Here is a 144,179-nt window from a genome sequence, read left to right as displayed (position 1 = left end):
GTGCGATCTGCGATTTACGCGCCATTTGCGAGCTTTCGCACAAATTAATGTGTGCGGCGACTACTCACCGCGTGTGTGTTCAGCAAATGCTTTGTGTCTTGGTTTCGTGAAGATAGGTGTATGAGTACGCATTCCAATGTGCGTTATCTTACAACATGGAGTTAGTTCTGCAAATGCTTCAACGTTATTTTCTATTAATAATCCGCTACAGTACTTCAGCGAACGCACCAGTGAACGTAGAACCATGCTTGAGAGCTTTAGGTGTGCTTGTGTGCTTTAGAAATACCACTCGTTGCCGGGTCCCGCTATGGCGGTTTGATTGTACAAATTTCATTCTTGGAGAATGTGCAGTGTTTATCATCAACTGATAGGATCCATGTTCTATGGTTTTCTGCTTCTTCTTATGCTTCTTCATATTCGAGCTTTCACAATTTCTCTAGTTATTATCTGTGTTGTTGCTGTTACTGCTGCTAGTACTTCCATTTCATTCGTTTCATTTAAGCGCAGTAGTGCTTGTTGATCTCATGGTCTCACAACTCGAAACGTTAGCTTTTTCTTTTTTTGCTTTTATTGTTGTTGTACAGCACCTTACTGGATGTAAGAAGAAATTTAATCAACATTGCCACCCTCTACGAGTACAAGTTCTAATTTTTGTTTTCCCATCGTACATTTTACCGTTTTTTGGTATTATATTCGAGCTGCTTTCACCCGTCCCTCACGCTTGTTATAACAACAACGTTTCTACGCATTTACCACGTTGTGTGGCTCGAAAGAACGCTCGAACGAACGACTGAACCCTAAGCGTAGGAAAGGCGAAAGATATACGGAGACTCATACACACACACACTCATACATATTTACGCAAAACCGTATCACCACCCACTTCGAGGTTATGCCAGGCTGTAGTGGTTGTAGAAAGCAAAAAAAGACGCCGACCGAAACACAAAATGAAATGAGAAATAACAAGAAAAGGAAAAAAAGCAAACAAGCTGATGCTTACGTTGAGTCTTAAGTAGTGAGCTAAATTATGGTGCAGCAAGTGAGGTCGACAGCATCACTATCCGGCATCAGCAGCCTGCCAGTCAGGCAGCAACAGCAACAGCTGAAGCAATGGTTTCACCGCCAACACACCCCAGCAACGTTCGCAATATACTAATTTGTATGGATGTGTGCACCGACCGACATTCGACAAAGACTGAATCTACAGCGTCCCAACTCTTAGGGCATACCAAGTCACTGCTTTTCGGGCGTGCGAATGGATGTTTGTTTGGTTTTTTGGTTAGACAGTTGTGCAGGGTACGACGACGAGGTATAACGAGCAAACTACGGGTGCATTCCAAAGTTAACGGGACTTTTTCCGCAAGAAATTCAATAGCAAATATATATAAAATACAAATATGACGTTAATGCCATTCCCTAGATAGTTAAGCGAACTTCTCTTTATTCGATGCATGTGCTCTAATATGTTGCATAAATTTAGGGTTCTACGGGTCTAAAACTGCCTTCAAAGAGGTGGTGAATTTTCTGAGATTTATCGTCTGAAAATTATCATTAATTAAGTTTTTGGGGTTCAGTCCCGTTATACCTCAAATAGTTCCTTTCATACAATTTTCCTCTTAGTGGGCGTGGCATTTTCCAAAAATTGCATTCCCAATTTCTTTAAAAAAACTAGAAAAAAGTCCTTACAATACCGTTTAATGGCGTAACATTTCTCCGATTATGGTCATTTACGTTAGAATTCTCTTCGTTTTGGAGTTTCGACTCCTTAGCACATACTGTCAATACATCTCACTCGAATCATCTCTTCCAGGGATAATCGGACGGTCAGCAAGGCACATAAGTCTAAATGAAATCAGTTTCGAATAAAATTCTCTAAAAAGTTTTACAAAATTATTCTAAAGATCAAGTTCAAAATCCTTTTCAAACTCGAAATGGTATCTTGAAGATGTTTATAAACATGTTATTCAAGCCCTGTAAAGACTAAGGGTTAGAGAAATAGGAACAATTGATTTTGTGTAGGATTTCGGGTATTAAGAAATTTTATACACCCTTGTTTCTTCATCCATCGCACTTGTGTCAGACTTTTACAAAAAACACTTATTTGTAAAATAAACACAGGTTTTTTTCTGGAACGCACCCATTTGAGTATCTAACAACCGTCCTTACCATGCTGTTCGTTATTTTGTTCGTCTTTAATGCCACAAATGCAACGAGAATATTTTCCTGTGCCATCCTTATACTCTTTACTTTGGCATTACTATTCATTCTCGTCGCATACGTTACCCTCCCCGTTCGTTCGCTAACACATAGCACACTTCGTTTTTATTCATGTCGTAATTCTGAACATTCTACCAACAGCACACTCTTGCTACTGCTACACCTTCTTAAGTTTAATGCGTACTCTTATTTCACTACCGTCATATTAAAACCAGCAGCCAACTTCCCTATGCTATTCATACATATCTAAACTTATGTACGAAGCTTCGTCGTTTGTTACGCATTCTTCGTTGAGTCCTGAGTCCTTCTGATTGCTGTTGCTATCGTCATCCAGCTAGCTGGCTGGTACTTTACGCTCAGTCTGCTCACAGCCTGTTGTGGTTATTCCTGAATTCAGACTGCTTCAACGGTTGCTTCATTATTTTTTGCTTCTGTTGTTTCCTTGTTTCATATCCAGAGCTCGTCGTCGTCGTTGACGCTCCGCAATTGGGTCTGTATATTCTGCTATTTTCTATAGTCGAATATGTATGTTCTTCCTTCGGTTTTTCTCAGCCCCTTTGTCGTTCCATAAAGACTGGTGCTGGTGGTGTGTTAGTGGCCCATGCGAATGTTTGTATAATCGTTGCGTCGCAATCTTCCTTTCATCTGTCTTGCCGCTTTTATTTGAAAGCTCAAAAATATTAGAGCATTGTTTAAGAACCAAGTAGGAAACTGACTTCTTGGGATGAGTCCAAACCAACGAAGCACAGCAGAGAGTGACTCTAATAATGGGCTTGATTTACATCTTGGAGCTTCCTGAACTTTGCCAGTTAAGTGCATGACTACCACCGGGAAGGTCTTTAGGTTTCCACCTCTAAAATTACATAAACTTCTAAAGGCGTTTATCTCTTGTCGGCCAAAATCAACCTTCCGAATCACTTTCGCTATGAGAAATTGTCTCTAAACATTTAGCACGCATTTAGAGAGGGTTTAAAAACTAGTAATTTTAAAAGCTTTAGCAGGCAAAGAGAACATTCGAGTATACCATACATAAGTTGAAAAATTTGCAATGTCAATCATCAACCTTGTGGATACATTTTGAAAGCTATAAAATAATAGTATTTATTTTAGAGCCGACTAAACATATTTAGGAATTCTCCAAAATACGCTGGAATTTTCGTCATGCATTTATATGTTAAACTATTAATGAAGAATCCGTCAGTTTTAAGCCATTTGAGAGAAGCTGGTGAGCTTTTATAACAGCTTTTTCGTGTTAAAAATAATTTCATCTGCTGAGATGCGTTCAAAGCTCTCTAAAACCTTGGATTCTTAAAATGACGAAATTCAAAGCCCGTATCTGTCTAATATGGTCTCATTTCCCGCTTGGTTCAATAGAATATTCTTGATGTAAACTTGTGCTTTTACGCCACTTCTACATTTGTAAGCTTGTGTGCGCGTCAATAAAGCCCATCTCTTTTTTGTCATCCTGCCAGTCTCTACTCGCTTCCTAATTCCAAGTGCGTTCGGTGTGAGTTTATTATTTCAGTACTTGTTGGTTCAGCACAGCTTCTATCATACTATCATTCGGAGTGAAGGTATTGGGGGTTAAAACTGACTAACTACCTATCTGCTCGTCTGCCTGCAAGCTACTCACCACCATAGCCTTCAATTGCTGTGGGATTCTGTGGGCCACAATGTCGTTAGCAACCCACTTGTGCGGCACGGGTGGTGAGCTGAACCGTTATCCTTGCTCAACACTGTTTCTCTCAGCCCGCGTGTCTGTCTTTCTGCCTGCAGGACTGACTGCGTAGTTATCATGGCCGTAGAAATGATTCACAAATGCGCCCACATTGCTTTGGAGTGCGTTGGATGTGTTGAATAATATATGTATGTATATGGGCGTGTAGGTGTAAGTGCTAGAAAAAATTTGTTTATAGTCGTATACCGCGTAGAAAACTATTAGAAGAATACAAAATTGATTTCCGTGGCACAATTTATACTAAGGAATGATCTACAAATTAGAACTACAAATAATAATGAGATAGATAGATCTTTGGTGCTAGATAAAGAGAGACCGAGAACGTTAGAGTGATAATAGTTCCAAAATATATGTATACAGGTTGACAGATTCTCAGACAATATCTATAGCTTATAGTAAGTTCGACGATGGAAATAAATCCGTTTATCTAATCTACTCAACTAAAACAGGAAAGAAGAAGATTCGTTCAAGTCGAGACTCTCACAGACCGCGTTTTTGTGCTGGTATTGAAAACAGGTAAAGTATTATATTAATGCCGAACTACCAAACGTTTTAACCTTTGACCTACCTCGACTAGATCTCGTTCGTGCCAATTTCTTGTAATGTCACATCTCTCTGACAATTTGGCTAAAATCTAAAGTTTCTCTCATAAGTACGTATTTATTAAGAGGACAGTCAGAAATAGTATAACCCTTCTTTTTTATTTGAGGCCAATTATATATATTCTTTATAGATCTTTTGCTAACGAAGAAATATAGAATAATTTCAACCATACGAAAACATCTAATTATATATATTATATTTGACACCCTAACTTACCACAAAGCTTCAATAACCGTAAATAGCTTAAAGCTTCTACGCTATAGCCTAATTTTTTCCTATAGGGTTATGAAAATACTTGAACATATAAATGAAATCAACTTATGTACGTACATTAGTACATACGATATATGTATATTTACTACATATCTGTAAAGATTTGCTTTGCGAATACTAGGTCGAATTGATCGCTGGGTGAGCTTTTGGGTTGTCTGGTTGGTGGGTGGCATATGATAAAGGGTGTTTGTAGTTGACACTATAACAGTGGTGGATTATCTTTTTCTACGTTGTTGTTTTTGTTTTTAATATTTGCTGTATGGGTGAGGGTTGTAAATGCATATATAGGAATGTATATACTTTCATTTTAGTCTTATACATACTTAGTCGCCTAGTGCAAGAAAGAAGCGGCATGAAATAGACAAAATAAATGAAAAATATACCATACATCTTTATAAGGGTGGTACGCTACTTTACGGAAGCTGTTTTGCATTATGAGTGCTAGAAATACTTTTAGAATCGATCTTTAGTAACCTCAGCATTTCTGTTCCTACGACAGTCGGTTCTATATAATCGGAACATACTCATATTTATTTCGAAAAAGACTAAGACTACTCCACAAAATTATATGGACAATATTTATGTGGTGATATTGTTATTCCTCTACGAAAAATATCCAGTATCCAATTGGAAGGCTTTGTTCTCTCTTTCTCACATTTTATTATATATAATTTTGAATTATGGAATACCTTAATGTGTACGAAGCTTTTATACAAGTACATGTATTCTTCTCATTATTAAGTTTTATATACATATGAATATATGGCGGAGAGAGTTTGTGTGCTATTATGTAGAATTGTAGTAAATGCCACCAATGTATGTATGTGTTGTACATAAATAAACATATAGGGTGCAATGACAACTATCTCGAAATATAAAAAAAGGCCGGTATTCATTCAGATAGTTTCAAAGATCACAACTCGAAATAGATATTTATAGCACTGATATCGACAGCACATGCGTGAATTGTATAATCTTGAGCCTAAAAATATTTAGCGAACAGAAGTTAATACCGGAAATATATGTATTTTATATGTATACTAAGATTGTACTATCAAAATTTTTCGTTGAGAACGGCAACTCTTCGAAGAAAACTCTGCAAAGTTGATCCACCAAGTTTAAAGTGTTCACATTTTTGGACTTGAACCCCAAAAAAAGCTCACAAAATTCCTTATCGATAAATTAGATATGAGAGAAACCAAACTTTTTTCAGTGTCTTGAGTCTATGAACAAATACAATCCAAAACAAGTAAGGAAGGGCTAAGTTCGGGTGTCACCGAACATTTTATATATAACAAACAATTTGACTCACATATTCGGCATATATATATATATGCTATAAAGTCCATTGAAAGTTTGAAATCCCTAATATTAAGTATATGGGAGATAGGGGAAGTTATGACCCAATTTCACTAATTTTTGGCACGGAGACATATTAGTAGAAGAAAAATATTTCCTCTGCATATTTCTGGGTGTTACAAACAACCGATATGTGAACAAAACTATTATACTCTCTTATCAACTCAACTTTTTCTCTGAACCTTACTTGGCATTCGCATACTTTACCGGAAAAAGCCAACATTTAATACTTTAGAAGGGCTTGGATCCAGCGATATTAGTAGATGTCGACTCTTTTACAAACTCAGCTCAGGGACAAAAGGATGATGCAAGAGTCGAGATAGCCTGAATGCTTGTAACCATTGTGGGAATCAAAAGCTCGTAAGTCCTCGTTTAGGCATATTGGCGATAAAAGCCCAGCTTATGCTCTATTGGGTGGTGTTTATATTTTTTTACTTACACCAAAAAATGATTTATAAGACTAACCAGTTTTGATACTCTCCTTATTAATTTTCAGCTCTGTTATTTTTTCTCACTTTTTATTATGCCAGTCTGTTAAATTATACCAGTTTTTGTGTTCGATTCACCACTAGGCATGTTGTAGACAGTTACTATTATAATATGTTGAACCCTGTAAATCTCTTCTACTTGCCGCCCTTCAGCTCTGCTGGCTATATACTTACATATGTACATAACACACACATACATATATATTCTACATTGGTTGATGATTACACAGTTATGCCTCCACATTGCTGCAGCTGTAAACTACAAATACAACAAGCGATGGTGGAATATACTGAAATTTGCGTTATTATTGTTGTTAGTGCTATAAACATCGGTGACGCTGACTTAGTCATTATTGTTTGAGTGTATATAAAGATAGATAGATATACATGTGTGCGAGGAATTCCAATATCAGCAGAATGACTACGTATGATGACACACATACAACACAGTAACTTGGTATAACAGCAACAACAACTACGTTAGCCATATTACCACAGACATTCAGCAGCTCACAGCCAACTCGGCGCACTAGAGGTGAAGGATATCGCATACAAGCACAGCGCACACACACCCAGACACAGTTTGGCGCATTTATAGCACATTTATAGAGAGAAAATGAAACACACGCTCGCATACAGAGACACAGAGAAGCGTATTTTACCATGCAGACCGGCAATCCATAGGGTAGGCTAAGAGCCAAGCGACCAAGCATCGAGGACAATGCGCGCCAAACCAAGGATATCCTTGTAGTGTTGGATTTAAATTTAAACTAACGGTCTTTCTGCGTACGCTCGCGTTTAATCTGTACTGATTATTCCGGCAAGTAGCGTCCGTTATAAATTTGAAAGTGTTCGGTATGCATATTGAAATATTTAAGTTGTAGCATGTATGCGAAACATTAACTATTAAAATGATTTGATGATACTAACATGTTTGTCGCTGATGAGGAAATATATCGAGAGAAAATCAGTCTTGGAATGATAAGAAATTGACACTATGTATAACTATCTTATCAATTTGGACCAATTCCTTATTTTACTTCGGAAAGGTTCGGTAAACAGACTACTTAAAGATAGGAAATACCGATCTTAAATGAAAGATATTGATTTGATTGAGATTTTATAAGTATTCACAAGTAGAAATGTTTGAATAAATAAATCTCGGTTGAATATTGAATTCTTCCAACTTTCTAATGTGAACATCTTCGACGAGTAGCGTCAATGCCCCGAAGCTATACAATATAATAATTAAAATGTGGCTATTTAGGCACCAGGTTTTTGGATCTGGTTTATTAAGTGTGTGAAAAGAATAACTAATAAAAATAGATTTTACTCTACAAAAAGTATGTACATATATATGTAATTGACGTTGAATCGTTTAGCCGGTTATAGCCGAAACGATGAGAGCGTGCTACTTATATCTTTCCTTCGCTGTTCGGCGCCAGTAGGAGATTCCAAGTGTAACCAGGTCGCTCTCCACCTGGTCCCTCCAACGGAGTGGAGGCCTTCCCCTTCCTCGGCTTCCTCCGGCAGGTACTGCATCGAACACTTTCAGAGCTAGAGTGTTTTCGTCCATTCGGACAACATGACCTAGACAGCGTAGCCGCTGTCTTTTTATTCGCTAACTATGTCAATGTCGTCGAATAATATATACAGCTCATCGTTCCATCGTCTGCGATATTCGCCGTTGCCAATGTTTAAGGGACCATAAATCTTCCGCAAAACCTTTCTCTCGAAAACTCCTAGTGCCGTCTCATCGGATGTTGACATCGTCCACGATTCTTCACCGTAAAGTAGGACGGGAATGATGAGAGACTTGTAGAGTTTGGTTTTTGTTCGTCGAGAGCGGACTTTACTTTTCAATTGCCTACTTAGTCCATAGTATCACCTGCTGGCAAGAGTGATTCTGCGACAAATTGAGTCACTTTAAACCTTAATTGCTTCAGCTACGTGCCCTTTTTGAACATAGTATAAGCAAATGTTGCAATCATTCACAATAGAGCAACAAAAAACGTAGGTACATAGCTCAACGCTTTTATAGAGCTGAAAATATCGAGGTTTCACTGTATTTTTTGTTTTTAAATCATTTTAGCATATTTTACGTTTTTTCTGGCGAGGACAGTTATCGATCCAGCAATGAAATCTCACATATGTACACACGTTAACTTGGCCTTAATCGTCCGCCCACCGAGTGCGACTAATGCACTGTATGCCTGAGTGTGGCAACTATGGCCGACTGTAAGCAAGTAAAGATTGCGTGATGCGGCCGTGCGTGATTGCGTGCTTTCATGCAGACACACATACATACATTTATATTTACATATGTATATGTATGGTAATATGCCGACATGGTAGAGCTATGCGCAGCAAATAATTGTGCCACCGACATTAAGCTGGTATGCAGAACACTTTCGTAGCGTCTTTAAAGCGCCAAACGTCCATAACTCAGCGGCTAATAGTTGGGCCAGTCAACGACAAAGCCAAGAAGTCGTCATGCGAGCCGTTAACTAGCTGTAATCACTCGATAGAGTACTGAATAAGACTGTTGTTACACAGTGTGGCAACGATTGTGAATGAGCACACTACTCTGACCCGCACTGCGTTATTTCGGCGCACATGACGCATTGCGTTGCAACAACAAAAAACACGTGAAGTGTGTGACTGAGCAAGTGCGTGTTTGTTGTAATAATTTGTTTTTAATTTACAACTTGTAGTGTTTGCATTTTCTGTTTTTGCTTAGAAAAAATATTTTAGAAAATCTGGTTGGAATACTGATTCGCCACTACCTGGGGCGGCACACGCCTATAAGATGGGACTAACGGTTTGAGAAGACTGCAGTGTCATGAACAAGGTACAAGAGAAACGGTGGAGCATTTCTTGTACACTTGTCCTGCACACACACACGTTATGACAATCTGGAAGAGGTATCGATAGTGAAACCACAAAGCTTTCAAAATTCGAGTCAAGCGCAGGCATTTAAAGAATGACTACTACTCGCGGACAGCGTGACGGCACTGGTATCGCAAAGGACCAAAATTGGTCTATATGCGACTCATTGGCCTACCACTCTAACCTAACCTTTATAGTCTCGCTCGGCTTGATCCCGTGTGTCAGTTCGTCCGTTCGTCCGTCCGCCCGGGAAAGCAGTAATATGTCAACAATTTTTGATATTTTAATAAACTTGAACATTCTGAGGATATGTTTGCCGAAATCTGACAATTGTCAACAAAATGCCGTTATTCGAAAAATTATAAGGTGCTATAAATAAGCCACAATAGAGAGGGTACTCTGTGACTAATTCAGTTTAATTCACAAACTCATGAAACTATATTGACCAATTTGTAAAAAAATCAGTTAAATCGAATAATAACTACGCCCTACTCTGTCATCTAAACTTAGCACAAATGGTGTTTTTAAAGTGTTACAAGTCTCATCAGAAAATCGTAAAAATCGGGCTCAAAACCCCCAAATACCGAATATGAGAACTTCAGTACTATGTCTGACCTTATACTTAGAATATCGGCCAATATCCAAGATATCTTAATGAAATTAATTGGCATCTTCTTCTTTAGATCAAATATCAAATTGGTTCTGTACATTCATTAGATTAGAGATATTTCTAATATAATGTTTAAGAACTCCCAGTTGCCTTAGGTATGTTGTTCGGACCTTCCGCTACTACTAATATAATCCGTTTAGTGATTTTCAGTTTCGATTGGCTCTATGTCGTAGAACATGTGAGATCGTTTAACATGTGTTGTTGCTTTCAAAGCAATGATTTGATTGAGTGTTATCGCATTAAAGGCATATATGTATGTATATATAGGGCTGATCCACCGAACGTAGTCCTTCCATATTTGTTTGGTTAATATTTTTAAATTTTTATATATTTTTATTTATTTCCTCTTGTTATTATTATTCTTTGTTCACAATGAATTCGCTGGAAATGCGTCGTTGTGTGTCGCACACCACACCGCCGCCTTTGTTGCTGCTGGTGTCGCAATGGCAACACTGTCGCACAGTGTACACTGTCAGCGCGCTGTGATGAAATCGGGTCGCGTCGCGCCAAATGACTAAATTCAACGCTTACTTACAATTGCTGCTGCTGCTGCTGCGCGCCATGCTGTGCGCTGCCTTGATTGTGACTTGAAAGCTTCGAAAGGCGGCTGCGTTTGCGTTAACGGCTCTGCCAGTTGTTGCTATTGTTGTTGTTGTTGTCATTGTTGTTTATTTCATTTGTTGACGCTGTTTGCGCACAATGTCCACCCACACCCAAAAATAATTTATGTATACATATGTACATATATCTATATAGTATATACTTACCTACGTACACTCATGTGCTTTTTGTGTGCGTTTTTTCATTGCATTCGCTTTTTTGTTGAGTTTCACTGTCGCATTACTCACATTCGTTGTTTTGTTTGCCGCTGCGCAAGTGTGTTTTTCATATACTATATTTATATGTGCCTGTGTGTGAGCTGCGTTTTTATGTATGTGTGAGTTGGTGCGTTTGTATTGCGCGCACTTTGACTTTTGCGAATTTTCAGCATTAATTTTTTTAGCCACCTACATTCATCGCACACACACACCTTACACACTCAACCGTGTTTATATATTTTATTTTATTTTATTATATTTAAACTTTAACAAAAACTCAGCTGGATGCGAAAAAAACACTTATGTGTGATTGCACTTTTTTGCTGTTCAATATTTAATTCCGCTTGTCATGCACTCGCTTTGCGCGAAAAAAAACGTGCGCAATATTTTCTGTTGGTTGCCAACGTTCAGGTGTTGCATGAAAATATTTATTGGCCTCAGTTAAAGGGGAAAAACTATTGCCTATAGGAAGTTCGTTTTAAATTTTAGCTTTGTATTTTAATAAAATTTAATACAAGTAAAGTGCTGGAAAGCATCATCGAGTTAAGTATAAGTGAATTTAGGACGAATTTTGTTTTAAATTTTTTCCAGCATAGCTTTAAATGACTAATTGAAATTAAATAGAAATAGCTAAAAAATATTAATTTTTATATACGAGTATATAAGCTAAAAATAACGCTTGAGAGGCATTAACGTCATGCATATATAAACAGAGATTATTAAAAAACACGAATTAGAATTACTAGCATTAAGTTTTTGCAACTGACAACTCCGATGCTTTCAATTATTATGATATTAAAAATAAATTTAAAAATTAAAAATAAATTTAATGCGGTATTCGCCGTTGCCAATGTTCCGAGGACCATAAATCTTGCGCAAAATTTTCCTCTCGAAAACTCCTAGTGTCGTCTCATCTGATGTTGACATCGTCCAAGCTTCTGCACCGTAAAGCAGGACGGGAATGATAAGCGATTTGTAGAGCTTGATTTTGGTTCGTCGAGAGAGGACTTTACCGTTCAATTGCCTACTCAGTACAAAGTAACACCTGTTGGCAAGAGTTATTCTGCGCTGGATTTCGAGGCTGACATTGTTCGTGTTGTTGATGTTGGTTCCCAGGTATACGAAATTATCTACGACCTCGAAGTTATGACTGTCAACAGTGACGTGGGAGCCAAGACGCGAATGCGCCGACTGTTTGCTTGATGACAGGAGATATTTCGTCTTGTCCTCATTCACCTCCAGACCCATTCGCTTCGCCTCCTTATCCATGCGGGAAAAAACCGAACAAACGGCGCGGTTGTTGCTTCCGATGATATCATTATCATCGGCGTACGCCAGGAGCTGTACACTCTTGTAGAAGATTGTACCTTCTCTGTTTAGCTCTGCAGCTCTTATAATTTTTTTCCAGCATCAGGTTAAAGAAGTCGCACGATAGTGAGTCACCTTGTCTGAAACCTCGTTTGGTATCGAACGGCTCGGAGAGGTCCTTCCCAATCATGACGGAGCTTTTGGTGTTGCTCAACGTCAATTTACACAGCCGTATTAGTTTTGCGGGGATACCAAATTCAGACATCGCGGCGTAAAGGCAACTCCTTTTCGTGCTATCGAAAGCAGCTTTAAAATCGACAAAAAGGTGGTGTGTGTCGATCCTCTTTTCACGGGTCTTCTCCACGATTTGGCGCATGGTGAATATCTGGTCAGTTGTGGATTTTCCAGGTCTAAAGCCACACTGATAAGGTCCAATCAGTTTGTTGACGGTGGGCTTTAGTCTTTCACACAGTACGCTCGATAGAACCTTGTATGCGATATTTAGGAGGCTGATGCCACGGTAATTGGCGCAGATTGTGGGATCTCCCTTTTTATGGATTGTGCAGAGCACACTGAGATTCCAATCGTCAGGCATGCTTTCTTCCGACCATATTTTGCAAAGAAGCTGATGCATGCACCTTATCAGTTCTTCGCCGCCGTATTTGAATAGTTCTGCCGGTAATCTATCGGCCCCCGCTGCTTTGTTGTTCATCAAGCGGGTAATTGCTATTCGAATTTCTTCATGGTCGGGTAATGGAACATCTGTTCCATCGTCATCGATTGGGGGATCGGGTTCGCCATCTCCTGGTGTTGTACTCGCACTGCCATTCAGCAGGGCGGAGAAGTGTTCCCTCCATAATCCCAGTATGCCATGGACATCGGTTACCAGATTACCTCCTCGGTCTCTACATGAGGATGCTCCGGTCTTGAAACCTTCGTTAAGTCGCTTCATTTTTTCATAAAATTTTCGAGCATTCCCTCTGTCTGCCAGCTTCTCAAGCTCTTCGTACTCACGCATTTCGGCCTCTTTCTTTTTTTGTCTGTAGATGCGTCTCGCTTCCCTCTTCAGCTCTCGGTATCTATCCCATCCCGAACGTGTTGTGGTCGTTTGCAACGTTGCGAGGTAGGCAGTCTGTTTTCTCTCCGCTGCAAGACGGCACTCCTCATCGTACTAGCTTGTTATTTGTCGTTGCCGAAAACCTATTGTTTCGGCTGCAGCGGTACGCAGTGAGTTTGAGATGCCGTTCCACAGTTCCCTTATACCGAGATGCTGATGAGTGCTCTTAAAGAGCAGTAGTGCAAGTCGAGTAGAGTATTTCGTGGCTATATGTTGCGATTGCAGCTTTTCGACGTCGAACCTTCCTTGTGTTTGTTGACGGGCATTCTCTGCTGGTTTGGTTCCGCGTGTTTCGATCAGGATACAGCCAAGAAGCTTGATGTATTTTCTTATGCTGGAATCTGGTACTACAGACGACCATATTTCGGGCCCCAGCGAAGTCGATCAGCCTCAGGCCGTTTGGCGATGTTTCGTCATGGGGGCTGAATTTTTCGACTGTTGTGCCAAAGACACCTTCTTTACCCACCCTGGCGTTAAAATCGCCAAGCACGACTTTTACATCGTGGCGGGGGCAGCGCTGATAGGTGCGTTCTAGGCGCTCATGGAAAGCATCTTTGGTCACATCGTCCTTCTCTTCCGTTGAGGCGTGGGCGCAAATCAGCGATATGTTGAAGGACCTCGCTTTGATGCGGATTGTTCATCCACCGGGGTGAATGCCAGGACTCTGCGACGGAGTCTCTCTCCCACCACAAATCCAACACCAAATTTGCGCTCCTTTATATGGCCGCTGTAGTAGATGTCACAAGGACCCACCTTCTTCCGCCCTTGTCCCGTCCATCGCACTTCTTGGATGGCGGTGATGTCAGCCTTGAGTCATATGAGGACATCAACCAGCTGGGCAGAGGCACCTTCCCAATTAAGGGTCCGGACATTCCAGGTGCATGCCCTTATATCATTATCCTTAAAACGTTTGCAGGGGTCGTCATCAAAAGGGGGGTGTCTCATCCGAGGCTTTCGTAGATTTTTCATTGGTACTTCGTTTTTATGTGGTGGGTCCCAAGCCCTACGCACAACCGCATAAGCGGGCTTCGCCTTCTCACTTTAGCTCGCCTTCAAACGGATGTCTGTTGGCTACCCAGAGGATACTTGGTCTAAAACCGGAAGTCGTGAGCTGCTTGAACCATGTGGAGAAGAATCGTTTCTGGCCACTCCCAAGTGAATGACAATCAAAAACTTTCCTCACTTGCGTAAACTTCTACACATGATCCCATCCTCCTATACTATATATACTCACTTAATTTTTCTAAAATATCTCAAATATTAACCGATATATGCGGTATAAAGCCCACCGTAAGTTTGATAATCCGAGTATAAGGTATATGGGAGCTAGGGGATGTTATTATTATTATACATCGAGTTTCATTGAAATCGGTCGAGTAGTTCCTGAGATATGGTTTTTATCCATAAGTAAGCGACGCCATATAACCTCCATTTTATCCTCTCTAACAAATTTTATTTTTATAACTTTATTTATGGATTAGTTATGACACTTTATGTGTCTTCGGTTTTAGCTATACTCTCTAACGGTTCCAAGGAACTTGTGTACCAAGTTTCATTAAGATATCTCAATTTTTACTCAAGTTATCCGTTGCACGGAGGGACGTACGGACAGACAGACATCCGCATTTTAACTTGTCTCGGCATCCTGATATTTTCGATATATATAGCCCTATATCTAAATCGTTTAGTTTTATGACTTACAAACAACCGTTATGTGAACAAAACTATTATACTCTCTCAGCAACATTGTTGCGAGAGTATAAGCAATAAAAATTGCTGATATTCATATTCACTAATTCACTATTTGAAAAAGTGAGAGAGATAAAGAGATATGGAGAGTGCGAAAGGTTATATAAATATCGGGATTATGTCGTATTATTACAAATACATAGGACTATTTTTTATTGCCTACAACGTACAATGAAATATTTCAATTAACATTAATCTAACTCTACACACTTAATAATTTTTAAATTTTCTATATTTCTTTTTCGAAAACACAAAATTGTGAATCTCTAATATTCGAAATGTAAAATGCTAGTAAGTATTTTTAAGCTCGGTTTTCAAGCAGTAAAATATTCAACAGAACAACCAGCTAACTTGTCAAACATGTCAAGACAATTCAACTCAAGTACAACTACAACCTCTTAAATCCACACACACACACACACACTATTTACAAAAGTATTTGCGAATGAAAATTTTTAGCGCGCGAAACGCTGTTGCTTCCATTTGCCATTACACATACACATATATGATTGCGGCCATTTGTATTGTTTGTATGTGTTGTTGTATTGCTGCATCTTAACGTATCTGTTGCTATGAATGATTATCATCTCAAATGATGACGTTCAAGTTGGCGTTTATTTCCGGTTCCTGCCTGACTCGTTTCAACTAACACACCGACAAACTCGTGTAAGCGATATGTTTGGGTATTTGTGTGTTTATAGCGTTTTTATGTTGTTGCATGTGCGGTTCTACGATACTAGTTTCGTAATTTTCTGGAAAATCCACTGTCATAATTATAGTAAGCCATAAATAATAGTAATATTGTTGAACTATAATATTGTTGGTCAAGCCTCTGATACGGTTCTTGGTGTGACTGGTTGATGTTAATCTACAAGTATTTGAAGCTATACGCTTATAAGCAGCATTCGCGAATTAGATTCAACACTACGTATAATGTGTTTCGCATTCGTCCTAATAATGTTCCCTGAGTTCTTGACACAGCACTTTTCAAAATTTTAAATAATGGAATACTACAAAGTCAGTTTTTATTCAATTCTTAATCATTCATTCCTATGAAATAACAAGTAAGGAAATGCTAAGTTCGGGTGCAACCGAACATTTTATACTCTCGCAATTTATTAAAGATTTAGCTATATTTTCGGTGAAAAATTACCCTTAGGCACTGAGTTCTTCATGTTTGATATCAGGGGCCTTGAAAAGTCATGGTTCGATTTTGAAAATTTTTCCACATGTGATGTCACAGCTCAAATACAGTATTTGTGTAAAGTTTTATTTCGCTATCTTTATCGGTTCCTTATGTATACATTATAAAGTGAACGAATCAGAAGGATTCAAAGTTGAGTTATATAGGAAGTAGACGTAGTTGTGAACCGATTTCACCCATATTCCACCAGTGTCATCAGGGTGTCAAGAAAATATTATATACCGAATTTCATTGAAATCTGTCAAGTAGTTCTTGAGATATGGTTTTTCACCCATAAGTGGGCGACGCCACGCCCATTTTCCATTTTGTAAAAAAATATCAGTGCAGTTCCCTTCTGTCATTTCTTGTGTAAAATTTAGCGTTTCTGACGTTTTTCGTTAGTGAGTTAATCCACTTTTAGTAATTTTCAACCTAACCTTTGTATGGGAGGTGGGCGTGGTTATTATCCGATTTCTTTAATTTTTGGACTGTATAAAGAAACGGCTAAAAGAAACGACTGCAGAAAGTTTGGTTTATATAGCTTTATTGTTTTGCAAGATATATACAAAAAACCTATTTGGGGGCTTTTCCAAAAAAATTACATTCAAATGTGCCCCTCCCTAATGCGATCCTATGTTCCAAATTTTAAAAATTTTTCATAACTTTATTTATGGCTTAGTTATAGCTCTTTATGTGTTTTTGGTTATCATTAAGATATCTCAATTTTTACTCAAGTTACAGCTTGCACACGGACGGACGGACAGACAGACATCCGGATTTGAACTTTACTCGTCACCCTGATCTCTTTGGTATATATAACCCTATATCTAGCTCGTTTAGTTTTAGGACTTACAAACAACCGTTATGTGGACAAAAGTATTATACTCTCTTAGCAACTTTTGTTGCGAGAGTATAAAAAGGGTAAATTGAAAGTTCTAACAAGCAATGTCATAATTTTCAATTACATCCATATGAACCAAAAAAAAAAAAAATATTTCCTAACCACTACCAAACTTCAGATTTTGAAAAAAAAGGAATATTATGGACAAGTTAACATAAAACCGTCTAATTGGTGTATCCAACATATTTTTCTAACATACTATACATTCTCAAAAAGAATTTAAATCGAGCAAATGTGAAGTAAATATAATTTATCGGTTCCAAAACGAGCGGATCTTTATACAAGCAGTGACCGGATGAGAAGAAGAATTATGCAATTTTAACTCGCCATTGTTTTAAGGAATTATGGATTAATGATTAATATTCCATGCCGTTACTTCAACAAATTATCATATTATATTTATACCCTGAACAGGGTATATTAAGTTTGTCACGAAGTTTGTAACACCCAGAAGGAAGCGTCGGAGGCCCTATAAAGTATATATATAAATGATCAGTAGGTTGAACTGAGTCGATTTAGCTATGTCCGTCTGTCTGTCCGTCCGTCCGTCTGTCTGTATATATACAAACTGGTCCTTCAGTTTTTAAGATATCGTTTTGAAATTTTGCAGGTGTTATTTTCTCTTCAAGCTGTCATACAAACTGAACGATCGGAATCAATGGCTTGTATGGAAAACTTCCGCATTTTACTACATATCTTCACGAAATTTGGTGTGAGTTATTGTTCATAGAAATAATTTAATCTCCGAAAAAATTGTTCAGATCGGTTCACTATAGCATATAGCTGCCATACAAACCGAACGATCGGAATCAATGGCTTGAATGGAAAATTTTCGCATTTGACGTGATATCTTCACGAAATTTGACATGGATTACTGCTTAAGGTAATAATATAATCGGTTGACTATATAACCTTAATGTTTCTAGCAAACAACCCGGCTAAACAGAATTAGTAAAATGTTTTCTTTTTTTACTTACTTTTTCTTACTTCTTTAGATTTGCTTAAACACATAGTTACTAAAAGAAATGCACCTGTGGAGGGTATATTAGCTTCGGCACAGCCGTAGTTAACGTTTTTTCTTGTTTTGTTGGCAAACAATCTCTATGAGTCTTTTTTTTCCAAAGACAAAACTTTGCATTTCTATGGGTTTGTTTGTTCTAGTTCTTTAAACTAAAATATTTTATAGATGATCATTCTTCATCAAAACAATATCATCTCTGACATATCGCTTTTAAATTTAGTTTTGATAACAATCCTTTTATTCGATTCCGTTTCAAGATTTTAGTACATATAAAAGGAAGGCTTCTTTTAAATCCAACTTAGCAAGTTCTTTTATAAATATTCAGATAAATACAAACTTTATGAATCATAATCTAAAACAAGTAAGGAAGGGCTAAGTTCGGGTGTAACCGAACATTTTATACTTTCGCAATTTATTTATTTAATTTTATTAATACATATACATATGTATATGGTATACAGTCCATTGAAAGTTTCAAACCCCTAACATTATGTACATGGAAGCTAGGGGTAGTTACGACCCGATTTCATTCATTGCACGCATACATATTATTATAAGTAAAATATTCCCTCTGAATTTCTTAAAAATATCTGAGAGACTCACCTATACTTTCGTTAAAAAGTTTATTCGAAGCTCTGAGGTTCTCATATTCGATATATGAGGCCATGTATACTTATGGTCCGATTTTGGCGATTTTTTTTTTAGGAGCGATGCCACACTATAAATGTAATTGTACAAAGTTCTGTTCCGATATCTTCATTAGTGCTTACTTTATATGTATATCGTGAAGTAAACGATTCAGATCGTCTTCAAAGTTCTGGTATATAGGAAGTAGGCGTGGTTGTGAATCGAATTGGACTATTTTCACAACACATCATTGGGATGCAAGGGAAATATTACTTACCGAATTTCATTGAAATTGGTCGAGTAGTTTCGGAGATATGGTTTTTGACCCATAAGTGGGCGGAACCACGCCCATTTAAAATTTTGTATACTTTCATAGCTTAATTTATGGCTTAGTTATAGCTCTTTATGTTTTTTGAGTTATAGCTATTGTGTGGGCGTGGCAGTGGTCCGATTCCGCCCATCTTCGAACTTAACCTTATTATGGTGTCAAGAAACGCGTCATTAAAATATCTCAGTTTTTATTCAAGTTACAGCTTGAACGGACGGACGGACAGACAGATATCCGGATTTGAACTTTACTCGTAACCCTGATAATTTTGATATATATAACCTTATATCTAACTCGTTTAGTTTTAGGACTTACAAACAACCGTTAGGTGAACAAAACTATTATAATCTCTTTAGCAACTTTGTCGCGAGAGTATAAAAATAATACGGTTTTTTTAACAATATTAGGCTTTGGAGTCATTTAATCAGATTATTTTATAATCTTTGTACTCACCAATCTCTCAAACTAAAGCTAATATCACATAGTTCACACCAACCTCTTAAATTTAAATTTATTAAAAGATTCCTGTTGATATTAAAACATGATATGATGTGCTATTGTAAATAAATTTGTATATATGTATGTATGTCAATATGTAATCCTTGTGTTTATCACGTGCTCGTTTACCACTTTTATCACTCCTTCTCTATTCCTCTCTCCTTTCCTTTCCTCTATACTTTACCCTCTTCCCCACAAATCACACCTATCAGCTGCTCAATGAACGACCTTGCGATCTTGTCAATGCCACCTTCTCAGCAAATCGTACAAATCGCCCCCCTTCCCCGAAAAAAAGCAAAAACAAAACAACCATAAATCGAATCGTATTTGAATTTCAATGCATTGCTTTACTTTTTATTATTTAAATACTTTGTTTGGCCCCAATGCCGCACACTCACTTACTATGCGCAAGTTATTCATTCATTCAAACTTAAATTGTTCGTCGAGATGTCGTCACACAGATACACACACCTGCAATTGTATTTATGAGTGTATATATATGTGCGCGCTAGCTATTTGGTTCGGTCGGTTGTTGGTGGATTTTAATAAAATCCCATCAACGAAATGGAAAAGGCGACCGACGCACGGACAACAGCAAGGAAAACGAAAGAAAATTATTTCAAATCATCAAAATAAGAACGGAAAAAGCTAAGGGAACCGAACAACAATTGTTGCCATTGTTGTTGCATGCGCATAGCAAGCTTCTTCTAGCTCTTACTTTTTATGTTTTTTTTGCTATACTCGTGCACTGGCATTACGAGATTGTGCGCTCGAATCGATGCCAGCTCTTGTGTCGTTGCCGCTACAACGAGTAGAGCTGGTGCTTCGCTTAATGCCCGTGTTTTCCTATATTCCTGCCGCTGATGTTGCTGCTACTAGTGCTTTTCCCGTGGACGGACCATGGTAACTTCATGTGAACATCAGAATTCTAAATTACGCTGTCGACGTAATGGCATTTGTTGCTATTGCTGTTGTTGTTTCAGTTGTTGCTGTTGCAGTACTTGCTCGTTGGTGTTTTCCCATTCCAATGTGGAATTTTCGTGTCAGATATGCGGCCATTGCGCTGTGACTTCGAGGTTTCGTCCATAGCACTGGCGAGCCATGGCAACAGAGACACGGCCAAGCCGGCGAAGCATACCAACACTACCGACTTTTAATAGTTGCCAAGTGCTAGTAACAGCTTAGCAGTCAGTCAGTTTCGTCGGTCCGTCCGTTTGTCGGTTGCTCGAGTTGGCGTTGGTTGTCAGGCAAAGGAAACAGCTACCAAGCAACTGAACAACTCGATAACGAAGCATTTCTACCTTCTTTCGATCGATGAAATTTTCTATTTTCCTCTTTGTATTTTGCTTTTTTTGTGTCGCTTTGGCATAAAATATTGTGCAGTTTTGTTTACCGACAACTAAAACTCTAGTTCGGAGGGTAATGTCAGCGCTAAAGTGCTGGTATTTTGGCGCTGGTGATGGTGAGAAGACATCGCACAACGACCTTTTTCATATAATCTAAAGACGGGAGCCGAGAACAAGCGCACTAAGAATAAGTATTGTGAAACAGTGCTCGATTGAGAGGAAATTATTTATAAAATTTTAGTAGTTCTCATAGCTACAATATCGGCTGCGTATCAGGTGGAACCCAGTTCTTACTTACAGATCCAATTTTGTTATTCGTTGATTTCGTATGGTACAATTCGCTGTTCCGAGGACTTCGTTCTTCTAAAGAATATATACTACATATATTGAAAAACCTCTCAACTCGAGTAGAATGGGGGAAGTCTCTGAAACTCATAAAGCTCACGATCAGCATTTGGTACGACCTGAAATCATATGCTGCATTACCATGGTATCATGAAGTTGCATTACTTTTGGTCCAACCATATCAATCAAATAAAAGTTAAACGTTTTAAAATGGAACCGATAAATTTAACCAGATCTTGCATTTGACTTTTGAGGCTGTTCTTAAAGGACTTAATTGGGCTAAGTGTCAAATCAATCTGATGGTCTAAAAAATATGAAATAAAGTTATTTATTTTTGTTTCTACTTTTTGTCCTACTATTAAAAATAAATATTTTCTTAATAAATGACGTCTTTCCCTAAAATCACCCACTGTCCATATTATTTGAGTGAGTTCCAGCTTCAGCCACTCCACTCCATCACAACACACCGCTTAATATTCTACTGCACCGTAAGTGTTGCAAACACACCAAACCAACGCCACCAACGACTAGGCGACGGACAGACAAAACGACAGACGTCTGAAAATAGAAGAACACAACGAAAACAAAATTCTATATGAAAATACTTCACTTCGCCTGCCACACCGTGTGTCTCGAGCACTTCAACGTCGCCACCGTACGATGCGACCCATTCGCGCAGCTGCTCCATCCAGTCAACCAGCCAACGAGCCAACCGACCGACCATCTCGTCAGTCAGTCAGCACATTCGCCTGAGAAGTATGCCTTGTCGTTTCCATGTCGAGCTAGTCTGTGCCATGCTTAGTTCAAATTCTACTTTGACTGTAGCACACCGACAGCAATACGTTGGCATTGAGACAATAGCAGCTCCGTGTACTCTAGCACTGGGCACCATCATCCGCTTTAGTCATCGTCGACGTTGCCACTGCGCTAGTGCTAATGCTGTCGCTGTTGTTGGTGCTGTTGGTGTTGCTGTTAGTGGTGCCGGTGCCGGTATGCTGACTGGCTGGCTCCATAAAATGTATTTTCGTAGCAATCAGTATAGCAGAATGGTATTTCCTTTATCACATAAAATGGGGAATATTTCAGACCAAGCACTGAGCTGACTTGTATGTTCCAACGTCCGTTCTTTCATGGGTTCTTGCCTTTATTCGCTAACACTCACATACACATACATATATGTATGGATGTGTAGATTCTGACAATCAACTCACTTTACGGTTCTTATTCGTCTTGACATTTGCGCTTTGCTGTAGTGACACAGTGGTTTGAAGACACCCATTTCGGGGAAATGCAGTTGATTTGTTGGGTAAAGAGTGCCCAAACTGCGACTAAATTAATGAATTACATAGATCTTAGTAAAAATGTATATTCTGCAAGATTATACCGTCGCAAACTTTCTTTAAGCTCCTAAATCTCTCAAAAATTATTAGCTTTCCATTTTCTAGTTTTGTGTATATTATTTTCTATCAATAATAAGTATCTTACCGACATATCGAGCACTTTTAACGATTCAGTTATAAGAAATGAGCTCAGAGCACTCGTACCTTGAAGCACTAGTTAGTGCTTTGACTATTCATCCATGCAAGTTTCGACAGAATGGTTTTAATTAATGAACTCCATTCCGCCAATAATAAAATCTGAATGAATATCTTTTCCTTTCCTTATTATTTGTTCAATTTACTGTTCAAGAAACCTTTCAATTCTACCGCCACTTCTGCTTTTGGGGTTCTTTAATAATTTTTAGTCCGCTGATGACTTTTAACTTTGCAGAATGATCGAAAACATATCTTTCGGCCTGATTTCTCTATGACTTGCCTTTATATATTCTCTACGATTTAATAAATCTTAAACGATACAGTTTTTTCTGGTTTTAAATGTAAAGAAATTCTCGGAAGATACCTTTCTAATCTTGGTAGTTTGAAAAGTTTTTTTGTTCTTATTATTTTTATCAATAAAGAATTGGAATAAATTCTAGTATTCATACCAACATCTCAACTTAACACCTCTCCGAAGTTCATCTGATAGCTACTAACTCATAAATTCATCGAGATGTGAACACTGTATTCTTAAGCAAGTTCTCTTTTATTTTGTTTGCACAAAATACGTAAAAAAGCAGAAATAACCAAAAAAAAGAATCTCAACTTTACTGCTATAACTTTAATGCGCCTTTACTGTCGGCTGCTAGCAGTTTGTGGTGCTGCTTGGCTGATTGCCTGCCTGGCTGCTAGCTAGCCTGCCAGTCTTGCTGAGTGTTGAACTGGCCGGACTGGCTGGCGCATACGGATGGCTGATTGCTTGCCAGCTTGATGGCCACTGCAGTGGGATGGGTCGTGTGGCCCGAATTGGACTGGACCGAACAAAACTGTAAGCCTCAAGTGCCAGTACGTTCGCTTCGTTGATGTTGTGTTGCAATAGCACAGTGGGCACATCAATTGTGAATTCTGCTTAAACTATTGACCTCATTTAGCGAAACATTAAATCGGTGTCTACCGTTGCAAAATGATATTTGACTCTTTATAGACGCTTTTTGGCATGAGACTTTGAAAAACCATTTTACAATTTGGATCTGGCTGAAATCTATGAATCTATGTTGATATCCACTATCTCATATTTTATAGAATTAGGGCCTGGCTGAAACTGAAATTACAATACAAGGTTCACCTAGAAGATGTCTCTATTTCGATTATTTTTCTAGACTTAAAATTTTAGTGCAGCATTGAAGCACCAACGCCCAAAAAACTCACTCTAAAGAAATTAACTTTTCTTTCCAATGATGGTTTAGCTGGAGTCTTCAGACGGAACATATGCAACTTAACTTTAGTTGAAGATCGACAGACGCTTTCAAAGTTTATAACCTCCTTCCGTCGTAAGTCAATTGACGATGTAGTATTTACGAAAGTAGGCTCCGAATCCTGCTTACTTTGAAGAACTGGTTAGATGGGTTGGTTGAGTCTAAAATTAACACTCGGTGGTTTGTGTATGGATTCAAAATCAATAACTCGAGATCGACGAGGATCAGACTGTCGAATACTGACAGTTATTAGAAGTGTTTCTGATTTCTTCGATAAACAGTGGACGATGCCCATAGTACATATCTACATATGTATTTTCGGTTCTTCATACATTCGCTCGTTTACTGGTGTACTATAACTGCTGTTGATATTTACCATTGGCGATGGTGTTGTTGTTGTTTTTTGCTGTCATTAATTCAACATTGCTGCTATAGCTGCTTTTATTACACATTTCTGCTTGTTGTTTTGTGCATACATATGTATGTATATACATACAATACATACACATCTATATTTATATCGGTGAATATATGCATTTGTTTGGTGCTCGGTGTTCGGTGCTTTGGGTCGGCACTGTCGTTGCCATAGCATGCTTCACCTTCAACGCTATGTACCATCACCCGCCGGCACGCTTACTCCGCCCTGAAGTCCACACCGCACCCTTATCGCTATTTCAGCGCATTCGCTCATTGCTTGCCCAGCCAGTTAAGCAAGCACAGACATCGAGTCAGTCAGCCAGCTAACGATGGCGCACACCATTCAACTCAGCTGCAACTCAAGTCAGCTTGGTTCATTTTGCTGGTTGGTCGTTGTCGGTCGTTGTGATGTGGCCCGGTTCGGTACGGAGCGGCTTGGTTCATAGCGCGGCGATGAGACGCACATTTTGCTAGTGCGGAGTTTCTTGGTTTCCTTCTCGTCCGTCGTCGTCGTACTTATAGATGGTACAGTGGTAGTTGCTTGTCGTAATTTCAGCTCAACTTTTTTGTTGTTTTCTTTTTTCTTTGTTTGTTGCTGGTTTCATTTTATGAATATACACACGATATGTATGTCTGTATGTATGCGGAATGCTTTACTTTTTGTTTGACGTTCATCGGTTAGCAGTTGAATTTCGAAATATACTTTAGGCTGCGAAGAGCCAGTCACAAAGCACCACTTTAAAAAATGCTTAAGTTGACTTTGAATAACTTTGAAATTTTCATATAGCAAATATTATGGTTACTGTTCTTATTGGCAGTTCGTGGGAAATAAAAACTTTTAGATTAGATCATAAGGAAAAAAATATGGAACTTTCACTATCTTGACCAACAAAACTTGAATTTCGGAAAACCTGGATTTATTTGGAGTCCTGTTTCAAGTCCTATAAATAACATTATACCCCAAAAAGTATTACTTTTTATGACCATTATTTCACTCAAATATCTGCTTCATTCCAACTGCACTGAGGTTTATACCGAAATTTCGAGATATTTAATTTTGAGATAAGATTTTCCGTTTCATTTCATATCAGTATATGTATGTGGTGTACTTCTTGATATGAACAAACTTCTGTCAAGGTTCAGTGGAATTTTTTATTTATTGAAGCATTTGAGCTACGCTCTTCGTTTGTCACTTGATCCTATCAAGAAGACTTTTAGCTTTGTTTGGAATCACCGTGATCCCCATCGGGAATCTGCACCGGAACGTAACCTAGTTGCTAAAAGCTATCCAAGTCGAATTCTATTGGAGTTACGAAGGGACGGTCATACATACTGCCTGTCATAAATGTTTTCAAAATCAACCATGTTTAGTTAAACAATTTTCAACTTCAACTACTGCTTTAGGAAACTTTTGAAACCAAGACCGACAACAAAAACTTTGCCAGTGCTCAGAGGTGGAGCTGTTGCCGGTGTGGCTGCTTGTCGGCAAGGGCGGTTAAGTCGTTGTGAGTTTCACTTTGGCGCGCGTGGTACACAACATCACGGCAACGCTACTACCTGCCACTCATAAAAACGTAAGAAAGAAGTAAACTCATACATACCAACAGCTATACAACTGTGGACTTGTATTTACGTAGTCACATATTCGTTTGCTCTCGGCCGTGTCTTCTCGTTGGTGGAATCGCTTTTTCGCTGCTGGAACGTCCTCGAACGAAACTCAAACTCGGCGTATACAAAGCACCGGCGGCAACAATAACAAACAAGCTATCGAGCAATAACGATGGCTCCGGCAAACAACAGTAATAGCAAAAGCAACACCAACCATCCAACCAACCGACTGCGACCATGACGGCGATGGTAACAGCCAGCCATAATCGATGCCAGCCGCACTGAGTGGAAGCCAGAGCAACAGCACTCGACAACGGCGTTTGGAATAGTGTTGTGCTGTGATGTTCAGTGTTTGTTACCATAAGCCTGACTGGTTTGTTGTTGGCGCAAATGCTTGCTTCGTTAGCACCGTAATGCCGTGTGACTGGGACTGGGTTGGCTGATGGAAGTGGCTTGGCTGATGTGAAACGGCAATGTGCGCACTTTGGTGTATGTCTACAGTGGTTTCGTGGCTGATAAAGTTCTAATAAATGTCACAATCATTTTAGACTTTTGAGCACTTCTTGTGATCGTCGGGGTATTCCATACCTGAACCTTGTTACTTTAGTTTAGGTGTTGGACTGAGACCCGCTTTGGTTATCACGGATATTCCTCTTGGATAGCAGAAACATTGTACTTTGTGTTGTGTAGAATCATCGTTTTGCGTATCTAGGAAATTCGATGAAACTGTTAAGAATAAGAACCTAAATATTCAGTCACTTCGGCTCTAATACGATTTTCAAATGCTTGGACGAGATTATTTTGTATTTTAGACTAGATTTCGAAAGTAATTACTTAACCGAGTTCCCCAACGATTTGTAATCACAAGGAGTGACGGCTCTTTTGATGTTTTTAGACATCCCTCAAACTCCATTACTTCATTTCTAATGGACCGGAGCTGTGGCATTTGTTTCTTCTCAAGAGCAGATAATAGATTCTGAATCGGTCCACTGTACACGGACTGCAGAGAAGTTACACATACATATATTCCAGTATATGCATACATACTATAGGTATAATCAACAGCTTAACGAACAAAGAGCAACAATAACAATGCAAAAATAATAATAACAAAAACAACAATAAATTAATGGGCACATCAACAACGGCATCACCTTCGCCAACACCAACAAACGGCTGTTGGCTGTTGGCTGATACGCGTACAGAGGTACGAACCAAGCAACACTAGACTCAGTCTACCGAGTCTCAGCTGCCGCCATTTGTTGTGCCATGCATTGATGGTGCAAAAACAAAATTATAAAAAAAAAGAAAAATATGGCAATATTGATGGAGAAACCAAATTGTATAAATGCGTAGGAAAAAAGGCAAAGAGAAATGTGTTACAAGATTGAAAAGGCTTGCGTTAGCTTTGATTGCGTTTGCGTTTATCCCGTGGATGGTGGACTGGCTGTTGGTCGGTCGAGTCGCTTGGACCGATTGTATGATGACGACACTCAGCATCATCGGAATTTTTCAAGCATGAAAAATACTTTTTTTTTTGTACAGAACTCACCCACTATCGTTGAGCGGTACACGTGCATTTGGATTAGCCGTGCGCCATATCGCCTCTGAATGCCTCTCTTCATGAGAACGGTGAACGGAAAACTAACAGCCGCTTCTCAACGCTCTTATACGCCACCTTCTTAACACTAAACACCTAGTGCCGTGATAAGCTTCGCTTCGGGCATTTGCTTAGTGAGCGTACTGTTTGCTCATTAAGCCGCCTTTCCGCCCAACAATCCAGCCAAAGTTCCAATAACTGTATCATACTACTGTCGACCATTAGACATTGTCTAGGCTTTCATTTGACGTGCTATGAACTCCTAAATATTATGTGGAAGCAATAGAGAAAACAAGCAACAGTCCACAAGCTATACTTTCTTTTTTTGGTGTTCTGGCTTGCCGCTTTCTTCGCCAGTTTTCTGGATCTCTATTTGGCTCGCGCACCACAGCTGCAACGGCAATAATTCTTCTTCTGCTCTTATGACTCCGTCTGCTTCGTGAGTTGGCTAAACTCATTCTTAAGCACACATTCGTACTGTTCTCAACTCAACGTCGGCGCCAACGGCAGTTATTTTTCCACTCGGCACTCAAAGCTTTGATGTTCATCAACCTCCCGCTTGCACCCAAACGATCTGCAGAATGTTCGTTTGGTTGGCTGATCGCTCAGCTGTCGTTTGTTTGTTTCGTTGCACATCTGACAGATTTGCTTCGAGGTGTTGCTACTTCTTTTGTTCTAGAAAAGAGCTTCAGCTTCAGTTGAGATGATGAAATTGAAAAGGGGTCATCTGGCACGTGTGCTCAGAATTCTTACATGTACATATCAAAGCTCATTTATTCATCTAACCGTCCGTCTGTGATCATGATCACTCAAGTCCACGCTGCCGATACTTGAATGAAATATTTAAGGAGCCAGCATAACTAATACTTATATACATATGTAAGTGAGCTTCGGAAGACGTGTAAACATTTATTTGACGAACAACAAATGATGATACATAAAGGCTGTCTTTAACACTAAGGCACCGATCCAACTCCGCCTTTCTTTAATGTTCTTATATATAATTTATAATGTGAAGATAATAAAATGAAGTTCATATAATTTAGAGTCTGAGATATTGAGTTTCAATACTTAAGAAGGCTTCTCTGCTTCGATTGGTCCTTAGAAAAGTTTCTCCTCTCTCCATTAATATGATAATATCAAAATAATATGTACATACATATATATGTATACTGATATAATGATCTTGATTTAATCTGATCTCTTATGAAACTGCTGTTCGGTAAAAAATATCTTTTGACTTTATATACATAGCTTCGAAATAATTTTTTAATAGCCGTCTTCGATTCGTCAATTTTCTGCTCGCTATCTTTACGCGCTGTTCTCTTGTTAAAAAATGTAATGTATGTATTAAAGTACAACCAAAATGCTACCCGTCTGTTTTCTCGGATAGCATAATATATAGTTAACTAGCAGATCCGGCCACACGTTTTTGTGGCTAAGGTATATGTACATTAAATTAAGTTGGTCCAATCTTGGCTTCGGCAACGATATTGATTACTCGATGTTGATTTATGTAACGCAGCATGATGACAACTCACACTACTTTTAATTGCAAAGTGAGTGGTGATAGTACAGGCAATTTTAAATAGTTTGGGATAATTGACTACGTCATCCTGGTTGGTAGCTGTGTCAACTCTCCTGGACCGAAATTCTAAATTGTCGCATTAAGATCATCGATATCTTTGATTTTTTACCACCAATATAGGTCATTCAATCAGTCATTTATGGTTATCATATTGAGGTTTCATGTCAGGAAAACTTCTCTTTCAAGTCAATGAAGTGACAGAAATTTGTTGGAAATGCTATTAATCCATCGAGGTGTCAACTGCGACCCTACCATTTTCAACTGCTTCTACAATCGCAATTTGATATTGTTGCAAAAACACTCATATGTTAGTTGTTAATTGGCGATACTTTATGTGTCGCCACAAATTAAATGACTTTAGGCATGCGATTAGCCCGTCAGTAACAGTTGATCCAGGAATAATTGGAAGAGTCTGGCGTAAATCACCTGTTAACAGAATCCTGGCTCCACCACAAACGTTTATCGACAATCAAGATCTTTTAAAGTCCTGTGCAGTACTTCCAGCGACTTCTTGAATATTTGGAAAATCTTCGTTATAGCACTATTTTTGGCGATTTTGCCGACTGGTGTTTCGTTCATTTGCAATTTAGGAGTAATTTCAAGGCCGAATGTGCCGTTTGTTTGCCTACTAACAGGTGCCAAGTTGCCCCTATTTCCGTTAATCTTGGTGGTGAAAATGAGTGAAATTGGTTCTGGAATTACATCAGCCCTCATATACTATATATGATGATTTTCTATGGGACTTTAAGCCGAATATATAGGTCATATTGTGTGTTATCTTAATAAAATTACATCAATAAATTGCGAGAGTATAAAATGTTCGGTTGGACCCGAACTTAGCCTTTCCTTAATTGTTCCAAATTGTTTTGGGCTATCGACACAACCTTATACAATTGAACAATAACAAAAATATTTTAACAAAGCAACAATGATAACCTTCAAAATATTATTTTTTTGTTTTCGCTTTTCACATTTTTCTTGTCAACTCGAATTAAATTCTCTTATTATTATCTTCCTCGCAATTTTTCCATATTTACTCACTTTCTAACCTTTTCCTGGTTTTCCGCGAATATTTCAAGACTAAAATTAGCCAGGTCGGTTTGGCCGTTCTGGTTTTTTTGCGGCACAAACGAACAACAATTAATTTTTATATTTTATTATTATCAAGCGACAATTTTTTTTAATTCCGCACACGACCATTCATTAGGGAGCCGACCGCGCGAGTGATCTTAACCCCCCTCCCGTACCCCCGTGCCCGAGTGACGCCTACAACTCTACAACGCATAGTTAGCCGCCAAGCGGCTTTTCCAAATTTTTAACTCGTGATATCTTTTGAATGGAATGTCAGAATCTAATAATTCAAAAAGTTATATAAAGGTTTTGAAGCGATCTTAAATAATAAATCATTTATTTCGATGAGGATTAATACTAAGGTACAAATAAAGAGCCTTTTCAAGTAGTGGAATTTTAATTAATTTTTTTTATATAAAATCGTTTATTGTGACAAAACTATAATAGTTAGAGATATGATGTCGCGACGTTTTTTGTAGATAATGATAAGGTACTACAAAATTGTAGTACATCACTTTGTTATATCTTCAATCGTTTTCGCAGCATTCGCGATTAAAGAAAGTTTTTTGGTATTTTTTTACATTATCGGAGTTTTGGTAAGGAACCCTATTTTTTTTTTAAACTAAATATAGCCTATGTCACTGAGGGATAGTATAGCTTTCCAACGGTGAAAGAATTTTTTAAATCGGTTCAGTAGTTTCGGAGCCTATTCGAGACAAACAAACAAAAAAACAAACCTTTCCTCTTTACAATATTAGTAAAAATTACTCACTACCGCTTCACGAATCAGATACAGCTAATAACTCGATGTTCAAACGTAATGGCTTGTAAACGGTTGCCTTTATCTACTTATATCCCGCAGACTGACAGTATTTTCTATGTTAAAATATGTAGCTGATAATATTTGACCTACTAGTTTGCGATTTGGGGTATGCCGAACGATTTTAGGTCCACCTTATTAAGCTACGAGACGGCTATGAATGGCGTATTGTGCGCGCGTATTTACAGAATGTGCCCCCAGGCACGTATGCAAATCGCCATTGTGATGGAAATACATACCTATTTTGAGCGAGAGTGGTACTCTAAAAGCTCTGTGCGGCAATACGTGCATCGAAACGCCGATGTTTGTAAATATGTTCGTATAAGATGCTGTTGTAAAATTAGATTTGTGTAATATTTTATTTTAGCACTTGTAAATATAGATATTTTGTGGCTATTTTTATCAATTGAATATTTAATTCATAAAAATAGCTCTAAATAAGTGGAAGATATCAACACCTTATACATACATATGTACACTGTCGTATAACTTTTTTTGAGACACGATATCTTCATTTAAAGACAACCTACTTTTTAATGTTTTATTAAAATTGGCCTCCTTCATCCGTAAGCTCTCCTACCCTCTGGTGTAGGTTAATAACTCTGATTTCTGTCCTTTTTCGACCGATAATTATATAAATAGCTGTATAATCAGCGTCTTTCTTTCTGCTTTTTTTCGTCGCTTTTGAGAAGCCATGGCTTCAACAATATTGCTAAATCGATTAGAAGACCATCCATAATATTCTGTCAAGTCTTCCCTTTATTTTAAAATCTACAAAACTAACGGTTTTTATAATAATAAAATTTAGATCTTATTCAACCAGAGAAATGTATTTATCAGAAGCTATCTCTTAAACTCTGGTTGACTTTTTTAAACTGCACAAAAACCCGGTTATATGATTCAATAAGAGTAGTCCCAGTATCCATCTGAAGCAATCCTCTTTATGTCCAAATATTCGCATCAAATATGTTTCTCTTTCATTATCTATTTACCCAAAAGGTATTAACCACGATTTCGAGGCCTCCCAGAAATATATTCAATATAAAGGTTCTACATAAAGCCACAATCTAATTGCTCCCTTATATTTAATAAACATGCTGATTCGTCAATATGTTGGCACTTTTGATGATTCAACTGATTTCAGCACCTCACTGACCTACTTACACTCATTTTACATGATAGTCATTCATCAAAAATTAAAATATTTGTACACACACCTGCATATCATCGACCCAAACTGGCAGCCGGCGAAAAGCCGGGTCAAACTTTTTGGCGCTTAAATATTTTGTATTTTATACTACATACATACATACACTTCCTCACTATGCCGTTATGAAAAAAGCGTATGAATAGCAAACAAGAACGCGCAATGAAAACAATAATGAAATGGAAATTAAGGTCGGTAATTGCACCCAAAAATATCGAAGGAATAATGTGGAAAAGGCACACACATAACAAATCGCCGAGCAATGGATACAATATGCCCACTCGTACTCACTCGTATGCAGCTCTTACCATTTTCGGCACATTTAAATGGCCTTCGCATGGCAGCGAAAGCAATTATAATGAAATTTCAAGGCCACGCAACGTAACCCATTCGACATTTCTCCAATTTAGCACGCCACGGCCAACCCCGCTCATTCATATTGAAGGAACGCTGTGTGTGTAAAAATGTATATAAGAGTACCGTTATGTCAAAGAAACACCAGTGAATGCCTGGCTCTTATCACAGTCACATGACGCCGTGCCGCCAAACGCATGAAGTTGAAAATGAAACTAAAGGAGGAAAGTTGAAATTGGCTGCCCATTTATTTCACCAACAGCGATAAGAAAGCTCCGTGCCCAGACGAGCGTAATGTCGAGCGGCATATTCATACTCACATAATAACGGATGCCTATTAGTCCGACTGTGTGGAAACTGGTATCGTTAAGCTTCGCCTCCTCACGCTGCCGACAGTCGACCATATCCAGCCGCTCGTGATGCTGCGTCTTGCCTCCCTAACGGTATACGGAGCTTGTGCTCGAACTCGCGCTCGCAATCGGCATCAGCACCTCGATTCCACGCCGCATGCTTGGCTTTCCTGCTTCGCCTGCTTAACGGAATTCCTTTAATTTTTGAGAACTTTTACTTTTCTTTGACCTAAAAAACCGTTACGGTTGCATGTGTAGTGGCAGCAACGAAACTTGCGCCGAAGGAAAAAAGCAGGAGCTTTCAACATAAATGACGAAGGCAAATAGACTAACGTATAGAGGAAAAAATGCGAAGGGATCGTGTGATGCCGTTGAAGGGCGCGCCAAAATGTTGCACAGGGCGTGTTTGGTGATGGTGGTGAATATACATTTGCGCTTTTTCGCTCAGCCATGACCACAAAAAAGCGACAATGAAGCCAATGCCTTATACAGTGGGATTTTTGGCATCTCACATGAACTAATTTAAACCGCTCCAGATCTCACTTATCTAATGAATTTTTTTGTAATTTCAAAACGAATCAGTGAGCGTGGCACAGCCTACTTTTGAAAACTAATATCTCAGAAATCATTTGAGCAATTTCTGCAAAATTTGTCTTGGTCTAACGAAAGAAAAATCGAAATCGGTCCTTAACATAAAACGATTTGATACCAAAAATATGCTGAATTCGTCTATTTTTTTCATCCAGAGCTTATAAAAGAGTTCCTGCAATGGCTTAGCCTCATTTTTCTCAATTTAGGACCTCTTTCATATTTTCATCATTCCGAAAATCAAAAAATTCCGGGAAACAATTCACTAAGAATCAATGGAGGTTTGGGTATAAATTCAACAAGGAAACTAAAAGCCGAATTTGTATCAAGAAACATTAATGAAACCTGATCAACCATATATCCGTAACATACAGCGAAAAAATAGGTGGAGATTTTTTTTAGGTCCTGTAGTTTCAATTTGTTTTTATAAATTATTCTCGACCTTTCCTCGAAAGATATAAGCTAAAATCATGGTTTACACTATTTTTTTTTTTGGGTTTAAAAAATTTAAATATTTAATAAAAATAAAACTATATTTTCCCCCAATTCCTCATGCTTTTGATCCATGGTGCGTCTGTAAGAAATGGCGAACTTTTACTGCTACACGTGCAGCCTAGCTTCAACGCTGTTGGTGTTGGTTTGGTTGCGGTGGCAGCTGTAATGCCAGTTGAACGACGCGTTGAGACTTGAGCACAATTCCCAATGGGATGTAGCCACACACACACACACACACACTTACATATTCCCGTATAAATTCGCCTCAAGCACACTGGAGTGGCAAGCTGGAAAAGCTATTGTACAAAGGCACACATGCAGGTTCACACATACATATGTATATATGTATGAATAGAAAAGAATTATTTCTATTTAAGTTCTCGTGGAAATGAGTGTAGTGCCGAAAAACTGAACGGAAGCTGGTTGTGGAGCAGATGGCATAGCGCCGTCATTGCCCAAACAGCTTGTCCTCTACCCGAAAGCAGCATGCGAGGCACAAGCCGCCACAAGAAAAGAAACGTGGCTGCTTCACGGCTTGAATACTTGAATGCATTAATATATATAAATTGTCTGTGCTGGATATTTATATTTTGGAAACGGTGGCGGATTCAGTGCATTGAAATGTTGTACAAAGCTTAAAATATTTATTAATCTATTAATACAACTGGTACTAACTTCTATATGTTGCCAGTGCACTGATCTTGTATGGGAAGAACTTTTAGGTCAGCTATAATCTTTTTCGAAAGATAAAACCATAAAAGTGAAATATAAACATCAAAAACTCAGCGCCCGAGAGCAATCATTTCATTTGCTGAACCGCTCCTGTGCCACTCTGGCTAATACGGAAGCTGGAGTGGGGTTTTCTAGGGCAAACTCAGGGATGATTGATGGCGAAAGCAAAGCGGCAACTCAGTACATGTCTATATAAATACATGCGGGTAAAATTCTAAGGAGAAAAGTGCAAAACACACATACAACAATGTAGAAAGAAGGGCCTGTCGATGCGTGTTCACAATTACATACACGCACGCAGAAAATAAATGTAAAGAGAAACAAAAATAGATTTCAAGGGTAAGAAATTGTGCGTAATACGCCAACATTTAAAACTTTTTTCCTTTTTTATTTATTGGGTGGGAGTGCGTGGAAAGCTGTGGAACTACATCCAAAATTATATTATATTTGTTTAACATTTCTAAGAAATTTTGCTTCTCGACAGTTAATATTAAATTCTGGAAAGCCATTCAGCAATGGAAATATGTATGGACGGCAGGCAATCGATTTGGAAAATCAAGAACTTAAAGATCAGCTGTGGAAATTATATCAAATCACACGACATACGAGTTTACGTAATTAGAGGGTGGTTACGGTATATTAGCGGTCTAGAGGTAAGGTTATGAGGTGTTTCTCTCAGAGAGCAGACAAATTCGCTTTAATGGAAGCCTAAATTGGGATGTTTCTGAAAACATATTAATAACTGCTGATCCAATCAGTGACGGATAACTGTAATCGGTCATATTACGCAGCCCTATAGGTATTTAAATATGTAGCTCCTATCAGAGTTATGAGGTTTCATTCAATCAACCTATCTCGGTAAACTTTTATAAAAATCGAGCTTGACAATCGTTAATCGTTTTCCGATAGTTTAAGTTTATCCACTTCAGAATTATCAATTTCATTATTAATTGGTTTCTATAAATGCAAACTCTTCATCGGGGGATAAACGACGCGTTGCCAAAAATTTCTATCATCTATCCGGTTCGAGTTGGTATTTTTATTTGAAGGATATCCTATCGGACTTCTTACCTGTGTAAATCGAAGGATAATTTATAATTACGGAAGTCTTTCAGTTTGACAGCTTTCTCCAAAACCGTTTCAGAAATGTTTTTTGTCGCTATATCAATAAGGAATTTAGTGGTGTTTATATATAAAAATAAAAATTAGAAAATTCCACAGAGCGACATCTAAGTGTGATAATACTTGTTAATGGTGAGTGAAGTTGCTAATCTGCATTTGCAATATTATAGTATCTCAGCGCTACCCTGTATCAATTAGAATTTATAAATATCCCATTCCCGTAATTGAATACATTTGCTATAAATGGTTTCATGATATTGTCTTCTTCATGATTTTGCACATAAAGCAAAACTATTATTGGCTTCACTGTAAATATGAAATGTAATATCTTTTTTTAATATTTTCATATATAATCAATACTATATGCATTTATTATAATTTTGATATATTCTTAATAACTATAGTTTGGCTTTCAACCTTTGCGTTTACTGACTGCTGCCTCATCTGTTGACTTACGTACATTCCTTAGCCTTCATTTCGGAAGGCAGATGTCGCCATTGTAGTGTCAGCCATTCCTGAACGCTTAGTACAAACAGCTGATTGCCGGCGCATTTATAATTCATTCAACTTATATTTTGATACGTTTTTTACCAGCTATTAATTATTGTATATAAAAATGTTATCACAAAGTGCGCGTACGGTAAGTTGTAATACATTTAATTGTTTTAAATAATTATAATTAAAGATTTCACACGCTTTTAGTTAATATCGCCGTTACGCATGGCGTTGAAGCAAGTAGCACGTTGTAGCTCCAGGGAGGCCGGTCCAGCTCGTGTGGAAAAAAGTGTGTGCTTTGCTAAATTAAATTATTATTAAAATAAATAAAATGTAATTACATTCAATTTCAGCTGTTAACAATGTTACCATACTGGGACGCGTTGGTGCAGATCCACAATTGCGCGGTTCCGTTGAGCACCCGGTTGTTATGTTTTCTGTGGCCACACATACCAATTACAGGTTATTGACATTTAAATTATTGTATATTATAGAGCTTGTCAAATTGCCTATAAATTATTATAATTTATAATCTTAAAAAGTTTCTATACTCTTATTTTACTATTTACAACTACTTATGCTATTATTTCATACAGATATGAGAGTGGTGACTGGGCTCAACGCACCGACTGGCATCGTGTTGTAGTTTTTAAGCCCAACTTGCGCGACACAGTTATGGAACATCTGAAGAAAGGTCAACGCACAATGGTGCAAGGAAAAATAACATATGGTGAGATTACCGATCAACAAGGTAATCAAAAGACCACTACCAGCATAATAGCTGATGATGTAATCTTCTTCCGTAACGACTCGTGATCGCGCGAAGCAAAAGCCTTTATTCACATTATTACTTATGTTAATGTAACATATGCTTAAGCTTTAATGGTTAAAGTGTCGGAAAGTTCAAAAAGTTTCCTCTAGTAAATAGAAGTTCACACAATTAAATATCATCACGCCATAATGGTTAAGAGAAATCATCAATTCACCAGCTTTTTATTACTTAATAAATTTGTGAGTGTTTTTTTTTTTTTACTTAATCAATTTTCCATCTGTAATCGGTTCGAAATTTATTTACTTTTTATGTGTGGCTGTCATACTGGAAATTTGTTTAAAATCGAAACTGGCGGATTTAACACTGGTCTGCATATTTGCATATCACCATAGAATATCTTTATATAATAGATTTGAAATAATCTTCTGAATTCAAGACCGCATGTTTGCTGGACCATCACCAATCGGTTTGCATAAAGTGGGCGGCGCAGAGTGTGATCTAGATTGACGCGAAGCAGCGAGATGTACTATGTATGCAGTTATAAGAAAAATATGTGAATGTATAATATATAAAATTATGAATACAATAACAACACTGTAACTTCACTCACGCAACGCCAGCTGTAACATGCCATCGACCGCATACATCTTTTCAACTAAGCTATCCAGATTGTTTTCGGTTTGCTTCAAAGTACTCACATGACAATCCAATATTTTGCTAATCTATAGTATAAATATGCAAACACTGAAGTTTAGACTATAAACCGTTAGGAGAAAACTCATGCACAACGCACTGTGTTAAACGGACTACTCATACGCTGCGCATATGGTTGTAATTCTTGAAACTCATTCATAATTAGTTGCAGTTGTGCCATGGAGTGATCAGTATTCTGCAACATTTGCAGCATACGTCGTTGTTCCTGCTGCTCGCGTACAATTGGACAACCGCATGTTATGCCGGCTGCAGTCAATGGTCGATTCGCATAGTCTTCGAGCGCTTTGATATTGCGCTCAAGCAAATTTATGTTCGCTTCATTCACTGCCACTTCATGTTCGGTGGCGATCACTTTTTCTTTGAGCACCTCCATTATACCGTTGATCTCGATAAGCTGCAATGGTTTTAGTGTGTTTTAATTTATTTTTATATTCATTGTATTAAATATCACTTTCTGCTCATTTTGTATGACTTGTTTTTGTAAATCGTGGACAGCCTCGCTTTTCGTTGCGAAATCGGATTGCAGCGATTCAGTTTCACTCGCCAACCACTTAGTTAGCATTTCCAAATGACTGAAGCGCAGTGGCTCCAGTTGTTCGGAATTTGTGCGTTTCGAAATTACACCACAGAATTTTGACATTTTTACAACTTTTTTAATTTAATTATTTTTTATTAATGATAAAAGAATTTTTTTAGTAGTAATTGGAGTTTGACAATTTAATATAAATAATTAAAAGTCAATCATAATAAAGTGTGGGATAACCCAGTAATAACTTGGGTAGACAGTTCTGTTGTTATATGGTGAAGTTGTGTGATATGGGAAACAACAACAAACAGGTAATTTTTTGGAAAATCTAGTCGCTGTTGCTAACTTACAGGGAAGTAATTAAATAAACATTGCATATATATTTACTTTTTAATAAATTTATTTTAAACAGTAATAACCTTCACTATTATAATTTAATCAAATGCACAACAGTTTATCATATTTATATATACAAATACATATGTAAGTATGTACATATCTGTATATTTATATTGTAATTATTCCACTAGAATCAGGTGTAATAATCTAATTTATTGCAACACTTTTAATTTGTTATTCAAACCGATGCATTGCATGTTTGTATGTGTTTAAAAGTACACATTTACATACATTACATACATTTTAGATGGACACTTGTAAGGCGCTTATTACTGATTAGGTATGACTAGACGGGCAAATCGCACTTCCATAAAAAATCGACGCGCGTCATGCATATACATATATAGTACACAAAAATACAAATATGTATGTATTCATAAACGCACATCAGTAGATTCATATTTGCAGAAAATTTATGCACATTTATATGTACATATAAACTATATTTTCGAAATGTGCATTTTCGTAATGCGTTCATATTAGATATTTGCTTGACAATACACATTTGGGTCATGGTATTATTGCCGTTAATTTTGTTTTACTTACTTTATTAAATCTTCTTTTTCTTTTTAATATAGATACATATATTAAATATAATTTAAATATTATATATATTACATAGGGTTTAAAGTTAATAATGCAAAAACAGTATATTTAATATTTATATTATATTTATAATATTTAAATTTAACACACCTATTTTTCATTTAGCACTCATTTTTCTAATTTACTTAAACTCATAAGTAACTTATACGCCCTGTACACCACACTGCCATTAACAAATAGCTCTTATTAGTTGTTTTTAAATACAATTAGCGTATATTTTCATAATATTTATTGTGGTAATAAATACTTGAGTAAATCATTTAATAAAATTTATTATTACAATTATCGGAGTGTTGATTTTGAGTTAGATGCTGAAAAATAAAGTGTTAAAATAATAATTTTCATAACAATTGATAATAAATAATAATTAATAAAACACTAATTTACATAAATATGGCGTTGATGGTTAAACAAAAAAAAACACAATCAACACAATCTTCTATTAACATATCTTATTAAATTGTGCGAGTTTTTTGCAAGCATGAATTTGTATGAAATCTGAAGTAGCTTTCTTGTGATTTAAAATTAATATTTCTTTAACCAAATGTGCTAAATTCTATATAAGTCACACAAATATGAAATATTCTAAAAAAAAAAATATTAATCACCACTTTCGGTAAGACAAATTTAGAAAACATTGTTCCGGTAACAACGTGAAAAAAATCATAAATAAAAAATTAAACTTAAATAACTCCTTTTTATTAATCCGGTAAAAATTAAGAGCAATAAATAAATGCATTTCTCTGGTTGAGCGCCTATTGTCCTATTTATCTCATTATCTCATAATGAATCCCTCTTTTCAAAATTAATATGTTTTTATACTCTCGCAACTAAGAGATTATTATAGAGAGATTATTATAGTTAAGAGATTATTATAGTTTTTTTCACATAACGGTTGTTTGTAAGTCATAAAACGAAACGAGTTAGATATAAAGTTATATATGTAAATCAAAATGATCAGGATGACGAGACGTGTTGCAATCCGGACATCTGTCTCTTCGTCCGTCCATCCATGCAACGGATAACTTGAGGAAAAATTGAGATATCTTGACGAAGCTTGGTACATATGCTCCTTGGGAGGGTTGCTATTGGCGAAATCGGACCATTGCCACGCCTATAAAATAACTACGCACACTTCCCATACAAAGGTTAGGTTGAAAATTAATAAACGTGCATTACTCACTAACGAAAAACATCAGAAACACTAAAAGTTACGGAAGAAATGGCATAGTAGAGCTGCACTCAGATTTCAAAAAAATGGAAAATGGGCGTGGCCTCGCGCACTAATGGGTTAAAACCCATATCTCAAAAACTACTCGAGCCGAATGAAATTCGGTACATAATCTTGACACCCTGATAACACGGATGAAAATGGGCAAAATCGGTCCACAACCACGCCTACTCCAATATAAGTCAATTTTGAATTTCATCTATTCCTCCACTTTATAATATATACTATTATATATTAGGAACCAATGAAGTTAGCGGAATAACAACTTTACTATTTACTGTTTTTGAGCTATGGCATTACTAGTGGAAAAATTGTCGAAATCAGACTATAACTTTTCAAAGCCCCAAATATTGAACATGAAGTAATTTTTTACCGAAAATTTCGGTAAATGTCACAGATATTTTAATGTAATTCAGAGCAAATTTTTTTTCTTCCAATAGTGTGTCTCTGTACCAAAAATTATTAAAATTGGGTCATAACTTCCACAAGCTCCTATATTCCTAATTTTTTAGGTTTTTCAAAAATACGGTAGGCTTAATTGCGCATATATCGGTTAATATGTGAGATATCTTAAATTAAGTGAGCGTTTAGTGTTTGATATAGTGTACCTTGATGGTGAAAATCAGTGAAATCAGTTCAGGAATTACCTCAGCCCTCATATGTATGTATGTGATTGGCGTTGCAACCGTTTAGCCGGTTATAGCCGAATCGACGATAGTGCGCCACCTGTCTCTCTCCTTCGCAGTTCGGCGCCAGTTGGAGATCCCAAGTGTAACCAGGTCGCTCTCCACCTGGTCCCTCCAACGGAGTGGAGGCCTTCCCCTTCCTCGGCTTCCTCCGGCGGGTACTGCATCGAACACTTTCAGGGCTGGAGTGTTTTCGTCCATTCGGACAACATGACCTAGCCAGCGTAGCCGCTGTCTTTTTATTCGCTGAACTATGTCAATGTCGTCGTATAACTCGTACAGCTCATCGTTCCATCGTCTGCGGTATTCGCCGTTGCCAATGTTCTGAGGACCATAAATCTTGCGCAAAATTTTCCTCTCGAAAACTCCTAGTGTCGTCTCATCTGATGTTGACATCGTCCAAGCTTCTGCACCGTAAAGCAGGACGGGAATGATAAGCGACTTGTAGAGCTTGATTTTGGTTCGTCGAGAGAGGACTTTACTGTTCAATTGCCTACTCAGTCCAAAGTAGCACCTGTTGGCAAGAGTTATTCTGCGCTGGATTTCGAGGCTGACATTGTTCGTGTTGTTGATGCTGGTTCCCAGGTATACGAAATTATCTACGACCTCGAAGTTATGACTGTCAACAGTGACGTGGGAGCCAAGACGCGAATGCGCCGACTGTTTGTTTGATGACAGGAGATATTTCGTCTTGTCCTCATTCACCTCCAGACCCATTCGCTTCGCCTCCTTATCCATGCGGGAAAAAGCAGAACAAACGGCGCGGTTGTTGCTTCCGATGATATCAATATCATCGGCGTACGCCAGGAGCTGTACACTCTTGTAGAAGATTGTACCTTCTCGGTTTAGCTCTGCAGCTCTTATAATTTTTTCCAGCATCAGGTTAAAGAAGTCGCACGATAGTGAGTCACCTTGTCTGAAACCTCGTTTGGTATCGAACGGCTCGGAGAGGTCCTTCCCAATCATGACGGAGCTTTTGGTGTTGCTCAACGTCAATTTACACAGCCGTATTAGTTTTGCGGGGATACCAAATTCAGACATCGCGGCGTAAAGGCAGCTCCTTTTCGTGCTGTCGAAAGCAGCTTTAAAATCGACAAAAAGGTGGTGTGTGTCGATCCTCTTTTCTCGGGTCTTTTCCAAGATTTGGCGCATGGTGAATATCTGGTCAGTTGTCGATTTTCCAGGTCTAAAGCCACACTGATAAGGTCCAATCAGTTTGTTGACGGTGGGCTTTAGTCTTTCACACAATACGCTCGATAGAACCTTGTATGCGATATTTAGGAGGCTGATCCCACGGTAATTGGCGCAGATTGTGGGATCTCCCTTTTTATGGATTGGGCAGAGCACACTGAGATTCCAATCGTCAGGCATGCTTTCTTCCGACCATATTCTGCAAAGAAGCTGATGCATGCACCTTATCAGTTCTTCGCCGCCGTATTTGAATAGTTCTGCCGGTAATCTATCGGCCCCCGCTGCTTTGTTGTTCTTCAATCGGGTAATTGCTATTCGAATTTCTTCATGGTCGGGTAATGGAACATCTGTTCCATCGTCATCGATTGGGGGATCGGGTTCGCCATCTCCTGGTGTTGTACTCTCACTGCCATTCAGCAGGTCGGAGAAGTGTTCCCTCCATAATCCCAGTATGCCCTGGACATCGGTTACCAGATTACCACCTTGGTCTCTACATGAGGATGCTCCGGTCTTGAAACCTTCGTTAAGTCGCTTCATTTTTTCATAAAATTTTCGAGCATTCCCTCTGTCTGCCAGCTTCTCAAGCTCTTCGTACTCACGCATTTCGGCCTCTTTCTTTTTTTGTCTGCAAATGCGTCTCGCTTCCCTCTTCAGCTCTCGGTATCTATCCCATCCCGCACGTGTTGTGGTCGTTTGCAATGTTGCGAGGTAGGCAGTCTGTTTTCTCTCCGCTGCGAGACGGCACTCCTCATCGTACCAGCTTGTTTTTTGTCGTTGCCGAAAACCAATTGTTTCGGCTGCAGCGGTACGCAGTGAGTTTGAGATCATATATATTTATTATAATTTTTGTTATTCTATTGCACTTTATGCCAAATGTATGGGTCAAATCGTGTGTTATCTGAATAAAACTACATACATCAATAAATTGTGAGAGTATGAAATGTTCGGTTGCACCCGAACTTAGCCTTTCCTTACTTGTTAATTTTTTTTACTTGAAGTGCTGTAAATTCTGGCTAATAGAGGAACGGCAGGCTATATGCTTATCAAAATATAGAACAGCCTTGTTTGAAGCCACGTGATGCAATATACATATATAAACAAAAACAAATAATCATGAACGTAGTACTTGTAATAACCATCTTGTATGTCTTCTCACACAGCATTGGCAATAAGCGACAGCCAACAGTTAGTACGCGCAGCAAATTAAGTATTTCGAGAGCGATAAAGTTAATAAAACCGCGCTGCCTAACGCCGCGAATGACGTCATTGACAGCGCCAATAATGTGCGCATGTGTGTGTGAGTGACGCCACTGATGCGGCCATAATATGGAGCGCCGGCAGATAAGCGCATCCATCAGCTAGTGTACGCCAGAAGAGTTAACAAACGGTCGAGCTGCATGGATTCTAAGCAACGCGGAGAGCGCGTAAATGTCAACGGCGACAAGCTGATAACTGACGACGCGCATAATGTTGGCTGTCGGTTTTGAAGTGAGCGTCGTGGCTTTTTGCACTCCAAAGCGGCAGGCGCGTCGTATAACGCGCCGCGTGTTATCGTCTCGTGAGTATTTTGCAGCGCATTTTTATTATTTTCCAATTCAAACGCGCACCAACACACATACGCGCGCAGTTGTGTTAGCTGTTGAAATATGTGTTGACGATGCGCGCCACGCTGTATGGACTTTATGCTGCCGCTCGTTGTTTTGGGTATAACTCTAGACGGTGTCGCCGCGCGCACGCAGTTTCATTGTGGCGCTGACTGGTGGCGTGTGCTGAAGCCTGTGGCGCTCCGTGTTCTGTTTGTGTACCGCGTGCAGCAGTAGATCGCACACGCGCGCTTGACTCTACTGGTCGGTAGTCAAATACTAAAATACTTAACTTGAAATTTTGGATATTGTGATAAAATATTTCGAAAAAAATGTAAAATAAAATACAAAAAATTAAGCAGACATATTTTACATTTATGTTACATCATTACCGTTGTATAAAATTTGAACAATTATTTTTATTAATATTGTTTGCAAAATGTTTCGTTGTTAGTAAAAGTGGTTAGACTAGTTTTGTATTTGCGAAAGCGCGTTTGCTGATTTACCAGCGAAAATTAATTTAATTTGTTTTCATGTGTTTTGATTTATTTTGAGAAAGCATATACGTGTAGCCAGAAATAATAATTAAACGTTTTGTCATGCTGACATCAAAAATTCAATAACAGCTTATAAAAAAATAATGTTATTTTACTATTCTCAGTGATTATTATTTTTTCTTAGTGATAATTTCTTTTTCTTAATGATTATTATTTATTTTTGTTTATTGTTATTTATTCTTTTTAACAAAATTTTTGTAACAAAAATACAGAGTTGCTGCTGTTAAAGTTCAAGGTGAAGTGAGTGCAAAAAAAATTTACTTTTTATTGTGAACCAAAACTATAACCTCAAAAATGGCTGTGGATTACGTACTTGAAGACCTAATGGCTAAACTTGGTAAGTATGTACAGTGATTCTAAGTACAGTGAAGAGTCGTCACGAAGTATATACAGTATTAATAAAAGTACTTACAGTTTCAAAATCAAAATTGAAATTTAAAAATAACAACAAGAAGTGTGAATATAAATAATCATGTTGTATACTTTTGTTATCAGCGTTGTTTAATAAAAATACATACACTTCCATACATATTATGTATATAATGTATGTGTGTAACAAAAGCTCATGCGAAACGAAGGCAAGCGAAATGAATAAAAATTTTTATATTACATTCAAAAAATAAAAGAAAAATTAAATTAAATTTTAATTGAAGAGTTCGCTATTTGAAAAGATGGCATAATCTTTCGTCCAATATAATTCTATAATAATCAAATTGGTATGTGACATTCTTCTTCGATTATTCGTAAAATTGCATTTGAGTTCAAATTGGGAACAATAATTTTTTCAGGTTGAGGATTATAGTTTTATCAAGTTGAGATTTGTAGTCTTCTCAAGTATTTTTCAATTGAGAATTTTAATTTTCTCAAGTATTGTAGTTCTATGTTTACTAAAGTGGAGAGAGGATTTGTTTTAAGTTGAGTGTTATAGTTTTCTCTAGTTCTCAAACAGAAAGTAGTATTTTGAACAACGTATCACGTTCTGTTCTCTGATAATATAATATAATAAAATTCGTACTTACTACATTATTTCGATCCCCATTCCCTTAACTTAATTACTGTCACAAAAAATTAAAAATTTTATTATTGTTTATTTCTATTCAACGCAATTGAAAAATATAAAAATAATTGGAAATTTTTTGGTACACTTTTTGTAGAGATTTAAAGTCTGGATCTTGTGACAAAAAATCAAAACATACATATTTTACCCAACTTTTGTAGATTAAATAATAATACAAGGTATTAGATTTTAATATGAATATATATGTACATACATATATACTCGACTTTAAAACCCTTGGCATTGAATTCCAACTAAACGAATGCGTTTTCAGAAATACCCAATTTGGTAAAGAAAACCAACAAATATAAAGAAGGATAAACTTTTTTTTTATCAAACTAGCTAGATTCGTAATTTCTCTGTTAGCAATGTCTGAGTGTTGCTCTCATAATAAAATGAAATTTACGTAAGATAGTACTTGTGGTCATAAGCACAACAAAGTTAACCATTGACCTTCCATATAACAGTTTATGGATAACTCAACAAAGTGGTATAACCGCTTGCTATTCTTGCCATATTGTATTATGCTAATTTAGACCAGTTGTTTGTTCGTTTCAACTAAACTTTCATTTCATTCCACAATGGCATTATCAAAAGTAATAAACTTTACAATCATTTATTATAAATTATCAGAAGAAAATTAATACTGTCTCAAAGTACCAGATTTCCTAACTCGGAGATTGGCTTATTTATATTTGCTTGATGTTCTATAGGAATAAAATTTTACTTTCGAAAAAATATTTTGAGATCAAATATTTGAGAAAAAATCACAGATAAATCAGATAAATTTTTTCATTTTAGTTTTTTTGGGTACTTCTGTTCTAAACTTTTACAGACACAATCGTTTGAATGTAAATACATATATATTTTATTCCCTCATTATTCATTCCAGTTATGTTTATTGTACCATGTGCCTAATAATAGCTTCACTCCGTCTCATTCTCCCACAAGCTGTTCACTCAGCCTCTATAAAATTTATTTTTAATTCGCCAACTATCATAAATTAATGGTGCATTTTATTTAAAATTCTAAATATATATATAATACATATATACAAGTTTATATGAGTATCATAAATTTCTAACACACATTCTAACTGATCCACTTATAAATGTAAATATTTGCAAACAGTGGAAATATTCAGAAACAACATTTATTACATTAAACGCCTGACTTAATTAAATATTTATGCAAAAAATAATGTCTTAATGTTCTGTATATTTCTTTATATATGAAGGTGTGTCTACGGAGTTGTCTTATCAGCTGAATTGTATATGTAGCTGCTGGTATATCTACAGTCGCAAATTTCTCTTGAATTCGTATTTGTTTGCCACGCGGTTAATTTGTGGCTTATCAAAGCGAGAACATGGAAACAGATCTGCCAATATATATACACATATTACTTTTGGCGGGAGTGTACTGCCCGTCATATGCTTCGCAGATATATACAGGGTGGTACATATTGTGATTACTTTCTTTTACTTAATCACATGTCATTTTGACAATGACAGCTACAGTAACCGGCGGAAATTTTGAGAGAAAGGGTATAAAAACTCTCCGAGAATAAGTGAAATAATGCTTATCAATTGACTTCTTTAGACGAATATATAAAAAATCATCCATGACATACAGCTAGGTTCTTCGGAAATTATATAAAGAGTACTCGTACAATGAAGCTAGTTTCGTAAAAAATAATCGAAGTCGAGCCATAATAGTAAAAGTAATACTTTTAAATTTTCAAAATTAACCACCATATTGACCACCTTATAACTAGTACATACATTGTATATATAAGTAAATACAAGTAGTCTGATAACACATTTTTTAATTATACACTATGTATTAGCTATACTATGTACAGTTAATATTTTAGTTCAAGGATTGGATCTTATCTATCGAGTGTATTATAAAATCCCAAGAGGCCTTATGATTTCGTTTGAAGTGTTTTTTCTATAATGAGATAATGCGTAATAAATAAATGTAGAACACATATTAAATACCGATTTGTTTTGATTAATATATGTTTTACATCCGCAAAAATTAATTTTTATTAAAATATATTTTTTTTGTTTTTTGTGTGATCAAAATTTAACACTTCAAGTTAGGTTAGTAACGGTACTATCAGCAATATCTACAGCTTGTACTACTCATGTCAAGTGTAGTCAAGTGTTTTGCATGTTTTAATGAAATACGTGTTTATATGTACATATATATTTTCAGTTTTCTTTTAGAAAGTAAAATTCTTTCAATTCTTTAGGCATGGCAACAAAACCGTTTGACTATAGTGAAATTATAGAAATTGTATTGCCGACAGCATTACGTATAGTCTGACTACAAACATTTTTTGTTGTACTCGTAGATTTTCTACTTAAATTTAGTAGTTTGCCACCTATTTAAAAATAATTACTGAAATCATATTTTACAACGATATTTGGTAGAAACAGAAGTGATTTTTGAATTTGTTTAAATTATGTTTTGTTTAATATTTTCAATTAAAACATTTTTGGAGAATGTTGCCACCTGTTTCAAATGTTTTCAAACTTTTATCAATGAAACAAATTAAATTCTTCCAATATTGACAATAAACTAAATTAGCTTAAAAAATATTACCTGGAGATATTTGCTTGAAAAAAAAAAGTTTAAAATTTTGAATTCATTCAAATATGCCACCTTTCACTTTAAATAATTCTTCTTTCAACGAAAATATGAATTAATCAGAAAAGACAGAAAAGATTTATTCTTAAATTTACATATATACTCATACATAAGTATACAGAGATAATATTTAGTAATGCTAATTGAAATCTGTAATCCGCGTATTGAATTTTACACATGTTTCCATTGTGTTTATTTAATTATCTCAGTTCATTGTACTTTATATATTTGTAGATAATATATGCAAATATACTCGTATATGTGTGTCAATACATTTACGCATGCCAACGTTCAAGTTTTCCACATTGTTTTAATTACGGAACGAATTGCTACATTATTTATTTTTCATGTGTCTAGAATTAAAAATTTTAAATATGCGCCTATCACATTTATACATACATATGTATATACAAGTATATTAATATATTCGTACAAAATAGGTATATAAAACTTATATTTACGCATACATTTTCAAGTTATTTCTGGTCCCTGTAGTAAAAAAAGCAAAGAAACTGCCAGTCATAACAATCTTGTAATTATATACATACGATTATGTACTTATAATTAACATGCCCTGCAAGTAAAACATTTGTATATCAAAGTTTTCTCTAATAATTAATTTTTATTTTAATTTTGTATTATTAATTTTATTTACAGTATTCTAAAATTAAATTATTCAAACAGGTGGTAATGAAGTCCCAACAAAAGTTTTTTTATTTTGTTCTCAAATGGCAACCTTTCTCCAGAATAATTTTAACTTTAAGCTTTCCTAAATTGATCCGATTTGATATCAATATTGTTATAATTCGTTTATCTTATAAAGTTATTTTAATAAAACTATTAAATATATGACAACTCTACTCAAAAATTGTTTTCAAATGTAAGCCTTTAAAACGTACTACAATTTAATACCCATATTTGAATAATTATCTTATATTATTAATTTAATCGAATTATTTTTGAACAGATGGCAACTCTTTGAAAACATTATATGCAACTCAAAAAATAATTCCAACTGTAAAGTGCTGAACACAAAGGCGACGACACGACACGACGTAGCGACGGCTGACCACAAATGCCGCTTCGAAGCCAGCGTCTTGAACATTTTGAAGACGGCAGCGACATATCAAACAGCAATTTCATTGTTGCCGTACTAACATCTTTCACTTCAATAAAATTTACATATTTAGTTTAAAGTGAAATTATTTACGCAAAAAAATTTAAAAATGGTCGATTTATTTGTTTTAAATAATCGATTGTTATTATAAATGATATATCAAAGTTATTTTACGTTTCTGCAGACAAAATAACGTCATACTTGTTAGAACTTTGAATAATTTTACATTTCACATATTAGTGGCAGCTTTACAGCGGCCATTGTCGTCGGCAAAATTAGAAACATTTCTAATTTGGCGGCAGCGAAGACTTCAACCCTTTTGTCGTGAAGTCGTGCTGTTGTCAAAAAATCTGTGCCCATATGAACGCGTGTATTTTAATATTTGACAGATGTCGCTCGTCGCTTGTCGTCTTCTATGTGTTCAACACATAAGCTGTTAAGCTTATACCAAACAAAAGTCTCTCTTCTTTTATTATTATTATTTTGTTTAAAAGTTCCACACAGGAGACCAGATCTGATAAATAAAGCTTTGAACAACTAAAGATCCTTAAACATTTCCAGTATTGAAATATAACAATTTTTAATATTTCAAGCATTTTGAAAAATTCTGAAAATTTTTTCAAAGTTCCGAAATCATATTTCGTTCTCAACAATCATTAATCAGTTCATCAATATATTTTTCTGTCAAAGCGTATATTCCCTTAATTAATTTTTTTTACAAATACTCAATACTTAATTGAGTGACAGATGAAATCCCCTTTTACCTAGAATGTATGTGAAAAGTGAACAACGTGACCATCACAAACCCGTTTAACCACTTTCAGAGTTAACATTCTGAAATCATAAATGAAGTTATAAATTATTTAATAATTATTTATTTACATTATCATATTATATACTAGAAATGTTCTGCGAGTTTTCTTAACTATTGAATATCAATATGAAATAATATGATCAATTAATATCATAGACATGTATATTTTGTAATTTGTAAGTTTTTTAAATCACACGTTTTTTAATTTATCTTGGGAACTTTTCCAAAATCGACATATGCTAAAAATCCAACATTCGATCTTCACTTATTTATGAAATGTGTATGAGACACGTGTATTAAATTCAGCTCCCTTAAAAACTTTGTTCTAATTCTTACAAATCTGAACTTAGCCGATTTTCTTATTAATCCAAGTTGTATATATAGTAAATTACTTATCATTATCTTACTTGTACTGATACATGTAGTTGTAGAGCTTCGTGTATGCCATCTAATGAATATGAACCACTTATTTAACCTTTTTAATTGATTTGCAATTTTAATTAACTAATCTCATTGCTAAAACACTCACGTTTAGAAAATGCGCAAGTGTGAGCTTAAATTATTGTTGTACTATAACGGTGTACATGTATTATATGGTATATACAATGTTACTGTGTGTTGTGAATGTAATTTTCCGTATAAGTAGAATATATTATTTATGCATATAAATTTGACTTTGAATTGCATTTGTATATTGTCTAGTGCATATTCGTTTTTACTTTGAAATATACCGTTGAATAATGCCTATAAGCTTTATGATCCGTTACGGAGATTATGATATTAATGGCCAAACAATTTGTTTCTCACTGATTTGTCTATGTCTATCTATTGAGAGGGATTAGAGCAGCTGTATACTCTAAATTAGTTAATGAGAACCAGAGTTATCGGTAACTGTCTGGCTTCATTGGAGATAGCTTCAAAATGTTTAAAAGCCAATTTGATTTGAAGGCATTTGGTATCTGTGATAATTTGGAGGTCTACATTACTGGTGATGTTGGCGATAATCACTCTGTATACTATAGTAAATATATAAAATGTTCAAGTCTGTTCTTAGTTTCTTTACAGATCTTTTATATCATCCGTCGGGCCGCCGATGCCGATGCCGATTAATCGGCCAGTTGGCAAAGTATCGGCCGATGCCGATTCTTTAATTAATTAATTTATTTAGTAAACTTAGATACTAAGTAAAAAATCAGTTCATATGTAAATATGAAGCTGTTTATTAATTTAATTAAAATTCAAAACTAAATAAATTATTTTTATAAGATATCGATATAAAAAAAAGTTATTCGCATTTTCTCAAAACAAGTTGCTACGTCTATGTATGTATAACATTTTTCCGTTACGAACAGAAAAAAAATTTTTTTGGGAAGTTCTTTTGCATGCACCACATAATCCAGACCAGGACCAATGATTATTACCGGTTCCTGTCTGTGGCGAATGATGTTGATTATGGAAATTTGTCTAAAGAGAAACTTTAAATAGACTCCCACTTTTTTGCCAATAGCAACAAGGGTTTCTATAAGAGTGACATTATGAAATTATTTTCAAAATATCAACAAGTTGTTGAACTAAACAGTGCATATTTGAAATAAATCATTCTAAATAATGTAATAATAAATTTTATACAAAAATAATGAAGTTCTTTATACTAGACCTAAATATTATCATCGTGAGGAAAGATTGGTTCGGGTAAATATGAATCTGTGACTGTGTTTTATAAGGTGAATAGATTAATAGTATTAATATTTTAGGCTTTTAAGAAATCAAGAAAGTAAAAAAAAAATATTATGTAAGTGTATGTCAAAAGGAGTAGAAAGAATCGGCTAAGGATCGGTCATATATGGCCGATGTCGATGCTGAATTTTGTGGCCGATACTAGTCGATGCCGATGCCGAGGCTAATTAATCGGTCGGACTCTAATAGTATTATTTAATTATTTTTTCCTATCATATGTACGAACGAGTATTATAACGCCTTCTCATGGTGAGCTTTGAGTTGGTGATATTTTGCAAAACTCAATTATAGGTACAGTTCTTACCATTGAGATTACTTGTACCAAAAAATTATGGCACTCCATACGAGTCGGTGATCGTGGCGAACTGTCTTAATTCTATTCTACAATCACAGATTGAGATTAGTATAATCGGGCAAAGTAGTTCAGCATTAAATACTTTGAGGCCTTTAACCTTATCTAAGTTACTTATAGTAGTAAGACGAGACAGATAGCTAAAAAATTTTCCAGCTAACAACAGTCGATGGCGTATCACTTAAAATTTCATTATTTGGTTTATTTAGCTGTTTACACATGTACATACATATATAGATACGATATCTGTGCCCTTGTCTAATCGGTAATGTAAATATCACGGCGTTGAAGTACAAGCATATGTATCAGTAAATACTATCTGGCTAAGTATTTAATACCGATATAATACTTCACGACTAAGTGTGATACAGATACTGAAGTGCACAAATAAATGTACATATATAGTACTTAAGCTAAATCAATATGTACATCATATAGGTGATTATGGGATTAAATCTGAGCTCTCTCTATTCTACTGTTTTAATAGGCTTAAAGTTAAATATGCGAAAACAAATGTGTATATAGATACATATATATGATATCATTCAACAAATATATTCCATAATTATAAGTCAAGCGGGTTTACCCGTTAGCCCCTGTTGACACTAATTAACGAACGTATTGCTTTGCTTTGACAAATAGAGGAACCTGAAGCGTTAGACAAATAGGTCGATATTTAATATTGTTTAAATGGTGATTATATAACGAGACGGATAAACCGATTTGATAGAAACGGCATTTATTGATAATGCTTCTAATAGCAAAGCAGTAAATACCTATAAGAGCGTAACTGACCTTTCGTAATTGCTTCGTAAATAGATTACTGTTATAAATTAAATAATTAAAGAGCTTTCCATTTGTTCGCTTAAATAAACTCCTGTACGTACATATGTATGTAAATCTGCTCATGTGTATTATTTAATATCCTCATTAATTTCGAATGATATTAATTACCTTTCCAGACCGCATGAATAATTGCCAATAACTGAGGTTAATTTATAGTTTACTAAGTAAATATAAGAGCTTCAGAGCTGTTTTACTTTCGGGAAAATCTTCATTAAGTACTTGTTGATTTGAGAATCATAAAACTGAATTCACAAGAGAATAATTTCCTCAAGTTTTCGTTAAATATTTTTTTTAAAGTAAGGAATTATTAGAAATTAATAGTAAATGTATTACCCCAAAATAATTACCAATTATTTCAATAATTTGAAAGAAGAAAGTATTCGATGTCGTAGAGAAAAATTTAATCACTAGTTTAACTCCTAACTAATTTGATGACAGCATACAGACTGAGAGAAAATGAAAATATCTACTTTAAATGTCATCTCAAAAACTTAAAGGTTTGAGTAAAGAACTAAACATATTCTCTAATTACAGTCGCACTGATCAATTCACTCATTTAACTAGGAAATATTTAATTATAACAATTAACAAATCAGCGGAAGACGAGACTGGTAAAGCAATTAGGAACGTCATTAATGAATTTGTTTGAACGGTAGCACATGCTCATATCTGAGTCACAGATTCATTAATGTTAAGGTTTAAAAACCATATATATAACGAGACATCTTTTACACCAAAAACAGGCTATATACATACATATATGTATGAGTATATATGAGTAAAACTGTGTGTTCAATTAATTAATACTGCAATTAAATGGCTTAATTTGCTAATATTCAATTAAAAATGTCGCTAAAGTCAAGGCGGTTCGTTTCAAACACGCAATAGCCGACTTCGATCTGTCACTTTTTTGCTCACTATGTTTGAGAGTTAAAAAATTTACACCTGAAAACAATAACGTATGTATGCAGTTGAATAAATACAAGATAGTGACGGATCTCTTTAAAGTGACGATTTATTCGTGCTTTACAAACTCTATAATACTATTTTATTAAGTTCGCGGGATATGGGTCGGATAAGATCATGCTTCGTACTCAATCATCAATCAAACTGTGTTGAGGCGATATAGAAGAGGAGTACATTTAAGATGAGGAGATCTATTTTTCCCTCTCTCTATTTATTATTTTGCTATTTGATATATTTTATGAGCCTATATTTCTTCAACTTTTCGATGAATCAAACTTTTCGGATATTACAAATCCCCGCTGATTGTTCTATGCGTATCAAAGGCAAGAATTATGGATAAAATAGACTCCTAAAGTAAATTTGTTTTCTTGTAAATATATTTTCATATAAGTATGTCAACATTCAATGATCGCCCTTGAGTTCCTACAACACAAACAATGTATGTGTAAATGTAAGAGTAAATTAGTGTGTGTGGATTGTGTCACTTGTTTTAATTGTTCTAAAATGGTCATCTAATTTACAATGATTGTCCCAATTTATGGGCGTTGTAAGTTTATCGAGTATTTTTTTCCATATACATGTGGACATACATATCGACATATGTATATATGATTGTCTCTAAGAAAACTTGTTTAATTAACGCACTCAATTACCACAGTCATCATTGACAGGCAATCAACGTCAAATAACGGTATTGCACCATTGCAACTATTACCCCACTCTATCGTTCCTTCTATTTTTTGCTTTTAGTTCAATCAGTTTCTTTCTATTCTTTCTTTCAGTTCTTTCTATTGAAAAGTGAAGACTGAATTCTAATGAATCTACAAATATTGTATTTATACTTAATAATTGAAAAAATGCGTTTTTATTAATATGTTGACATACAAACTGTCGTTTTGAAATATTACCGTAATAAGTCTAAATTAATTGTATGCAATATGTCACAATAGAGATTTGCTCTTTTGATTTATTAGTAAATTGAATTGAGAGTGGCTTTCAAATCAACTTCATCTAGTTTGTTTGTGACTTCTATTATTATTGTTATATTTATTATTCGAAAAGTAAAATTATGCTTTATTGTTGTTTCGAAAAAAACACAAATACAGAGATATTCAGATATGTTGACCAATTGACAGTCTTTGGCCATATGAAAATCCAAAATCCGTTTACGTAGAAACAACTATCGTCAGAGCGTTGAGATCGCTTACCTTCGTTGAATAAAAATTGTAGATTGTTTCGGTTATATAGAGCCAAACATGAGTTTACTGAAAACACAAAGACTTCGTAGTATCTTAAGTAATTTTGACCACATTGTCGCTATTTTCATGGCGACCAATAGTACATACTTCTAAAGTAGAGGTATATGTAGGTATTTTTGAATTTTATTCAAAACATCTAAAGTAAGAATCTCAATCCATTCTTATGAAGATAATTCTAATGTCAAATTGCGTCTGCCTGACAGTTTCTCAGTTGATTATACTCTTTAAATTTAAAAATTTTCACATATGTTAATACTAGAGCTCTTGGTATTCGACTAATCGACTAACCGAATTAACCGAATAGGGCATTATTCGAATAATAATATTCGGTTTGCACTATTCGACTATTCGGTTAACCGTTCGTTGTCGACTATTCGAATAGTGAAAGTTCATTAAATTTCTATGTTTATTGAAAAATGTGAGACTCATGAAAAAAGCACGCAATTGACATTTTCACAAATGAGAACAAAGAAAAATCAAAGGCTGCTTGGATTTCAAACAACTTTCATTTATTTAAATGCTCGCAGCGGATAATGACAGCAGAAAAACTGTTCGAATAATCGTAGTAGAACGACTATTCGAATAGTCGTAACATTGCGACTAATCGAATAGTACTAACCGGTCAATAATTACATTATATACAGACATATATATGTATATATGTATTATCAAAGTTTTATAAAATCGCATTGATGCCAGAATTGTAGCTAGTACCTTGAAGCTTAAGATTTCTCTAGCACGTTAAATAAGCCAGCTTTTAATTCCATCTATATACATTCTTCTATGTACGTACATACATATGTACTAAACATATGCTTCTGCGTCAGCAAAGTAACAATCGAATTTGTTGAAAGTTGTAATTAAATTTTTATAATTTAATTTCAAGGCTATTTACTCAATTTACACGAGTAATGGCAATTAGAATTATGCGCGGGGTCATTAATTTATTATATTGCTATAAAAAAACGATGTGTACTGTAGCTATCATAAATGATTTACATACAAGAATTGTAAAGTGAGTGGTGAAGAGCTTCACTGTGAGGAATAACTTGAATTTTTTAATATAATTATCTTCAAGGTTTTCAGTAATCTATAGAGTATATTAATGTTAGTATAAAAATCATATAATATATTAATAAAATTATAATAAAAATGATAAATACTATAATTTAAATAAACAATAATATTGTAATATAATAAAATAACATTCACACCTTAGTAATTGTTTGAGCTTCACCTTATAGATGTCGAGTATGTATGTATCTAAAAATACATATACAATATGTATATATTTACAAAAAGCGGAAAGTCTTAGAATCCCCTATATAATGGCCATTAGAGTTATAATAGATTTATATACGAATTGATTTTTTTCCCTGCTGCTGGTCTAATTAAGTTCAATCAACACATACATTTCATACATACAAATAATTGTTTACTTACCTATGACAACTTTTGCGTACAAATTTGAAATTTATTTAGCTTGTTTACACTTCTATAAATACAGTAACATGACAAATCGATTTGCAAAACAGAATTTTGTTAATTTTAAGTGCCAGCCATTGCAATTGTTTTCATTTGAACAATACATTTCGTACTTAAGAATAACCGTTTCGAATCGCCACTTTTCTGCTTTTCTCGTACTTTGTTAAGTTCAATAAACTTATTTAAAGTGACATAAGCGCTTGCTATTCTATCTCTATTTGATTATACCAATTTATAATATTTATACCAGTTGTATGTTTTATTCGCTAATCTTCAATGATTTAAAAATCTACTTCATTATTAACTATAACAATTTAATATTTTCTAAAAACAAATTAATTTTGACTCCCTTAATTTAATTCATTTATCAGGCATTCGACTAATATACATGCATATGTATATACATATGAAAGTAAAGGCCAATACAAAAAATTTGAAAGTGCGGACCATATTAATTTATAATGAATATTTTTCGCATTTTAAATAAGAAAAAAATAATAATATGCGAATTTCATGTGATAAAATTGTATAATATTTGTAAATATATACATACATATATTTAATTGCATATTATGCCAGTACTGTTGAAAGTTAAACAGTTTAAACTTACTATAGTGCAAACTAACCGTGACCACAAATATACATTTTTTTCTATAAAATTTCAAGTTAACCACATTGGCGGTATATTTAAGTGAACGTTAAACTAGTAAGTGGTTAGACAAATAGCTGTATATACTTACATATGTACATTGAGGAATAAGACAGAGAGTAATGCATAAATACGAGATATTGAAGGAGATCTACTCGCGTCATATACTTTAACAATTTGAGTGACAGTTTAGTAATTACGCCTACATAACGTTTATTATATATTCACATATAAATGTATTGCATATTTAAAAAGTTGGCCAGAAAATGTAAGAAACAGAACTAAATAAAATCATTTGTATAGATGAGGGTAATAAATAATGAGTAATTATCAAAAAAAAAGTGTTCTAGAAAATCTCAGTCTAAGGTGCACCAAAATTTATTACAATAATTTTTTTGGTGATATTTATCTACAGATTCTAGTCAAGAAATATATTTTTTCATGTTGTCGTCAAGATTTCAATACAAGAGATTCCATTATGTTGAACTACTCTAGTAAAAATTATACTATATGTACTCTCATTAAAGCCTAAAAGTAGGCAACGGAACAAAACGCACTGGTATTCACACTCATAAACCTTGACTGATAGCTAATTTTTTGGATTTTTTAAATTTCAAATATAATTTCAGATTCATAATGAAATAAATTTTATATTAAATTTTCTGTCTTCATTTTGCCACTACTTGTGATTGAGCATTGCTGAAGTGGTATAACTGTTATATTATTATATCCGTCTATTATTTCAATTCTACTAACTGCCTTTCAACTAGCCACTGAACAAGATCAAAGGCGACATTTTCTTCGAATAAATCTTATATATTTTTTCAGATTTCATCTCGAGTAGTTATAGTCATATCTTCCACTAAACTATATGGAGACGATCCATTATGAGAGTTAAGAACTTGTATTTATATAATGATTTCAACACACAATTCTTTTAAATTTTTCGATAATGAACGACTCTTTTGACCGTTGGTGCGATGTTATTGCACTGACCCAGCTTATTTAGCTTTCTTTAAGAGTTCAAACTTTTAAGTCGGGCTTTTTTATGAAGTCAATAAATCGTCCTCGAAATGGGGTATTATATGACGGCGATTGCCGCTTTGCAATTAATAGATCCCATTCCGTTTACCTTCAAAGTTTTTCTAAGCCAATATTGATAATGGAAAGTGAACGAAATAGTACAAAGAATAATGTAGATCGTTATTATTATACTGAACGAAATAATTAATAATTAATTTTTATTATTACTTAGTGTTTAGTGTTCTATCTTGATCTTTAATACACATGTATTTTTATTTGATTTCAAATCAATAATGACAAATAATTTTACAACCAATTGTTATTTGAACTTTCTACTTTGCAGGCGAGTTTGGACGCTATCAGGCTATACAATTCTTTCTCCAAGTGCTCTCTGGCCTAACGGCTGGTCTGCATATGCTCTCGCTAGTTACCATTGCCGCCGTGCCAGAACATCGTTGCTTCATTGAGGGCGTCGACAATAGCAGTTACTCCTTCACACCTTGGAACTCATCGGCCATACTCGCAGCGATACCGTTGAAACCCACAGGCGAGCTGGATAACTGTCATATGTACGATGCGCAAAACAATACAGTCGCGTGTACTTCGTACGTCTACGATCGTACATATTATCAAGACTCACGCGCTATCGATTGGAATTTAGTATGCGATCGCCGATGGCTCGGTTCTGTGGCGCAAACTGTGCTAATGTTGGGCGTGTTTACCGGCGCCGTGACTTTGGGTGGTCTAGCCGACAAAGTTGGACGTAAAACAGTATTCTGTTGGTCGGCGCTATTGCAGTTGATTATTGGTGTCGCTGTGGCATTCATACCGGAGTATTTTTCATTTATGGCAGCGCGTTTCTTCCTGGGTCTTTTCGGCTCGGCTGGCGCGTATATTTGTGGCTTCGTACTCACCATGGAACTGGTGGGTGCTAGTAAACGTACCGTGTGCGGTATTACATTCCAGGTGCGTATCATACGTTTGTACTTAATGCTGAATTTAGACTAACGGTTAAAATCTCATTTACAGACTGTCTTTGCCGGCGGCATCATGTTGGTAGCTGGTTGGGGCGCACTCATTAAGGATCGTCAGCTGCTGCAAATTATTTATGGCCTACACGGTGTGCTCTTCCTCGGCCACTGGTGGTGGTTAGATGAATCGCCCCGTTGGTTATGGATGCAGGGACGTGCTGAAGAGGCGGTCGATATTGTCATCAGAGGTTTACGCATTAACGGCTCTGGCATACCGGTGGATAAGAATTACTACGTACAGAAAGCCAAACAACAGACTGCAGTAGAGGAGAAGCCCTCCGCCGGTTTGGGTGGTCTCTTCAGCACACCTAATTTGCGTATGAAGACACTTAATGTGTGCCTCTGTTGGTTTGCCAACTCGCTTGTCTATTACGGACTCTCACTCAGCGCTGGCAAATTATATGGTAACCCTTTCCTGATACTCTTCATTATGGGTCTCGTAGAATTCCCCAGTTACTTTACCATTATGGTTGTACTAGATCGTTTGGGTCGTCGCCCCATCACCAGCACGCTTATGATTGCCGGCGGTCTATGTTGTATTGTAACGGCATTCATTGCACAAGGTAGCAACTTGTCGACAGGGATTGTGATGATGGGTAAACTGTTTATTGCCGGTTCCTTTGCTGTAATCTACAACTACTCGGCTGAGCTGTTTCCAACGGTTGTGCGTAACTCGGCAATGGGTTTGGGTTCCATGTGCGCGCGTTTATCCGGTGCACTCACACCACTCATCACCCTACTTGATTCCTTTGATCCGAAAATTCCTGCCGTAGTCTTCGGCATTATTTCACTGTTATCTGGTTTTTGGGTTATGTTCCTGCCGGAGACAATGAACCAACCCATGCCCGAGTCGTTAGAAGATGGTGAAAACTTTGGCAAGGGTGACACGTGGTTCGCACAATGCGCGGGTCGTAAGCCCAGAAGGGAGAGTACATATCTAGAAGACCCTGAACAGATGGTGCCACTGAAAACGATTCAGAAATAAGAGACGAGTACCTAAAACAACGCGTTCGCTAAACGCAATTCACTGATATTCGGCATTATTGTTATACATACCAATGTATGGTATCTTCTATCAAATACTATTATTGTTATTACTTCTTAGATAAGTAGTAAATTGTTTTCAAATTGTTATCTCGACTTAGCGTTGAATTTCCTTTCACACCCCTTACAAGTTACCTACAAAAAAGAGATAATATCGATTATATTTTATGACGATGCTTTCCGAGCACTTACATATGTATAGCATATTGTACATTCCCGTTAGTTACGAACAAAACTGAAATATTTTCTATAATTACATATTTTGATAAAACAATATAATAAAATTAATATAAACAATGTAATAGAATTGATGCTTTATTTGGTAATGAAAATGTAAAAGCTGTCTGGATGGATACGAGGTGGAAAGAACTTACACTTTATCCTCGTCTGATCAACTTTAGGTAGGCTGAGAACGCTTGGATGTCATACTGTCGCTGAATCGGGTGAATAGGCTGAAATCGGTTTCGCTCACTTTTGGTGCCTTTCGTCTCTCGGTAGATAAAATAAAATAATAAACCATTCAGAAGTCTGGCAATTTGTTACATCATTAGGGAACACCATTAGCAAGAGAAGTTTGGTCGAAATATAAGATTTAATGATTCTACCGAATATGTGTTACCTCAACAACAGTTTATTTGAACGATGGACCTCATTATCTACGTTATCATTTAACTCCTTTTACTGAAACTTCGTGCAGAAACTTGTATGTAACATTATTAATTTAATTAATGTACATATTATAAGGGAGCTGTGGGACGGCATATCAAACTCCTTACGTACAGCTGCAACCGAAACCATTGGTTTTCGGAAAAGCCAAAAAAACAGCTGGTACGATGAGGATTGTCGTCTCGCTGTGGAGAGAAAACAGACTGCCTACCTCGCAATGTTGCGATCGACCGCAACACGAGCGGGATGGGAAAGATACCGAGAGCTGAAGAGGGAAGCGAGACGCATTTGCAGACAAAAAAAGACAGAGGCCGAAATGCGTGAGTATGAAAAGCTTGAAAAGCTGGCCGACATGGGTAATGCTCGAAAATTTTACGAAAAGATTCGACGACTAACTGAAGGTTTCAAGACCGGAACACACTCCTGTAGGACCCCCAGAGGTGATCTAGTTATTGTTGACCAGAGTATACTGAGTTTGTGAACGGAACACTTCTCCAGCCTGCTGAATGGCAGTGAAAGTACAACAACAGGAGATGGCGAACCCGATTCCCCAATCGACGACGATGGAGCAGATGTTCCATTGCCCGACCGTGAAGAAATTCGAATAGCAATTACTCGCTTGAAGAACAATAAGGCGGCGGGGCGATGGATTACCGGCCGAGCTATTCAAATACGGCGGCGAAGAGCTGATAAGGTGCTTGCATCAGCTTCTTTGCAGAATATGGTCGGAAGAAAGCATGCCTCACGATTGGAATCTCAGTGTACTCTGCCCAATACACAAAAAGGGAGATCCCACAATTTGCGCCAATTACCGTTGGATAAGCCTCCTCAACATCGCGTATAAGGTTCTGTCGAGCGTATTGTGTGAAAGACTAAAGACTAAAGACTGATATTCACCATGATATTCACCATGCGCCAAATTTTGGAGAAGACCCTTGAAAATAGGATCGACACACACCATCTCTTTGTCGACTTTAAAGCTGCTTTCGACAGCACGAAAAGGAAATGCCTTTATGCCGCGATGTCTGAATTTGGTATCCGCGCAAAACTAATACGGCTGTGTAAACTGACGTTGAGCAACACCAAAAGCTCCGTCAGGATCGGGAAGGACCTCTCCGAGCCGTTCGATACCAGACGAGGTTTCAGACAAGGTGACTCACTATCGTGCGACTTCTTTAACTTGATGCTGGAAAAAATTATAAGAGCTGCAGAGCTAAATAGATAAGGTACAATCTTCTACAAGAGTGTACAGCTACTGGCGTAGGCCAATGATATCGATATCATTGGAAACAACACCCGCGCCGTTAGTTCTGCTTTTTCCAGACTGGATAAGGAAGCGAAGCGTATGGGTCTGGTGGTGAACGAGGACAAGACGAAATATCTCCTGTCATCAAACAAACAGTCAGCGCACTCGCGTCTTGGCTCCCACGTCACTGTTGGCAGTCATAACTTTGAAGTTGTAGATAATTTCGTTTATCTGGGAACCAGCATTAACAACACCAACAATGTCAGCCTTGAAATCCAACGCAGAATCACTCTTGCCAACAGGTGTTACTTTGGACTGAGTAGGCAATTGCAAAGTAAAGTCCTCTCTCGACGAACAAAAACCAAACTCTACAAGTCTCTCATCATTCCCGTCCTACTTTACGGTGCAGAAGCGTGTACGATGTCAACATCCGATGAGATGGCACTAGGAGTTTTCGAGAGAAAGGTTTTGTGGAAGATTTATGGTCCCTTAAACATTGGCAACGGCGAATACCACAGAAGAACCAGTCAAGAAGAAGAAGAAGACATATGTGTATAAAGAAAATATTATATAGTTGCATGTGTAAGATCACGTATAACGGAAACGGGCTCGCATTCGCATTGTGGTAACTCAATATATGTATAAGTATTTTTATATTTATATATACTTTATATACTTGTATATGTTTATAACAAAATTAACGTTATACTGTATATTTTTATATTTTATATTTTTATTATATATTTTTTTACCGAACCAATCAGAGCTTGTTTGTATTTAACAAAATGTCTGTCCTGTTTTGTTAATTTTATAATTTGTGAAGATTCATGCTCATGTTTTTATTAGAAAGTTCAATGCACTCGAATAAATTAAAGTTGACAATACGAGTACAATAAAAATGAATTGCATTAATCAATTCACTGTTTCACTCTTTCATTGGGGTTTATTTACAGTCATTAAAAATCTATTTTGCTTGAAATTTATTTAAATGCAAGAAAGGTCTAAATATATAATTTAATTTCCGAATAATTTATGAGCCACTGTCCATATACAGATTCTGTATTAATTCATATGAGTGTATATTGCATATTTCCAATCATTACTTTTCCGAATATTTTCAAGTCCTTTACTGACATTATCTTGTTCTAAACATCATTAGTAAGCACTACGACGTACTTCTCGATTTTGTCTCTCTTCTTCTTCTTTGTGGTGTTGTTGATATCTGCAATTACAAATTATTGAATTTTGGGTAAATAAATAGAAAATTAAAAAAATAATTAATTTTTATATTTTCTTACCGTTGTTTTCGATTATTATCGATAAAAAATTAGTCGACAACCGATAACTTGCTATCTCCACGGGCAATTTTACGCAATCAGACACAGTAAGTATATAGGAAAACATTGAATATCAGAACAAACCAGAATTGACAATCGACAGGAGTCATGGCCAGAGGCAGTATAATTCGCTGGGTATCCGAAAATCATTTGCAGCTGTCCGATGTCAATGTTAAACGATTCACACGAATTTTAAAAGATCATTTTGTGATTTTTTTTTAGAATTGTCGCCAATAGAAGCTAACGAAGCCAAGAGGGACAATCTAACTTAAGCAGTTATAACGAAAATTTACATCAAAACAAACCAAAATCGACAATAGAAATCGAGAACTTGATATATTTATATAGACACTGAAATTCGTAGATGCCAGAATGAGTTATAGGTATGTGATTGGCGTTGCAACCGTTTAGCCGGTTATAGCCGAATCGACGATAGTGCGCCACCTCTCTCTCTCCTTCGCAGTTCGGCGCCAGTTGGAGATCCCAAGTGTAACCAGGTCGCTCTCCACCTGGTCCCTCCAACGGAGTGGAGGCCTTCCCCTTCCTCGGCTTCCTCCGGCGGGTACTGCATCGGACACTTTCAGGGCTGGAGTGTTTTCGTCCATTCGGACAACATGACCTAGCCAGCGTAGCCGCTGTCTTTTTATTCGCTGAACTATGTCAATTTCGTCGTATAACTCGTACAGTTCATCGTTCCATCGTCTGCGGTATTCGCCGTTGCCAATGTTCTGAGGACCATAAATCTTGCGCAAAATTTTCCTCTCGAAAACTCCTAGTGTCGTCTCATCTGATGTTGACATCGTCCAAGCTTCTGCACCGTAAAGCAGGACGGGAATGATAAGCGACTTGGTTCGTCGAGAGAGGACTTTACTGTTCAATTGCCTACTCAGTCCAAAGTAGCACCTGTTGGCAAGAGTTATTCTGCGCTGGATTTCGAGCCTGACATTGTTCGTGTTGTTAATGCTGGTTCCCAGGTATACGAAAGTATCTACGACCTCGAAGTTATGACTGTCAACAGTGACGTGGAGCCAAGACGCGAATGCGCCGACTGTTTGCTTGATGACAGGAGATATTTCGTCTTGTCCTCATTCACCTCCAGACCCATTCGCTTCGCCTCCCTATCCATGCGGGAAAAAGCAGAACAAACGGCGCGGTTGTTGCTTCCGATGATATCAATATCATCGGCGTACGCCAGGAGCTGTACACTCTTGTAGAAGATTCTACCTTCTCTGTTTAGCTCTGCAGCTCTTATAATTTTTTCCAGCATCAGGTTAAAGAAGTCGCACGTTAGTGAATCACCTTGTCTGAAACCTCGGAGAGGTTCTTCCCAGTCATGAAGGTAGCTCCTTTTCGTGCTGTCGAAAGCAGCTTTAAAATCGACAAAAAGGTGGTGTGTGTCGATCCTCTTTTCACGGGTCTTCTCCAAAATTTGGCGCATGGTGAATATCTGGTCAGTTGTCGATTTTCCAGGTCTAAAGCCGCAGTGATAAGGTCCAATCAGTTTGTTGACGGTGGGCTTTAGTCTTTCACACAGTACGCTCGATAAACCTTGTATGCGATATTTAGGAGGCTGATCCCACGGTAATTGGCGCAGATTGTGGGATCTCCCTTTTTATGGATTGGGCAGAGCACACTGAGATTCCAATCGTCAGGCATGCTTTCTTCCGACCATATTCTGCAAAGAAGCTGATGCATGCACCTTATCAGTTCTTCGCCGCCGTATTTGAATAGTTCTGCCGGTAATCTAACGTTGCAACGTTGCGAGGTAGGCAGTCTGTTTTCTCTCCGCTGCGAGACGGCATTCCTCATCGTACCAGCTTGTTTTTTGTCGTTGCCGAAATCCAATTGTTTCGGCTGCAGCGGTACGCAGTGAGTTTGAGATGCCGTTCCACAGTTCCCTTATACCGAGATGCTGATGAGTGCTCTCAGAGAGCAGGAGTGCAAGTCGAGTAGAGTATTTCGTGGCTGTCTGTAGCGATTGCAGCTTTTCGACGTCGAACCTTCCTTGTGTTTGTTGACGGGCATTCTTTGCTGCACAGAGGCGGGTGCGTATCTTCGCTGCGACCAGATAATGGTCCGAGTCTATATTTGGTCCTCGGAGCGTACGCACGTCTAAAACACAGGAGACATGTCTTGCGTCTGGTACTACAGACGACCATATTTCGGGCCTCACCGAAGTCGATCAGCCTCAGGCCGTTTGGCGATGTTTCGTCATGGAGGCTGAATTTTCCGACTGTTGTGCCAAAGACACCTTCTTTACCCACCCTGGCGTCAAAATCGCCAAGCACGACTTTTACATCGTGGCGGGGGCAGCGCTCATAGGTGCGTTCTAGGCGCTCATAGAAAGCATCTTTGGTCACATCGTCCTTCTCTTCCGTTGGGGCGTGGGCGCAAATCAGCGATATGTTGAAGAACCTCGCTTTGATGCGGATTGTGGCAAGACGTTAATCCACCGGGGTGAATGCCAGGACTCTGCGACGGAGTCTCTCTCCCACCACAAATCCAACACCAAATTTGCGCTCCTTTATATGGCCGCTGTAGTAGATGTCACCTTCTTCCGTCCTTGTCCCGTTCATCGCACTTCTTGGATGGCGGTGATGTCAGCCTTGAGTCGTATGAGGACATCAACCAGCTGGGCAGAGGCACCTTCCCAATTAAGGGTCCGGACATTCCAGGTGCATGCCCTTATATCATTATCCTTAAAACGTTTGCACGGGTCGTCATCAAAAGGGGGGTGTCTCATCCGAGGCTTTCGTAGATTTTTCATTGGTACTTCGTTTTTATGTGGTGGGTCCCAAGCCCTACGCACAACCGCATAAACGGGCTTCGCCTTCTCACTTTAGCTCGCCTTCAAACGGATGTCTGTTGGCTACCCAGAGGATACTTCGTCTAAAACCGGAAGTCGTGAGCTGCTTGAACCATGTGGAGAAGAATCGTTTCTGGCCACTCCCAAGTGAATGACAATCAAAACTTTCCTCACTTGCGTGAACTTCTACACATGATCCCATCCCCCATAAGTTCCAGTTATAGGTAAGAAGTTGAATAACGGGTAATAAAGCGTTGTTTGTATTAGAAATACCGATACAGATTTAGTAAATCCGTTACAATAATAATAGAGACTGTTATCCTAAAATTTCTAGTTATCCTAAAATCATAACATCGTTTCTGAACATTTCCGGTAGGATTTTTTTTTTTCAAAATAGCGTTGAAAGACTGAAAGGGATGTTAATTTAATTTGGGAAGTTTACAAGGACTATAAAACAATTTGTATAAATTCTTTGAAGTAGTCTTTTAAATATGAAAAATCACCCACAATACAATTGTCAAAACTGGTCCAAAAATAATAATTTTAATATTTTTTTACATTTTATAATCTTTTTAAATTCATTTATTTCATATAGTACATATGTGTAAGTAGTTTCATTAATTCCTTTCTCGTAAAATTCAACAATGTTATTATGTGTACATATTTTTTTTTAGTATATATATGTACATATACATACGCATGTTGATAATGCTTTATTTTTTTCAATCTACACTGATATATATATAGTATGTATATATGCTTTCAATTTTAACTCATTTAGCACATTCTTCATTCAACGTTTTTTATTATAACTTTGAGGTGACACACCACAACACATGCACACATATAATTACAGTTAACATATGCTTAAATGTCCTTTGTATTCAGATTAGTCATATTAATAGTTTTTTCTTCTCAACATACATGAATATATATGCAAATAACATGTGATTTCAGAGTTTATTTTGAAATTTTTAGTTTTTGTTCTTGTTACATTTAGTAATTAGTTTCATTGTTCTTCTTAATTTGCCATACATTTTATTGTGTAAGTTTAACATTTCTGTTTTTAATCGGTACATTTATATGCAATCATATGCATTTATATATTTATTGTGTATTGTATGTGTTTTTTTTTTCTTTTTTCCTTTGTTAATTTTGAATTGTTTTCTAACTAAATACAGCTAAAGCTAATAAAATATAAATAACATTCGATTGTAGTCCGAAATAATTAATTCGTGGGTGTAATGAACTTGATAACGAAAAATATATACACATACCATACATACATACATATGCTTGGAAACCACATATTGATTTATGCTAATAATATTTAAATTAACTGTCGGGCAATCAACACTGTTCAACAGCAATTTTGGACTACAATGGAAATATACATATGTCATATCACGAAGATTCTTTTGTTTCTGCTTTTGGATTTAAATATAAATTGAAAAAAAAATCAATTAATCGATTTATATTTTTGTTATTATAAATCAGGTTTCACTATGACATAAATGTATTACTGGCGTATAATTATCTACAACATGTTTGATCAAGTTTCATCGTGTTTTATCATTATTGTGTGAGCCCCTTAATTTTATGCGACACATTGAGGACCTAGTTTTAAATCGACTGTGAGCGTCTAATTAAATTTTTGAGAATAATGTTAATGTCAGAACTTTCACTTTCCATAGTTTTTCATTGCTTGAAAAAAGATCTATATAAGCAAGCGCTTATTGTTGCTAGTTGAACCCTGCACTACTTAATTATAGTTCTCGCCCCATTTCAATTGTATCTGTTCCAAGTATTATATGTATTCCATATTCTTCCCCTGAAAGTCCATACTAGTTAATATAATTCTGTTTTTTTTTTATTTTTTACTTTTATTTTCACAGTGCAACATCTTTAGTGCTTAAGTTAATTAAATATTACATACTGTTATATATAGTACCTAAACATTCTAATCACAATTTCATTATTTTAATATGCATTTCATGTATTTACAGTGATTAATTTATATATTTTAAAATTCAGTTTTCTTTATTTTTTTCACTTTTTTGTTTAAATTATTCTTCAGAAAATGAATAAATTAAATTTGTTCATTTGTACATTTGCTATTGATTTTATACAAATTGAATTCTTTGCTTATGTGCTTTTCAACATTCATACAAGCACATATATATTCATAGGTACATATATAAGCCCGCTTTATGTAAGTATTATAAGTGTCGAAAGATCTGTGTGCAATATATTCATTGAGTAATTGGTGGAATTGATTTTAAGTGCAAAGTTTAAACATTTTACATATATTTGTGTTTATTAATAGAATTGGAAGTCTGTGGGATACGCTGATAATAATGACTTGAACTTTATACTAAGTTTCAAAATATTAAAAAAAAAAACGAAAAAACGAATTGTTTTTTTAATCTGATTTTCGAAAATGAAATATGTATATTAAATATGAAGATCAAAATTTTTATAGAAATCCAAGATGGAGACATTAATTTGGTAAATAATAAAATTTATTAAAATATTATAAATATTATATATATATGTATGTATATTACTAAAAAATAATAAAAATTTAAAAAATAAAAAAATTTTTTCGAAAAAATTATAATTCATGAAAAATAACCAAAAATATAAATTTTAAAAAGCGAAAAAATAAATAAATTCAAAGACTAAAATGAAAATATATTTAATTCAATTTGAAAAACATTGAAAATAAAAATTAAAAGAGATTTTAATATATATTAAAAAAAATGAATTATTATATTTATTTGAAAAAAAAAATTGAAAGTTAACAAGGTTTTGGGAAGCGAAAAAAATTATAATGTCAAAATTGAGCGAAAATAATTTAATTGACAAAATATGATCAGAAATTAATATTTAAAAAATAAACAATTCAATTTAATGTTTAAAAAATATGAAAAATTCAATAATTTAAATAAATACAAAATTTACAATTCAAAAAAATTACTCAAAATTATACAAATAAATAAGAATAATTTGCCCATAAATTTTTAATAAAATACATTTTGCTTAATATTTATTGCAATTGTATGTGTATATAAATACAATGTCCAATATTTTGTAATTAAATGCTTCGAAAATATTATAAATACATTTTATTTTACAAGATTCATAAGGTTCAAAAAAATTGCTTCGCAAGGCAAAAATAAAGCATAAATAAAGATACAAATTTATGATAAACGATAATTTCAATTTACATATTTTCATGACAAATATATCGTTATGCATGCTTTTATACATTTAGGCTTAAAGTTTAAGTTTTTTTAATTAGTTGAATTCAAATGGAGATTTTTACTTTACTGCTGTTAGACGCACAGTTGCGAGACGTGCATATATGTATGTATATAGTATATATGTATGTATGTACAAACAAATCAATTACGAGTTTTAACTAAATTCCTTAGTGATAACTCCAGTTAAATATTGATAAAACAATTCATTTACAAAAAAAAAAAAACAAATAAATATATTTTTAGTTTTTTGCTGTACTAAAGTTGTATTTGCATTTAACTAAATAGTTACGCTTTAACTGCGTTTCACTTTCAATCAAGTGCTCAGCACTCGCCTTTGTACTTAGAACTAATTCGTGCGTCCGCACAGCACAGCGGCACGGCAGCAGCACATCCAACGCAGGAACTCGCCGTCGTAACCCTTTACGCACGCTCCGGACATTTGGTCTGCACAATGGCCGGTTTTGCGCCGCCCGCTATGGTGGGTCCGCTCACCGCACCCTCCGGCAACATGGCCGTGTGCACAATAATGCCCGGCTGATCTTCGCTCTGCGGATGCAGCTCATGCGACTCGCCTGGCGTTAGACTGGCCAAGGCCGCTAGGAGATCATGATTCACCAGCGGCTCGTTCTCTTCGCGTGGCTCCCAACCGGCTGGCGGTGAAGCGGGTGGTGAGATTAGGAATTGCTTGACCGGCGCTGGTGGTTGGAGATTCTTATTCGAGACTGGCGTTACGGGCTGCGCGAAGTAGCAAGTTATCGTCGTCTTCTTATTAAACTCATACTGATGCAATTTGATGCGTGCATTGGCCGCTGCTATGGCATTGTCATAGTTGACGCGCAAACGTCGGAAGCTACGTAACCACTGGAAGGTCGCCGAATCGCAGAAGGTGCGAAAGAGCTCCTCCATTTGTTGTTTCAGTTCCGGATTGGTAAACACCTCCGAGTGTATATTGGTCACAATTATGGATGTGGGCAAGTCGTCGAAGGAATCCGGATCGACGGCCTCCTTTTCGCTGTCACTGTCCACTTCGCCATCGGGTAATGTGGGATGTTGGCTGGGCAAGCCATCGGCTTGATTTATGTATATATCTTGGTCCGGTGAGTTTAGTTTATCGGCGCTGCAGCTGCCGTCGCTGTTTTGTGTTGATTTCAATTTTGAATTTTTGTTGTGATTTGTATCACCACTATTGTTGTGGCTGTGTGACGTCGCCTCGTCCGACTCGGAAGGTGGCGTGTTGGCGCGTGACGCCGACATTGTCAATGTGTCTCTGGTGTGTGTGTGGTTGGGGGTGGTGAATTTATGCGAAATTCGCGAAGGTGTTGAATGGGAACGGATCTGGAAATATAAATAAAATATTATTTTTAGTCTATTGAAAATTAAGAAAAAAAGTATTGAAACTATAAATATACAGAAGTGCTTAATAAATATTGTTAAGAAAAATATTTGAGGTTAATTCAACTGCGCAGTAAACCGTAAATATTCGGGGACTCGCCTGCACACGTTACAAAATAATTATAAATTTAACAATGAATTCACTTATAACTGCTATTATTACTCTTGGCCTAATAACTAATATTTAAAGTAATAAAATTTCAAAATTTGAGGTTATGGCTTATACTTATTGACAACTAAATACAAAACTTCACTTAGCTTGTAAGAATTCAGTTAAAAAATTTGCTTTGAGGAAGGATATAAGAGATTCAGTAAAAATATATTTCAACAAATGTGCCAAAATTAAGGTATTATTTTTGATACTCGATATTTGGCGTTTAAAAGACGGTACATGTATCATCTACATTTGATACAAAACTAAAAACAAAAACTCATTTCATAAGATAACTCTTTTAAAGTCTTTGAAATATTATATTTTGTAAATAAGTGTGCTTGGAAAAAATGTATATTGAATTCGTTGTTTTTTGCAGAAGGCTCCAGTTCTTATCCTGCATTCGTAAAGTCTCATAGTTAGCTTGGTCTAGTTTTATAGAACAAGATTCCATTATCTCATTTCATTTATACAGTAAAAATAATCGCCAGCGACGCAAACTTTCTACTGTTCAAAATTAAAAAAAAAAACAAGTAAGGAGGGGCTAAGTTCGGGTGTAACCGAACATTTTATACTCTCGCAATTTATTTATTTAACTTTATTTATATTATATAATACACAATTTGACCCACATATTCGTCATATATATTGTATAAAGTCCATTGAAAGTTGGAAACCCTAATATTAGGTTAGAAGCACCGAGGTTCTCATGTTCGATACATGGGGCCTTGAAAACCTATGGTCCGATTTCGGCGATTTTTATAATGGGGTTTCCACACTATAAAGATAGTATTTGTGCAAAGTTCTGCATCGATATCTTCACTAGTGCTACCTTTATATATTGTAAAGTTAACGATTCAGATCGTCTTCAAAGTTCTGGTATATAGGAAGTAGGCGTGGTTGTGAAGCGATTTGACCTATTTTCACAACATATCATTGGGATGTAAGAAAACTATTACAAACCAAGTTTCATTGAAATCGGTCGAGTAGTTCCTGAGATATGGTTTTTGACCCATAAGTGGGCGATGCCACGCCCATTTTCCATTTTGTAAAAAAATCTGAGTGCAGCTTCTATCTGCCATTTCTTATGTGAAATTTAGTGTTTCTGGCGTTTTTCGTTACTGAGTTAACTCACTTTTAGTAAGTTTCAACCTAACCATTGTATGGGAGGTAGGCGTGGTTATTATCCAATTTCAACTATTTTCATGGTATGTGGTGGGGTACGTAAGAGAACTGACTGCAGAAAGTTTGGTTTATATAGCTTTATTGGTTTGCGAGTTATATACAAATAACCGATTTGGGGGCGGGGTCACGCCCACTTTCCCAAAAAAATTACATCCAAATATGCCCCTTCCTAGTGCGATCCTCTATTCCAAAATTTACTTTTATAACTTTATTTATGGCTTAGTTATGACACTTTATGTGTTTTCGGTTTTCGCCATTTTGTGGGCGTGGCAGTGGTCCGATTTTGCCCATTTTCGAAAGCAACCCTCTCACGGTCCCAAGGAACGTATGTTTCAAGTTTCATCAAGATATCTCAATTTTTACTCAAGTTATCCGTTGCACGGACGGACGGACGGACGGACAGACAGACATTCGGATTTTGACTCGTCTCGTCACCCTGATCATTTTGATATATATAACCCTATATCTAACTCGTTTAGTTTTATGACTTACAAACAACCGTTATGTGAACAAAACTATAATACTCTCTTTAGCAACTTTTGTTGCGAGAGTATAAAAATAGAAATTGCAAGAAAGTCAATGAACTTAAAATATATATTTCCTCTTCAATCAAATATGAGCAACCAAAAAATTTGGCAAACACTCAATCAACCATTCCCCTCACGGTACCCACGTCCTACATATGCATTTCTATGCCGTATAATGGGAAATGTCATCACTCAGCGGACTATTCACTTAGTTACACAATCAAATAGGCTCACATCCGGCTGTCGTCGTTTCCTGCATGCGCTGTAAGCGAGAGTGCCTTTATTTGCATCTCTTAGTTGTTGCCTCTCTTCTTTTTTTGCTAATTTTGAAATTTTATCGGGCAATCAGATTGTTTGCACTGTCGACGATGTTCCTAACCTTGTCGGCACGCTTTTATGTATAAACGAAGATGTCCTTCCGCTGATGACATTCACTTATGATCATTATGAGGCTTAATCTGGTTATGTGTGTCTCATTAAAGGGTAAGCGAATCAGTGAAAGTATCCGGTAAGCATAGTTTATCGTTTAATTTTGTTATCTATGAGTTGGTGAAGAACAAGGATACCTGTCTAAGTGTAACACTATTAAATTTATGTACATAAGGATGAACAATATATTAACCCTACCAAGAAAAAGCAGGCCGCGAAGAAAACTCGTTTAATATTTAGATAACTGATTTCACCATACCTTAGAGAGTGGCGAATGAAACAAACAACTGGTTCTTAGTACAAAAGTGTTATCTAAGAGATAATATATTAATTGGGCTTCGCTTGTGGCTCAAACCTAATCCTCAATTGGCTTGTTTTTTAGGGGATACCTTACAATTAAAGTTTTCTGCCTTAACTTCTAAGTTCTTTGAGAATTAATAGCACGACCATTAACCAGTTAGCGAAAATGAGTCCCCTTGTTAATCAAAGTTATTTCTTTTTATGATTTATGGCCCAAATTTGCACGATTAAAACTAAATAAGCTTTATATTGATTTTCTTCCCAAATCATTCGAGCAATGGTACTATGAACTTCCTTATATATACACATACGTTTCTACACATATCATAGTAAATGAATCATTTTATTTTCATTTATGAAACGTGCTAACTACCATCGGAATTTCGTGTCGAAATTTAACGATATAATAAAACTAAACTCAAGACGCCTTACCACCATTAACCAATAATCGCAAGTACAGTTTCGTTACTTGCAAAAGAAATAAAAAAGAAAATAGCAATAAATCTTTTCATAACGGGATTGTGTCCCAAAAGCATACACTATCTACGCAATAAATTTATATCGAAATTAAATATGGCAAAATATTCCCGGAAATATAATGCAAACAAGAAGATTTATTTCAAAAATATATATTATAACCGGCAGCTAAAAATACCGAAGACCTCTAAAAGTTCTTAATATTTCATACTTTGTTCTTTGTTGTGTGAAATAGATTAGATATTTATGCATCTCTATACTTCTACTAAGGACTTTCATAAATATGTCCAATCTTCTATTTTGAAGTTATTTCCTTAAGAGTCTTTTTCAGTAAATGTCGTAGCTTTTTATTTTAAACCATCAACTCAGGCTGGGCATTTTTCTTTTGTTCTTGAACGTCGATTCATGGAAGCAGAAGAAATTTATATCGCGCTTCACTGAGTCTTCTCTCTTATTACCAAATATTTTTTAATGAAGAGCCAGACACAATAACTATCTTTTTCAACCTCAGTACCCATATTTTTTGGAACTCTTTTTGTCCTACAAATTTTATTCCCCAGCACTATCTGTATGCTGGGTATAAAATAAGTTTATTTGTAGTTAATTTTGCCATAAAGCACATTTGGCCGCTGACCCATACAAAATATCAGGTTTCTTTACATGTACCGAACCGACAACCGAAAGCGCTCAAAATCCAGCAGAGAATATATGTACATATGTATGTAAGTATGTCAACCACAGTCTATACGTATCATTCATATACTAATAATTGCACAATAAAAATAGCCAGAAAGCTATAAAAAGAATAAAACAATAAAATAAGTGCAATAACAAAGCAATCGGATAATTACTGGAAAAGTGAAATTGATGATACGGGAAAGTAATTTTGAAAATAAAAGCAGAAAAATTAGTAAAAGCGTATATGAGAAGTCGTAATGTGAGAAGAACAAAAAGTAGTAAGGGGGTCTGATTTCTTTCATAACATATTTTATAAATAGAGAGCCTAGGCGAGACTGTTGTACTTTTAAAAGCTCTTGAGCTCAGGATTTTTTGAATAATATTGTCCAAAGGATTGATTATAATTTTTTTGAACGGAACTGTTAAAAACAAAATCAACAAGGATTGGATTTTCATTTCAAGAAAACCATTATTAGACAGATAGTAAGAGAACATCGATAAAATATCAATTATATTGAAAACTTAACTTACAAAAAAGAGTTTCAAGGTCTTAATGGTAAATCTAACTTTAAAAAGTCTGCAATAATAGTCAATTAGATTTCAAACCCGTAGGAATTTGAATTTGGAAGACAACATCTATAAAAGAAAAAAGTGACATGACTAATTATTAAGTTGCAACTATTTAAAATGTGTTTCATGGCCTTCCTAACTACAATTCTGCGCCCAAAAGTCCATAAAAATTATTAATAAGCTTTTGAGAAAACTTTAGACTTGCAGAGCCTTGCATTTAAAAATTTAAAGAATGAAAAAGCGTATTAACTAACCCACTCATCACTGCACTCATTATCTATAATAAAACTGACCTAAGTGCTTTCACCGTCATTAAATTTGAGATATTACTTAAGTGTAAAACTCACAAGCATAAGAGAAGCACGGCTAACTAAGAATAGCGCAAGATATTTAAAATTACCGACAGCTTTAAGTACACTTTTGCCAGTTTATACCATAGTCATGGTCACGAGGCCGCCTCTTTTTAGCGAGTACATCTTACTTAGCGTACACTTTTACCTGCGCCAACGCGAGAAATGCGGTAAAAAGTTCACACTCTGCCACTTTTTTGGATTGAGACGCAACAACAACGATTGCATGACTGACTGCTTCGCTGACTGACGCACAATTAATCACAAATACGCGCCAGAAGGATATCTAAGACACACCCACACACACACTGAACTCAAATTGAACTTTTATGGTAGTATACATACGGTTACAACAACATCGGTGTTAAGTGGTGAGTGTACAAATTTATGAGTTTATTGGTTTGCATTGTTCAGAAATTTTGAAAAATAAGAGATTGTTTGAGGAAAAATGTGGAATGGTTTAATGCGGATTTTGGTATGGAATTGCCACTGAAAACTTGTAGTTTATGGATCTTGAATATGGAGGCATCCATCTCAGATACATAACCTCTAAAGATTTTCAATAGGATTTTATTTTATTGGTAATGTTTTTAGAGATCTCAACTAAGATGATTCTGATATATTTTTTTCAGTTCTGAATATATTTTAATCGAATGTAGAAGTGTTTAGGTTTTTTAACATGCGAACAAGCATAACAAAGAATGTTTATTTTGTATAAAAATAAACCCAGAAAAAAGACATTTTTTAGTTTTAATTTTTAAGATTATGAAAAATAGTAGAACACCCTTAAAGAAAACATTTTATATGTATGTGAAGGGGTTTTCAATAGGACGATACAAAAGTAGACCGAGAGCGACAGCAAATGACGCCATATTTCATCATGGAGAGATATACAATGCAACAACGAGCGGAAATTATTAACATTTACTACCGAAATTCGGAGTCAGTGGCATCAACTTTAAGAGCGCTACGTCCTACATATGCTCATTTATGGCTGAATGGCTTCGTCAATAAGCAAATATGCGTTATTGGTCAGGTAGCGACCCATAAGTACTCCATGAGTTTATGGGTGGTTTCAATAGGGCGGCGCCACAAGCCACACAGCGAATGTCACAATCGATTTATTAAAGACCATGTTTGGTGAACGAATTTGCCCAGTCAATTGCCGGCCCGGTCGTGCGATTTAACGCCGTTCGACTTTTTCCTGTGGGGCTATGTCAGATCTATGGTCTACGGCAACAAGCCAGCGACGATTAATGAACTTCGTACGAATATTGAACGTGAAATCGCAGCAGTATCGGACGATTTATGCTTTAAAACCGCCGTTCATACATAATGGCATCGAATGTACTTTTACAGTATTATTTAAAAAACGTTTGTAGCGCTCTTATTGAAAAACCCTTTCCATTTTACAATTTACTGATTGTTTTTATTAATTTATTGTTATTATTTTTTTTTTTTTATTAATAAATTTATTAGAACTGACATGTTGAAATAATAATATTAATTATAGTTTTTTATTCATTAATTTTAAATGAATGAATGCGGAAATGAATGAGTAGCTGAAACAAAAAAATTCAAAATGGTTATTAAAGTTGAAGGTATTTCCAATATAATACGATTTTTGAAAAATATCAAAAATTAACAAAATGGCGCAGTTTTGAAAAAAAGTGTAGGCCTTTTAGGCAAAAAAAAAATTTCGTTGTTTTAATGCTAAATTTTCGATTTCAGTTTTAATATTGTTAAAACTTTTAAAATCAAAATAAAAAATATTATAAAATCTTTACATTTCCACAAAGATAAGGACATCACCAATGCTTACAAACACTGTGTGTGACAACAGACAAAGTGCAGGACACGGAAGCGTTGGTTTATTGGTGGATTATCCACTAATATATTGATTGCGCATTCGCGTTCTCTTATGCCGTGTCACGTACTCAGCATTTGCGCTAAGCTTTGCACGATCAAGTGCCTCTTTTTGTCTGGCTTACAGCTAGCCCAGCAATTTCAGTGTAAAAGCAGAGGTTTTAAGTGCAAACTGAAGAGCAGGAAATTTTTATTTTTTTTGTGCTTTTCTGTATTTAAGTAGAAGTTATCAAGCATAGCTCATGCATTGGCCATCGATATGAGTTTTTACACTGATGGATGTGCTTACATATTTACGTATGTATATGTGCATGCTTTGGTATGTATGTCAGCACTATTTGCTGGCGGAAGCTCTTCATGTGCAAAAATAATTTTTGCTGCTCATTGTTTGTGTGGCGAAACAATGAGAAAAGCAAGTAGACGCTAACCTTGACACCAATCATTTGTGTTGTTGCCAACATATTAAATTGTTGCTAGATATGCATAATTGGTATCTGTGTGTGTGTGCACTTTCGTAATAAATGACTTTGACTAGCAATTTTCCAAATTTGAAGGCCCCTTTCAGTCGACGAAGCCCCAGCCCCATGTTTATTACAGTTTGTGGAATTTCGAAATGAAAATCTTCAGCTGCTGACTGCTGCTGCAATTGGCAGCCGCTGATATATGAACAACCGGTGCTAGTGAGTTGACCTGCTAAATTAAAATTATTAAAAAAACCGACTTGAACGTACTTTGAATAAACATCACCCAGTAAATTTATGCTCCACAAAAATCTAGCAAATCCTAAACCACTCTATCCACTTAACCCTTCAGTAAAGTATTGGGATATGCTTTTAAAGCAATAGCTATACTTTACACGTTATTCTGATTATTCTGCATGGATATTTCAACGACATAAGAATATCTTCAAAGTGAAAACAATCCAAAGTACATCGACCTGTAAGACACGAACCCTGTTCTTTTTCAATTAATAATGGTAACCACAAATAATAGTGGGCTATAAATACAAGCTACAAATATTTCCAACAATAGCTTTAGACGACTTGAGAATTGCCACTCTAGATCTATGACACCTCATTGAAGGTTCCAAAATCATCATTTGACCATGCCATAAAACGAAAGAGGGGATGATAGTCAATACTGATTGATGTTGGTTCAGGATGAGGTACTCTCGGGTTTGTGGATAATAGCTGGAGGGTTACTGGTTTCAACAAAGCCGCGAGCTACATATATCAAAGTGAGACACAAAAATTAGTTAGTCGGACGTTTGACATTTGAAAAAGCTAGCAAAGAGCGGTCACTCATATCTTCTCTATAGCTATGACTCAATTTCTGGTGATATTTTTTAAGATTCAGCGATTTTCGTGGCATTGACGAACTCAAGCCAACCAACATTGTCAGAAAAAGTTACGAAAAACTAGATACATATATAATATATTTTTATAGCCGAATCCACTAGAACCCGTCACTCATTTCTCCTCTTTACTATTTGACGCCAACTGAAAATACCAAGTGAAACCAGGTCGCTTTCTACCTGTTTTTTCCAAAGGAATTGGGGTCTTCATCGAACTGCATCAAACACTTTCAAAGCTGGAGTGTTTTCACCTAGCCAGCGTAGCCGCTGTTTCTTTATTCACTGAACTATGTCTATGTCATCGTATAACTCGTGCAGCTCATCGTTCCATCTACTGCGGTATTCGCCGCTGCCAATGTTTAAAGGACCATAAATCTTCCGCAGAACCTTTCTCTCGAAAACGCCTAGTGCCGTCTCATCGAATATTGTCATCGTCCACGCTTCTGCACCATACATCAGGACGGAAATAATGAGGGACTTGTTGAGTTTGATTTTGGTTCGTCGAGAGAGGACTTTACTTTTCAATTCCCTACAAAGTAGCACCTGTTGGCAAGAGTGATTTTGCGTTGAATATGAAAAACTAATTGAAAGATAATTTTAATGTAACCAATCAAGGCGGGAAAAATATATCATTTAATTAAGATTAATAGTCCAAATATATTTAAAGATGTTAAATGAAATAAAAATATAACAAATTTTTATTCAAAGTTGTTTATACTGTTATAGATTGCACATACTGTATATCTTTAAATTGATAAATACTTCAAGTTAACCATATATATATATTTTTTTATACTTATATATTTTTCTTAATTTAATTTTATTTCTACCAAAAATACAACATTCATACATATACATATGTTCTTGTGTATGGATTTCTTTCCCATACACTTAAGCGCAGTACTCATCAATCTAGCCATTTGGCAGCTATGTGAGGAAATCACAATAGACACTTGCTGGATAATTTATTATGCTAAGAGCAAATAAAATGAAATAACCAGCTGCTAAGAAGATTATTGCAGAAACTGAGCAACAATGTCATACATATAGACTTATAAATATGCAGCAACGATTATACAAATTACTGGCATTTAGTAGTTGTTCTTGTAATCTTACAGTGAAACGTAATTAATTCGATGAGTCAGGAAAACAATGAAACATTCTCAAAAGCATAAACCAATTTCCTCTATATGTGAAACAGTAACGTACACATAACAACCTTGAATGTGTGAGTTTCAAAGTCTCAGCACATCAACATAAGACGACAAGTTGACAAAACTTCCATTGAGAATGGTTTCTTGGAAATTTAACGCAAAGAAAACTTGCGAAAGCAAGTGTCCTTGAAAAAGATCAATGATTTGTCGCTTAGTGCAAAAGACGACACACACACACATACATACAGAGATGTGTCAATAAAAGCAATCAGTTTTAACTTGCCGCAAAATGTGTAAACTTTCGCCGTTAAGGCCAACAACTTGCTTTTAATATATACTAAATTACGCAACAACGTTTTTGCGGCAAAATCAATTTTGTGGCAACATTGTACATATATATACACACGTTAGTGTCAAATTCACTTTCCGCATCTGTGCTCGCATTGTGTAAGCGTGCCTTGACCGCTAACTTGTGCCGCTTATTCAACAGCTTGTGATGCTTACTTGACACAATCGCTCATACGCCGTGTAGCACTGTGTCGCTTTTTGCTACTTTCATACATTTCGTTTACCTCACAGCCAAACCCCATTGTTTAGCAACTCACTTGGCAGCTAATGTTGCTTTGCTTTTTGCTTTGCAAAAACATTTTTCAATTAATCTCTCTTTAGCACCGCAGTAATGCCTGTAGGTGATTGCACGTTTGGTCGACATGTGGCTGGCTGTCACCTTATATAGTGTATGTTTGTATACATAAATATGTAAATATTTGTTTTAAATGCGTTTAGATCTCATGCTTATGAGCCGATAAAAAACACTGGGATAGTCCTTTCATAGTCTATGATACTCACATTTGACCTTAAAATTGTTTAATAAAATAAAATTGGTTTAATACACACGGTAAAATAATCTGCAAATATGTATTTTCGCTTTCACTTCCAGCTCTTCAATCATTTCGAACTGATATTACGTTTCAAGTTGTTTCCAAACAGCTGAGGAAATTGGCGCACATTTTTCATGTCAAATTTAATATTTTAATCATAGCTGGAACTATCCATCAACCAAAAGACCATTTCCGAACTATAATGTGTATTTCTTAGAAATACAAAATTTCCTGTAGGGTTAGCTGTCACAATACGCAGTAAACACATGTTTTTTACATTTGTGTCCACAATACTTTGACATATTATCATACAGAGACTTTACCGGAACAATTTCAAATTATGAACATTTAACAAAACTCGTGTTCCGTGGGGCAAACTGACATTTATCTATTTACTGTGACACTATCAACAGCGATATGTATGTATGTGATTGGCGATGCAACCGTTTAGCCACTTCTCTTTTTCCTTCGCAGTTCGGCGACAGTTGGAGATCCCAAGTGTAACCAGGTCTCTTTCCACCTGGTCCCTCCAACGGAGTGGAGGCCTTCCCCTTCCTCGGCTTCCTCCGGCGGGTACTGCATCGAACACTTTCAGAGACCTAGCCAGCGTAGCCGCTGTCTTTTTATTCGCTGAACTATGTCAATGTCGTCGTATAACTCGTACAGCTCATCGTTCCATCGTCTGCGGTATTCGCCGTTGCCATTGTTCTGAGGACCATAAATCTTGCGCAAAATTTTCCTCTCGAAAACTCCTAGTGTCGTCTCATCTGAAGTTGACATCGTCCAAGCTTATGCACCATAAAGAAGGACGGGAATGATAAGCGACTTGTAGAGTTTGATTTTGGTTCGTCGAGAGAGGACTTTACTTTTCAATTGCCTACTCAGTCCAAAGTAGCACCTGTTGGCAAAAGTGATTCTGCGCTGGATTTCGAGGCTGACATTGTTGGTGTTGTTGATGTTGGTCCCCAGATAGACCAAGACGCGAATGCGCTGCCTGTTTGTTTGATGACAAGAGATAAGTTGTGTCAAATTAAGGACATTTTATGACAAATCAGCTTCGACTGACAATCAAGCATATTTCTAGGTTTTATTTGTAAAATAAGTCTAAAAATTCCGTTTCTTAGATAAATGGTGCTAGGTTATTATCACTGTCAAAATCTCCTTTCCTTTACGGTTTTGAAGTAAACAAAGTCCTTAAATATATTATTGCAATATATTTATATACATATATTTGACGTAGGAACCGCTTTAAGCGATTATAGCCGAATCCACCAGAGCGCGTCACTCATTCCTCCTTTTTGCTTTTTGGCGCCAACTGGAAACACCAAATGAAGCCAGGTCACTTTGCCCTTGGTCTTTCCACCGAAGGACCTCCACCTCCTCTTCCGCGGATTCCTCCAGCGGGTACCGCATCGAACACTTTCGTCCATTCGAACAACATGACCTAGCCAGCGTAGCCGTTGTCTTTTTATTCGCTGGACTATGTATATGTCATCGAACAACACATACAGTATACGGTATACGAAATTATCTACAACTTCGAAGTTATGACTGTCAACAGTGACGTGGGAGCCAAGACGCGAGTGCGCCGACTGTTTGCTTGATGACAGGAGATATTTCGTCTTGTCCTCATTCACCATACGCTTCGCCTTTTTTATCTTGTCTGGAAAAAGCAGAACAAACGGGGCGGTTGTTGCTTCCGATGAGATCAATACCATCGGCGTACGCCAGCAGCTGTACACTGTTATGGAAGATTCTCTATTTAGCTCATATTATTTTTTGCAGCAATAGATTGAAGAAGTCGCACGTTAGTGAGTCACCCTGTCTGATCGGAGCTTTTGGTGTTGCTCAACGTCAGTTTACATAGCTTCGTTTTGCAGGGATACCAAATTCAGACATCGCGGCATAAAGGCAGCTCCTATCGAAGGCAGCTTTTATTATTGCAATATAGCATTAAAAATCATGGCGAAAATGTTGCGTTTATAAATATTAGACATACAAATGTCTACAGTAAAGACAGAGGAAGTATAAAAATGAAAACAAAAGATACACAGAAACGAAAGCGAAAACGTTTAGAGTGACTCAAAACAAGCCAGGCAAATGTGCTTCAGCAATTGTTTTTATTTTACTCTCCCACTTTCTATGCCATGGTATAATGTATGATATGTTTTGTAATGCTTATGCCATTGTGTTCCCCTGAATGAGTTTTAGTATTACATGAATTGTTCATTTTTTCGTATTTGTTATTTTTAGAATGATTGATGTGTCGCGAAATTTCATACGAACACCGGACCACATGCATAGCAACGTAATTTAACGATAGTGTAACGAAGGATATATGAAATAAAAGTGTGTGGAAATTAATATTGGAAGTAATGATGAATGTAAATAAATATGTAATGAGTTACTATGAGAAGTTGTGGAACATTACTTCTAAGAGTGTTCTACTATAATAGATTGGCAGATACCTCATTTAATCAACTGTAATATCTTAAATTTTGCTCATCTTACTCATATTCTATTAATGGTCGAATGACTTGAGCATAAAGAGAGTATTCATAACGGATGCAAATATCTCTCAACGCTTTATTATATGGACTTAATGTACCGTTATAATTGTATTTTATATTTAAAACCCCAAACTGGAACTTTTATTTTTGACCGTTTCATTGCTTACCATTACGACCACAAATGCCTTAATTCAGTAATGCATTTCATTTCAATATCAATTGATTGTTCTCTTTCGCCTATTAGCTGCATTCCATGTTTTCTCTTTCTCTTTCTCCCCTATCACCACATGTAAAAGACTCAATCAAGCAGAAAACTGAAGATACTGCATGACTGATTGCATTCAAAAAGTTTTACATTGTTTACTTAAGTACCTGTAGCTACGCTCTTTACAAAACCCTCTACAGTCCATATAGTACATAGTTCGGAAATGAGATACTGGAAATGTGTGCTTCTGGGATGGAAAGGTATTAGGGTAGAAGGCAGCGAGGATAGGAAAACTTTCGAATAGCGCTTACTTAACTTCATAACAAACATTTCCAAGGAAAATCATGAAGAGGAAAAGACCGAAGGGGAAAGGCAAAACCTATAATTGCTTGATTATATACTACACAATATATGTACATATGTCAGTATATAAAGTTTCCGATTGAAGTATAAGCGTGCGGAAAATTTGTGGCGCCCAAAGCGAAGAATAATGTCCTAGACATAATTTAATGTAAACATTAAACGGTGATTCATAGATTGTCAAAAAAAAAAGCAAGTAAAGGCTAAGTTCGGATGCAACCGAACATTTTATACTCTCGCTATTTATTGACGTAATTTTATAAAGATAACACAATTCGAAGGCTATACGCTCACTTAATTTTATATTACTTATAATTAGGTATATGGGATCTGGAGGAAGTTATGACCCGATTTTAACCATTTTTGGAACAGAGACAAACTGTTATAAGAAAAAAATTCTGGGGGAATGAATTACATTAAAATATCTGAGAGATTTACCTATATTTTCGATGAAAAATTACCCTTAGGCAGTGAGTTCTTCATGATCGATATCAGGGCCCTTGAAAAGTCATGGTCCGTTTTTGACAATCTTTCCACAAGTGATCCCACGGATCATATACAGTATTTGTGTAAAGTTTTATTTCGCTATCTTCATTGGTTCCTTATATATATATGTATTATAAAGTGAACGAATCAGAAGAATTCAAAATTGAGTCAAGAAAATATTATATACCGAATTTCATTGAAATCTGTTGAGTAGTTCTTGAGATATGGTTTTTGACCCATAAGTGGGCGACGCCACGCCCATTTTCAATTTAGTAAAATAATAATAGTAAAATAATAATAGAAAGTTTGGTTTATATAACTTTATTGGTTTGCAAGATATATACAAAAAACCTATTTGGGGGCGGGGTCACGCCCACTTTTACAAAAAAATTACATCCAAAGGTGCCCCTCCCTAATGCGATCCTATGTTAAAAATTTTATTTTCATAACTTTATTTATGGCTTAGTTATGACACTGTATAGGTTTTCGGTTTTCGCCATTTTGTGGGTGTGGCAGTGGACGGATTTTGCCCATCTTCGAAAGCAACCTCCTCAGGGTGTCAAGGAATATGTGTTCCAAGTTTCATTAAGGACAGACGGACAGATGGACGGATTTCAAATCCACTCGTCATCCTGATCATTTATATATATATAACCCCATATCTAACTCTTTTATTTCTTTGTGACACAAACAACCGTTATGTGAACAAAACTATAATACTCTGTGCAACAGGTTGCGAGAGTATAAAAATGTTTGAGTGAAAATAACAGTTTTTAAAGTTCAATACGTGAATACCACGATAAAAATATATAATCTATTGCTATTGGATTTATACCAGTTGTTTGTTTGATTCGTCAGACTTACATTTTAAGGTAATAAGTATCACATATATGAAGTAGCTCGTCTGAGGCATCATAGGAACCTATTCGAATCGCTTAAACTTGGAGTGATGAATAGAACACACAACTGCTTAATCAAGCAGACTGGTATAACTGGTAAAATGTAGAGAGGTTATCAGATATTGAAACATATCAAATAGTTTCAAAATATAACAAATACGTGGAAAGGAGTATACAAAATTGTGTATGCGACGCGGCAAAACTTGGAGAGCGGTGAATAGAACAAACAACTGGTATAAATTTACAAACATAGAGTGTTTATACCACTTAAACGAGGCTTTCACATACTCTCTCTTGCAGTAAGCTTAATTAGCTAGCTAACTTTGTCATTGCTTTTACATGAAGGGTTTTAGTCAAAAGAGCAAATCTGAAACAAAACAAGCTGGGACGTGCCGAAACGAAAATGACCAAAAATAACAGAAAAAAAATTATTCGAATAATTTGTAAACTAGAAAGCATTAAACAATATTCTGGAAATTGAAAAATTGCTACACAAAAAGTACTGCAAAATAAATTAATGTGTGTTTGTAGCCACCACATTGGCAACACAATTGATTTCTATTTAAATTTGCTGTTGCAAAAAAAAAGTGTCGATACACTGACTTGACTGATGCATTTCGATTAATCTGTTAATTATTTACATTTCTCTTTGTGTTGTTTTGTGGCACAATTAGCACTTTGTTTCTATGGCCGACTGACCTTGAATTGTGTAGATCTTAAGTGATTTTATTTTTCAACATCTGTCAGTACAACGGAAAGGGCAAAGATAGGCACACGTGTGCTGAGATGGCCGAAGCGTTGAAAATGAGCATGACGCATATAAATGCTTACAACATATTTATTTCCACAGAAATGATGATTCAGCAGAGATGGATTTCTTTTTATTTGTTTATTTATAACATTATAGTAAATCTACTTTAAGTATGTATTTATTTTGGATGTTATTTTTTCTTTTTTTTCTATAATTATATTTTTTTGTAATATTAGTTTACAATTTTTCTTTTTAAACATGAATAATTATTTATGACACAATACAGTTTTTCCATAAAATTATGAAAATTCACTACTTCGGGAATAATTCATAATTAGTTTGACTCTCATATGCTTTACTAAAGTTTTACAAAAAGCGGATATAGTTACAAATACACAATAAGCAAAATTGCTAGGTTATGTGCCGGTATGGGTTGACAACACAATGTGCAACAGTGCGTATAAGCAACATGCAGATTTTAAATACGCGTGTGAAATATGAACATATTTACACATGGTTAACATATCCATATATATATGTAACGGTAGTACTGTGAACAGCTGGCGCGTGCATAAAAATCAACCAGTTGTGAATACATATGTTGGCAACAAATTGCAGACAAATCAGCAGGGAAAGTATTTTCTATAAACATATGCGCATGCTAATGAGGCTGATAATGTAGGCCATGAGATGAAGAAACGGAATGTGGTGCCACATTTGTACATGCAAACGAGTGCTACAGCTACAACAACAGCAACATTCTGCGAACCCCTCAATATGTATGCCTGCATGCAAGTGCTCATTTCCAAATACGACGCAAAGGAAAACATTGTGTCCTCCACGTAGAAAGCATATTGCCGATGTGCATCTTTTTGGCCTTCAGTACGTAGGCGTGCCGTAGCAAAGCATTGTAAATACACAGGAAAGCCGCTGGCGAAAGATTTCTGCTCTAGCCCATTGAGCCGTAACGTAATACCCAAAGGTAGCAAACGGCATCGAATAATGTCCCGTTATCTGTATTTACGTCACAGAAACCAAAGCAGCTGAGACCAAGAGAGTGCGACAAATCGTATGCGTACCACGACACACCCACACCCACACATCTGCAATGCCAAAACCATTAAAAAGCCGAAAATTTGTTATTTTCGTGTTGTTGCAGTCACCAAAAGAAACCGCAACATACTCGCGTAAGGCCGTTCAATGAAGCATCAACATCAACCAGCTTACGGCCATGAGGCGGCTTTAACGATTGCATTTCGCTTGCCAATTGCTCAAGTGCATACTTGAGTTGTTATTGTTGTTGCTGGTGTTGGTGTGCACACGTCAGCAGACCGAAAGCAAAGCCACAAGCAGAAAAACAAAAAAGTTTAATCAAAGTTACTTTGCGTAGGAAATTCGCAAATAAGTGATTGCTAAGCGCTAACTACTATAGCACTATGTATATACAGTTATAATAGTAGATTAAGCTTACCACTGTTCACTATTTGACTTAGTATGTATGAATGTGTGTTTGTTTGTTTGTGATAAAAATAAAAATGTTAATTTTGTGCAGCAAACTGGTGTGGCGAGTAAATGCTTATCTTCTAACCGCTGCCGCTGCTGCTTGTGTTTTTATAGGTTATGTTCGCAGTTGTTTTTGCTTTCGTTCGCCTATTACTGTGCCAACTAGACATACGCTTTTACGAGCTTTACCACTGCGGTTGGCGATTATTGGATTATGAGTGTTCTCAGCAAGTTACATAAAAGTGTGGCAATAAAGTACACAGTTAGTGGTTAAACGGCTAGAAAGTAGCAATGTATGTACGCAGAAATATTTCTAAAAATAGAAACTCAAAATGGAAAGCCCATATTTACTAGAATATGCTTTCGCAAGCAGCAAAGTTGGTAAATTTTCACATGAAAAACTCGCAAATAATAGCGTTCCGCTGGAAAAAATTATAACTAAAATTGAATTTAGTAATCTTCATGTTAAAAAAAAAATACTCTCAATGCTAAAAATACTCTCTAATGGGCTTTAATTATCTTTAGGGGGTTATTAAAACTAATAATCAGCTCAGTAAGGAAGCGAGTCATATTTTATTATTATATAATATTTTAATGTAATTTTTATAGGTTATGTTTTTCCACACAAGTTAGGAGGAACTGAAAAGTCGTATAAATAAACCCTATTATATACGCAATAATGCTTTTTATACTCTCGCAATATGTTACACACAGAATAATAATTTTGTTCACATAACGGTTGTTTGTGTCACCCAGAAATATGGTGTTATATATATATAAACAAGTAAGGAAGGGCTAAGTTCGGGTGTAACCGAACATTTTATACTCTCGCAATTTATTTATTTAACTTTATTTATATTATATAATACACAATTTGACCCACATATTCGTCATATATATTGTATAAAGTCCATTGAAAGTAAGAAACCCTAATATTAGGTTAGAAGCACCGAGGTCCTCATGTTCGATATATGGGGCCTTGAAAAGCTATGGTCCGATTTCGGCGATTTTTAGAATGGGGCTGCCACACTATAAACGTAGTATTTTTACAAAGTTCTGCACCGATATCTTCACTAGTGCTTACTTTATATATTGTAAAGTAAACGATTCAGATCGTCTTCAAAGTTCTGGTATATAGGAAGTAAACGTGGTTGTGAACCAATTTGGCCTATTTTCACAACATATCATTGGGATGTAAGGAAACTATTACAAAACAAGTTTCATTGAAATCGGTCGAGTAGTTCCTGAGATATGGTTTTTGACCCATAAGTGGGCGATGCCACGCCCATTTTCCATTTTGTAAAAAAATCTGAGTGCAGCTTCTATCTGCCATTGCTTATGTGAAATTTAGTGTTTCTGAAGTTTCTCGTTAGTGAGTTAACCCACTTTTAGTAATTTTCAACCTAACCTTTGTATGGGAGGTGGGCGTGGTTATTATCCGATTTCTTTCATTTTTGGACTGCATTAAGAAGTGGCTAAAAAACGACTGCAGAAAATTTGGTTTATATAGCTCTATAGGTTTTCGAGATATGTACAAAAAAACCTATTTGGGGGCAGGGCCACGCCCACCTCCCCAAAAAAATTACATCCACATATGCCCCTTCCTAGTGCGATACTTCATACAAAATTTGATTTCCATAGCTTTATTTATGGCTTAGTTATGGCACTATATGTGTTTTCGGTTTTCGCCATTTTGTGGGCAAAATTTTCGAAAGCAACCTTCCTATGGTGCCAAGAAATATGTGTGCCAAGTTTCATCAAGATATATTAATTTTTACTCTAGACGGACGGACGGACGGACGGAGAGACAGACATTCGGATTTGAACTCCACTCTTCACCCTGATCACTTTGGTATATATAACTCAATATCTAACTCGTTTAGCTTTGGGTGTTACAAACAACCGTTATGTGAACAAAACTATAATACTCTCTAGCAACTTTGTTGCGAGAGTATAAAAATATCGTTAAAACGGTCTCCTAAATAAAAAAGCAAACTTTTTCATGGCATATATTTTTTTTCGTCTAATTAAGACCTAAACAATGGAAACTTACTGCTTTAAAGTTATGGTCAAATTTTGTGTTGACCCGTGTAATTTGTTCGACCTAATGGATTATTCTTAAAATTTTGTATATTATGTGCACGGATCTAGTTCAAAATAAATTAGTAAGCACTTCAGTTTTTTACGTTTATTTATTTGATAGCGTATTTGTTCATTTTTATCCTTTTATCAAGGATTCAATATTTGCATATTGATATGAATTTTAGTTCTTAGATAGGTGGCACTTCTAAGCTAAACACCAATTCGGAAAAATTTCGTGCTTTTGATGGAACATTATAAAATAAAGAACAAAAGGAATACGTTGCGTTTAATTATATCGGATACTGTTTTTATCCGATAGCAGTTATAGCAGTTGGTTCAGCTCTCTGCGGATTATAAACGATATCTTCTTCATTTACCAATGTTCCAACACACCGATTACTTTCATAAAAAAATAAAGAAAGAGAAATAACACGATATTGAACCCAAGGGCATTATAAGCGTTTATCAAGTAATAAATCAATTACATTTAAATTTGGTGTATTGTAGTCTTTTCAAGTGATTTCTATCATGTTTGGTTGTGGACCGATCCCTGTTTAGTATTTTGTGAGATGAGCACTATACCCTTTTCCTCGTATTTCGTTATATTTGGATAAAGCTTTGAGCTTATAAAATGCTGCGATATTTATCGTTCGCAAGTTTTCCAACTTTTCTTGAGCAAAGGAAGGATAAAGAATCATTAATTTATGATATAACTTTGCAGAACAGATTGTTGAATAAAAAAATTGTTTCAGCTGAAAATGAGTGAAGAGTTATATGCCATCGGTTTTATCACACTCAATCTGTAATAACTCTTTCTCCAGCAGGTGTATTATTATAAAATTTCAGACAAAAAGTAATTTCACATTTGGTCTAAATTGATTCGGAATACTTATCATCTATTTATAGCTTTTTCTTTTAAAGCAAATATCTTCAATACGAAATCAATTAATTAACATTAATGACAAATTTGAATATAAAAATGAAGAATAATAAGGTATTTGCATCGATATCTGCATGCTCGCTGGTAGCTAATTTAACTCGCCAACTTTACCATTGCGGTAGCATATACATTTTTCAGCACATTATTAATGACAGTTGTTATTAAATAGGAAATAAAGTTGAAAAATACTTACAGTATATTATATCCTTTCAAGTTCAGCGCAATTTCCAATTTTTCTGAAAGAATAAAAGGAGAATACAAATGTAACATTAATAATTTTTTCCACACAAAAAATAGACAATAAATTACGCACTAGGAAACTAATCATTAAACAACAGACTTGAAAGAGAAAAAAGTGAAAGAAAATAACAGGAAGAGAAATATATTTACCAGCGAAGAAGTTACAAAAAACTGTGTTGCATAAGCATTAAAGCCATTCATTCATTTGTAAGCGGACAACTGTGGTATAAATATTTATTATTTGTATTGCACAATAAAATTACGCTGGTATTGGTTAAACGGCTCAAAGGAGAATGCTCTTTAGTTTGCATAAAACGTGACGACCACAAATTGAGACACGCCCACACATCATAACTAATAACACATAAACATAACATTTGCCAGCAAACGCCCTACACATAGAAGGAAGCACACACAGAAAAAATAAACAATAAGAATAACACACCGATATTTGTTTGTTGTATGCATGTATGTGTGTGTAAGTTATATAAGCACCACAATCTCAAATTACAAGAGAATACCAAACTTTAACTGTCATTTGCAATGGAAATATGTATGTATGTATTTATGGTGGTCTATAAATCAAAGGTTGTGACTGTTTATTGTGGACAAGCATACCAAGTAATGAAGTGGAAACAAGGAGCTCGTTCGTAAAAATTTATGTGGATATGTAACAAGCGCGGAATACAATAAGCAACAACTTTAAATGCACTGAAAAAATTTTAATATTTCCAAAAACTAATGAGTTTAAAATATCATGAGACATTTTTATCGCAAAAAATATTTGAAATTTTTTTTAGCATTTTTAGAATGAAATACATAATCTGCGTGAAATTCGACACACACACACACTTTCGTGCAATTAAATTCAAAAAGTGTAAATTTGATATTTAAAAATTCCACAAACTTCGTTGACTTTATTGAAGAATGCAAAAAAAAAAAAAGAAAGAAAAAAAAAAAAAAAAATTTTTAAATGCTCACTTAACGAAATAGTCCACACTGCGTATACGTGACATTTTGGAAAACTTACTGACACTTCAATTGTGCAATTTATTTGTATTTGTATTTGCAACTCAAAACCAAAAATGTTACACTGCTGTCGAATACTTTGGCACGCAGCGCAGGCTTTAGTGAGCGTTTACGGGGTGTGTAGGTGGTGACTGTGTTTGTGTTTGGTTTTCTTCTTGATGCACCACAAATGCAACACTAATTAGACCAATTAGTGCAAATTGCAAGTCCGAACCGAGTGAGTATGTACCCGCGCACATCGCCATAGAAACAGGGGTAGCAACAACAAAAACAACTCACACACACACAAACACATCAAAATGACTAGAGGAATTCCGAGACAGCGAAAATGTGTAGGTGTGTGGGTTTCTTGTTGCAAGTAGAGTCACTGCAGAAACCCACAAATGCCAGTAGAGATGCCGAAGCCGCAACAAAACAACAACCGCGGCCCACACAAACACTCCCGCAGTGCACTTATCAAGTGTCCAAAGCAGAAAACGCCCTTAAATTTGTGGAGTGAGTGTGGACTGCAGAGTGCACTAATGATGTGTGTGCGCGTGCGTTGGTGTCTTCAAGCGCTGTCTTTCGCGCTGCTGGTTATAGTTACTAAGGAGATCTCCGCCTTTCCCGATAATTACGTTTCAATTCATACAAGCGTATAAATTAAAATTGCCTGGGCTGTGCTTCTGCCAAAGTACGCTTTAATTATTCATATTTCGTATTATATTATATATGTATGTATATATTGTGTGCAATTTATTGGCAAAGTACAGTTTACAACTTTCGAAGGCTCAGCTGCATTGCAACAACAACGCATTTTAATTGTCGATAATATTTTGTAATATACTGCGGCATCAACTCATTGTTCTATATAGCGGGGTAGTAGCCTCAATATCTGAACTCTTCAATATGACTATGTATATCTTAAGGCGACAATTAAAACTATAATTTAATGAAAACTAAAAAAAATGTCTGATTTTTTCCAAAGCGAACTATTCAGGATATCTAGTATTCATCACGACTTTTGGGTCCCTGGACAACATGAATGATGTTACCCTTATGAAGTCTTATCCTACGGTTGAAAAAGCGGGAGCTTTTGAATTTGACAAAGTGGAACGTAGCTTTGTTTTAGGTTCTATAGCTGAGCGGTTTTGATAATGTCAAATTTAATGACAGTTTTAGTCAAATTAATGACAACCTGTGCCATTTTATTTTCACAACAATTTGTGACAAGTTTATAGATTAATTTACAACTTAATGATAAAATCAGTGGACTAGAAGAGCATTTAGATAATTATTTTGAAATATCATATACGAGGTGTGTTCAAAAAATAACGGTAATTTTCGTTTGTGAATAAAATATATATTCATTCGTCTACAATAATATTGTTGCCTTGAAAATAGTGCTGATTCGATATTATGCACTTATGCCAGCGCTTCTTCCAAGTGTCGAAAAACTTCTAAAACTCGATATTTGGAATAGTCTTTGGCTCTTTCAACGATTTCTCGTATGGTTGTAAAACGACGGGCTTATAAGGTGCTCTTAATTTTTGTAAATAGCAAAAAGTCGCACCGAGCCATGTCTTCCGAATATGTATGCTGGGAGCATCGTTATTGTATTGTTTTTGATCAAAAATTCACGAACACGGAACGAAGTGTGATCTAACAAATGAAAATCGCAGCAAAGCTCATAAAATACGTCTAAACTTAGCGGTTACAAAGTAAGCAATGAATATAGTTGACAATTTTTTATACCTCTCTCCACTTTCACGCGACACGTTCTCTCCATACCCGCTAAATTTTAAATTTTACAATTCCCGTTATTTATTGAACACTGCACGCACTGGAAAGAAAAAGTGTGGGCTTTCGAACACCTTTAAAAATATGTAAAGACTTAAACTTTTAAAGTTTTGTGACAGACATGAGCATATTTTGTTGGACTCAGAACAATTTGGAGGATATAAGCAATGGATTCTAGTTGCTTTTAAGTAACCTATACGGTTATACATTCGTCGAATCGAAGACGCACCGCCTGTGTATCTTAGTGTATGTAAAATAAATATAAGCATCCAGGGTTAAAGGTTAGAATAGACTTTGGTCGGACCGAGGGTGGGTAAGGACCCACCAATGTAATTATTTAAGATGGAAACCTAACTTAACTAAATTAGTTCCAAACTTGTGATTTTCGACGAACACAGTGCAATTCGGATATTTTTATACTCTCGCAACAAAGTTGCTAGAGAGTATTATAGTTTTGTTCACATAACGGTTGTTTGTAACACCCAAAGCTAAACGAGTTAGATATTGAGTTATATATACCAAAGTAATCAGGGTAAAGAGTGGAGTTCAAGTTCGAATGTCTGTCTGTCCGTCCGTCCGTCTGTGCAAGCTGTAACTTGAGTAAAAATTAATATATCTTGATGAAACTTGGCACACTTATTTCTTGGCACCATAGGAAGGTTGCTTTCGAAAATTTTGGCCACAAAATGGCGAAAACCGAAAACACATAAAGTTCCATAACTAAGCCATAAATAAAGCTATGGAAATAAAATTTGGTATGAAGGATCGCACTATGAAGGGGCATATTTGGATATAATTTTTTTGGTGAAGTAGGCGTGGCCCCGCCCCCTAATAAGTTTTTTGTACATATGTATCTCGCAAACCAATAGAGCTATAAAACCAAACTTTCTGCAGTCCTTTTTTTAGCCACTTCTTAATACAGTCCAGAAATGAAAGAAATCGGATAATAACCACGCCCACCTTCCACACAAAGGTTAGGTTGAAAATTACTAAAAGTGGGTTAACTCACTAACCAAAAACGTCAGAAACACTAAATTTCACATAAGAAATGGCAAATAGAAGCTGCACTCAGATTTTATTACAAAATGGAAAATGGGCGTGGCGTCGCCCACTTATGGGTCAAAAACCATACCTCAGGAACTACTCGACCGATTTCAATGAAACTTGGTATGTAATAGTTTCCTTACATCCCAATGATATGTTGTGAAAATAGGCCAAATCGCTTCACAACCACGCCTACTTTCTATATACCAGAACTTTGAAGACGATCTGAATCGTTTACATTACAATACATAAAGTAAGCACTAGTGAACATATCGGTACAGAACTTTGCACAAATACTATGTTTATAGTGTGGCAACCCCATTCTAAAAATCGCCGAAATCGGATCATAGGTTTTAAAGGCCCCATATATCGAACACGAGGACCTCGGTGCTTCTAACCTAATATTATGGTTTCCAACTTTCAATGGACTTTATACAATATATATGACGAATATGTGGGTCAAATTGTGTATTATATAATATTAATAAAGTTAAATAAATAAATTGAGAGAGTATAAAATGTTCGGTTTCACCCGAACTTAGCCCTTCCTTACTTGTTTTTTGTTGTGTTTGAATATGAAAACATAGTAACCTTATACGTTATGCAAGAATTGTAAATACGAATACAATTATTTTGCCAGAATTGAATTCGACGAACTATTATGGACAGTATGCATATGAGGAAATATCGGCACATACTACATGGGTACAACAAAAAGTATATGGCGACAAAAAGGCAAACTATGTATTAGTATTTAATCCACACTCGTTGGCACGGCACGCTGTATTTTGTGATAAGAGTTTGGGCAGCGAGCCGTATCATTTTCGCAGCATTCTTGGCCATGGTTACTGTAACCAGCGTGAATAAATATGCGAACAATTACCACTTTCGTATGCCAGCAGCTACACCTAGATTTTCAAGTTCATTGCAGCGCAACGCAGCGGATAATCAAGTTAGGGCCATGCGAATGGAAAGCTTTTAGCAACAAAGAAACATATTTTTGCGTGCGTTGGATAGCGGAAAGCCCTCATTTAAAGTCATGCTGTACATATGTATACGTGATTTATATTTTGTATCTACAAAAGCATGTCTGTGGGTGTGAAGTTCATTTTACACACAACATTCCGCTTGAACGCGCCTTTTTCAATCTGCTCTTGTATTATTCCGTTCAGCCATGCATTTTTGGTATTTCGTGGAAAGCTTTACTGCTTTTATCAGCCACTCTAGCAAGCAATTATGGAAATAACTTTAAATCAATTTTTTTTGGGTTAACATGTAAATAAAATAGCTGGCAGACAGAGGTAATGCTCGAAAATTTTATGAAAAAATTAAGCTACTTAACGAAGGTTTCAAGACGTATCCTCATGAAGAGACCAAGGTGGTAACCGATGTCCAGGACATACTGGGATTATGGAGGGAACACTTCTCCGACCTGCTGAATGGCAGTGAAAGTACAACACCAGGAGATGGCGAACCCGATTCCCCAATCGATTACGATGGAACAGATGTTCCATTACCCGACCAGGAGGAAATTCGAATTGCAATTACCCGCTTGAAGAACAACAAAGCGGCGGGGGCCGATAGATTACCGGCCGAGCTATTCAAATACGGCGGCGAAGAACTGATAAGGTGCATGCATCAGCTTCTTTGCAGAATATGGTCGGAAGAAAGTATGCCTGACGATTGGAATCTCAGTGTGCTCTGCCCAATCCATAAAAAGGGAGATCCCACAATCTGTACCAATTACCGTGGGATAAGCCACCTAAATATCGCCTATATGGTTCTATCGAGCGTACTGTGTGAAAGACTAAAGCCCACCGTCAACGAACTGATTGGGCCTTATCAGTGTGACTTTAGACCTTGAAAATCCACAACTGACCAGATATTCACCATGCGTTAAATCTTAGAGAAGACCCGTGAAAAGGGGATCGACACACACCACCTTTTGTCGATTTTAAATCTGCTTTCGGCAGCACGAAAAGCAGCTGCCTTTACGCCGCGATGTCTGAATTTGGTATCCCCGCGAAACTAATACGGGTATGTAAGTTGTCGTTGAGCAACATCAAAAGCTCCGTCATGATTGGGAAGGACCTCTCCGAGCTGTTCGATACCAAACGAGGTTTCAGACAAAGTGACTCACTATCGTGTGACTTCTTTAACTTGATGCTGGAAAAAATAATACGAGCTGCAAAAAGAAGGTACAATCTTCTATAAGAGTGTACAGCTCCTGGCGTACGCCGATGATATTGATATCACCGGAAGCAACAACCGCGCCGTTTGTTCTGCTTTTTCTAGACTGGATAAGGAAGCAAAACGAAATATCTCCTGTCATCAAACAAACAGTCAGCGCATTCGCGTCTTGGCTCCCACATCATAACTTCGAAGTCGTAGATAATTTCGTATATCTGGGAACCAGCCTCGAAATCCAGCGCAGAATCACTCTTGCCAACAGGTGCTGCTTTGGACTTAGTAGGCAATTGAAAAGTAAAGTCCTCTCTCGACGAACCAAAATCAAACTCTACAAGCCGCTTATCATTCCAGATGAGACGACACTATTTATGGTCCTCAGAACATTGGCAACGGCGAATACCGCAGACGATGGAACGATGAGCTGTACGAGTTATACGACGACATTGACATAGTTGAGCGAATAAAAAGACAGCGGCTACGCTGGCTAGGTCATGTTGTCCGAATGGACGAAAACACTCCAGCTCTGAAAGTGTTCGATACAGTGCCCGCCGGAGGAAACCGAGGAAGGGGTAGGCCTACACTCTGTTCGAGGGACCAAGTGGAGAGCGACCTGGTTACACTTGGGATCTCCAACTGGCGCCGAACTGCGAAGGAGAGACAGAACTGGCGCACTATCGTCGTTTCGGCTGACATACATACATGTAAATGTTGAAGTCGGTCAAAAAAACTATTTTTTTTTATTAAAGTATACGTACTTAAGAATGTTATCTCAAATTTTTATAGAGATTTAAGCAGTAGACGCGAAGCAATAGAATGATGTAAAAATTGTATCTTATAACCTAAGAAAAACTAAGAATAATTATATTAAAAAATTTTCAAAATATATATTTTTTCAAACTAGGTGGCAACGTCACAAAGTCATAGTTTTTATATAAATACTTTTCTTGATAGCGTTGATTTTGTACTCCTTTTTGTTTATTATTATTTTTAATTTAAATTAGTACTTTTATATCTAATTATTACAAAAGTATGGCAACCTCTAATCTAATTAATACTTAAATAAACTATGCAAATTTCACAATTAAATACCAACTAGTGTTAAAAATCTTGAAAAATATTTCAAATATGTAATTTTGTAAATTCTCGATTCGCTCAAGTCTGTTTATTTGCTTTTGTATTACTTACGTATCCTTAAGGATGTGAGCACGTGCTGTCTTAAGCCGCTTGTTTGCTACAAAAGCGCTTCTACAAGTATATAAATTAAATTATATGAAGATTATAACGGTCTTATACAATAACAGCAACAATATCACTGCTGTGCAATGTCACGAAAGGATGCGTGCTTCCTGCTGACTTGGAAGTTCAATGCAATTTAAAATAAATAAAAAATATATACTGTAGACCAGCTGCACATTAAGAATACACGGCTATGCAGTGCAGAGGAGGCTACATATAATATAATAAGTGCATGTATCTTTATTGACGTTCAATGCTGTCACATCCTGTGCACCGGAATGTCGGGAAAATCGTTGTTTGTGTGTCCCCATAATGGCAATAAAATAATAATAATAAAGAGGATTTCCAGAATTGGAGCAATTTGATTGCATTATTTGCCATTTTCAGTCAGCTGTTGTCAACATATAAACAACATCACATCACATCTGGCAGTGCAATATTGCGATACAGACATACTTTTACTCGTGCGTCGCAGGAAATAAGTTGTGGTGAAGGTCGCTTAGTGGAGAAATTACCTTCGATAACATTATCTCTTTAGTAGATGGTGCTAAGGTGCTGTATTTTTTGGAACGAATTCACATTGTTGGCTGATGGAACCCTTAAAACACACACAAGTTTGTAACTCATCCAAAGTTTGGCGAAAGGGTGCCTATTTGCATGAAAAACGGTTCCATTTGGCTAAGAAAAAAATTTGGACAAATTAGACTACGACCTCCTGCCCCGCCCAACGTATCCAACAAAATTTACCTTGCGTGACTTGTTTTCTAACTTGAAGAAATGCAGACCTCCAGAAAACGATTTATTCCGAGGGATTAAAAAAGCAAGACATTCGCTGGGTCAAGTGTATCGAACTAAAAGAATAGTATACCGAGGAATACGTCGCCATTTTCTGAAATTTTGTAAACTAAATACTGATCAGGTCGGCCTTCTACACATTTATTATTCCTTATATAAGTTTATACTTTGGTTTTGGTTTTGTAAAGGATGTTTTTTAGAGATTCAAAACTTCCCTAAGGGATCTTTGTTCTATTTTCAACTTTTCGTAAAAATATTTTCAAACCCAAACCACCACAGCGATGATTACTGGATTACTGGCTTAATCGGTGCGTAATTACCAAAATGTTTTATTTCGAGAGTGATTATTACTGACGTTCCCCCCGACTCCCATGCATACAAAAAAATTTACTGCGAATTTTTACGAGTTATATTGGTCAATGGTGATTACAACGGTCAAATGACGTCACTGCTTTTTACCTACTTCAACGTAAGTGCTCTAAGTGCTTTATAGTCCCATTAGTATAGTTCCAGAATACTTATAGTGCGTAAAAACATCAGTTCATTGGAACGAACTTTTGGAGAACGAGTTTATAAAAAAGGGTGTGTAAAATGAATTATGCATCACGCTAAAAAGTCTCTAAGGGGATTCTAACCTTAATTATAATACTTTCAATGTTTCATGACATTCCTCTACGCTGACTCTGCTATTTCACGCAGGAGGGTCTAGATGTTTCAAACTATCGGGGTAACGAGGTTATGTCGAAGATTAAAGCGTTCTTACATTTTCAGTCAGATTTAGGCATTCATTTGCCTAAACTGACTTGGACTAATTTTTATAAGAATACTTGACGTTCCTAGTAGCTGCTGGTAAACGAACTATAATTGACTTGTTGGGAGTCCAACATTCTAAACGTTTTTACCAAGATAAGGCAGGCCACTCTGAAAAAACTTGCGCGTTGGTGAATTGAATCGACAGTAGGACGTCATAAGACGCAGTCGTGGTGGTCCTTTGGTCGAAATTGTACTGAACTGAAGCCAAATTATTAACAATTTCAAAATGTTATTTTTATACTCTCGCAACAAAGTTGCTACGAGAATATTATAATTTTGTCCACATAACGGTTGGTTGTACGTCCTAAACGAGTTAGATATAGGGTTATATATATCAAAATGATCAGGGTGACGAGAAAAGTTCAAATCCGAATGTCTGTCTGTCCGTCCGTCTGTCCGTCCGTCCGTGCAAGCTGTAACTTGAGTAAAAATTGAGATATCTTAATGAAACTTGGAACACGTGTTCCTTGGCACCATAAGAAGGTTAAGTTCGAAAATCAGCAAAATCGGACCACTGACACGCCCACAAAATGGCGAAAACCGAAAACACATAAAGTGCCCTAACTAAGCCATAAATAAAGCTATGGATAAAATTTGGTATAAAGGATCGCACTATGAAGAGGCATATTTGGAAGTTAATTTTTTGAGGAAGTGGGCGTGGCCCCGCCCCCAAATAGGTTTTTTGTATATATCTCGCAAACCAATGCAAAGCTATATAAACCAAACTTTCTGCAGTCGTTTTTTTAGCCATTTCCTTATACAGTCCAAAAATGACAGAAATCGGATAATAACCACGCCCCCCTCCCATACAAAGGTTAGGTTGAAAATTACTAAAAGTGGGTTAGCTCACTAACCAAAAACGTCAGAAACACTAAATTTCACATGGCAGATAGAAGCTACACTCAAATTTTTTTACAAAATGGAAAATGGGCGTGGCGTCGCCCACTTATGGGTCAAAAACCATATCTCAGAAACTACTCAACCGATTTAAATGAAACTTGGTTTGTAATAGTTTCCTTACATCCCAATGATATTTTGTGAAAATAGGCCAAATCGCTTCACAACCACGCCTACTTCCTATATACCAGAACTTTGAAGACGATCTGAATCGTTAACTTTACAATATATAAAGTAAACACTAGTGAAGATATCGATGCAGAACTTTGCACAAATACTACATTTATAGTGTGGCAGCCCCATTCTAAAAATCACCGAAATCGGACCATAGGTTGTCAAGGCCCCATATATCGAACATGAGGACCTCGGTACTTCTAACCTAATATTAGGGTTTCCAACTTTCAATGGACTTTATACAATATAACCTTCTAACCTAATATTAGGGTTTCCAACTTTCAATGGACTTTATACAATATATATGACGAATATGTGAGTCAAATTGTGTATTATATAATATTAATAAAGTTAAATAAATAAATTGCGAGAGTATAAAATGTTCGCTTACACCCGAACTTAGCCCTTCCTTACTTGTTTTTTATTTGAAATACAGTTCTACTACCAAAAAAAAACTCTCTCTATTATCAAATTAAAATTGACTGAAACAAAATCAAACTTGTAGCACTTCTAATTTGTTTTTGGTGTTGTATTCGGGCCACATAATTCACTTGTAAGTCGGCATATCGACGTAACCATGTGATTGGATGCACAGGAGACTCAAAAAATATTATGCAGATTTATATAAGCAAACAAATAAGCAATCATCGGCCGGTATCAGTTGCAAGGATTTTGTAAAATTCCAAGAAAATCACATCAAATATGCAGGCACATGCGAACCGAATTGAAATGCACTTGATTTTATGCAGAAAAACATAAGTGTGTGTGTGTGAGCGCATATGTGTTGGGTTGAATATATTCACGTAGAAATAACTAAATGTAATGAGTTTTATGCATCGATTGTGTTGTGAAACAGCGCAACACACATATAATAAGAAACGTGTACGAAAGCGACGAAATGAAGAATTCGAAATGAATTGCAAACGTAATAAGAATTTCCATATGACGCAAATGGGAGCAGCAACAGCAACGGCAGTGTGGCACGAGTGGCGTTTGCAAGTGAAATAACGTGCCATGCCACACGAACGTGGAACACAAGCAAGGCTTACAGAAACTACTTGCATGTTTTATTTTTTTTTTTGTTTCGGAGGGGGAATCTTTCATAGATACTGTCAAAAGCAGACAGCATGCACGATTCATACTGCGCGCTAAGGTACACCTCTTTCGGGACCACGCCTACAAAGTATCTTACTATGCTAGACTTGCGTGGCAGTACACCTACGTACTAAACCCTTAACTCCGACTGCAGTTCAGACTCAGCCAAAATTGGCTCTTCGTCAGCGATTTTTTAATCTACTCCTCGCTAGCTCTTCTTTTTTCGCTACTGCGTTGCATTTCGTTTCTCCTTAGTTCCTGGAGGGCAATTGCGGACCATGTTTTTACTTTATTCCACACTATTTTACATTGTATCATGTGGTGCACAATATTTTCTGGAGTTACGCGTTCTTTTATAAGAGTCTCTATTTCCGCTCTCTCTACTTCGTACTTTGGACAAGTAAAGAAAATATGCTGAACACTTTCTCTCCCGTCACCGCAGAAGGAACAATCGGTTCCGTCATCGTGGCCGTATTTGAAGAGGTATTCTCTGAAAGAACCGTGTCCGGTTAGAAATTGCGTCAGGTAAAAATCCGTCTCACCGTGTTTTCTTTCCACCCAAGTTTTCACGTTTCCGATTAACTTGTACGTCCATCTCCCTTTTTCCGTCATGTCCCAGCGGCTCTGCCATTCATTTATACTTTTCAGCCTTTCTTCGTTACGCTCTTCTGTTGTTAACCGTCTTCCAATGTCTCTGGATTTGTCGTAAGCTCTTTTAATTTCCATTGCCATTATATCGGGCGGTATCATGCCCGCTATGACTCCGGATGCTTCATGCGATACGGTGCGGAATGCCCTAATCACCCTGATTGCAGTTAACTACTACTTGCATGTGTAGGCGTGTGTCTGTGTGCGATTGTTTGCTAAGGTGCAATGTGCCGCTGCGCAACACCCGTTGTTTGGGTGTGTGTGTGTGTGTTTACAGCTAAATTTATCTAATTTATTATCAAACAATAAACGAATTGTATGCAAAACAAAACGTAATGTAAATGTATACAAGAAGTCATAATGAAAAGTGTGTTGCCATAATGACGACACATTCGTGAAATCAATAAATAAATTGTGCCGTGTGTGCAACAAATAGAAGCGGCAGTTTTGTTCGTTAGAAATGAATGAAAAATGTGGCACGTGTGTAGGTGCAAATAAAATTTTATTTTTACTTTTGCTACAAAGCCTACACGCCACCAACTAACTGCTCTAGCGAGCGTCCACTCACTCATTTGCTTGCCACCAACAGCACCTTCTCATTGCTCTGTATTTAGTCATTCATTCATCGACTCGGTCAGCTTTAGCTCATACATATATAGCTACACAAATTTACGTATGTAGCTCTTCTAGTGAATGAAGCTTGCTGAGGTGCTGACCCGGGTTACGTGAGTCACAATTAAAAATCGCTCATACGCTCCGGCAGCACTATGAATGACGTTTATGTGGTGTGTATGCTCGTCGTTGAAAGCGCTGCTATTATGTGGTTGAGCCTGGGCTTTTGCTTACGTTTGCGTGTTAGCTAGCTTATGAAAGTGTTTGTGGGTGTCTTATTTTCGAAACGAATGGCAGGTGAGCGTTCGAAGACAAAATGCAATTTGTGGCGAAAATAGAGCGCTTGCGGTTTGAGCCCACGTGAGCAAATTTTGCTGAAGTTGGCCTCATTAGATGTGGGTATTTTGCAATATCGAGGACTTTTGTGTAGGTAATTTTGCAAGTTGCTGGAAACTGCAATATGCATGAAGAAATATTACTTATATTAAAGAATCACATTTTGATGATATTACATTTTTTGAGAATTTTCATAAGAATGCATTTTTGTAATTATAATTTCATAAATAACACTATGTTAGTTCCTATTGCCATATTTTTGCAGTATTATCTGATAGTTTAAAAAAAATTTAAAAGATTGGCAACACAATTAGTCAGTTTACTGTAAATTAGCGACGAATAATATTTTAAAATGTGTACTCTTAGCCCTTTATTTCAAATTCTACAAATAATTAAATTTTTATATTTTAAAACAGGTGGCAACATCGTAGAAATGTATTTTCGTAAAAGATACTTTCATAAATAACAAGATTATTATTAATAATACTAATTTCTTTATATAATATTATCAACTAATACCTTTCAGAAATTTGAAAAGGGTGGCAACCACATTAAAATGATTAAATTATCACAAGCTTTGAATAACCTTTTAAAACGTTTACTTTTACCTTAATGCAAATTAACTAACTGGCAACTTCATAAATTAATATTCATTAAATTATTTTATTTGAATAAAGGTGGCAATACTATAAAAAAATATTTTTAATAAAGCATGTATTATCCTTAAATTATATTAAAACAATGAATATAATTCCTTAATTAAAACAAGTGGCAACACTCCGAAACCTATAATCCGATTTTGTTGAAAGTTCCAAAAAGTTTTTTGAATTTTTTTTTAAAGAGTTACCACTAATATGAAATATTTGAGAACAATTTTGTTGCAGTTTTCAGTAAGTTTTTTAGATTTTTTTAAAGAGTTACCACTAATTTGAAATATTTGAGAAGAAGTTTCACACATTTCAATATATAAAGCGCAAAGGGTTGCCATGTTAGTTAGACAGCTTTAAAAACTCGAGCAAATTTTTCAGAGATTTTAAAGAAAATACTAAGAAGCGGTAAGTGACGTGAGATGGTCTGAAAGTGATGAACGAAAAATTATTTATTACGAAAACATATTTTTAGCATAAGTAATTCAGATTTGGAATCACAGTCATTATTTACATATATAACACAACTGACAGAACATAGCACATTTCATTGCTTCATTTCTCCGATTGGCCCACCCACACCACACACTAAATACAACGAGCCGTTGGTTACTTTCGCATTCACTTTACAAGTGAGGTTATTTGGCGTGTTCAATCAAACTGTCGTCTTTAATCAATACAAATCTAGGCACAAAGCACAAATATGTACGTAAACGCTTATCGGAATGAAGGGAACCCCCCATGGAGAACGTGCACGCAATGATTGCGACGAAACTGGTAATCATTTCACATTAAATGTACATATATATTTTGTAGATTTGTATACTTGTATATAAATAGCTTCAACTTCAACTCTGCAGATTTAGTAATAGCATTGGGGACACAAATAGAATATTCACGTTCCCATGATTACATGAAATTCGCACTAACTATTTACAAATGTTGTAATGAAAAAGACAAATAAACTAAGCAAAAAAGTTCACCGATTTACTTATTCATTCTATTTACATACTTTTCTGCCGTTAATCAAGCAAAGCATATATATATATATAATATATAGTGGGTGGCAGCGTGTGAGAGCTGCCGGAGCTTCGGTATAACGGAGAATTAAAGTAGATAATTAGAATGAATTCATTGACATTTACAATTGTTGTTGTAATTCGAATATAAGAAACGTAAACATCACGTGGCTATTTGCATATAATTAAGCGTAAATGAGAGAGGGAGAAACAATAACGAATTAACAAATATAATAAGCCATTGTCGCTATGATAATCACGAGTTTATTTTATTGAATTTTTGCCTTTACTGCATGTAATTAACACTGATCGTAGAATTTTCACAGTGGGTGCAAGAAATATATATGTGCATAAGTATTATAATTAAAGCAAACTCGTGAGCAGCAAACGAAGCAGAAATTAAATATAATTTACTAAGAACATATTAAACTGCCAACAAGCAATTATTGTCATTACAGCTACAGTGGGGTGCTAAAACAAAAAGGAAATTATCTGAGTTCGAATACCCTGCACCTACGTACCCAGTCTATTTAATTAATTTAAATTTTTTATCAGGTGGCAACACACCTAATATGTAATTTTCAACTGTAAGCAACTTATTTTAATCATCTTAATAAAATAGACAATCCTTAAAATATATAAAAGATTAGTTGAGGCCCAAAAAAATTTTTGAACGTTTATTTTAAAAGAAGTTAACTGTAAATTACACATTTGCTGCAAAATAAACAGTATATTTATAAAAAAGTTGGCAAACCAGTTAAGTACAACCGAAAGCTATTGAATAAAGTGTCAATCAGAAATAAAAGATAAATAAATGAAAAGGAATAATTACGTATAAACATGAGAACTCACAATAAACAATTATTTATTTATAAAAGCGTAAAATCTTTGTAAATAAGACGACAAAAGATTTAGTAAACAGAATTGTTGAAATAAAATTTTAAGTGAGAAACCCTTTTTTGCCAATCAAATTTTGGTTTTTGTTTCTCATAAGAAGTTGGTAAGTTTCATCAGCTGATTGCTATTTTTAACTGCGACATCTACCGTCGTCTAGCGTGAACAACAACTCGCAGACAAAGAACGTATATATAATTACAAATGCGGTCTTTGTCGCAGAGTTGCAGTTCATTTTCAAGTCGAGTAAAATTCAATGAAGAATTAATGTAGGTTTTTATTTTGTATGGTAAATCGATCTTAATCAGCGTTTTAATCGAGCAGAGGCCGGTTGATTAATCAATTAGCTCCTGTGTGAAAAGGCTATTAACCATTGAATACTGATTCTAATTTAATTCTCTGTATAACAAAATTAGAGCTGATAAGTGCTGCCAACATTTAGGCGCTATAATAAAAGAAAATACAGGAAGAGAAAGGAAATTCTAACAAATTTGAGTATGTGTACGAACTACCAATGTACTTAAGTGAGAGACCAGCTTAAAATTTATACTTAAAGAAATAAAACTATTTTGCTAATAACCACTAACAGCCGGTTTCACGAAATCTTTTAATTGAAAATTAAGTTCGATTTAATTTTAATTTTTATTTTTATTTAACTTTGCACTTTCTTCTGGTGTTTACTAGAAGGTACAAAATACCTGCATGGAGGCTCCCTTCGCTAAATGGGACCGAGCTCCCGCTCAAGGACCGTACCAAATACCTAGGGGTAGTCTTGGACACCAAACTTCTGTGGAAGTACAATGTGGAGGAGAGAGTGAGGAAAGCCAGTAATGCTCTGTATGCATGCAGGAAGATGCTTGGCATTACCTGGGGGCTTTCTCCCACTCTCATGCATTGGTGCTACACAGCAATAGTGAGACCAATTCTGCTCTATGGGGTTTTGGTATGGTGGACGGGTACCAGAAAATCTACATATCGGAAGCCGATGGAAAAGGTTCAGCGGCTGGCAGCGCTATGTATAACGGGGGCCCTAAGAACCACCCCAACGGCTGCTCTAGAACGAATATTAAACCTGCCACTTATAGATATCTTTGCCGAAAGCTGCGCGGTGAAATCGACTGATGGCAATAGGTGAATTCACATACAGAACCTTCGGACACAGCTCGATTGCTAAGAGCAGTCTGACAGGTATTGACTATCTGGTCCCATTCTACAACTGGGAAAGAGGTTTCACGGTAAACATGGAAAAGGATGGTTGGCGCAAGGGCACCGTAACTACACGCAATACCGTAAACATCTATACGGATGGCTCTAAAATGGATGAGGGAGTAGGTGCAGGAATATACTGTCCAGAATTAGGCATAAGACAACCGTTCAAACTGCCGAACCACTGCAGTATATTTCAAGCAGAGGTCTTTGCTATTGGGAAGGCAGCAGAGCTAGCCTCCAGCGCACAAGGCCAATACTCTAAAATTAATATCTACGTAGACAGCCAAGCAGCAATCAAGGCAGTAACCTCGTGTCGAATATCGGCCAAAAGTGTCCTGAGCAGCAGGGCAGCAGTGGTGAGGGTCGCCAGATATATGAGGCTACACCTCTACTGGGTGCCAGGCCATAAAGGCATCGAGGGCAACGAAATCGTAGACGGGATTGCCAAGAGTGGTGTACAGCTGTCACCCGGAAACATGATCAACATCGCTAAACCCATGCACATTCTATACGATGACATAGACAGGTGCATGGCAAGAAGAATCATATCTCGCTGGAAGGATCTACCGGGGTGTAAAACTGCTAAGGTCATGTGCAAAGCGGTAGATCAAAAATCTACAAAGTTCCTACTGGAGCGCGATCGTAAGGGCTGTAGGACCATGGTTGGCATTCTTACCGGTCACAGCCTTGTAGAGGCACATACCTATAAAATGGGGCTGTCAGAACGGGAGGAATGCAGAAAATGTCAAGAGCGGGGCACCAAGGAAACAGTGGAGCATCTCTTGAGCGTATGTCCTGCGTTAGCGAGACAGCGTTTTAGGTACTTAGGGGCCCCACAGTACGATAAGCTAGAGGAGATATCGTCAGTGAAGCCTCATAAACTATTAAAATTCACGACAGGCGCAGGCATCCTGAACGATGACTACTACTCAGGGAATACGTAAAGGCACTCCATTCTGGAATCGCAAATGACCATAACTGGTCTATGCGTGGCCTGCAGGCCTACCAGACCAACCTAACCTAACCTAACTTTGCACATAAGTTTCCTGCATTCATTGTATAAACCTACAAGTAGATAATCTAAAATACATATAAAGAATTTGCGATACGAATGCAATAGAATGAAGGAAAACGCAAGACATTTCGCGAGGACTTACGTCGATAAATACTACTAAATCGACACTACGCGCGGGTTGTCGTGCAGATTTTGGTTCTATGAACAACAACAACTCAATGCAATGCCCGGGTTGCATGGTACTAAAAAAGACCCAAAACTACAATGTCGAGTTGCCGTGTTATACTACAAAATGTATTGCTTTTAGTAAATTATTAGTAATTTTTCAAATATATTTCTTTTTTTTTTAAGTTTTAAAGAATACTTTATGTGGTTTTCATAACAATTTTATGTTTTATATCACGACATTATTAAATGTTTTCAAATTTATCTAAAATACCGTTTAACCGTTTCATGTACCAGATTTAGACACATTTCCTCCACCACTATTCTTTTGATAGGGTTTTTAGTTAGGATTTCGCTGTGGGTGATTTTTGTATATATTGTTATTGCATAGTAGATTGTTTAGATTGTTTTTTTCTTGAATTATATATTTATATATTTGTTTTGTTTATTACAAGTAGATTGTTTTGCAACTAAATGTGACTGAATTGTACCTGAATTTTATAAACTTATTATTTATTTTATTTACTCATATATTATTAGTTAGTTTTGTGTAGTATTGTATATATTATATGGGTGAAAATAGCCCATTCGAGAACCCCCAAAAAAATCGGTAACGCGCCTATATTGCAACCTCTGAGGTGGTGAGGAAGAGCAATACATACGCAATTAATTATTGTTACGAATGAAATTTTTCATTAATATTTTCTTTCCAAATCCACAAAAATATTTCCATTTTGCAGTACGTTTATTTAAAACTCTGTTACGAAATATGTAGTAAATCGAACAGGTGATCTCAGCTGTGAAACATTTCCCGTTATCCAGCTGATTCTTTTGCTACTTGTAGGCATATACAATGCCTGCGTTTCACCATTATTAATATTGGCATCAAAAAAATAAAAAAGTAGGGATGTTAGTCAGAATAACAGCTGATTTATGTAAACCAATAAATTGCATTTCTTTGTCAAAATGGAAAACAAATGGGAAATCAGCTAATAGAAAAGCGTAACCATGGTTACATATGACAGTATTTAAATAATATTTAAAAACGTGACCATTTAAATAAAAATTAAGTAAAATGGTGAAACTGAAATTAATTATTTTTCACTTAAATTTGTTTCGTGAAAGGCTGTATGTCTCTGTGAAAAATTTCGAATACTTTTTTCTCTAGTTATAAATTAGGAATTTCGAAACTATTTCGTGCTAGGAGACTCCTCTCAAATAGTTGCATAAAATTAAAGAACACTTCCAAAATTATAACTGTACAGTCACCGAAAATGCTGTAACACAATCACTAATAAAACGTTACAACAACGTTTATGCAAGTAAAGTTATAACGCGAAACAGCATAAACAACTGTAGGCGTTTATTCAACACCAGCAGGCAGGCTAGTTATTGCCCACCCTTTGCTACACCCTTACATACATAAGATTTCCACGCACTAATATCCGCACTTCTTGCCAAGTTTCATTATTTATACCATACTAGCTAGTTTAATATCCACAGCTGCAGTTGGCAGCTTGTAGCAGCTATCACTACTTATGACACCCTTTTGTTGTTGGCTGTCATCAGCATAAGCGAAAGTTCCCACAACGACGAGATGAAAACGCAAAGAAAAAACTATAAAAACAAAAACAAAACTTCGCTAAAACAAGTGTATAATCTTAAGCTAAGTAGACAAGTTTATACTCGAGGCAACAAAGTATCAAAATAGAAAAACAAAAAAAGAATTGTGTACCACCTAAAGACAAAGCAAAGCGTGTTAACATTGTGAGATTATACCATAGAACAGTTTTGTTGCTTGTTTTGGATTATACAGTTATTGTTTTTAAGTTTTTAATTGAAAGTCATGGCAGGAAATTAGCATACCTTAGAGTAAAGAAATGTTTTTCCAAGACAGCGTGTAATTATTAATATAATATATTGCAGGTGAGCAATTCTGTGATTCTACCGTGATAACACTCTCTTCTGGTTAACTACCAAGAACATGGTAAAGAGAGCTTCGTTTGTTTTGCAGTAGATATTATAACAGGGAAGAAACAAAATGTTGTCTAGTGTGGCAGTTAAAACCCGATATTGTAGTATTTTGAAGTACATTCGATGTCATTGTGTATGAAACTTGATTTCTTTTGCATGGACACCACGGGCACGCTTGCAAATTTTCGACAGTTTTCAATCATAAATCTGCCGACACTGCTGCAATTTCACGTTCGATATTCATACAAAGTTCAACAATCGTCGCTGGGTCGTTGGCATAGACCATAGACTTGATGAAGCCCCGCAGGAAATAATCTAACGGCGTCAGATCTCACAACGGAGGCGGCCACTTGACTGGGCCATTTCATGAGATAACACGTTCACCAAACTTGGTTTTCAATAAATCGATTGTGAAATCTGTTGTGTGGCTTGTGGCGCCGTCCTGGAACCACATATTGTTCAAGTCCATATCATCCAATTTGAAGCAAAAATATTCGGTTATCACTGCACGGTAGAGATTCCCATTCTCAGTAACGTGCCGCTCTTTATCATCGCGGAAGAAGTATGGTCTAACGACGCCGCTGACCCATAAACCGCACCAAACCGATTTTTTTTAGGATGCAATGGTAACCCATCGTTGTTGGGTCGTATATCTTTCCATGATGAAATGGCGAACCTTACTATAGAGTAATGTCAAAGGAGCGGGAAAAAATAAAATTAACCAAGTCACAACTATAAGATCTAGTTTTGAGTAATCGCATTTTTTGACGAGATATAGAAATATATCTCTTTTCGATTGATACAATTCACTGTAATTTTTCTCGATTTCTCAAAATTAATTCAACAAAAGACTTTCAAACAGAGTACACGTAAAAGCAACAATAATTATGGTATACCATATATAATTGCTTGACATTTGCGTCACACAATAAAAATTGTTTCAAATTAAATTTCCATAAATAACGGTTATTTTCAGCTCCTGGTAACAATGCATACATACACAGGTATGAAGATTTCGTGTTATATTTGTATATAGAGCGAAATAAACAGTTAATTAACTGCTGAAACCTGTAAATTTGCAACACTAACTGCCAGCGAGTTAACACAATATTTTACGAGGAAATACATACATATATGCATGTAAATAAACTAATACGCCAACATTGCTGAATATTTCTGCCCAGTTAGTGAGCGTCTACGTGCTGTACTAAATTTGGCACACACGCCAAATGAGCAAAATCACTTTTTTACGAGTAATCGTTTATCACGGGCTTAATTTTCGGAAATTACCGAGAAAACGTAAATGGACAAAAACAAAAATAAATACGTGAAAAAAAAAAAACAAATTATTTAAAAACCGTGTGACGTTAGCATCAGACTAAATACCGGTATGATCTGCCAATAAATAAAAGAAATACAATAATCACAACAAGGAAACAATAACAAGAAAACAAAACAATTGAACATGTAGAATGTTGCAGCAAAATAAAAGTAAAAATTAATAAAGGAAGAAAATAAAAATGAAAATAAAAAATTCAACAGCAATTGACCCAAGCAGCGGCACACGAATGCTTCTACAAATTTCCGTTGGTAGAGCCACTGACGTCTACGTCATTCGTCACTGGCATGCGTACACGAAGTATATGTCTGTCTATTAAAATCAATTTTTGAAGAACATGAAAGCCGTTGTACTTGTTACAAATACAAAAAAAAACGCCAGCAAGTCGGTGGGGAAATCGGCGAGTGGGTGGAACAGCTGATGGTAAGTGGCGCGGCCGCTGACGCCAAACGTTTCTGCACTTGTGTCGACCAAGACCCCGCCGCATACCAGCGGCGGCAGCCAGCAATTGCTCCATTGTCGCTAATTTCTTGTTATTTGCCAGAAATGAGACGCGAAAAAATATCTACAATAAAATTCAATTTTTTTTTAATTCTTTAGCTTGTCTGTGGTGTTTTCTTTTTCGCCGTTAGCAACAAGGAATGTCTAAACTGTAAAAGTAATAACTCATGAAGATTTGTTAAGCTCAGCTGGCAATGAATAGCTCAAGTATTTCTAGAATTTTAAGTGTGTCATAGCTTTTCACACAGGAGCTAATTGATCAATTAACCGGTCTTTACTTGATGAAAATGCTGATTTCAACTGATTTACCATACAAAATAAAAATCCAATTTTTCTACTTTAGTCATTAATTGAATTTTAATCGAATTGAAAATGAAATGCAACTCTGCGACAAAGAAATTATTATATATATACGTTCTTTGTCAACGATTGACTGTATTTTTTATTAAATAGCATTAATACTACTCGACGGTAAATGTCGGTGCTAATAATCGCGATCAGCTGATGAAACTTACCAACTTCTTATGAAAATTAAAAACGACAATGTGTAACAGCTGATCGATTATCGAGTAGCCGGCAGTGTGAAGGACAAAAACTGGTTTCTCAATCAAAATCTTAATTGATCAATTAATTTGGCTGTGTGAAAAGACTATTCAGTGTTATAGCTTGTTACTATTAAAGTTATATACATATTTTGAAGTTTAGTAGGAGGGAGGGCCCTAAAAGTTTTTAATCGCTTTGTTTGTTTTGATAATTTTGTAATTTTTTTAATTTTGATAATTTGTTTTAATAATTTTAGATTTTCGAATTTATATCTCACAGATTTTCAGGCCATTCCGATGCATAATACTACACATTTGTATAACACACTGTATCCAAGTACGTAAGCATTTACATACAAGTGTATCTAGGTACGTAAGTATCTACATAAGCACATTTTAGACAGTTGCACTAATTGACTTTGCCGCAATGACGATGATAAAATTAAAAAAAATAATAATAACAGTAAAAAAATAAATTAGCAAGAGGCATCAACAAATTAGTAGCCACCACAGAGCTTTGCATATATATACATATGCATATGTTAGTATGTATGTATGTATGTATTTTTGTTAGAGCAACATGTTTGTTTACTCGCGAGATAAATACAAGTATGTGCACATATTTATATATATGATTTAATGATAAACATTCTGCTTACTAATAGATATCGGTATTTGTGCAGAAATAAGTTTAGACAGGTGTATTTTTAATTTTTAGCAAGAAATTAATTAATTTTTAATAAGAAAAACGTGCATTTGTGTATATTAATTTAAGTACAAAAAAAATAATATTCATACTTACAAACTATATGCTTATAAAAGGTTAATATCACAATTTTTTATTAAAAAAACTATTATTGATTCATTGAGTACGAGGAACGAATATACGAAGACTCTTATTAGCCAGTTTTTGATAGAGAAAATTTTAGGTAACAACAATTTTAGAAATCTAAGTTAAAAGACACTTCAAAGCGTTTGCAAGAGTAAATCAATTCTCAAATATTGAATATGTAGATCTAAATATAATTTCCAAGAGTGATAGCTGTCAAGTCAGCTGTCAAAATAAACACCTGTAGTTGGCATTTTTGCTGAGAATATTTTCAATAATTTCTTTGTCCGTTTAAATAGAAAGATATTTTTACAAAACACCACACCTGTCGGTTTAACACTTACATAACTGGAGTTTATCACTGAGAAAACATATTATTTAACGTTTCGCTCGTCCTTTCGTCTGTCACTTGTCAAAAACTGTCAAACTGATGAAAGTCTCATTGTTCCCTGTCAGCGATGTCAATTTTGGCTCGACTTTTCTATTGGAAATCTATGAACAATTTTCTTTCATTAACCTATATTAGCTATAAAAGCTATAAAATATTAAAAATTATAAATATTTTATTCTTAATATGATAAGCAATATACGCATAAAAGTCGAATCAAACAGTTACATTGAAAATTCAAATAAATTTCACATGAATTATTGCGCTAATAGTCACGGCACAAAGCTTTTCCCACAATATTCAGAGACTCATCAAACGTCAATTGAAAATTAAATTGATTTACATGTAATTTTCCAAGTGAATACATTCGATTATGTAAGCAATCTTTCTACGACCAGCTGGAGTGTGCGAACGAACGCAAAAAAACATGCTAATCAAATTTATTTATTTAGCAAAAATTGCAATTTGCTTTTGTTGCGAATGAATAGTAGCAATAGTTGAATAGTTTACATAAAAGCGTTGCATGTCTGTGGAAATCTGTGGGTGTTTTTGCTTTTGAGTGCGGGTATTTTTTCAATTCACTTTATAATCGTGCAACAAAGCTAACCACCACTATAAAACCTATAGATATTTGAAGTAAATACTTTTTGTTTACCAAGTACCTAATAATTCTTTCAATTACCTTAACAATTTGTAAAGAACGGGATGCTAAATATTTTTGTTCTTAATAATCTAATTGCAGTTAATAGTTTATTTTATTTTAGTCTAATAGTAACCATCAATTTGTTCTACTATTTTTGGCAGAATTTGGAGATATTTCGATTTCACCCAGTGAAAATGCATCCAGAAGGGAGATTCTGTCGGGAAAGTTTGACCACCGTTCCCTGGTATTCCAAAGCTTTGATTTGCAGCGAATATCCGAAGAATAGCAAAACGCTCACAGGGCTCTACTACTACTATGGAGTATTTTTGGTTCTATTCGATGGAGAATTGTTGACAAAATGACCACATTTGGCGAATAAAAAACTGTTTTTACAACAAAACAACGCACCGGCTCAGTTCTGCGCGGTCGCCATGGTCAAATTTGTCGAGTTTGACGTCCTGTGGACTTATTTTTGTTCCCAAAATCTTAAAAGGCCACATTTGAGTTGAATGAGGAAGTCCTTGCCATCATATACACAGTTTTGATTAAAAACATGGAAATAATTAAAAAATAATGAAAAAATGCAAAATTTGAAGAGCAGCGCATTCTGACGAAAGTTTTACTTAATTATAAACTAATTATCTCCCCAACCACAAAAATAGTAAAATATCATAGATTTGTCAAACCACTTAACGAAAAAAATATATTTTTATAAGAAATTAAATTAATTAACAGTTTCTTCTATACGGGGTGTACATTCTCCAAAAATAAACTATTTTAAAAGCACACGCTTAAAAAGCTTACTAATTAAATAATATCACAGTAAACGCTCTAAAATCTATCTACATATTTCGCTAAAATATTGGCTGAATTGTCTGCTCCATGTCATCCCCCTCTCATACCATACATACATAGGACCCTGGCACACATGCAACGGCGAAAATTAATCGATCAAAATGCTAAGCGACAGTGCAACAACTGTAGAATTAAAAACAAAACGAAAATAACGATTGCCAACAACAACAACAACAACAAAGTGGTGCATTCAAGTACCAGCACTTTTGCAATTTCATATTTACATTCGAAAATTGCAAGCGAAATTAATTGCGAATTTAATTACATTTATTTGAGTTTACACAAGCAGTTAACACGTTTCAAAAGCACGTACATACACATACAGTGTATGCAAATAGTATGAATACGGCAAAACGAGAATGAAATTGTGACTGTGTGTATGTATTAGCGATTTATGTAAGTAATGGTTATACAAATGTGTGAAAGTTTGAATTTCATATGAGCCAGTATTTGTATGTGTGTGTGCTTGGTGTATTTCCTAACAGCGGTTGTCGCTCAGAATAAATATCCCACTAACTTTAGTGAAATCCATCCAAGTTGGCATGATATATAGGTGTCAAGTGCACACACACACACACACACACACATTCATCATGCACACACGTGTTGTTGCTTTGACACATTTGTAACTGTGAACCTTAAATTGTGGAGAAAACAAAAACAGAAATTAAGCTGCTGCTACTCTTGATGGTGTCGTTTGCAGCTGGCTGCCTGGCATTGCCGTGTTGACTGACAGTCATACTGACAATTGTTTCACCAACAAGCACCCTGTATGCGTCCTGCTGCTAGCTACAATGGCTTAGCGAGTATTTTGTGTATGTGTGTTCGTGTGCCGGCATGCAAAAGTTACTTTGAAATAATAAAATTCTCGAGCAGCTGGCAGGCAGTCAACAGCAATGTCAACAACAACAAGCACATTTCTACTCATTTGTTTACCACATGCCACCGGCAGGCGTCAACGACAGATAATTTGCTACTGGCCCGAAAATATTTCACTGAAATTTTAAAATGTTAACAAAGAAAGTGTAAGAAAGGCATAGCAAATAAAAAAGTTTTATCGATTTTCCACGCTGCTTATTACAGTTATTCTTCTGTTTGTTGTCACGAAATACTCACCCGGCTTTTGGCTTTCATTTCTGTTAGATATAGATATGTACATATATATGTATGTAAGTTTGCATATTTGTACTCATTTGCTAACAACTTTGCTACTTAAATTTCGCACCCAAACGCCTGTAAGTATGCTAGGACAGCTGTTTGTCGTGAATGCGGCCTATAAAAAGTGTGTAAACTTTTCGCAAACTTATGACGCAATCATTTTGCGGCGTATAAAGCTTTTCCCCCTTGGTGCCTTTGTGCGGCAATCTTGTGGGGGTTTCTGGCGAAAATCGGATTACGTTAATGAGGTGAAAGTGAAACTTATTGCGATTCCTTTGGAGTCTGCTAAGCTCGTGTCAGGCAAGTGCAATCAACATTCGCGAGAAAGTGAGAAAGTACGTACACACGATAGTTGTATTTACTTGATTAGGTGCATAAAAAAACAACAAAAACAAACAGAGTACAAAAGTCTAATGAAAAGAATAGTAGTACGAGTGGTCAAAAGAGAAGTATGAGGTAATCATTGAGGAATTAAAATCCAAAAACAGTGAATGTCTCAAGTGTAAGGCGATGTCACAAAATTTTCATGGGAGGACCAACACTTTATTTTAAGAAGAACATGAAGAAACATATTTTAATAAGTAACTATTTCTCTTTTTGTTGTAGTAGGGGGAAAAATTATTCCCCAAGCAGCCAAGCTTTTTATCCGGACAAGGACCGTCAATTCGGCAGCATTCCTAAAAAATTAATAGGATAATATTCTACATCGCTACAACAACAACAACAACAACAGACAGCTATGGCTTCCGAGAAATTTCTAAACGAACTTAAAAGCATGTTGATTGATATTTCTAATTATTAGCTTTGTTATTATTGTTATTTTGCCGGACTTCTTTTCTAGGCTATTCGGACTTCTAAAGCGTGACAGCTGAGAAATATTTCAATTAAAATACTACATAGAAATATACTAATAGTTCTAGTCCTTAATCCATCCGACATAGATGTCATTTCGTTGTTGTTGCTAATGTTTGGTACTAGCAGTACATTACTTCGCTATTTGCTTTGTTGTTACTGCATTGAAATGAAAAATTGTGAAACTTTTTTTTTCAAGTGTACGTTGTGTTGAGATTTTCATGTCCAAACGTCAGCAACAGCAAAGGAATTCAGCAGCAGTTGCAGTAATATTAGCTAAAACAGCAAAAACAACACACTCTCTGGCCTTTACAATCACAGCAATTGTAGTCGAGTTATTTTTCATTTCATATTAGTGTTTGCTATTTCTGTTTTTCGTCTTCGTCGAAAGCATTTTCTATTTCAACGCTGGAAATTTATGACCTTTGATGTCAATATCATGAACGTTGTGCGGAATCAAAATAAAACGATTACACACACATATACATACGTATGTATATAATGCCTTTAAAAGGTTTTGATTTTTCCTCTGCAAGTTTACATCGAAACACTCAGGGGTGTACGAAAGTATGTAAGCTTCAGTGAACACTCATTCAATTATCTTTTAATAGTGATAATTAGCAAATACGCTATCAACATCTGGTAAATATAGTTTGTAATATATTTCTTTCCGTATTTCTCAACGATATTAAGCAGCAATGAATATTATATGCAATGATATGTATTATGAATATTTTCAGAGTATACTATTGTTAAAACAAACCAAACAAATCCTTAAATAATATTTACTAATTACAAACATATAGTGCCCGTTTTAGATTTTTTTTAGGTATGTTTGTAAATATAATGCTTCCCGATTTTTCCAATCACTTTGGTACGTATATAACTTAATTGCACCATGAATAGTGGAATCTGGATGCTTAAAGTTTACTAAGAAAGCGTGTATTATATTGAAATCACTTCAGTATGGGATATGGTTAAAGTTAAGAAATTGTTTACAATGACATAACAGCAGGCACTCATAAGCGATAATGTCAATCAATTCTTTGGCAGAATTTTATTTTCTCCTTATGTAAATAAATTATTTATAAATAGAGGTGAATATTATTTGTGTTTCGTAGAGTGCAGTACGATATTATCCATGTGCTATATATATTTGTGTATTGTCTGGTTTTGAGAACTAGCTGTATATAATATACAATATGATATATAGTGCTTGTATTTTCAGTTGTCTGTTTATATAAATTTTAATTTCAATTAATTTATCAGCATAATTTTTATTTTTTAGAGCAAAGTAATCACTTAAACGATTTCACTGCCAATTGCATGCTACATCTTTATGTCAGCATTGTAGTTCATAATAAAGTTGGCCATGCGCCCAATTAGTGTTGTCTTTTTAAGTATGTTTATACCATTACACCCACAACACTGATTGTAGTTCAATTGTCAACAATAAACTCATGCATATGTATATGTACAGAAGTATATTTATAGATTTTGATATAAATTAATTCAACGCCTGCACTTTTATCTGTGGACTATACGAATATGTTTTAAACAAATGTATAAACTATACTTATTTATATGTTACAAAATAAAATAGATGTAGAAAATTTTCAATCTCTAACGTTTATTTGATTATTTCATATGATTATACATATTTTAGAAAATTATTCCACATGATTCGCCTATTGTTTTTTATTTGAGAATATAATTTGAATAATAAAGTGCCAATAATATTTGTAGAGAACGACTTCGCTCTATTTTAATTATTTCCAAGATATTTATTATTATATTCATAAATTAAGTTTTCATAATCTATACTAATATTGTAAAGAGGAAAGGTTTGTTTTTTTGTTTGTTTGTGTCGAATAGGCTCCGAAACTACTGAACCGATTTGAAAAATTCTTTCACCGTTGGAAAACTATACTATCCCTGAGTGACATAGGCTATATTTAGTTTTAAAAAAAAATAGGGTTCCTTACCAAAACTCCGATAATGTAAAAAAAATACCAAAAAACTTTCTTTAATCGCGAATGCTGCGAAAACGATTGAAGATATAACAAAGTCATGTACTACAATTTTGTAGAACTTATCATTATCTACAAAAAACGTCGCGACATCATACCTCTAACTATTATAGTTTTATCACAATAAGCGATTTTATATAAAAAATTTATTAAAATACCACTACTTGAAAAGGCTCTTTATTTATACCTTAGTATTAATCCTTATCGAAATAAATGATTTATTATTTAAGATCGCTTCAAAACCTTTATATAACTTTTTTAATTATTAGATTCTGACATTCCATTCAAAAGATATCACGAGTTAAAAATTTTGAAATTTTTCGGCGGCTAACTATGCGTTGTAGAGTTGTAGGCGCCACTCAGGCACGGAGGTACGGGAGGGGGGTTAAGATCACTCGCGCGGTCGCTTGATAATAAGATAATATAACAAGTAAGGAAGGGCTAGGTTCGGGTGTAACCGAACATTTTATACTCTCGCAATTTATTTATTTAACTTTTTTTATACTCTCGCAACCTGTTGCACAGAGTATCATAGTTTTGTTCACATAACGGTTGTTTGTGTCACCAAGAAATATAAGAGTTAGATATGGGGTTATATATACATAAATGATCAGGATGACGAGTAGATTTGAAATCCGGATGTCTGTCCGTCCGTCTGTCCGTCTGTCCGTGCAAGCGATAACTTGAGTAAAAATTAAGATATCTTAATGAAACTTGGAACACATGTTCCTTGGCACCCTGAGGAGGTTGCTTTCGAAAATGGGCAAAATCGGTCCACTGCCACGCCCACAAAATGGAGGAAACCGAAAACCTATACAGTGTCATAACTAAGCCATAAATAAAGTTATGAAAATGAAATTTGGAACATAGGATCCCATTAGGGCACATTTGGATGTAATTTTTTTGGAAAAGTGGGAGTGACCCCGCCCTCAAATAAGTTTTTTTGTATATAACTCGCAAACCAATAAAGCTATATAAGCCAAACTTTCTGCAGTCGTTTCTTTTAGCCATTTCCTTATACAGTCCACAAATGAAAGAAATCGGATAATAACCACGCCCACCTCCCATACAAAGGTTAGGTTGAAAATTACGAAAAGTGGGTTAACTCCCTAACTAAAAACGTCAGAAACACCAAATTTTACATAAGAAATGGCAGAAGAAAGCTGCACTGAGATTTTTTTACAAAATGGAAAATGGGCGTGGCGTCGCTCACTTATGGGTCAAAAACCATATCTCAAGAACTATTCGACCGATTTCAATGAAATTCGGTATATAACACTTTCTTGACACCCTGATGACACGGGTGGAATATGGGCGAAATCGGTTCACAACTACGTCTACTTCCCATATAACCCAATTTTGAATTCCATCTGATTCGTTCACTTTATAATGTATTCATAAGGAACCAATGAAGCTAGCGGAATAAAACTTTACACAAATACTGTATTTGAGCTGTGACATCACTTGTGGAAAAATTGTCAAAATCGGACCATGACTTTTCAAGGCCCCTGATATCAAACATGAAGAACTCAGTGCCTAAGGTTAATTTTTCACCGAAAATATAGGTAAATCCCTCAGATATTTTAATGTAATTCATTCCCTCTGAATTTTTTTCTTATAACAGTTTCTCTCTGTACCTGAAATGCTAAAAATCGGGTCATAACTTCCCCCAGATCCTGATATCAAACATGAAGAACTCAGTGCCTAAGGTTAATTTTTCACCGAAAATATAGGTAAATCCCTCAGATATTTTAATGTAATTCATTCCCTCTGAATTTTTTTCTTATAACAGTTTCTCTCTGTACCTGAAATGGTAAAAATCGGGTCATAACTTCCCCCAGATCCTATATACCTAATTATAAGTAATATTAAATTAAGTGATCGTATAGTCTTCGATACATTGTATCTTGGTGGTGAAAACGAGTGAAATCGGTTTAGGAATTACCTCAGTCCCCATATACTATTTATGATGATTTTCGTTATTCTATTGAACTTTATGCCGAATATATGGGTCGAATTGTGTTGTCTTTATAAAATTACATCAATAAATTGCGAGAGTATAAAATGTTCGGTTACACCCGAACTTAGCCCTTCCTTACTTGTTATATTATATAATACACAATTTGACCCACATATTCGTCATATATATTGTATAAAGTCCATTGAAAGTTGGAAACTATAATATTAGGTTAGAAGCACCGAGGTCCTCGTGTTCGATATATGGGGCCTTAAAAACCTATGGTCCGATTTCGGCGATTTTTAGAATGGGGCTGCCACACTATAAACATAGTATTTGTGCAAAGTTCTACACCGATATCTTCACTACTGCTTACTTAATATATTGTAAAGTAAACGAAGCGATTTGGCCTATTTTCACAACATATCATTGGGATGTAAGGAAACTATTACAAACCAAGTTTCATTGAAATCGGTCGAGTAGTTCCTGAGATATCGTTTTTGACCCATAAGTGGGCGACGCCACGCCCATTTTCCATTTTGTAAAAAAATCTGAGTGCAGCTTCCATTTGCCATTTCTTATGTTAAATTTAGTGTTTCTGACGTTTTTCGTTAGTGAGTTAACCCACTTTTAGTAATTTTCAACCCAACTTTTGTATGGGAGGTGGGCGTGGTTATGATCCGATTTTTCTCATTTTTGGACTGTATTAGGAAGTGGCTAAAAAAAACGACTGCAGAAAGTTTGGTCTATATAGCTTTATTGGTTTGCGAGATATGTATAAAAAACTTAGTAGGGGGCGGGGCCACGCCCACTTCCCCAAAAAAATTACATCCAAATATGTCCCTTCATAGTGGGATCTTTCATACCAAATTTTATTTCCATAGCTTTATTTATGGCTTAGTTGTGGCTCTTTATGCGTTTTCGGTTTCCGCCATTTTGTGGGCGTGGCAGTGGTCCGATTTTGCTCATTTTCGAAAGCAACCTTCCTATGGTGCCAAGAAATAAGTGTGCCAAGTTTCATCAAGATATCTTAATTTTTACTCAAGTTACAGCTTGCACAGACGGACGGACAGGACGGATTTGAACTCCACTCTTCACCCTGATCACTTTGGTATATATAACCCTATATCTAACTCGTTTAGTTTTTAGTGTTACAAACAACCGTTATGTGAACAAAACTATAATACTCTCTTTAGCAACATTTGTTGAAATATTCGTGGAAGGCCAGAAAAAGATTAGAAAGTGAGTAAATATGGAAAAATTGCGAGGAATATAATAATAAGAGAATTTTATTCGAGTTGACAAGAAAAATATAAAAAGAGAAAACAAAAAAATAATATTTTGAAGGTTATCATTGTTGCTTTGTTAAAATATTTTTGTTATTGTTCAATTGTATAAGGTTGTGTCGATAGCCCAAAACAATTTGTAACTAATAAGGAAAGGCTAAGGTCGGGTCCAACCGAATATTTCATACTCTCGCAATTTATTGATGTAATTTTATTAAGATAACACACAATTTTACCTATATGTTCGACATAAAGTCCAATAGAAAATCATCATATATAGTATATGAGGGCTGATGTAATTCCAGAACCAATTTCACTCATTTTCACCACCAAGGTTAACGGGAATAGGGGCAACTTGGCACCTGTTAGTAGGCAAACATACGGCAATTGCAAATGAACGAAACACCAGTAGGCAAATTCGTCAAAAATAGCGCTATAACGAAGATTTTCCAAATATTCAAGAAGTCGCTGGAGTACTGCACAGGACTTTAAAAGATCTTGATTGTCGATAAACGTTTGTGGTGGAGCCAGGATTCTGTTAATAGGTGATTTACGCCAGACTCTTCCAATTACTGACGGGCTAATCGCATGCCTAAATTAAAAACTAACATGTGAGTGTTTTTGCAACAATATCAAAATGCGATTGTAGAAGCAGTTGGAAATGGTAGGGTCGCAGTTGACACCTCGATGGATTAATAGCATTTCCAACAGATTTCTGTTACTTCATTGACTTGAAAGAGAAGTTTTCCTGACATGAAACCTCAATATGATAACCATAAATGACTGATTGAATGACCTATATTGGTGGTAAAAAAACAAAGATATCGATGATCTTAATGCGACAATTTAGAATTTCGGTCCAAGAGAGTTGACACAGCTACAAACCAGGATGACGTAGTCAATTATCCCAAACTATTTAAAATTGCCTGTACTATCACCACTCACTTTGCAATTAAAAGTAGTGTGAGTTGTCATCATGCTGCGTTACATAAATCAACCTCGAGTAATTAATATCCTCGCCGAAGCCAAGATTGGACCAACTTAATTTAATGTATACCTTAGCCACAAAAAGGTGTGACCGGGTCTTCTAGTTAATTATAAATTTATCTGGCCATAAATAAGTAAAAGAACGCAAACTTTATGACTAACAAAGCTTTGCAAAACCCACGCCAGTGGGACTATCATATTGTTTTTTTTTTTTTTGTCAAAAGCAAAACGGAAAAAATTAGTTGTATTTAGGAAGAATTTAAGGCAGTCTGCGAGTCATCAGAATTATTGAATAGCGAAATGACAACTACCGAATTACACTCAAACGTAAACATTACTTAAATAATTTACGGAAATATCAGTGAGGTAAATTGTAAAGTCTAATTAGAATAAAGGAATAATAAGAAATTCCAATTAGACTACAGAAGTTTCGATATTCACCTCTTAAATTTTATTAATTTAATTTTTTGCTTTGTAGTTGCAAACACAGGTGAACACATAAACAAATAAGGTGATGCCTAAAAAGATACACATAACGGCAAAAGTAGAATCTCAAGATAAACACATACGTCTACATGCATAAATATAGAAATGTACACATATTTCAAACAGATATTCGAATGACGATTTCAATTGCATAATATGTAGTATCTTCTTGGTGTACTGCTAAATTTTAATTATTCACTTCAGTATTGATTTGCAGTGATCCAAACGAATTTAAAAGTTACGCCGATTTATATGTGTGAATGCAAAAACTCACCCAAAAATCAGCTGAAGCCGGAACCTTGATATCAGCACTTAATTAAACAGTGTTAAATTTAGGAAATTGAAAGAGATATATGTAGGGTAGCTCCCACTAATAGAATGCAAATGGTAATATTGTGTATTTATTCCTTAGTTTTCTATTTGCTTTGAGAATATTCGTGTTCTTTCCGATACACTTTTCACTTTAGATATACTTTGGTATTGTTAACTACTTCAGCAATCAATTAAAATCATAATGCTCTCAACTTCAACTTTTGCACTTTCTTCACATTAATATAACACTTGCTTTGCGCTGGAGATATTCTGAAATTTCTACACTTCACTTTTAGGAGTCCGTAAAAATGTGCAGCTGACACCGACGACCGAATAATTTGTGTTTGCAAAATGCTGAAAATTCCAAACAATTGCCAGCTGCGTTGCCAACTATACCACCAAAACTGTAAGTATAGCAATTGTGGGGATGAAAGTCATTATCAAAACGGACAGTCAATAAAAGAGAGAAACTAGATCCACATTCACATTTAGCACTATTTTAATAAATTTAATTCAAAATATTTTTAATTTTTTATTTAGGTAATTCGATACTTGATTTGCATTTAGGACATACTAATGAAAATCTGAACATTTTAAATCCATATTGAGGCATTTTTCTTTAAAAAAAAATGGTACATTTAAATATTTTTGTTGACCTATCTTGTCTTAACATGTGTATTTTTAGACGCATTTCTATTGTCTTCATAGATATATTGTTTCCCGTTATAATTAGATTTTTATCTATAAATGATAAAAAATATAAAAATTAAACTACCAAATGAACTTTTATTATTGCCGAATGCAACACTGCGTTGTACGTGAAGTTGGCTGCAATACTGCAGTTGTCAATTTTCATTTTGCTTATCGTGTTTGCTTCATTTTCTGTGTTCAGAATTTTTATTCGGTGTGCATAATTCAAACTGAATTTTAAGTAAAATATAACATAAAACTTTTTTATAAATTAAGTAATTTTAGTGAAAATATAATGGCTAACGTGGAATCAATGATCGTTGAAGAGAAGTCTCACATAAAACCCATTGATCGCGAAAAGGTTTGTAGTCGGCGCTCTTTCTCAGCGAACCAAATTGTTTACTACTATAGCTTTCCAAGATATTATAATTTTTATTTATTACAGACCTGCCCACTATTGCTACGGGTATTCTGCTCTACTGGTCGTCATCACTCCGTGTCTGAATACATGTATGGTAATGTGCCGAGCAATGAATTACAGATTTATACCTGGCAAGATGCTACGCTACATGAACTCACATCGCTGGTGCGCGATGTTAATCCTGATACGCGTAAAAAAGGAACATACTTCGACTTCGCAATAGTATTTCCAAATTTCCGGAATAATCACTACCAAATGCGTGAAATCGGTGTCACTTGTACTGGACAAAAGGGCGCAGACGATACCAAAACATTGGCACAAGCTAAATTCTGCATTGGTGACTTTCTAGATATTTCCATCACACCACCTAACCGCTTACCGCCCATACGCCGTCAAAGGCCGTATTAGTTAGCAGACAAAGTATGCTGCAAGCGTTACTACATTGCTAGCAAGATTTTACTTTTAAGGTATCTTTCATTAGCGTTATTTTCATTTCGATGAATTTGCCCGTTTAAGATTTTATATGAAAAAAGAATGTATACGCTCTTAATGAATGCGTACGATTTGAAAATTTGCTGTCAGACAAAAGGTATAAAGTCATTGGGATAATACAAAACAAAATCTAATAAAAACTCAATTAAAAATTATAGTTTATAATTAAAGTTGTAAATATTGATATTTTTGATAGCTTAAATATTAACATTTTATGTATATGTTATAAGTATTAGAAAGCTAATTCCTGTAGATGGAATTCGGCCGTCTGGATTTCTTCTTGCCAATCTGTGTCATGTCAATCTCAATACCATTCGGCAAAACAGCTGTATTTTGTTCGTAATTAATGAAACCATTTTGTTGAAGTTCTTCTTCCGTTTCACGTGTGTTGGGATCGCATTTGATGCCGGTCTCATAGTGGTACTCACGTTTGTTACCATCGGGATCAATGTAACCATATGTGCCCCTAGAAGCAAAATACAAAATATTATCGTCGTTTTAGACAAATATAGAAGGGACTCACTTCGTAATACAGTCTGTGCCTATGATTTCCTCCTTGAATGAGCCATCATCATTCTCATAACCCCAGGTAATGCTGCCATCATCATTCTCCTCACGCCATTTGCGTATTGTTTGAGCGACGGGACGTTGGCGACGTTGCTGTGGTTGCTCACGCTCCTCTTGTTGCACTTGATTGTATTCAATTGCCGGTCGTGCAGGTGCTGGACGTGGACGAGAACGTACAGGTGCTGGTGCCGGTTGTGGTGCGGATTGCGCTTCATACTGTGGGCGTTGTTCACGCAACTGTGGACGTGTGCGTATAACATTGACACGCTGTTGTGGCTGCTGTGGCGCCGGTGCTGGTGCAGGTGCACTCTGTTGTGGACGTTCCAAACCAAAACGTTGCGCACCAAAGCTACCAATGCCGTAGTCATTGAAGACGGGTCGATTGTTAGACGTTGTTGCTGCAACAGGTGCAGCGGGTGTGGGGCGTTCGGTGAAGCGCGTCGATGGCAAGGCAGGTTGCGGTGATGGCGCCAATATATGCTCATCCTCTTGCAACAATTGTGGCAATGAGGGTGTATCATGTATGGTATTCACTTCGCCATTGAGGAAAGCATTTGCTTGTTGTTGGAATTGTGCTTGTTGCGCCTGCACCAATTGTTGCTCGCGTAACAGTTGTGGCAAGAAGACATCGGGTTGTTCGTCTTCAGTTGACTCGGTTACAGGTTTGGGCTCCTCTTGTATGCGTGGCGCCACCGACGGTATGTAGGAGTTTTGTGCGCGCAAAGCGATTGGGCGGCGTACACGCACCAGCTTATCATTGCGGAATTGTGGCCTTCCGGCGACCACTTGTCCACCCACAGGTGCAGCACCAGGTATGCTTAATCTTGGCGGAAATGGCCCCTGCGCTTGTACAACCAGTAACAGCGATGTTAGGGCCAAACAGCTGGCGAACTAGAAAGTAAAAAGATAAATGAAATGAATTGTGCTTTATAAAAAAAAGATAAAGCTTTATAAAATAAAAGCAGATATTAAATGGTTTCACATTAAAGTTAAGTAATGGAAAGTTTAATTTAAAAACTTAATAAGTTAATTTGCGCTGCACCTTTCACATATGCACATGATTTAGTAGCGCTTCGCAGGTGTTAATGCGAAAATTGGCTGCAACGCGCAAGCGCTACCAACAATAATTGCGCAAAATTTACTTGTAAAAGCAGTTACTTGCAGTTAAATGTATAAGTATGTAGTAATAACTATCAGCAGCATGTATATAATTTCATATATTGCCTCTAATATTTTATTGCCGTTACACTCTAATAACGCAGCAATGCACTCGTTGCCACTGGCAAGCGATTCAATTCACACTTTTATTATGGCGCCCATGTAGCAAGTGCCTCTGTTCCTTTGACAAATTCGCCAAATGTCGAACTTCTCTAATTAGTTGCATTTAACTGTACGGCGTACACCATAAAAAGTGTCGCTAAAACCACTGACCTGCTCCAAAGCTTATGTAAGTATGTATATTGGCGGTATGACAGTGAAGTTATGCGCTGCACACGTAAAGCGGTCAAATAACTCATTAACTTTGTGGGTTACTACAAGTGCATGCGAGAGTGCATTTGTGCGTGTTGTTGTTGTGCACTTTTATTTCGTAATTTGTTTCGTTATATGTAGGTGTGAATGCAATATGCAATGCCGCTTGATTAACGATAAGAATGTACACAGGGAATATATACATACATATGTATAAGTATATATTCACAGGTAAAACCGTTCATTAATTTGTATTTAATGCAAGCTAGTTTACAGCTTAACGGTTATTTATGAGTAACAATTTGCTGTTCTATCAGGTATGACATGTTTCAAATTTAAAAGCAAATGTTAGAATATTTAATATTTATATACATATACAGTGGAGGCCATATTATAAGAAATTTAAAGAATAAAAATATTTCTACAAAAAAGTTAGTTAAATGTTAGTTTTGATAAAAAAAATTTATATAATTTTTTATCAAGAAAGCGTTATCGTTATTCCTTTGGAAGAATATTATTATTCATTATAAATTGTGGTTGGTTGAAGGGGAGTTGGGAAAAGTCGCTTGACCGCTCTAAGCCTTATTAAGCGCCAACTAACAATCATGATGAATAAATAAAAGAAGTATAAAATGAGGTTACGTTGTGATAAATAGGTTATTTCTTTGAAAATATTTGAATTTAATTTTTTTTTATTTAAACTTTTAACTAAAGCTCAAAATTTTAAATTAATTTCAATAAATCTATTCCCATCTATCTTAACAGTTACATTCATCAATCAATAATTATATATTTGTATATCATCAATCAAAATTCGACTCATGAAGTAACATTAGAAATATTACACTATTATACGGATATTTATATGCACACACACATACATCTGTCATACACCATGCAACTGCACGCCTTTAAAAGTTGAAAGAATTCTCCTGCTCCACCGCAAAAACTAATCCAGCGCACGGTATAAAGTATGAAACATTTAAAAAATCTTGTCTTATGCAACTATTTTTTTCTAGTTTGCGTAAAAATTCCTAAAATAGTTCAACGCCACACCAAAACAACAACAAGAACAACGGTAAGAGACAAGTGTCCACATACAAAGTCTCCAACTTTTCTTAACGACATAACTGGAACTGCTTATTCCAACCGGCTGGTTACTAAGTAATTAGCCTGGCTAAGCGACGACATAACGTAATGCTCTAAAATACATATTGACGCTAACAGCGGCTGCCGGATTCGTAAAGGTATGGCTATTGAGGATTAGTTTTATGCTTAAAAGAATGTGTGGTGCTTAAGTATAACTGTATGTGTCGCTAATGTCAATTATTTGCAAAGCTACTTGGCTGGGATTTTTTCTCAAATACACAACCACCTGAATGTCCAAGCGCCGCTCGCAGCAGCTGAAAAAGGGGCAGGCAGGCCGCGAGGCACAGCGTCAACTGCAGCTGTGTTGGTAGCTTGTTTTATTTCGTTTTTGTTGTTGTTGTTGTTGTTTAATAAATCCAGTATTTCATTAGTCAGCTCCATTTCTTGCAAGAGCCTTGTAGAAATCAAACAAGTTTTTACAAAACGAAAAAAAGAAATACAAAAAACAATAATAAATATTTGAAATATGTAACACCACAACGAACCGCAGCAAATCGAACGGCAATGAGTTTTATACGAATTAGAGCAACTCAGTGTTGTTGTAAATGCAAGTGGACTGCAAAATCATGCGAAATTCAAATGGTGAAAGAGTAAATAGCCGTATAGCAACAACAACAGCAACAGCAACACCAACATTTACAATTATTGTACATGTGTATAACAGTCCAGCTCGCTTTTGAACTCGCTTTGTGAAAAGGAATTTGCCATTGCATAATTCAGCGTATATTGGCCGCTTGTAGAAAATCAAAGTGAAGAAAATATGAAACCAAAAGTAGGAAAATCCGCGAATATTGGTCTATTAAATGGTTAGTGTTGATCGATTATTATTTTTCTTCTTCTCTATATTTTTTCAATTCTCATTTCTTATTTACTGCTTTTCTTTCATTTTCAATGTTTTTATAAATATTGCTCAGCTTTTCGTTTTCGTTATTATCTGGCATCTTGCATTGCACATTTGTTCGCGGAAATCAATTTCGCGGATGCGTCTGCGCGAATTCACTGTCTAGGACACGCATAGACTATACATTGTTGCTTTTATGTAATTACATTTCTTTTTGTGCGATTACTATCGATTTGATTTTTGGATCACTTTCGATTAGTTTTTCTTTTCAGTATTCCGGGTTTAGAGGGATCTAATATATTGGCGTATTCACTTCGTTGGGAAATCGTATGGATATTTTTTGTTATAACAATGGATGGTATGGATTAGAACAAGTAACTGGTATAAATGCAATAAACTGGTATAATGAAATCAAAATTTCTTCAATTCGTTAGACCACCGAGAATATCGAATAAAAGCAACTAGTATATATATAAAAAACTGATATAATAACACAGATGTCTTCAAACCGCTAGACTGTCCAGAGTAACAAATTAAACAAGCAAGTGGAATAATGATATAGAAGGTGAATTTAATTCGTTAGACCTTCGAGCATATCGAGTAGGATTAGCCACTTGTATAAATATAATAGAACAGAAATATCCTCATCCTTAGGAGAATTGATTTAAACCGTCGTCAACAAAAAAATCAAAAATTTAAGCCAAGAAATATGCTCCAGTTAGTCCTTTATTTATAATGTTCATGCGTACAAATATTTCTATACCAGACTGACCACCTAAACTCCTAAAGGCCAAATACCAGTTTACTTATTTTTGCCAAATTAAAGTTGTAATGCTTTTTATTGAAGTCTTTTTTGATTTTTTTTGGTATTTGTAAACACCGATTTCGAGTATTTTTGCTTTGCATTTGCGTTAGAGTTTTTATATACCACTGAATATTCATAAAAAACACGAAAGAAATAATCATAATAAAAGGAAACGGCCTAAAGGTGCAACGTTGCGTGGCACACGGCTTGTGCCACCGATCTGGTGTGCCTTGCACCAGCTTGGCAACAGCGAACCGGCTGTTATTGACACACATAAGCTACAAATAAGTGCACGAATGGATATCAGTATATACAAGTAATCCAATGAGAAGTACACCAGCACCAATTTTAAACCAGTTGCTTGTTGATTGTTCTTTCAAAAATAATTTATGTCAAATATTTTGAGTTTTGCCTGCTATGCTTTGCAGCATATTCGCCTTTAATTTGTGTATTTATTATACTCTCGCAACAAAAGTTGCTAAAGAGAGTATTATAGTTTTGTCCACACAACGGTTGTTTGTAAGGCCTAAAACTAAACGAGTTAGATATAGGGTTATATATATCAAAGTGATCAGGGTGACGAGTAAAGTTCAAATCCGGATGTCTGTCTGTCCGTCCGTCCTTCTGTCCGTCTGTCCGTCCGTGCATGCTGTAACTTGAGTACAAATTGAGATATATTAATGAAACTTGGAACACGTGTTCCTTGGCACCATAAGAAGGTTAAGTTCGAAGATGGGCGGGATCGGACCACTGCCACGCCCACAAAATGGCGATAACCAAAAACACATAAAGAGCTATAACTAAGCCATAAATAAAGTTATGAAAATAAAATTTGGAACATAGAATCACATTAAGGAGGGGCACATTTGAATGTATTTTTTTTGGAAAAGTGGGCGTGACCCCGCCCCCAAATATGTTTTTTGTATATATCTTGCAAACCAATAAAGCTATATAAACCAAACTTTCTGCAGTCGTTTCTTTTAGCCGTTTCCTTATACAGTCCAAAAATGAAAGAAATCGGATAATAACCACGCCCACCTCCCATACAAAGATTAGGTTGAAAATGACTAAAAGTGCGTTAACTCTCTAACGAGAAATGTCAGAAACACAACATTTCACAGAAATGATAGCAGAAGGAAGCTGCACTGAGATCTTTTTACAAAATGGAAAATGGGCGTGGCATCGCCCACTTATGGGTCAAAAACCATATCTCAGGAACTACTCGACAGATTTCAATGAAATTCGGTATATAATATTTTATTGACACCCTGATAACATGTGTGGAAAATGGATGAAATCGGTTCACAACCACGACTACTTTCTTTATAACTCAATTTTGAATTCCATTTGAATCCTTCACTTTATAATGTATACATTAGGAACCAATGATGATAGCGAAATAAAACTTTACACAAATACAGTACAGATCTCTGGCATCACTTGTGAAAAAATTGTCGAAAACGAACTATAACTTTTCAAGTTAGATATCGAACATGTTGAACTCAGCGCCTAAGGTTAAATTTTAACCGAAAATATGGGTAAATCTCTCAGCTAATTTAATGTAATTCAGAGGAAATTGTTTTCTTCCAATAGTGTGTCTCTATTCCAAAAATTATTAAAATCGGGTCACAACATCTCCTAGCTCCCATATACATAATTATAGTTTTTTCAAAAATATCATCCCCTAGCTCCCATATACCTAATTATAGGTTTTTCAAAAATTCGTTGGGCTTTAAATTAAATGAGCGTATAGTATTGGATATAGAGTACCTTGCTGGTGAAATTGAATGAAATCGGTTCAGGGATTACCTCAGCCCTCATATCTATATTGACAGTTTTCGGTATTCTATTAAACTTTATGCCGAATTTATGGGTAAATTTGTGCGTTATCTTAATAAAATTTCTTCAATAAATTGCGAGAGTATAAAATGTTCGGTTACACCCGAACTTAGCCTTTCTTTACTTGTTATTTTTGTTTTTGAATAAACTGGCAGTTTTTCTCAGGTTCTGCTCGTGTATTCATTCAACGCGCACGGCTCGGTCAGCCGGCAAGCTTTATGCGGAAATTAATTGCCCTGCTTTGTTATTTGTTTCTTATTGTTACCAACTTTGGATTTGCCAATACAGTTTCATATACTACACAGTTTCAAATAATTGTGAGTTAATAAATTCATGATTGATCTTTGATTTTCCGGATCTCAGCGCCGTGTTGATTTAATGAGTTATTATGCTTTGTTTTCTTTTGTTTTTGTTAATGATTATTTTACCGCTTTAATTGCATTGACTCTTTGCATTCAATATGCGGTTAATAATTATTAAGTCAGTACATTTTGTCTTAACAATTTGATTATCATACATAATGAGTCGAAAATATTTAACCTAACATTTGCGGAAAAGCATAATTTTTCAAATTATGTATTAGTAAATTAATTTTATGTACAAGTAAAATGCATTTCACCCATGAACTGAACCAAAAACCTGGTACATATTTCTATACAGAATGTATTTCCCATTACCTCTCTCTCTCACTCCCTAGTTCTCATAGTAACTCCCTCTGGCTCTCCTGTTTTTTATCTTTCTCACTTCCTTTCCTATTCACTGTTTTCTGAATGGTTAAGTTATTGAAGGCTGGTTGCAGTCAGCTCTCAGTTCTCAGTCAGATCTACAGTTTCTATAAAGCTAGTTTGGTAAAACTTCGAATTTCTTAATCAGAAAACCTTACGGAGTATTCAACAAATATACTCTCTTATTTCGTTCTTGCCTCCTTATAATTATTTTTATTCCCCACCTTATCCTTAATATCCGCGATAAGGCATACATGAGTAATCGTTTCAATAGTTATTCACAATGAACTTGTCTTTTCTTAAAATTATTTAAGTTCCTCGTTGCCTTAATTGCAATTTATTTGGCACTTCAGTTAAATCCTTGAACACTTCTTGTGAAATTAATTTTAAGAAAACTCATATTTATAAAAAGAAACTCTAAATGCAAACTACTAGGGACTATTCATGAGTGCACAGATATTATTTATACTAAAAATCTGAAATATCATCATATAAACGAGCACAATGTAAGTGCCCTACAGCTCTTTCGATTGAATTCATTGCAATGTCGGTTCTTCACCATCTTCGTTCAACTAGAACTATCTTTAAGCAATATTTTGCAATATTTATATTTCAATATGCAAATTTTAAGAAAATGAATGACATACCCTACAGGAAATTGAAAACTCGCCTGGCAAAGGTTTACTTCTGAACTATGAAGACTCTTTTGAACCATAATTAATTCATGAAAGCTTAAAGTATTTTGTTTTTTATGCTTAGATTTATGTTTAGAATAAAAGCATCTAAATTATTCTATAGCAGTTACATAAAAGCTCATAAAAAACGCGAATGAAAAAAACTAAAGGAACTTCGAGAGATATATAAACTTCCCTGACTTGCCATAAATCTTAACTCCAATAAAAAGTAATATCACTATTAAGAATATTTCACATTTCTACTCCTAAAATATTTTCAATTGTAAACTTTCTTTGATAAATTTTCTAACCTATACAGTTTGTCTAGTTAAAATTAGAACAGTTGGCAAGCTTGTACCTTTACGGAATGTAAACTGTGCGAAATTTGACTTCTATCGCCAATTCAAGAGTTCGAGTTATGTAGAACTTCGAGATATTGAAATTCAAGTTATGGAAGTTGAACTGTATTCAACTGTATCCTTGTGTCACGCTACTGCTAGTCTACGGTCTATGGTCAACGCTACTTCTTGTCTATGGAGAACTTGAATACGAACTTAAAGTGATACTAAGTGTGCTAGAATGCTAGTTGAGAACAGTTACATTTCCCTGCTGGGCACTTATTCATACCACAGGTGGTTGTGTGTTCGATTGCACGTATGCGTGCCACAGATTTCTTAAAGCGAGTATTTATCGATAGTTAAAGCCATGGCAATTGCTGTCATATTTAGTGCTTTTGTTGGTGGTCATTGATGTTGTTGTTTTGAATTTTTGCTCCATAACCGGCTACACATGCAGTTGGCCTTGGGCGTAGCTGCTGACTGCGACTTTTCTTTAATTTTTTTCGTACTTGCTACACATATTTTACATACCGACTCTTGTACATATATATATGCATATATGTTCGCTTGTAGAAACGATCTTATAGTTTTCACACGGTTTCTTAACTCATTCACTCCTTCAATCACAAACAATTCGTTGCCGCCTTCACGGTTGGCAATTACTACATACATATATATGTACTTGTATGTGTGTGAGTATATGTATGTAAATATCTATAAGAGCACTACTAGTATTATTACAATCTCACTGAATCACTCACTGACTAATAGCCGTTACATTATCGATGGCCAGCGCAAAATCAGTTTGTGCAGCGAATTGCCGATTGGTTTGCCATACACCAGCCGCCCTACAATTAGACACGATGAATGACTAATTAAATGACTTAGTGACTTACCCAGGTGGGTCTCAGGAAACTAGTTGCTAGAGATCACTTATATGTACATATGTATGTTTTAATGGAATCGCACTTAAAAAACCACTTTTATTGCTATGTGCTTGTAATACATATGTACATATGTATATTATGTGTGTTTGTATGCCTCTCTGTTGTCTTGCGCTTAAAAGTCATAACATATTTTGTAGCAAAATCAAGTCAACTCACGCCCATTGAGGTCGTTTATTATGCGCATAGCTTAGTGCGCTTACAATACAAACAAACAAACATACAGACGCATGACATATTTAAACCGTCGCACATTATTTGCTGCGAGTACAATTTTTGCATTGTCTACTCGCAATAAAAGTGAAAAAACCGCCGACAGCATATGACCTAATGTGAGTATTATTTGCTATTCGAAGCTCTGAGTCGCAATTTTCAACAATTGCATTTCGGATTCTTCAACTCGCTTGCATATGCTTAAACTCTTATTGGCTGCCTTTTTCAATGCAGTTGCGCATGCGCAGAATGCGTAGGCAAAAAATGCCTGCCGCCTGCATTTTTATTAAAGCATATCGTTACATCTGTGTTGTCAAACACTTTTTGGTACATTAGTTTTTACAGTTATAAATATGTATGTATGTATGTACAAAAAATTACACTGTTGATTAAACTGACGGTTCAAGCTTTACAATAGCAGACCTCACTTATTAAACAGTATAAAAAGTTTTAAAAACAAATGCTGAAATTATTTAAATTTAATCTTACTTAGTACCCACAAGTTATTTAATTGATTCAATTGGATTCAGATAGCTACTTAAGTAAGTCAATTAGATGTTTTTTACAAATTAGTTTAAAATATAATTTTGAAGTTACTGAAATCAATAATCCACATTCAACTTCGAATTATTCTTAAGTAATTTTCCATAAATTGATGGGCAATTAAGTACTAACTAATTAATTGCATGCTAGTATTATAAATCGATATACAATTAATTGACAATTTAGGTGCGTATATGAACAGATAGTTATAATGAAACGGTTAATTTCTTAATAAAGGCGTTCATAGCCAACGAAATAAACATCAAAGTATATTAATGTTGAGAACTTTATAAGAAGAAATCTGCTTTATATATTATAGCATCGATTAGTTGGCACATTTTACTGACCTTTGACCTGTGTTAGGTTAGGTTATAGATTTTAATTTACATATTTCGTTTTTTCTTTTGAGAATTCATAATATATTTGGTAGTTTGCGAAATGATTGTTGTTTTATTCTAAAAATTGTTGAGAGCAAAAAATGTTAAGATGTTTTTTAATAATTATTAAATTTATAATTATTAACATATTAATATCTGAGATTTTAAATTTTACTTTGAATACCGTTGAGAAACTTGCGCTCCGAATAAATTTCCTCCCTTTAACTTTTTATAAGCTCATGGCATCAAGTGTGGTCTACAATTTTCTACATTCCTTTCGCTTTCTGTACCATTTACTTACATGCTATATATTTATGTCAGCGCAATGGTTATGCAATGTGAACGCCCAATTTGAATAGTCATTACACACACTACGCGCATGCGCTACTCACCAGCTTACTAATGTACTTGTACTACTACTACGCGCTAGCCGCCTGGCGTGCTTGTTGCAAACTCGTTATAGTTTAAGATCTGAGTAGATTAACGTCATAAATTGTATGCCACATAAAAGTGAACACATAGAGAATATAAAAAAGAGCACGTACTCCTAAGTTACATATGATTTTTTTAGTATGTCTATATGTGTCTACAGAGTAGTATGTACCCTAAACGATAGCCGACCAAAGCTGGCGGCAAGCTTGAATGCATTTTTAGGTTAGTAAGTGCATAAAATTGGTACAACAACACTGTTTATTTTTTGTTGTTGTTAAATTATTACTTGTTTTGCTACAGTTTTCATTCAGCCCATTGTTTTGTTGGCACTTGTTTATTGCCGCCATTCTTGAAGGTTATTTACCTCGCATAACTTGCGTTGCCTCGCTGGCTGCTGAGTAGCTGCTTACCTCTAAGGTCTTACCTTGAGGCTTTCCTCTTGTTGTTTATCCGCATTTGTGTGGCCTCTTCGGAGGCTGTGCAGAAATGTCGATTTTTAAGTGAGTTTTGCTGTGTCGCCAAACACTGTCAGCCAATAAAAACAAATTAGCAAGGCCTAATAAACAACAGCAACAAACAAAAATGCATGACTATTAAATTTGCGTTATTATCTAATATTAAATTTTTTTCTTAAAAAATTGTTTTACGATTTTGCGACATCAGCTTAAGGAATGCGGCGATTGTTGCATGCAAAAATTGCATATTTTACACACACACACATTTGCGCCGTAGCCAACTATTTTTGATTGATTGATCACAAACTTCGATCAGCGCCGATATTACATAGCGGTTAACTGTCATTTGTCTTGTTGCATATTAATAAAAGATACGCTGTGCTAAAGATTTAGTATTTGCCTGTGATTTATCAACTTTTGACATTAAAATTTTTTTATCGCATGCGATAATATTTAATCCACTGTCATAGCAGATATTTGTCATATTACTCGCTATTATTGCTTCATTGCAAATACCGCATTTTAGCACGTTTTGGTTAGGCTTGTTGAGCCCCTAACTGGCTCGCCATTTGTGCTGCCAACTGTTTTAATTAATACATAATCTGTTTAGTGCCTATTACTGACACTTTACGCTATGAAATCTCAATCGTTGCATTAAATGCTCATAAATAGACCTCATAGAATTGCTTTATGCCTCAATTAGCTGCCTAAATTTGAAATGGATTGTAGCTCTTTATGTGTAGCATTAAATGTAGTGAAAGGCTGTAATGAAATAACGGTAAATCAGTTACAGTTTGGCTACTAAAAGCGGCTTAAAAATGTGGTAAAGTGCACAACTGTACGAAATAAATGCATTTTAAGGAAAATATTTATGTATTTCCAACACTCCACTAGCGTATCGATAGTCGATAAATGCCACATTATCATTATCGAAATTGTCGACAACTGTCGGTAATCAAATCAAATAAAATTGTTGATACATGTGTTAAAATTGGGCAAGCAAAATTTTTAATTTCGATAACTTTAGAAAAATATCGATAAATTCGTTGTGAACAATAAACTATCGAGAGTAAAGTAAAATAAATTTGACAAAAGCTGAGTTTAAATTGATTAAATACATTAGCAGTGTTGATAGCATCGTAAAAATGTCGATAAATTCGATGAGGAGCATAAATTATCGATCATAAAATAAAATCGATAAACATATCGATAGCTTCGTTTAAATATATGACTGAAAATCTCTAACTTATATTTGAACTAACAGCAACCGATGCTAAAAAAGCGATATAATTCTTGGGCTAATAATAATTGTGGACATATTGATAACTGAAGTAAATTTTTTGCTGTCTTCGTTCGAAGAAATGTCATAAAGACATAGTTTAAAGTAAAGCTGAATAATCCTTGTTATTGAATCGCGGTTCTATCTTTGTACATTTGCATATACCTATTTGCCAGTTACTTTATACCAGTTGTTTGTTCGATTTGCCAATCTCCAAGGATTATTGAATGTAATAGAGTTAATATTAAATTTTTTCAGAAATCTACTTTTCTTCCTTTATCTAATGACAGCTTAAGCACTATAGTTTTTGCTTTTCATCAAAATAGCTGCACTTGCCCTTAATGAGACAACTTATAACCTCCAAAAATGAGTTAACACAGTTTAATTTCGTCTACGATGCAACATAAAGCGCATTCATATACTCTGCACACACATGTGTGATTTTTATTTAAATATTGAAGCACTTTACCATGAATTAGCAATATTTTCTAATTAATTGCTCCGCATATGCGCACATAAAGTGTAACAAAAATTGTAAACAACTTTCGGTTGACCTTCAAAAATTGACAATACTAAAGTAATTTGGCGAAAGGCCGGCGGCTTTTTGTATTAAAAAAAAAAACAAATATATGAAAAGGTTTTTGTATTTCTCTTGGCTGCTAAACACAAACTGCTACCATAAATCATAACAAAAAAATTAATTTTTTCTTTGCCCACATTCCTTGATTTATTGAGTTCGCAGACCCACCCAAAAGATTTTAAAGCTCATTGGTTAAAACCTAATTTAATTTTACGCTGATTTAAGCACTGACATTTTACTATCATTAAAACACCGAATTGTTATGGATTTATATTTTAACTGTTGTTTGGAGGCGTGAAATTGTTCGCGGTACTACTAAGTGCTACGTGCAACAGTAATTGAAATTGGCGGTAAAAAAAAAAATAATTAAATAATCAGTTTAATTTTTTTTCCAACAATTCTTCTCATCCGAAAATCAAACTTGAAAGGTGTGACCAATTGCCATTAGTTTGCGAAATAATAAATTCAAGCAGTTTGCCATAACTCATTCCAGCTGAGGCCAATGCAGGTGAAATAATTATGCAATTTAGCGATTGTCAATCAACAAAGTAATAGTGGCGATTAGCCAACTATTGCTGTTATAAACATATGTTTGTATGTACATATGTAGATGAAGTGAATCGCTTGATGATAAATTTTTGCAAATTTTTTTTTTCGCCCGTTTGCATAATTGCTGCGCTTATTTTCTTACTTCGCTCTGGTTGCATATCTTTCCTCATGCATTTACAACTTTTTATAAAGTAATTTTTACAGTCATATATATGGTACATATGCAAGATGATGTCATTAAAATGCAGTAAAAATAGTTTAATAGAGTCAGTTAAAGCATAACAGTGCTGGGCGTGTTAATAAGACACTTGGCTTAAACATCAACAATTACTAAAAGGGGATTTATCAGACAAATGAATATAAGTTTATAAAATTATAAAGCGGTTTAAAAATATTATATATAATATAATTATTTTTGTATTTTTACAGACAGCAGTCCATACTTTCCATAAATGCAACTCTTATATATGTATTTCGACAAGAAAGCTTGACTTGAAAGCTTGAATTGACATAAAATTTTGCTTAAAAAACAGTGTGAGGTCTCAAAGTAGTGAAAAAGCATTTTTTGTCGACCAAAGCATTATACCATTAACCAGCGTAAGATGTTTCAAAGACTTCTGCTTTATCTTCAAAATCAAATTGTGAGGTTAGTTCCTTTTGACGATCAGATCCCAGAAGTAATAGTTGAAGCATCCAATAATCATTTTTATGGGAATTATTTCATTCTCATGAAGCAAAATGTTTCCGAAATTGGTTGCAATCTATGCAAAGGTCTACTGATGATTAGGGAAAACTTTTACCTACATATATCTATTTCTTCATATTTAATTCAGAAATATAATAACTGCTCAGTGCTAGAATTCCTCCATAACCTTAGGCTCGAAAACACCGTTTTTAATTTGCTCAAAATACGAACACTTCCATTGTCTGGATAATATGTAGTAGGGAATATCTCAGGACGAAGGTTTTAATAGATATACTCCCCCTAGTCAGATCTTGAACTTAATCTTTTTACTTTTTGATAAAGCTCTGCATTACGGAAACGCTAATAATGTATCAAAAGAACATACTAATATCGGGAACATGGGCCGAATATAGTGGACGTTGGTTGCAATGACTGATCTACACTATCATTTGGGGACTTCATAGTATCTGAAATTATGTATATTGGAACCCGTTGCAACCAAACTAAAAGTTGGACTAAATATTACCCTTGCCAAGTGTAGTACAGCACTCAAGGGAAATACATTTACAGACACCTTTACATAGTTACCACTTGGTATAGTCCGGTCATCTATCGATTGCAGGAAATAAGGCTGTGATGAAGTGATCTTTTTTTGATTTACGGAAACATTTTATGTATTATGTTTTGTGTTTGGAGCCACGTACCCTATTAGGGAATAAGTATAGGAAAATCGTAAAATTGAGCCTAAACCAAAAGACTACAGACAGGAGTGTAATCATGAAAAACATGATAATGAATTTTCCTATAATTTTTAAGTATTTATTTAATAAGGTACTATTATAGGCTGTATAAACAAGGCCAGATCAAGGCTTTCTCATATTTTTTCATATTTCCGCGGAGAGATAAAGAAAGTGGAAAATTTATGGAAAGAAGAAGGAGTATGAGAGAACTAAGGGAAGATATGTTGCTGTAATCAAAGAAGGAAAGCCGTAAGCTGAAGGAACCATAAGCAGTTGGAATGGATTTCGAATTATAAGTGGCTAACGATTTTTCCAAAATACCATAGACTTCCTAAAGACCTTTGTGAGATTTTAGAAGTATTGAACGATAGGGTATTTTTTATTATGAATACAAGTGAAGATTAAGGAATTAGAAGTACTATTGAAGCTGAATAAATTGTTTTTAGTTCTATGTTGAACCTTGAATATGCGAATTAATGACTGTGTAATCAAAGATAAAAATATCAAGTTACTAAAACATATCAGTTTTTAAACATACCATGAGATATACATATACTATGTATATGCATATAACGACTGAGTACTAAACATCACATTTTAATCGGAAAATTCATTAAAAAAGAATTATGCAAATAAATTTTCACGATATGGCACATGTTTTACACAACTCCCCAAAAAATAATTATGTCATAAAAATCTTGAGCTGAAATTTAGCTATTCAGGTTAGTTGCACTCGAAATGACTTATAAAGCAGACTTAAGTCGTTAATAGCATTAGCGGCAACTATAAAAATATGTATAAACTGTTTTATGTAGATAAGTAACAACTGAATTATGTACGAAAAACAATGCGAGCAACAAACAACAGCGAAAATGAGCTCATAAAATCGGTAAAAACACCCACCGGGCATTACGATTATGTGGCAGTCGGTTCACCAAATGACAATAAGCTGGACTGTAAGCCTTTTGCACTGTCAGTCAAACGCCTATAACTAACTGTAAAATCTGGTATGATTGCGACACGACGTGCGTTGTGGTTTAAAAGCAACAGCAACAATAAAAAAAAAATTATATCAGAGAAATATAAAAATACAAAAAAAATTAAAAATAAAAAGGTTCAAATAAATAAATGTTTTTTTTTTTTGTTGTGGCCCGCTTAACGGCCTAAAAATGTTGCAAAATCACTGCTTTTATGGTTACACGTAATGCAATAACGAAAACAACTTACCACAAAATGTTGCACTTGCATATTTGCACGCGCGCCAAGTATAAATCCAAATCCGCTTTGGGTTATTTACAATAATTTATTGTGGTTGTTTGCGGTTTGAGACGCGCGTAACTGTTTATTGTTTTTTTTTATTATACGTTTATCGGTCTTCAAAGTAAGCACTTCCGGTTCTAATGCGCAGGCGCACCAACACTAGTAATTGGCAACACACGCTCACACACACAGTAATGAGTTTTTTATTTAGTCACTTGCTTTGTCTTTCACCTCTTTCTTTAGCTCAACAAATTTTTTAAACAGTTTCTTTGCGGCTGGGCGTTAACTAACGGGCTGGTGCTGTTGATAACCGTTTCGTTGAAACTCGCTTGTCAAATGCTTTACGCCACACGCTTCCATTTCGTTTTTATACCGAATGCTAGACTTGTGGCTTGTTGTGCCGCTGTGCAAAAACAACAATTGTAACGGCTGTAATGCAGCGCGGAAGGAGAAACAATCAAATCAGCAGCTGTTGTTGGCGCACCAGCACAACAACAGAAGATAATACAAATATATATATTTAAATTGCTGCTTGGAAGTGAGCTTTTTCTACGCCTGTGACTGGAAGAAAAAAGCTCAGCTTTTGAAGCGTGTGCATGTGTGCAGGAAATGCATTGTGCGCTTCCGCTGGAAGTGCAGCAACTTTTTGAAGTTAAAAACTAAATAATTTTATTAAAAAATATTTTTAAAAAATATTATATTATTTAAGCATCTTTCGAAGCTTTTGAAAGTAATACTTCGGCGCGCG

General features: G+C 35.6%; 6 protein-coding genes and 1 long non-coding RNA gene across 8 annotated transcripts; 4 read left to right on the top strand and 3 right to left on the bottom strand.

Moving 5' to 3' along the window:
* Positions 1–36,701: 36,701 nt before the first annotated feature.
* Positions 36,702–37,697, top strand: LOC105216684 (single-stranded DNA-binding protein, mitochondrial). Its single transcript, XM_011191301.3, has 4 exons — positions 36,702–36,861; positions 36,924–37,005; positions 37,070–37,178; positions 37,313–37,697. Exons 1-4 carry the CDS (start codon positions 36,838–36,840, stop codon positions 37,530–37,532), a joined length of 435 nt encoding a protein of 144 aa, XP_011189603.2. The 5' UTR covers positions 36,702–36,837; the 3' UTR covers positions 37,533–37,697.
* Gspatt00005691001 (Anamorsin homolog 1) lies at positions 37,681–38,934 on the bottom strand. The gene is made up of 4 exons (XM_011191302.3): positions 38,654–38,934; positions 38,282–38,596; positions 38,099–38,210; positions 37,681–38,014 (listed from the first exon to the last, which is right to left on the bottom strand). The coding sequence occupies exons 1-4, from the start codon at positions 38,840–38,842 to the stop codon at positions 37,920–37,922; spliced, it is 711 nt and encodes a 236-aa protein (XP_011189604.1). The 5' UTR covers positions 38,843–38,934; the 3' UTR covers positions 37,681–37,919.
* Positions 38,935–44,539: 5,605 nt separating this feature from the next.
* Orct_7 (organic cation transporter protein) lies at positions 44,540–61,323 on the top strand. Of its 2 annotated transcripts, none has more exons than XM_011191299.3 (4): positions 44,540–44,688; positions 45,194–45,318; positions 59,285–59,907; positions 59,971–61,323. In XM_011191299.3, the coding sequence occupies exons 2-4, from the start codon at positions 45,276–45,278 to the stop codon at positions 60,955–60,957; spliced, it is 1,653 nt and encodes a 550-aa protein (XP_011189601.2). In that variant the 5' UTR covers positions 44,540–44,688; positions 45,194–45,275; the 3' UTR covers positions 60,958–61,323. The 2 variants fall into 2 exon arrangements, with proteins under 2 accessions (XP_011189601.2, XP_054081773.1); XM_054225798.1 differs by lacking the exon at positions 44,540–44,688 and adding an exon at positions 44,734–44,758.
* A 9,250-nt stretch (positions 61,324–70,573) lies between these two features.
* Positions 70,574–125,466, bottom strand: LOC105216682 (protein sarah). Its single transcript, XM_011191298.3, has 3 exons — positions 125,326–125,466; positions 91,581–91,623; positions 70,574–71,672 (listed from the first exon to the last, which is right to left on the bottom strand). The coding sequence occupies exon 3, from the start codon at positions 71,589–71,591 to the stop codon at positions 70,758–70,760; it is 834 nt and encodes a 277-aa protein (XP_011189600.2). The 5' UTR covers positions 71,592–71,672; positions 91,581–91,623; positions 125,326–125,466; the 3' UTR covers positions 70,574–70,757.
* On the top strand, positions 124,791–126,047 carry LOC128919945 (uncharacterized). Its single transcript, XR_008470054.1, has 3 exons — positions 124,791–124,931; positions 125,044–125,769; positions 125,904–126,047. It is a non-coding gene; the product is annotated as an uncharacterized LOC128919945 (long non-coding RNA).
* Positions 126,048–126,207: 160 nt separating this feature from the next.
* On the top strand, positions 126,208–128,425 carry LOC105216680 (histone deacetylase complex subunit SAP18). Its single transcript, XM_011191295.3, has 2 exons — positions 126,208–126,414; positions 126,499–128,425. Exons 1-2 carry the CDS (start codon positions 126,349–126,351, stop codon positions 126,880–126,882), a joined length of 450 nt encoding a protein of 149 aa, XP_011189597.1. The 5' UTR covers positions 126,208–126,348; the 3' UTR covers positions 126,883–128,425.
* LOC105216681 (probable serine/threonine-protein kinase samkC) lies at positions 127,119–143,847 on the bottom strand. The gene is made up of 3 exons (XM_011191297.3): positions 143,399–143,847; positions 127,490–128,424; positions 127,119–127,432 (listed from the first exon to the last, which is right to left on the bottom strand). The coding sequence occupies exons 1-3, from the start codon at positions 143,417–143,419 to the stop codon at positions 127,207–127,209; spliced, it is 1,182 nt and encodes a 393-aa protein (XP_011189599.1). The 5' UTR covers positions 143,420–143,847; the 3' UTR covers positions 127,119–127,206.
* Between the last annotated feature and the right edge of the window lie 332 nt (positions 143,848–144,179).

The sequence above is a fragment of the Zeugodacus cucurbitae genome, chromosome 2 (assembly GCF_028554725.1).
Source record: "Zeugodacus cucurbitae isolate PBARC_wt_2022May chromosome 2, idZeuCucr1.2, whole genome shotgun sequence".
In the NCBI taxonomy this organism is placed as follows: domain Eukaryota; kingdom Metazoa; phylum Arthropoda; class Insecta; order Diptera; family Tephritidae; genus Zeugodacus; species Zeugodacus cucurbitae.
The sequence above is the reverse complement of the archived record's forward strand: the minus strand, read 5'-3'. Positions and strand labels throughout refer to the sequence as shown.

Excerpts from the sequence above, each read along its gene's own strand:
- LOC105216684 (XM_011191301.3), top strand. The coding sequence starts at position 36,838 with ATGTTATCACAAAGTGCGCGTACG. Across the intron at positions 37,006-37,069 it reads TCCAGCTCGTGTGGAAAAAA|CTGTTAACAATGTTACCATA; the intron begins GTGTGTGCTTTG and ends ATTCAATTTCAG. Across the intron at positions 37,179-37,312 it reads GCCACACATACCAATTACAG|ATATGAGAGTGGTGACTGGG; the intron begins GTTATTGACATT and ends TATTTCATACAG.
- Gspatt00005691001 (XM_011191302.3), bottom strand. The coding sequence starts at position 38,842 with ATGTCAAAATTCTGTGGTGTAATTTCGAAACGCACAAATTCCGAACAA. Across the intron at positions 38,597-38,653 it reads TCATACAAAATGAGCAGAAA|CTTATCGAGATCAACGGTAT; the intron begins GTGATATTTAAT and ends AAACCATTGCAG. Across the intron at positions 38,015-38,098 it reads CATGTTACAGCTGGCGTTGC|TACATCTCGCTGCTTCGCGT; the intron begins GTGAGTGAAGTT and ends CTGCATACATAG.
- Orct_7 (XM_011191299.3), top strand. The coding sequence starts at position 45,276 with ATGGCTGTGGATTACGTACTTGAAGACCTAATGGCTAAACTTG. Across the intron at positions 45,319-59,284 it reads AGACCTAATGGCTAAACTTG|GCGAGTTTGGACGCTATCAG; the intron begins GTAAGTATGTAC and ends TCTACTTTGCAG. Across the intron at positions 59,908-59,970 it reads TGTGCGGTATTACATTCCAG|ACTGTCTTTGCCGGCGGCAT; the intron begins GTGCGTATCATA and ends TCTCATTTACAG.
- LOC105216682 (XM_011191298.3), bottom strand. The coding sequence starts at position 71,591 with ATGTCGGCGTCACGCGCCAACACGCCACCTTCCGAGTCGGACGAGGCG.
- LOC105216680 (XM_011191295.3), top strand. The coding sequence starts at position 126,349 with ATGGCTAACGTGGAATCAATGATCGTTGAAGAGAAGTCTCACATAAAA. Across the intron at positions 126,415-126,498 it reads AACCCATTGATCGCGAAAAG|ACCTGCCCACTATTGCTACG; the intron begins GTTTGTAGTCGG and ends TATTTATTACAG.
- LOC105216681 (XM_011191297.3), bottom strand. The coding sequence starts at position 143,419 with ATGCAAGTGCAACATTTTGTG. Across the intron at positions 128,425-143,398 it reads TGCAAGTGCAACATTTTGTG|TTCGCCAGCTGTTTGGCCCT; the intron begins GTAAGTTGTTTT and ends TTTACTTTCTAG. Across the intron at positions 127,433-127,489 it reads GGCACAGACTGTATTACGAA|GGGCACATATGGTTACATTG; the intron begins GTGAGTCCCTTC and ends TTTTGCTTCTAG.